The 144,179-nt window shown below is 41.0% G+C and overlaps 1 protein-coding gene across 1 annotated transcript; it reads left to right on the top strand.

Moving 5' to 3' along the window:
• The first annotated feature begins 16,660 nt into the window (after positions 1 to 16,660).
• Positions 16,661 to 67,273, top strand: APOB (apolipoprotein B). The gene is made up of 29 exons (XM_073335899.2): positions 16,661 to 16,799; positions 18,455 to 18,490; positions 24,103 to 24,218; positions 26,454 to 26,599; positions 28,222 to 28,375; positions 28,537 to 28,692; positions 30,862 to 30,986; positions 31,151 to 31,236; positions 33,093 to 33,312; positions 37,644 to 37,871; positions 38,056 to 38,173; positions 38,290 to 38,436; positions 39,796 to 40,007; positions 40,374 to 40,611; positions 41,194 to 41,370; positions 41,725 to 41,916; positions 42,919 to 43,086; positions 44,256 to 44,467; positions 45,239 to 45,421; positions 45,658 to 45,779; positions 46,454 to 46,664; positions 48,069 to 48,244; positions 48,415 to 48,602; positions 48,860 to 49,005; positions 51,540 to 51,913; positions 53,078 to 60,661; positions 61,669 to 61,783; positions 62,637 to 62,823; positions 64,321 to 67,273. Exons 1-29 carry the CDS (start codon positions 16,739 to 16,741, stop codon positions 66,145 to 66,147), a joined length of 13,905 nt encoding a protein of 4,634 aa, XP_073192000.2. The 5' UTR covers positions 16,661 to 16,738; the 3' UTR covers positions 66,148 to 67,273.
• The last annotated feature ends 76,906 nt before the right edge of the window (positions 67,274 to 144,179 follow it).

The raw sequence follows: 144,179 nt of genomic DNA on the forward strand, positions 1-144,179 counted from the left end.
TAAAAGATGAGTTAAGATCTTAGTTTGCATTAAACAGAGTTTAAAGTATAATTTATAGAATGTACTACCACCCCCAGGACTAAGCAACAGATGAAATAGAGGGCTTTACAGATCAACTTTCCATTCGGAAAAGAAATCAGTGACACAGAGTCAGATATTTTCTTAGTGTAATTTGTTTATTTTCAAAATGTACCCCAGTCTTGTTTCCCTGGACAGCAGGAGGAATCAACTGAACATGGATTGTACACTTTTTTTCAGGTAAGGAACCACTACTTTCTCCCACGAAGCAGCTATTCTGAGCCTCTGCCTCTCTCCGAGGGCTTGTACAGAATCTCAGCCAAACACCGATTGCTCCTTCCGAGGGACCAAACTTGGTGTGTTGACTGCATAACACAAAGTTTTGTTCCACCCCTCAGTCCCTGAGTTTGAAACCTAGGCAGCCCTGTCAGTGCCACATTCTCCCTTTGGAACATATGGTCTTGGTGTGCCAGCCTCCTCCTTTATATCCAGCTGTTCTGTGCTACCAAAGGGCATGAGCTGCTCCTACTGTTGGGCACAATGGATGTGCTAAAGCCCCCTCCCTTCCCTTTAAAAAAGTCTGTGATCACCTTTGCATCCAAGGTTCTTAATAGTGGACCATTCCACTATCACAATATTATTAAAAAAGGGGAAACATTCTAATGTCACACCAGCCAATGCTACCTTCCACCTTGAATATTTTATTCACTTTGGATTTCATTTCAGAGAAGACATAGAGGGGAAGAAAAAATTCTAAAAAGCAAAAACAAAACTGAGTGGAGTCATGGGAAGGTAGATCCTCCATATGGGGAGATTTTAAAAGATTAGGACTATTTTATTTATAGAGGAGATATAATGAGAGTAATAGAAAGTAAAATAATGGACGATAGAGGGGAACAAACAGTGGAGTTAAACAGTAAATAGGTATAAGAGTAGCTTCTTTATCTCAAGTGGTCGAGGATTGTGCTTTGGCACCAACAGTACTGGGCTCAGTCCAGCAGTTGAGGTTACTTCATGGTGGTGGCCTGCTGGGGTTGAATTCTGTTGACCTCAGACACTGGGGATAAACTTTCCCTAATCTTTGATACACTCCTTTCCCTGAGGAATGTATCAAAGATTCTCCAGTGTGAAAAAACTGCAATGACTCTTGAATAGTTTTCAGCTGCTATGGTGAGTGCAAAACCCAATTGCCTATGTCCTTAAAACTAGACAAAGGCCTGAAAAATACAAATAAGGAGACAATCCTTAGTTACAGGGGATGAACCAGCGGTTGTTTTTTTAAAAATAGGTGCCTAAAGTTATGGTCCCAAGTCTATATTTAGAGATCAAAATAAGTGACCTGATTTTCTAAAGTGCTGACAAAACTTGTTGACTTTTTCTGTTGCTTGCTGTTGTTCAATGGCTCTGCTGAACTCCCTTATATCCCTAGTGATTCTGGTGAGACAAGAGAATGGTAAAGATTATAGCGGAAATGCCGGGTAACGTGTCAGTAAGTTTGTAGCCAGGGCAGGAATGTAAGAGAAAAGTCTGGCTACCTCAGTGATGGCCCCACTATTGAGAAACTGCTCAGCAGTCTGCATGAGAGAAAAGTTACAGAGGGGTCCAATGGGTGTGGCTTTCATCCCACTTCTAGGGATCACTGGGTTGGGTGATCCATATATGGCTTCATACGGTGGCTGAAATTCACCTCTGCGCAGGAACCATTTGGCCTTCACTTCAAACCATACTATGGGGCTTCCAGGAAAGGAGTCTGAACTCTAGGCCTTCTGTACTGGGGTGAATAGGTTCATTCATTTTAAGTGATATAGCAGGGAAGAAGAATTGCCAGCAAGAGATCTCTATGGAGCATATACAGAGGCCAGTGGCACATGCAGAGAGGCCTGATTGTATCTGGTAACAGCCTTGCCACCAATTTGCAATCCTGAGCTCCAAGTGTCACATCAAACTAGGTTGTTCCTGAATCTTTTTGTCTAGTCCACTCCTCATTCTACAAATATCAGTTATATATTGACATTCCTTTGCATCATAAAGTGTATGTTTTCCTGTTTGGGTGAGAGGATGCCAGTTTCCTCAAACATGCCAGAAGTAGGCTCTACAGATTTTAAAAGAGGGGTTCTCAATTTATATTCAAAGAAGGAGCGTGTCTAGTTACGCATCAGTTATTACAGCTGATTTCAATGTTTGTTAATTGCGGTATCATAATTATCTTAATCATACAGTTATTGCAGGACTCAAAGTACATTTATTTTTATATAATGGAAAACACCCTGGGGTTAGTAACGCAAGTGAAAATAAAGTATGATGGTTACATTCTACAACAGTTGCTCAGATAAAGCTTCCACTGAAGTCAGTGGGAGTTCTATTTGTGTAAGATCTTACATGCACTAGTAGCCTCATATATCAAATTACATTTGGAGCAGAGACTATGGAGTAGATTTTCAAAGGCATAAATGGCATTTAGGAACCTAACTGTTGTTTGTGTCTTTGAAAGCCTACTCCTGTATCTTCTTGTGTGTTTGTCCATTGCCTGGCACAATGGTGCATCTACTACTGATAAATGGGTGCAGGGCTGATCTAAATATTTATGTATCTTATTAGTTGAACAATCTGTTATTCTGCATTATTTAGCTGTTAGCCTTTGAAATTAGACACACTTCTAATTTTAGATATAGCATTCCTCAGATCTTTTGGGGTAATATTATAAAAACAACCCACAACTTTTCTGAGGATCATATGATGTTGCAATAAGGGGTTTCACCTTTCAGGTTAATGTTTGACATTAGGTATAAATGTAAACTAGAAACTAGTCAAACAGAAAAATCTCTGTGTAAAGAATCCATGGATCTGTAGTACAGCTGGGACAAAGGAATAATCACCCTATGTTTTCAGCAATCTCCTAATTAATTCACTTCATAGTGATACCATTTTGCCAAAAACTGCAATGCTAATATGAAGAGAACATTAAGCCTGTTTCTTACTTTATTCCAAAATAATTCCTTACCAAAGAGTTTAGTCATCAGAAAAGGTCAACAGCTACTTTCACAACTTAAGTCTTAAATAATTAGAGTTCAATATTCATCTTAATACTAACCCCTGAAAAATACACATATCAAAATGAATAACTAAAATGTTAACTACTGCATTTGTAAGCTGACCTCCCATTCCAAGATTAAGTTTCTATCCCATTGGAAAAGTATCGAGTTCTCCTTCTATAACTATCAAATGTTCCCTTCTCGCAGGTCAAGGACCTGGCTTTGTTCTCACCCTCAGGTAAATCATATGTAATTCCACTTAAGTCACTAGAAAATAAGTATATGAGAAGTAGAAAAGTGCTGTTTTCTCCAATAGAAATAAACTCAAACCCTCTTAGAACCATGTCTTATGAATTCAAAGAAAAAAATTAGAATTACAGGAACATAAAAATTGCCATGCAGGAAGAGAGTAGTGGTTCCTCTAACCCAGTATCCTGTCTCTAACAGTTGGCAATGCCAGCTGCTTCAGAGAAGGATGCAAGAAGCCCTTAAGAAGGCCATTACGGAAAAACCTTCCTCATCCCCATTTGTCTCTTGTTCATGACAATTTATAGTCTTTCCGAACATTGGATGTCTTCATTATCCCAGTAAACATCCAGTCCCTGTGGCAACTAATTCACGAGGCCAATTGGGCATCATGTTTCATTTTTTCAGTTTCAAATTTACTGCCAACTTTCAGTTTCATTGAATGGCCCCTCATTTTCATAGTGTGAGAAAGGGTGAATAGAAGTGCTTGGTCTTTAATTGTTTTGTGTGCCTTTACCCTGCCCCCTCCTCTGAGATTCCTTTCTAACACAAATAGTCCCGGTCTCGCTCATCTCTCTTGACTGGATGTTTTCTCATGCCTCTGACCATTTTTATTGCTTGTCTCTCAACCCCCTCTATGTCTGCAATGTTTGTTTTGAGACAGGATAAAAGGCATTGAACACAGTACTCCAGATGACGACATGTCATTGGTTTATATTAATATAATGCCATTTTCGTATCATCTTTGCTATCTTTCATCACACTGCACACTAAGCAGAGGTCTTCACTGAACTGTTCAGGCGCAGTTATAAGCATGTATCTTTACTGAGTTCTGACAGCTAACTACAGTTAACCCAGTAAAAGGTATGAGAAATTCAGATTATTTCTTCCCATTTGCAGATCCTTGCATTTGTCACCAGTTAATTCCATCTGTCACTTTGCTGTCCATACACTTCGCTGTATTAGGTCTCTCTGAAATTCCTCACAGCCTTGCCTAGAGAGATTTGGAGGAGGAGCTGGCAAAGGAGCGCTGTGCCAGCTCTATTCCTCCTTGCATCCCCCTGCATAAGGATGATCCTTCTGTGGCTAGTGTAAGTGGTTTTAAAGCAGCTCTGTGTTGCTCTGCTTAATCTGAAATAAAGGAAGTGGCTCAGTACAGGTTGGACCTAGGGCTGAGGAAGTGCTAAGGTGGTTTAAAGTCACTTTTGTACTTTCCCCATGCTCTGAGTTGCACTGAGTGCCCTTGGTCCAGAGTCAGGAATGGGATAAGAGGACCAGGGAAGTTCTGAGGGCGAGTGATGGAAAGCAAACAGTTAGACACACATTAAAAACACTAACAATGTTCTGTGTGTAAAACTTTAAGCACATAAAAGTTTTCCATGTGGATAAAAGCCTCCACTTCTACCTCCTCCATTCCCCTCTGACATCCATGACCCCCACAACCCTACATAGCAATGAGTAGGGCATACTCACCTTTCCTGGGCTGCATGCCATTCACCAACAGCAGGGATGGTCTTAGTCTAGGAATCACTGCACTCAATCTACATCCCTGAAGGAGCCGCTGTGCTGGCATTAGGCTCTCATCACACCAGAGTACAGGAGTGGGGTCACAGTTGGGAGGAGAGCTCCATGGGGAACAGAATTCTGAGGCACTCTGAAGGCAAGTACAATTATCTTGTACTTAATGCAGAATAAGAAACCATTTACAGGAGGCAGGTGCTCTGGTGAGAGCAGCTGGAGTGGAAAACGCCCCTCGCAATGGAATTCTGGCTAGGATGGAACTGGTGAAATACAAATGAACAGGAGGAGGAGACTATAGTACTGTGGCACCTATGCAGGATTTAGCAAGATCTTAGATATTGGATGAGAAGGTAAGGGAGGAGTCAAAAGTGGCACCCAGCTTGCAAGCCTGGGTGACAAGGAGGTCTGTAGTGTTGTGCTGTAGCAGAGAAAGGCAATAGGGAGAAGAGGAGAGGGCATGGGTTGAAATGCAAAAAGTGTTGATAAATGTACCCGCAAAACATCCAAGAGGAGATACTAGACAGACAAAGGGTGGGTGGTGAAAGTTCTAGTGTGAAAAGGTAAATTTCAGAGAGGTGGTAGCTAAGCCCAATGAACTGAATGAGAACAGACAGTGAGACAGTTTAGAAAGTGAATGGGGCTGGCGATGGAGGAAAAAACAGAATTTAGAAACACAATTATCTATTTGCCTATGCAAATATGGTATTTTGCAAGTGAAAAATGGATAACCTTGCAAATTTTATGGTCATAGTTAAAGAGCTAAAAAACTGGCTCCATAAATCTCAGACTTGCTCATGTTGCTATCAAGAAAAAAGCATCAGGCTAAATCCTCAGAAGCATAGCCCCAGCCGTTCACTCCAGCAGAGAATCTGGCTCACAGCATCCATATTTCTCTAAAAATAACTCCGTGTTTTTCAACAAGGCAAGATAAGTTTTATGTTACAAGATAATCCATTTATTCTTCAAATTTGAAATGACAGGAGCAGCATAATTCTGAAAGTTTTGGCTCTTTCCTACTAAATAAATATTTAGGTGCTCTGTTTACCTTTAGTAAACCTGTTTTCAAAAAACTGAAAAAGGAGGAACTGATGGAAGGTTTGGTCCTGTTACTAAATAACATTTGAACAACAGAAGTTTTCTTTTCTTGTCTGACAGCCCTAGCTGTTATCTAAAGATAAACTCTAATTATGTTTTTTTATGGCTTATCTTAATTTAAAAAGTTAGTTCAGTTGAAGAAAGACCATTGTAACAAATCGCTGTGCTGTAGACAGACTGACACATAAAAATCATCCACACCCCATAATAACATGAACTAGAATGCTGCTTCTTCAGCTCAAGAGCAATGGTATCTACCTCTTGAGCTAATGGAGTTTTGGCTTTTCTGGCAATAAGATTAGGTTTCTGTGATCTCTGTATGTCAGACACTAAGGATCACATTTTCAAAAGACCTCAGAGCCTGATTTTCCAAACACTCAGCCTCCAAAATTAAAGCCAGATTTTCAAAATAGCTCAGCACCATTGTGAAAATCAGGCCATATATTTTGATGCCTAAACTGGAACTGAGCTGTTTTGACAATCTAGCTCTACAGCATATCATCATACACACATGCAAAGTGGGTAAACAACAGCATGTTTGTTTCCAGCATCATTCTTTCTGACTGTACAAAGGAGTGTGTCTTAGCAAGAACAGTGTGGATTTTCCAGCGTCAGCTAAAACAAACTAATATCCGAGATGGGTCTGAACCTAAACCTCACATTTGGAAACACCTGGGCTTGTGGAGAAGTGTATATCCAGAAATGGACATGAGCATGTGCGGTGGACAAATAAAGACATGGCCATTCCAGATGCCATATGCTCACAATACCACTCCAGAAGTGGTTTCCAAGTGAGATACCAATCTTATTTTTCTGAATAAAGGGATCTCTCTCATATTGGGTGAAATCCTGAAGGACAGTAGTCCACAAACCAATTGCGTTATCGTTTCATCCATATAATTCTTGTAGCTACCTGTGTTGATTTCAGAAGCTACTTTTTTTCCAAATGTATTCAAATTACACAGAGAGTTGGTTCATTCTAATTAGATGACTGCTGCTTCCAGGGGTGAAAGTAGGACGGTACAAGCCGGTACGGAATACCGGTAAGAAGTGGCTGCCGGTACCAGCCTGTACGCAGCTGACGTTAAAGCGCTGCCGCAGCACTGCTTTAACGTCACTGCCCCCTTTGCCCGTCCCCATTGGCGGCCTTGCTGGTAGGGCTAGTAGTGGGTGGGTGGGGGCATAAAAGGGATAGCTGTCCTAGAGCCCGGCAATTTAAAAGGGCCTGGGGCTCCTGGCTGCCGCCACTGCTACCACAGCAGTGGCTGGAGCTCCAGGCCCTTTTAAATCACTGCCGGAGTGCCGGGCAGCCTGGGCCAGGCAGCGTGGACAGGATGGCTGTGGGGATGCTGACCCCAGCCCCACCCCTTCTGCCTGAGGCCCCGCTCCTTCCTCCTGAGGCCCTGCCCTTTCCGGGGGCCCAGCTGGGCCCCCATACTGGTAAGTCTTCTATGTTACTTTCACCCCTGGCTGCTGCTTTATCCAAATTAGTTTCTGTGGGCTAACTCAATCTGTCTAATGCAAGGGATCAAACCCATTCTGTGGAGAGGGACAAATCCAATTTTATTATGGTCCATGGCCTCAGATAAATTTAGAACTACAGATTTCCTTTGACCCACAGCAGATCTCCCGTTGATGTCAATGGAAGGTGTGTGCAAAGATCAATGGCAAAATATAACCTCTATTTAGTAACACAACTTTTATTTATCATTTATTATTTGTTCAGTAACTGTCTGGATATATTTGAAATTCAAAGCTAGCATTATTGGTAGAATGAAAGGAGGAGGGAATCCAAGAAGAATCCTGATCTGATATTTAGGGTGGGGCAAGGGAAGGCTAGGACAAGAAGTTTGAACATAATAAGGAAGGCAAGAGAGTAATCTGAAGAGGGGAGTGTTATAATAAGAGCAATAAATGAAGGACAATTTTTTAGCAACATTTGAGATGGATAGAAGGGAAGAAGGGTGGCAGGGAAGGGTAACTGTAAGGTAGCAGAGGGCAACAACATCCATTAAAACCCTTTGGTGGGCCAGGGGCTGTGACATGGGGGAGGAAGGTCAAATCCTGACCATATGTGGTATGATGTGGGGTGGGAGGTGGGAGGCCCGGGAAGGGGCTGGGGAGAGGTTGGAGAAGGAACCTGCCCTGCCCTCACTCTGTAGAGGTGGTTCCCATCCTCCAGGGCTGGGCCCAGATTCCTACTCCATCTCGTTGGCTCTTGCCACAGCATCACATGACACACACATCCGCACACAGGCAGGGCCTCACCCATCCCCTTCTCGCATTACCACTACCAGGTTGCTTGCCCCATGCTAGGCTATAGTGGGTAATAAAATGATCTGAAAGGTCAGATGTGGCCCTCAGGCTACCAGTTGCTCATCCCTGTAGTATGGGATTTGGAAAGACAACAGAAAAGATTTTACTAATTAATTTGGAAGGTAACCAGAGCCAGGACATATGTTTTGTCCACTGAGAAAGAAAAGAAAGGTTGGATTTTTGGAATATGATAAAAGAAAGACAAGAAGACTTGGTAATGGGTTAGATGAAGAAATCAAAGGAAGAAGAGGGAGGAATCAAAAATAAACCCCAAGTTTATGAAGCTGAGGAACTATCCAGTATGAGCCATGATTTTGTAAAGGGATTGCTCAGTGCAACAAAAATAAATTTACTTATAGGACTTCAGGCTGGGAACTTGCCGTTTTGTTTAGCTGCACCGCAATAGATGGGGAGGGGGAGCATGGAATTACTACTAACTATGCAGCAAATAAGTGATGGGTGGGCATGGCTCCATCCCATAATACTCTGAGTAACCAAGTTATCCCTATCAAGACCACTTTACTATACTTGATTTATAGAATTCACTAATAAAACACAAATAACTCATAATTCACACAAACTGAAAAATGGCACTATTGGTTTATCCTCTCTGAAGTTCAAAATGTGATTTTCAACCCTAAAAATATAATAAACAACAAAGAAGTTCAGAGTCTTTTGCACCTTGCTACTCATGTAATCACATATTTTATTTCCTGTAGGCTGTGCACAAGAAATATATGCAATAACACTCTACCTTCGATTCATTATATAGCCCAAAACAGCCTCTCATAAGACAGTATTGATAGTTGCATAGATGCATGATTTTTTTTATTCTTTCATAGTGTATAGTGTCTTGTAAAGTCAAAAGCAGAATTTGAAAATATCAGTGGTTCACAATATAAACGTTGAGTTTTTTTGGCAATTAATTACCAGAAAGTTATTTTAATGATGAAATACATTTTTATAATGAGATGCTGGGTGCAATGAAATTCTTCACTTTCCATAAAGTACCCTATAAAACTCTGATATAATTCAGTTTTTTTACATTTGGGTTTATGAATAATTCCCCCTCATCCTCAAGTACTTCGCTGCAGCTCCATGCCCTAATATCTCTGGGCTACCTTTAAATCCCTACAGCCCTTACTCCCATACTAGTCCCTGAGAGTCCCTCTCACTGACTCAGCCCCTCTGGGCTACCTTTCCAGCTTCTGTGTTCTGGGACTGAACCTTGCCTCCCAGGCCACTTCCTTGAAGTACTTACAGACTCTGCTTCAGAGATCCATAAGAATCCCACATGCTTCCTATGAGTGCTCCCCCACACTGAGCTCTCTCAGCCCTTTTATGAGGCCCATTAGGTATCAGCTGACACCCCCCACCTCCGCCCCGTAGTTCCACCCCCTCAGGCTGAGAAGCGGCTAATTAATTATGGTGCAGCTGAGGCTGATGGAACAGGGCTGATTAGCCTAGCCCTTATAGGGACAGGCTACCCTGTTACCGTGTTGCTTTGGCAGTCAAAAAAGGCCTGCCCCAACCCCCAGGACGTTAGAGTCTAATTCAAAACAAGACACAACAAAAGTGGTTAGCAAGCAATAGGCGCTTGATCTAATGCTCAGTGAAGTCAATTGGTAGAGTAGTAAATAATGCTAAGGATAGGTGTGTTATACAAAGCAATCTGAATTATATGTTAATAATAATAAAATAAAATAATAATGATCATTAATCATAAAAATTGTTAGCACTTTTCCTCAGTAGATCTCAAAGCACTTTACCAAGAAGGTCAGTACCAATAACCACATTTTACAGATGGGGAAACTGAGGCACAGAGTGTTGCAATTACTTGCCCAAGGTCACCCAGCAGGCTAGTGACTGATCCAGCAATAAAACCAGTTTCCTGAGTCCTGTGTCCTGTCCATTAGACAGCACTGCCGGATAAGCTGAGTTCAGCTGAACAATATCTATTTTAATACAGTCAAAAGCAAGGTCATACATCGAGAAGCAAAGAATGAAGACCACACTTTCAGGATGGGAGACAGCATTCTGAAAAGTACTGACCCTGAAAAAAGGATTTAGGGGTCATGGTGGATAACCAACTGAACATGAGCTCCCAGTGCGAGGTTGTGGCTAAGCGGGTTAATACCGCTACTCAGATGTATAAGCAGGGGAATACTGAACAGGAGTAGGGCAGTGCTATTACCTCTGTATATAGTGTTAGTGAGACTATTACAGGAATGTTGTGTCCACACTTCAGAAAGGAGGCTGAAAAATTAGAAATGGTTCAAAAAAGAGGTACAAGAAGTATCTGAGGTCTGGAAAATGTGCCGTCTAGTGAGAGATTTCAGCAGCTCAATGTTTTTAGCTTATCAAAGATACGGTTAAGAGATCATTTGTTTCTGGTCTATAAGCACACACACAGGACAAAGATTTATGATAGCAGATGATTTCTTAGTAGAAAAAAACATAACTAGATCCAGAGGTTGAAAGGTGAATCTAGACAAAGTCCGACTAGACATAACATGCAAATTTTTGACTGTGAGAGCAGTAAGCCATTGGAATAAATTATCAAGGGATGTGATGGACTCTCCCTTGCTTAAAATCTTTAAATCAAGCCAATGTCTTTCTAAAAGATGTTTTATAGCTAAATAACAAGAGGTAGGCTTGATGCGGGAATTACTGGGTGAGATTCTATGGCCTGCCTCAAGCAGGAGGTCAGGCTAGATAAGCACAATGGTTTCTTCTGCCCTTAAAATCTATGAATTAGTGAAAGTTCTTCCATTGACTTCAAAAGGTGTTGGATCAGGCTCAAAAAAGAAGAGAAGACAATGGTAACAAAAAATAGATCAAGCGGGTCTATTTCACAACTTGATGGTTCAAAACCAGCTGAACGTTATTTTTAAAAAAATACATGCAAAAAATAATCTCTCTCAATATAGCCATGATTGGTTGGATAATCTTTTGTAGGCATCACAACAGAAAAGGGGTCTTTAGGAAGGATTTGCCACTACCCTCACAAATAAAGTTACTTCAACATGGTGAGTTCATCTGTCGCCTTCTATTGTTTATCACTAAAGCATTAATAATAAGGCCATATGAAAAGACATCTTCTACAGTAAACACATATCAAGGAATCGCTAATAAGGTTGTGGCACATTTTAGATGAGTTATCACAATGAAAATGTATGTTATTGATGCCTCTCACTTTATTTACATGCATACTACATGCTACAAAATGCTGCAGTTTCCTGATGTGTAGTGTTACACTGTATATAAAGGTTAGATATAATTATTATATTATGTAATGATTAAAATTAAATAACTGAATCAGCAAAATACTTAAGCACATGAGTAACTTTAAGCCCAGGAGCAAGCCCCATGATTCAGTGAAACTATTCACATGCCTAGAGTCAACAACCTTGTTGAATCAGGGCATAAGTCCTCAGTTTAGCTAGGGACCTCTCTAGGGGATGAAAGGACAGTTCACTTCCCATGGCCCTTTGATCCTTGGCCTCTGGTGGGAATGCAAAGTAGTGCTAGTTACAGTAATGTTTTTTTATGCTGCCAGCTTCTGTCCTCTAGGAATTGAATTGAGACTAGTATCCACTAAGGTTGCTTGTAAAAAGGCAACCTATAAGCGAAAGATTATTGATATCCTTACTACTAACCTTAACTACTTGCTCTCTGATTCCTCAGAGAGTCAAGCATAGTAGGTAGCACTTCATCATCCAGTAATGACAAAAGCTACAGGAATTTATAACCTGTTCTATATTTTGTTTAAAGTTCAGTCTCCATCTAGCATTGAAATCTGCTCTCTATCTCTTAATGTTTCATTCATTATGGCTAACATTTCTGGTAATGCCACGTAAAAGATAATTGTTTTTCTTCTTCTCTTTCATATATTTCATCAATAACTTAGCAAAAAAAAGTCTCCCTGCCTCTTATCTAAGATAAAAAACAACAACAGATGAACCAAGAGTGTAAAATATTTTAATGCAGATGTTCCCCAACTGTGGTCTGTGTGATCTCTGGCTGGTCACGTGGTGCGAGTTCCTCCTTCTTGTTTCTAATGGTTAAATTACATTAAAAGGTATCTAAAACCTTCAATTCTTTCCTGATATTACTGTTCCATGTAAGCTTTTGGAGAAGATGCCCCAGGAATGTTATATGAGTATGACGGTGAGGGAGGATGGGCCAGTGACTAGGGCACTAGACTATGTCTTGGGAGACAGGGATTCAAATTCCTGCTTTGCTACAGACTTTCTGTGTGACCTTGGGCAAGTCACTTAGCTCTGGGCCTCAGATCCCCGTCTGTAAAATGAAGATAATAGTACTTCTTTACCACTCAGGGCTATTGTGGGGATAAGTACATTAAAGACTGTGCAGTACTCTGATAATGAGGGCTATGAAGGTGCCTAAAATAGATAGAAGATGGTCCATGTAATCATGAATGGGAAAGGAGGTGGGTCCACATGATAATCTCCTTGCTAGGGTCTGGTCACATGTAAACATTAGAGGACTTCAGTCTAAACAGATCATTGGGGTCTATCAAGACAACTTTTTGACGTTTTTGGACAGCGTTTTAAAGATTCAAATTATGAGGGCCTTGAGACCTGTCTTCCACAAAGTATAACGGTCAGATCCTCAGGTATAAATTGCCCTAACTCCATTGATATAGACATGTACTAACTGAAGATCTAGCATTCTATCTAACAGATTTTACGAGACTTAATAGTACATCTTCCTCCATAAGCCATGCCAGCTCCTTTCAGTTACAATTAATTACTTGCTAACTTTTCTTCTCTCTTTTTGCGGGGGAATCTTTCCCTCTTCTTACATCTCTCCTAAGAGCAAAAGAAGGGAACCACCCAGAGCCAAATGCTTCCTAAATAGCTGCACTTCACAGTTCCGTAATTTCCCCCTGTGTATTTACTATTAAAACTAAGATTGCGTCTATATTGTGCAGAAACATGAGGTATGATCTCACTGTTATTTCAAAGTACATATTGTCTCATCAATATGCCCCTCCACCCAACTGGGGCATCACGGCCTAAGTGGGTTTCCTTCCCCAGCCATGTGGGATAAAGAAGAAGAACAGCACTCCTAGGGAAAAAGAGTCAGCAAGCAGAGCAAAGATTCGCCTCAGATGGGCCTGACCCAAAGCCCATTAAAGCTAATGGGAATACTCCTATTTATTGAAATAGGCTTAAGATAGTGCCATAGAGCTCATGCCAGCATCAGGGCAGAGTTTAAGGGGTAGTGAGGGCTCCCTTGTCTCCTGGATCTAGCATTAGGATTGGTACAGCATTAATTGCTCCCTCCTTCCTCGTATATCATGGCTGAAGTTGGAGCCAGCCCTCAGGTGCATAGAGACTCCTCCCAGCTGGAGTGACCTTCTCAAACCACCCCTCCTCCCACTATTACCAACACAGCTCTGGACATCAATGTTGTCCTCAGACTCCACTTTCTTCAGTTTGAAATATGGACTTTCTTCTCCCTCTGCAGATTGGCATCAGTCACCTCCCATCCCTGTGTGACGCACTCTGTATGGTTTTATAAAAGTATGCTGATGAGTGTGAATATAATGTAACTAAAATATGCTTCATGCAAAAGGTCTCTTGTAAGGTATCATTACAAAGCTTATAATCTAATCATCTGATTTGTCTAAATGAAATATAAATTATAACTCTGAGGGCCTACTGTAGTTATGCAAAGTGTGGGCCATTAATGGTGGTTTGGAATCTTGATGGCTCCCATCAACCAGGACAATTGACTGTGGATGGCTCTGTTTGCAGGCAGGCCTTCCTGTGAGTTAGGCTGGGAGGAATGAAGGCTTGGGGTCTCACAGGACATGTGATATTGTCACCTGAACTGGAATCCATCTTTAACCTGGTGCTTTTCCACTGAGAAGGAGGGGTGGGAACCCAGAGGGACAAAGGATTCCCGCCTTATGCAAAAGATATATAAGTGGGTGGAACAGAACAAGGGGAGGCAGCCATCATGAGAAATCCCCTAGCTACCACATGAGCTGGAATAAGGGCTGTACCAGGGGAAAGGATTGTGCCCACACTAGAAAGGTGTCCAGTCTGTGAAAGAAACTATTGAAACATCTCTAAGGATGAGATTAAATCTATATTCAGTTTTTATTACTGTACTAGACTTAGACTTGCGTGTTTTATTTTGTTTTGCTTGGTAATTCACTTTGTTCTGTCTGTTCCTACTTGGAACCACTTAAATCCTACTTTCTGTATTTAATAAAATCACTTTTTACTTATTAATACTTGGGGGGGGGGAAACAGCTGTGCATATCTCTCTATCAGTGTTATAGAGGGCGAACAATTTAAGCTTTATACAGGGTAAAACGGATGTATTTAGGGTTTGGACCCCATTGGGAGTTGGGCATCTGAGTGTTAAAGAAAGGAACACTTCTGTAAGCTGCTCTCAATTGAGCCTACAGCTGTTAGGGGACGTGGTTCAGACCTGGGTCTGGGCTTGCAGGAGGCTAGCGGGTCTGGCTCAAACCAGGCAGGGCACTGAAGTCCTAAGCTCAGTGCACAGGAAAGCCGGGGGAGAAGTAGTCTTGGCACATCAGGTGGCAGCTCCCAGGGGGTTTCTGTGATCCAACCCGTCACACCCTCTTCCTCAAATAAAGAAAGAGAAAGAAAGGAGGGAGGCAAATACTTGTATACAATCAGATCCTTCAAAAATGTTGTTCTTGTGGTATTTTCAACCCAAATCACGGAAGGAGAGGGAATTCTCACAAGAAAGTCTGTTCTTATGAGATTTCTGATCTGACCAAAATGGCTTGCCTATCCAAGTGCCTTTAGATGAAATCCTAAACCCCAGAGATGTCAAGGAAGGGCTGGGCTCCCTGGCTGAACTATATCTGCCATGATGCACTACCTACCTTCTGGTTGAACTGACATTGTACATCATGAGAGTTATGTGAACATGGTGCATCATGGGAGACTAATCTAGCAACAGAGCCTACCCCACAGAGAAGAGTCAAGTCATGAGGTACCTGAATTACAACTCCCATGAGGCACCATGGCAGTTTAGGGGCACCCAGATTACTGTTGATCCAAGCTAAAAATAAATGTTTTGATTTGGTTCAACAAAACAAAAAGAAATATTTTGATTTGGGAATGTCAGAACTTTTCATTGTGGACAGAAATGTCAAAATCAAATGTTTTGACATTACTGAACTGAACTTCTGGGAACTTTCCATTCTGAAAAAAAAATTGCTTTTCATAGTGATTTGGGAATTTTTCCCCAAATATTAGAATTCCCTATGGGATGGAAATCCTGATTTTTGACCAGCTCTAATATACACTTAAATGTTCATGAATACTGTACAGTTTTCAATTTCCTTCATTTAGTTTTCTGAATAATAATGATCATTTCTTATCATTACTTCTCATTTCTTTAAAAAGAACAGGAGTACTTGAGGCACCTTAGAGACTAACAAATTTATTAGAGCATAAGCTTTCGTGAGCTTATGCTCTAATAAATTTGTTAGTCTCTAAGGTGCCACAAGTACTTCTGTTCTTTTTGCGGATTCAGACGAACACGGCTGCTTACTCTGAAACCTCTCATTTCTTTGTTGTTGTTACCAAACAAGGCGATGATCTCTAAAAATCTGGGCTAACTGAAACCAGCAAGAATACTGAATTTTCTAATCCCAGCATTTAATATGGCCTCTCGTGCCTGGATATTACCAGCCTGTCTGAAATGCATCTGCTTTTTAGCAAGGTATGAAGGAAATTTTTGCCTTACAAAGGGCATCAGTAACATTGATTGTTCTATGACAGGTTTCAGAGTAACAGCCGTGTTAGTCTGTATTCGCAAAAAGAAAAGGTGTGCATCCGATGAAGTGAGCTGTAGCTCACGAAAGCTTATGCTCAAATAAATTGGTTAGTCTCTAAGGTGCCACTAGTACTCCTTTTCTTTTATTGATTGTACTGCCTCTTCTGGGCACATGACAGCATGTTCACATTAAGTAAAGAGAAGATGCCTAAATTGCACAATAATCTAATTGCTCTCATGTATAAGTACCATTCAAGCCCTCAGCCTCCATACTAATTCAAAGTTCTGTAGTGCTAGCTTGCCCCAGCAGTAATTTACATGATTTACTTTATTTCTTGCTAAAAGGAGGAAACCCCTTTTGTTGTAATATTATCTTCTGCTGTTAAAAGTCAGTTAAAGACCGAAAAATACAATTGAAGTGGCACAATCATTTACTACAGATAAATGTTCAGTCTTCTTCTGCATGCTGGGGCCTCAGCAGCCCAGGCTGAGCCTTCTGCCGCATTGCAAAGAGGATCCAGGACTCTAACCTTTGGACCTTTTGCAATTTGCTCTGAACTTTCTAAACGATTTGGCTCAGCTGCTTGCAACAGACTATATAAATGCAGGGCCAAGTGAGGAGGCTCATTCTCTCCCTGAAACTTGGGTAGAGGAGGTGAAGGGAGGAAGGAGAAGAACTGAGGGGACAGCAGCAATAGGGTCCGGTGCTCACCATGGGCCCTCTGCAGCTCTGGCTGCTGCTGCTGTTGCTGCTCAGCAGTGATGTGCTCACTCGTAAGTAGCTTTTTGCAGCTTTATGTGAAAATCTATTAAAATATCAGGGAGGGAAAAATCTATGGGACTATGAATCACAGAATCAGAGAAGCCAAGGATGGGAAATATGAAATCTATTCCCTTTTGGGGAGTGTGTCCTAATAGCAGGATCCAGATTAAATCCATAAAGGAAAAGTTGGAAATGTCACCATTTCTCTGGTTTATTTTTAATTTATTTGACAAGTGTAGTGGTATCATCGTCCTTTATTTTTGCCTAGCTGCTTTTCTTTACAGTGATCATTGCTCACCTGCGAGGAGACATTTTATAGTATTCTGCAGATTTCGTGTGGGTGTTGCTAATATGTTTTACTGCAAGTGTGATGGGATATGAGTGATAAAACATGATGTGTCTGGTAGGAGGCACTGTATGTGAAATAGTGATTTGTATTAAAAGATGACAGTAGCTCTGTAGTAATTTTGGTTCAGTTCAGTAAAGATAGACCTGGTATAATTTGGGGAAAAAAATGAACGTGGTGTGGTGGAGTTGTAAGATAACTCCTTCCTGGCCTAGGAGTGTCTGTTTAGATTGTTCAATGGTACCATAGTTTGTAAAATGTTTTGGGATCCTTCAGGAGGATAGAACTATGGGTTTAATCCTTCACCATTGAAATAAATGGGTGTTTAGCAGGATCTGGTCCTATATGCAGGTAATGATAATACTCACCCCCAATGTGCCTTTATTGACTTCACCGGAGTTACACTAAGGATGTATTTGGTCCTATATATTGTTACTAGTATTGTTGTTTTTATTAGATTATGTGAAATAAGTAACTTTTTTTCTAATGCAAAACAATATGAGTCTGATCAGTTAAGTCAAAGAAAGGACTGTGGGCTTTGAATCAGGGTGCATGGAAGAATAAAGTCTCAGTATTCAAACTAACCTTAAGTGAATGCATAGCTTTATGCAATCCAAATATCGATTAAATTAAACACCTTTTTCAACAAATATGTTTACCCTCTGTCATCAATACAGCTGCCTCTTACTTATCTACTTTTCGCCAGTCCACAAATTTTATAATTCAGACACAAAAACGGAGGTCTCTCCCTGCTTCTTAGTCAAGATGTAATAGCAGAGAGTTGTACAGAGGTCTCATATAGCAACACTATCATTATTTTTACAAAGGAAATATTACCGCCGTACAGTTATTAGTCTACTATTCAATATTTTCATAATTTAAAACTAACCTAGAATTTTTAGTGTCGTAAAGAAAGCATATTCTGTGATGCATTTGGTCTGTTTGTCATCTATCAACAATTCTTTTTATTATTATGTTGTACATTTAGTGCCTGATCATACACCATTAATATCAAGGAGCACTTTGCTACTGAGTTCAGTGATCTGAGGATCAGGCCCTTGCTTGCTAATTCACAAAATTCAGTCATTTGCAGTGTTTTTTTAATGCTCGACTTTACCATTTAAGTAGATGGGAATTTTGCCTTTTACCTCAGTGTTTGCAGAACTAAGCCCTTAATTGTTAGTACAAATTAGTGAGGCCCCACTGTGTCTGCATATCCATCTCTGGACTGTGATGCAGAATGTACATATGAATTTCTATTTTATTTGTTTGATATTAATCATTTGTAAAAGTTTTATTTTATGCTTTGCTTTTTTACAGAAGATGGGCCTGAAAATGGAAATCCAGCTTGTTCAAGTAAGGGTTCTCCCTTTGTATTCCTTTTGCTCTACTATTGTTTTAACTGACTATACCTCCCAAAGTTCAGGTTTTTGGTTTTTGGTTTTCCATTTCCATATATCTCTTCCTTTAAAACAGATGTTTACTCAGGCAAAACTCCTGTTGACTTCAGGAATTACAGGGTCTCAGGGACTTAGCCGTATGAATTTTAAGACTTTTCATCAGCCTGAAAAGCAATGATTATCGCTTTGAATTTTAAAAAACTTTCCAAAAAGAAATACCACATTTATTTGCTTGATTGATTTTCAAGATCCATTATTTTGGAAGTCCCCTTTCTCTGACTTTGAAGATTTAACAGGGAAATCGTATGCATTTCATTTCAATGTACACTGGTAATCTCACTCCTGATTTACTCCTTTCGGTTATTGCTACACCCAAGTATTTGACTCATATAGCTAACTAAATACCTACAGAATACTTTATGTCAATAACTCTGTCAGCCGGGATAATAATTTATTAAACCAACCTAGTCAAGAAACAGGAAATGCTGACTTTATGCACAACCTTTGTAATGGACCCTGGTTGGCCCTGACAGCTTGCTTGGATACAGAACGTTCCTCTGGAGGGTCAGTGTCCATGAGTTGTTTTGATCTTTGTCTTTGATAAGCTTTTGCTTTTTCTTATTTGACACTCTAGCACCATCTACAGGTGATCAGGATTAATTCATCCATCTGAGACAATTCAGAGAGTTTTTTCTGGGTTTCACTGTCAATTTCTCAACTTTATTTTTATTTACTATTTCCATCATTATTTATTCCTTTTATAACAGATAAGGTTCATGTTAAACCCTGGAAATGAAGCAGTAGTTAGAGAGAAATTATGTCTCCTAGAATTAATACAACAGATATCAGTATTGTGAGAATTGATGAAAGTATACAAACAATTATAGTATGGTGGAGTGTAAGATAGCTGAAGTTTACATGGATAGCCTTCAAACTGTTTGTATGATTGTAATTAATATAATTGGCTGATCAGATTAGTTAAATCATTGGGGATGAAGAGAACTATATCATATTAAGTATTTATTGCTATCATATTCATATTTATTAATAATTAAATTAATGGTGTCTAAAATAAAATACTTGACATCAAAGGGAAAATAGGTAAGGCTTACAGACTCTGGAAATCCAAGGAAAAAAGAGGATACTTACAGCAAAATTCTACTCTCATTTACAACCCCAATGATGTCAGAGTAAACTCTTGGCCAGATCCTTAGCTGGTGTAAACTGGCACAGCTTGACTTCAACAGGTCTATGCTGATTTACACCAGCTGAGGATTTGGCTCTCTGATTTGAAATTATTCAGTTCGCACTTCCATAGCTTAGTCTGTGTCATATATTCCTCTTCTAAGATGTATAGCTTGCTTTTAAAATCTCTCTTTTCCCCTCTAAAGCGTAATTCTTGTACCAAAATATAAAGAAAGCAGTCAAAATCCCACCAGATTCTATTGAGATATTCCCTGCTGACATGATAAAATGTGTTACAGGAGCATGGCTGAGAATATAATACACTTCACTGAGCCAAACACAGTGCTGGCATAAAGAGACAAAACTCTTGATTTCACTGGAGTATGTGTGCTTACGCCAAGATGAAGTTGACTTTCCTTCCTCCCAAGGAGGATCAGGGTTAGTTTCCAGTTCAGCCTGCAGACACAATGGCAGTTATCTGTGAACAGAATTTGGCCCACAATTTCCAGGCCTGCCACTGGAAGATCTCATATCCCTGTGAGACAGTGAAGGATATTCTGCTTTCATCTACATCTACGTAACCTCACTGATTTTTCATTTTATCTGTAAGCAGAATTCAGTATGCTGTTCATGGCATCATTTTTGCTCTGTGTTATACAGCACCTAGCACAATGGGGTCCTGGTCCATGACTAGGGCTCCTCTCCTAGGCGCTACCACAATACAGATAATAAATAATAATATTGTTAAATCTGAATCTCTTTTGCAGGTAGTAGGGACAGATAGGTGAAATTCTCCAGTGTGAAGAGACCCAGCACAAGGCCTGTCTGCCACTTAAGTCCTCTGAGCTCTTAGGAGAGGCTTCTAAACACATTTCCTCCTGCCTGATGTTGTCTCAAGGACTTAAACAGTGCACAGGCCTGATCTGGGTCCTGTACACATAAAAAAAAAATGTCCACTAACATAAAAAGGAAGAACTCCAGGGAGTCCATGAACTCAGATGTGAGTTTGACTCAGAAAAATATCTCATGTTCCCAGAAAACTCATAGAAACTTTTGGACAGGAGGACGGTTCTTTAGATTCTCACAGAATTAGAATTAGGGATTCTGGTTTGGGGGTTGGTTTTTTCCACTCCATTTCCACATTTATCTTTGTAAATGTCAACCATGTGAAATTCCTGGACAAATTGGCACTTATAGTTTTCTTTGAATTGTGACTGCACAAATTTGAGCTGAACTCTGTTGTTAGCAAGGAAGCAAACACCACTTTTAAAGAAACCCAATACATGCTTTTTAAAAACAATCTAATTAATTGTCTGCATAGAATCATAAAAAGGTGGGGCTGGAAGGGATATTGAGAGGCCTTTAAGTCCAGCCCGCTGTGCTGAGGCAGGACCAAGTAAACCTAGACCATCCCTGACACATGTTTGTCCAATATGTTCTTAAAAGCTTCCAATGATGGGGACTGCACAACCTCCCTTGGAAGCCTATTCTAAAACTTACTTACAGATATAGTTAGAACAATTTTCCTAATATCTAGTTTAAATCTTTTTTGCTGCAGATTAAGCCCCTTTTTTTCTTTTCCAATATTCAGTGGACATGGAGAATCATAGAATCATAGACTCATAGAATATCAGGGTTGGAAATTGATCACAGTCCTCTTTACAACAGCTGTTAGCATATTTTAAGACTATTATCAGGTCTCCCTTCAGTTTTCTTTTCTCAAGACTAAACATGCCCAGTTTTCTCATAGGTCAGGTTTTTAAAACCTTTTCTTATTTTTATTGCTCTCCTCTGGACTCTCTCCAATTTGTCCACATCATTCTTAAAGTGTGGTGCCCAGAACTGGATACAGTAGTCCAGCTGAGGCTTAACCAGTGCTGAGCAGAGCAGGAGAGTTACTTCCCGTGACTTACATACAACACCCCAGAGCGATATTAGGATTTTTGAAACTGCATCACATAGCTGACGCATTCAATTTTTGATCTACAATAACCCCCAGATCCTTTCCAATAGTATTACTGGCTAGCTAGTTATTCCCCATTTTGTAGCTGTGCATTTGTATAGTACTTTGCACTTGTCTTTATTGAATTTCATCTTACTGACTTCAGAACAATTCTCTAATTCATCAAGGTCATTTTGAATTCTAATCCTGTCTTTCAAAGTGCTTGCAACCCCTCCAATTTTGGTGTCACCTGCACATTTTATAAGCATACTCTCCACTCCATCATCCAAGTCATTAACAAAAATATTTAAATTTGGAAGGATTTAGATTTAATTTTTTTCAATTTGACCATACACACAGAAACCAATGAAAAAATATTCCCATCCATAATATTCTAAATTTACCAATAGGCAAAGTAAGAAAAGAGCTGCTTGAGAATTTATTAGAGTTTGATTTAAGGATATTTACTTTGTGTATTTTGACATGCAATGTTGACAATTTGTATTTTAATAGCTATAATGCTTTAACTTTTTAAAATCTCAATATCAAATGTCATTAAATAATTATTGTCTAAATATCCCCTTAATTTCATGTAACAACTGTGCAAATTTAAACCATTTTTTAAAATGGTTTAACACCCATAATTTTGCAAAACTGAAAATTTAAATATTTTTTAAAAATGCTTAAAATAAATATTTATATTATCCATCAAAATTATAAAAAAAATTGATTCTGTCAAACCTAAAAATATTGAATAGGGTCAGACCCAGGACAGAACCCTGTGGGACCCACTAGATATTACCTCCCAGTTTGACAGTGAACCATTGATAACGACCTACCTTGGACACCAGGTGGGTCAAAGAACTATCAGCCCCCTACAGGCCAAAGTGGATGCTATCCAAAAGTGGCCTGTTAGTCTCTAACGGGCCACAAGTCCTCCTTTTCTTTTTGCAGATACAGACTAACACAGCTGCTACTCTGAAACCTGACTCTTTAAGTATGGTCTTTCAACTAATTTTGCACCTATCTTATAGTAATTTCATCTAGACCACATTTCCCTCATTTGCTTATGAGAATGTTATCTGGGACTGTATCAAAAGCCTTCCTAAAATCAAGATATATCACATCTACAGCTTCTACCCTATCCTTTAGGCCAGTAACCCTGTCAAAGAAGGAAGTTAGGTTGGTTTGGTATGATTTATTGTTGACAAATCCATGCTGGCTATTCCTTATAAACCTATTATTCTCTGGGTGCTCATAATTATATTGTTCAAAAAATGTTTAAGTATCTTTCCAGGTATTAAGTTAGGCACACTGGTCTATAATTCCCCAAGTCCTTTTTGCTCATCTTTTTGAAGATAGGTACTATGTTAGCCCTACTCCAGTCCTCTGGGACTTCATCCATCATCCGTGAGTTCTCAAACATAATTGCTAACAGTTCCAAGTTTTCCTCAAGCCATATTGACTTGGATATATCTAATTTATCTAAACATTCTTTAACCTGTTCTTTCCCTATTTTGGCCTGCATTCCTTCCCCCGTGTTAATATTAATTGTGTTGAGTATCTCATCACCATTAACCTTTTTAATGAACACTGAAACAAAATAGGCATTAAACACCTCAGCCTTCCTGATGTCATGAGTTTTAGTTCTCCTTCTCCACTAAGTGGAGGACCTACACTTTCCTTCATCTTTCTCTTCCTCCTAATATATTTAAAGAACCTCTGTTTATTGCATTTTATGTCCCTTGCTAGGTGTAACTTATTTTGTGCCTTAGCCTTTCTGATTTTGTCCCTACATGCTTGGGCTATTCTTTTTACTCCTCCTTAGCAATTCATTCATGTTTCCACTTTTTGTAGAATTTCTTTTTGATTTCCATGACTTTAAAGAGCTCCCGATGGAGCCATATTGGCCTTTTATTATTCTTGCTATCTTTCCTTTGCATAGCTTCATTTATCCCTTACATTTTCTTCCGATGGGGCCTACATTCCCAAATGTGCTTACCATTGACTTTAATGGGGAAAAAAATCTGAGATGCATAGACTTTAAAGCCAGAAGGGATCATTATGATTGTCTAAGCTGACATGTTGTATAATACAAGACAAAGGATCCAATAATTTGTGCATCAAGGCCATAATTTCTGTTTGAGCACATATTTCTGTTTGAGCAATATAGTACATATTTTGGAAAAAAACATCCTATCTTGATTTAAAGGCTTCAAATAATCACAACTTACCATATCTCTTCTACAGATTTATCTTAAAAAAACCCCAACTTATGTACAAAACCAAAGAAGAAATCAGCCATAGGGATATTGTAATATTTCCCTCATTTCTGGCATTATTTCCAGTTTGCACAATGCTATCTTGAACTGTATTGTGATGATCTAAATATGCATCTGTCTGTGCTATTCATAAAAATGTATTTGTTTTTCTAATTGCAGAAGATGCAACCAGATTTAAACATCTCAGAAAATACATTTACACCTATGAAGCAGAAATAGCAAGTGGAGTGAAAGGAACAGCAGATTCACGAAGTGGCTCTAAAATTAACTGCAAGGTAAGGAAAGAGGAAGAAAGAACTGACTTCAATCAGAAAAAAGATAATGGGCAACATGGGGATTAACAATTGGAAACTCCTCCCCCATACTTCCTATGGCCTCCATCTCCCTTCCCCCTCCATTTTGTATTTAGTGAATGTAGTGCTTGTGAAATGCACACATTTGACAGCCCTGAAGTCTGAAGCCCTTTATTTTCCGACAGAAAAGGCAGTGGCAAGATTGGCAGAGTTTCTTCACTCCTGCCAATGCACCTCGAACCTGACCAGGCTTTTCTACTCCTAGAGAAGAAATAGCAGAGTTGGTAACTCAGTGCATGGCTCATTCAGTATTTGGCTTTTCCTCTGGGTCTGCCAATAGAAGCATTCAACACTTATCCACTAGAGCCTAAACTGAGACTGCTAATTGATCAATTGATTTCATGCAGCACACTGAATACTCACCAGGTGATGACAACTTTCAGTTATCATCTTCCTGGGTCAGGATCTGGTATCCTAGGGGTGAAAGGCTCCATAGGCCATTAGCCCGATAACCTATGCTATTCTCCTTCCAACTTCCTCAAAATGTCACATTTCACAATATTACTTCATTAACTGGGTAACTGGGCAAATAGCTTTTGGGTGTTACAGTGTTCTGTCCAGTAACTAAATACTCCTCTGTATAATGCTCAAATTTCTTCACAAGTTTTGAAGCCAATGTCAAGACCACACTGCAGATTGCTGGTTTACAGTGAATATTGCTGGTCTTTGCATCTAGCATGCAGTATGGTGTGGAGCAAATGTTCAGTGTTTCTCATTAGTCATCTTCATGCTTGTTCTGCTTGAAATGTACTCACTTTTGACACATTCCATATGTGAGAAATCTTATAAATTAGAGGCCTGATTCTGCTCCAATTAAAGTCAATGGGAGTAAGGTCACATGTTATTATCATTACTTTAAGAATACCCATAAATACTCTGGTCATACCATTTCAAATTTCAACATTTTCTGACAAAAAAGTTTTTGCAAAAAAATTCTCACTTTTTGACCAGCTGTAGTTATAATATTATTTGATTAATAATAATTCTGGACTTTATAATAATGTTGGACCATGTCATACTCACTTTCCTTAGTTAAGTAGTTCTATAGATATCAGTAGGACCAGAATAGAGCAAAAAGGACTTGGTCCATTGTGCATATTTTCAGAGATAATATGCTGTCTCTCTTTTAAAAAGATTTGAGAGTCTAAGGTCTGTATCCTCAGCTTGTGTAAACAGAACTGCAGAAAGAGCTGGTTGGATAAATGGTCCTCCCACCCTGTGGCAAATTTTGAATTTTTGGCAAAAAAAATCTAAATCTGAAATATTTTGGCCAAAATCCAAACTATTTTAGCCAAAATATTTCTATTCCAGAATGTCACTGCAGTGCCTTATGGGTGTTGTAGTTTGGATGCCTTGTGCTCCCATTTTCTTCTACAAGTTGGGCTCCCTGGTTGGACTATTCTCCCCTATTGGTGAGGATAGGCTGTGCATCATGGGAGTTGAATGGCCATGATGTATCTGAGGAGATAAAACCCGGCTGGGGAACCCAGTCCTTAGAGGAGAATAGGGAAGTGAGCCAACCAAACTACCATTCCCATGAGACAGCATATCCAAATAGAAGTATTTTGGGTTTGGAGCATTCATTTTTTTAATAAAAAATCAGTTTTCCATGGAAAGCAGACAGTTTTTCAACAAAAAAGATATTCAATTGAAAACCCAACATTCTGTTGAAAAATAGTTTTAACTGAAAATTCTCTACCAGCCCGAAGTGAGGAATTGATTCATATGTAGTTTGGTGAAATGGGTGGAGCAGGCGACCTGGGTACTTGTTCCATTCTTTGCCATTGACTTACTATGTGATCATGAGAAAGTCACATAACGTGCCTGTCTCTCAGTTTACCCATCGTTAATATAAGGAATATATTATTAATTATTCATATTTCCATAGCTCTTAGGGGCCCAAGTCATAGACCAGGATCCCTACATGCTAGGTTCTCTACAAATCTATATGACCTTTACTCCACCTGGATATTGTAAGATTACTTAAAGCACTCTTCGATCTTCACACAAAAACTGCTATACAAGTGCACGGTGCACACAGTGTTACTTTAAAAATAAATTTAAGAACATCTCCTGTATCTTTAAAAATAAGAACCACATAGTTCTGCAGGAGTGATAGTGAGAGAAGGAGAAAACATGTGCTGTGTATGTTTTCAGGTTGAGCTGGAGGTCCCACAGCTGTGTAGCTTCATCCTGAAGACAAGCCAATGTACCCTGCGAGAGATGTTCGGTGTGGATGCTGAGGGAAAGAGTCTCCTGAAAAAGTCAAAGAACTCGGATGACTTTGCCAGAGCCATGGCCCAGTGAGCAAAAACTTACTAGAGCCTTTGCTAACAAACCCATTCTTATTTAATTCGGGATAGACTATGACTTTACAACCTGCCCTGTCCTTTAGAAGGGGCGATGTATGGCAGTGCTGTCCCAGACTCGGGAATGAACTGTGATGCTGAGAGAGCAGGAGCTAGTTGCAACTCCTTGATTCAGAGCCACCTGGCTGTGGCACAATTTGGGGCTGCATGGCGACAGCCTTGAATTGTGTCACTGAAAGCCTGGGTGTAGCAGAAATCATCCCATCCACACTCTGACGCTGGAATGTTCACAGCCTGCTCCCTTCTCTCCCTCATATCAGGAGTGTGGGGAGTGCTGGTGTAGGAGTCAGTGTAGTCCACTCTGAGTTTTCTACCAGAGGAAAGTTCCCCTGAACATGAGGAGTTGTCAAATGGACGTCTCCAGCCACTTTCAGACTACTTTGCTCGGCTTACACGGCACAAAGTAACATTAGCCCACCTAAGCAAACAGCCCAGGCTTCTGCTACTGACCTTTAATGTCCTTCCCAACTTAGCTCCTCCCTACTTACCTGCACTGGTAAGTTATTGTGTCTGCCCCCTCTGGTCCACCAGTGAAACCAGCTTCCATTGCTTGCTTGTCCATTTCTCCACATGAACCTTCACACTTGTTCAATGCCTCCCTTTATGCATGGAATGCCCTTCCTGAAGATGTCCCTAATGCTATTACCCTGTTCTGCACATCACAGGCCATAGAATTGCACCCAGGGATTCTTGCATCCAGCAAAATAACTTGAGGTTTAGGAGCTAAAGCATATTTGTTAGAAAGATATCCAGTCTTGATTTAAAGACCTCCAGTGATGGTAATCTGTTCCAATAGTTAATTACCCTTACTTTGAAAACATCACATCTTATTTCCTCTCTGAATTTGTCTAAATTTAGCTACCAGCCATTGGATTTTGTTATGCATCTGTACACTAGATTAAAGAGCCCTCTAATATCAGAAATCTTCTCCCTGTATAGGTACTTACAGATCCATCAAGTTTACCCTTAGCCTTCTCTACAATAAACTCAATAGACTCAGCTCCTTAATCCTGTCACTATAAATTAGGTTTTCCAGACCACAAATCATTCTTGTTCCTCTTCATTGAATGTCCTCAAAGTTTATAACATCTTATTCTTTAAGTGTACGGTATACACCAGAACTGAGGAGGTATTAATGGTCAGTAGTTTCCTACTCAGTATTCAAAGAGAAACTAATAATACCAGGTAGAGTCATGGTTGGGGATAGTCTATACAGACTATACAGAATTGGGGGAAAGAACGGAGCAATATAAAATAATAAGCAGAGAGCCCAAGCTCACTATTTCTCATGAAAAAAAGGGAAGGGAGAGATGCAGAAAGTGGTTTATTAGGGAATATTTTAAATGCTGTTTTAAATTATTTGGAATGTGTGTATTTGTACAGTCCTTGGCACAATGGAGCCCAATCTTGATTGGGGCTTTGGGGAGCCACATTAATACAAGTGAATAATTCTATATCTAGATGTACATGGAGCATTTGGCAATAATCAAGATGGTAAGCTCTTGGCTAGCTTGTTTTTATTTTTGTCTCACACCTACTATTTTTTTGGGGGGCAGATATGAACTGAAATTTAGCACTCAGGATGGGAAGAAGGTCCAGCTGTATTCAGAGAAGAATGAACCAATGAACATTCTTAACATCAAGAGGGGGATCATCTCAGCACTTATTGTGCCAATGGAAACAGAAGACAACCTAAAAACAATCTCCATGGTAGGAAGCTGAGCAAAAGTTAATTTACTTCTTTAACAAATGCAGCAAAACCCACTAAGTGGGCCCTGTCCTGAAGTTCTTACTCAGACAATGGGATTTCAGACTAGACTTGAACTCATTTGGTAACATGAACAATGATGTTAATTTTCTCCGCTCTCCAGGATACCATATATGGGAAGTGCGACAGTGAAGTTGAAGTCAAGGATAGAAAAGGGAACACAGCATCAGTTATTTCAATTAATAGAAACTTGAAAACCTGCGATAACTTCAATCCCATCAGAGACTATGTCAGCCCAATTGCCCTCATAAAGGGACTGGTAGGTATAGCAGGGCATAATGTTATTTAAGAAAGTGCTTCATTATATTATTTTAGTTCTTCAGAATCTGACCCTCTGCCTTTGCTTCCTGCCATTAGTGGAAGTCAATAGAAAAATCTGAACTTTGGGAAATGAATATCATCTCAACTTCTTTCACATTGTTCTCACAAATACTGCAAAGTGATGTGGGTTTTTTGTTTGGTTGGTTGGTTGGTTGGTTTGGTTTGGTTTGGTTTTTTAAGACACTAGTTGGGAATAACTGATTATATATATATATATATATATATATATAATATATATATATATATATGTAATCACACTTTCCCATGGGCTTAGTACTGTCAGGTGTGAGGCACCTTGTCAGATCAGGCCCAAGGTTTTCTAGATAGCCCATTAAACTTTATTGGCCAAATCTTCCAACATGCATATGTACATTGTATGTAACCAGCATATGCATGCAAGTAGCTTGATGTGCATGCTGAGGTTTCTGCATGCACCAAGATAAATCCTTTGACAAGCCCCATCCTCAGAAGCAGATCAGGGTATTTGTGCATGCAAGTAGGCTGAGTGCAAACGTGCACACACACGCGCTGGAATATTTGTTCCTGGTACCGAATGCTCCCGTGCTTATACTTTTAATGTTTGTTCTTGATGGAAATCTTTAAACCATTTGTAACCATAGGAGGACTGTGAAGTACATCCACTATTTTAAAGTGTCTAAATTATTCTAACCATTGCAAGTTACTTCATAATGATAAGGGCCAGTGCTTAATTTGTGCCAGAGCTTGCCAGGGCTGAGTGTGGGCACCTTTAGGCTTGACAGTTCATAGCTCTGGCACCTCTGGGTTTGCTGCATCAGTAATGAATGTAAAAACATTACTTGAGCCCTAACACCTAATTGCTTGAGCCCAGGCAACTTCTTTCATGACAAATGCACCCTCAGCAAGTTTGCAGATGACACTAAACTGGGAGGAGAGGTAGATACGCTGGAGGGTAGGGATAGGATACAAAGGGACCTAGACAAATTGGAGGATTGGGCCAAAAGAAACCTGATGAGGTTCAACAAGGACAAGTGCAGAGTCTTGCACTTAGGACGGAAGAATCCAATGCACCGCTACAGACTAGGGACCAAATGGCTCGGCAGCAGTTCTGTAGAAAAGGACCTAGGGGTTACAGTGGACGAGAAGCTGGATATGAGTCAGCAGTGTGCCCTTGTTGCCAAGAAGGCCAATGGCATTTTAGGATGTATAAGTAGGGGCATTGCCAGCAGATCGAGGGACGTGATCGTTCCCCTCTATTCGACACTGGTGAGGCCTCATCTGGAGTACTGTGTCCATTTTGGGCCCCACACTACAAGAAGGATGTGGAAAAATTGGAAAGCGTCCAGCGGAGGGCAACAAAAATGATTAGGGGACTGGAACACATGACTTATGAGGAGAGGCTGAGGGAACTGGGGATGTTTAGTCTACAAAAGAGAAGAATGAGGGAGGATTTGATAGCTGCTTTCAACTACCTGAAAGGGGGTTCCAGAGAGGATGGCTCTAGACTGTTCTCAGTGGTAGCAGATGACAGAACAAGGAGTAATGGTCTCAAGTTGCAGTGGGGGAGATTTAGGTTGGATATTAGGAAAAACTTTTTCACTAGGAGGGTGGTGAAACACTGGAATATGTTACCTAGGGAGGTGGTGGAATCTCCTTCCTTAGAAGTTTTTAAGGTCAGGCTTGACAAAGCCCTGGCTGGGATGATTTAGTTGGTGTTGGTCCTGCTTTGAGCAGGGGGTTGGACTAGATGACCTCCTGAGGTCCCTTCCAACCCTGATATTCTATGATTCTATGAAATTAAGCACTGATAAGGCCATGTCCTTTCCTGTAGGTTATAAGGGCTCAGTCCTACGGTACATTCTCAGGCAAACACCATAATAACTTCACTGACACTTAGGACAAGATATCTGCAGGAGTGGTGGCTGTGAAGAGACTGCAGGATATGGACTGAGATATTGGCACAGTTTTTCTTTAGACAAGGATGTGATTTAATTATGAACCAAACAGCAGCACCACTCCCAATGTGCTGTAACTGTTAATATTGTAGCCCAGTAACCATAGCGATCAGAAATGTGCTTGTTTTACTACAACAAAATATGCCAAATGTTCCTCTAACTATGTTTTACAGAACAGCCCATTATCCACCCTGCTTAGCAGCAGTCAATCCTGTCAATACACTGTAGATTCAAGGAGAAGGCATGTGGCTGAAGTAGACTGCAGAGAAAAACACCTGTTTCTGCCTTCCTCGTACAAGTAGGTGGCATGTTATATATCGTTACCCTTCCTTTGTAAATAGTCATAATGAATGATAATAGGTCAAATTCTGCCCTGTTTTACTGCCCATGCAATGGCGGGCAGGATTCAGCACAACTAATTCAGCCACAACTAAAGGACTGTGTTTTTCTTTTATTTACTAGAAATCAGTATGGTATGATGACACAAGTCACGCAAACTCTGAAACTTGTCGAAACCCCCAAAATCAACAGCAGAAACTTTGATGAAGGTAGGTCTGCAGTACTGAAACATTTTTCAGTTTCACCGTGGCACATTTCTGGCTTCCCATCTCAGCATGCGCTCCTCATAAAACATGTCCACTGATCAAGTTAGATTAGCTTTGTTAAGAAATGCATAACCACCTACGATAAAAAAAGCAGGATATCACTTTCAGGAAAAAGCAATGGTGTGTACTCACCTATACGTGAAATAATTCTAGATATGGGGAAACAAATGCACTATTCAGCTACATCAGTACCTATATAAAACTTCATAAAGATCCTGTTATTTAAACAGGAAGGATGCTTTAAGGAGTCAGAAACTAAAATGTCTCTGTGATGTCTTGCTCTTGTGGGCAGTGTTGCCTAATGGTCAGGATTTAGGCCCTTAGATATGTGGTGGTTGGGGAGTGTAGGGGAGCCTGGGCCCTCCCACTCCACCAGGCTCCAGCTCAGGGCCCTGTGAGGGCTATCAAAGGTCTGACATCCAAGAAATCCTTAAGGCTGCCCTCCCTGGGCAACTTCCTACCACCCCACTATGGTTCAAAATTTGAAGTCTGTGAGAAGAAGGTGTGAAGGGGGTCAGCTCAGCACTGGGCACTTCCTCATGGCTGTGCTTTGCACAGCAGTGCTCTCTATCTCTCTCAGGGTAGCAGCTGCCTCTTCGTGTGACTTGGCCCCCTGGCCAGGTCAGTCTCCAGTCTCTCGCCTGTCAGGGTAGACTACAGATAGCACAAGGGGAATTAACACAAACAAACTGAGTTCATATGAGAATGAGAAGGAAATGCCTCTCCCTCACGGTGCATTTGAAGCAGGTCCTTGTTAGTATCTAGGCTTGTTTGTCAGCCTGACATAGAATTTTGAGTTTGACGTTTTGAAACTCATATCTTATACTAATATGTGTGAAGAAGAATGAACAAAGAGACTGTGTTGCATTTCCCACAACCAGATGGGGCTTTTAGTACAATGAGAAAAGATAAGGGATACAGCTAAAGTGTTACTGGGCATGGTGGGGATGTAATAGATGAGCGCACACTTGAAGACTGCCTCAACTCCTTATCTCAAAGCAAGGTCAAGCAACCAGTTAGGAGGGGCAATGGGGGTTGTAGAGGGAGGTATAAGAAACACTAAAATCCGAAGAAAGGCCTGGCCTTGGCCAGAGCACAAACTCACTCCTTACCCCTTCCGTGGGGTACAAAAGGGATGGAATGAAGACCCCAGCTCACGACCCTCGAAAACAAAACAGGACCATAAGTTGTAAGGGGTGTGACTAGGGGTGTGCACTCCAGGTATATTTGGGCCTGCTAAGGAGGAGGAGGTGGGGATGGGTAATAGGGGAATGGGGACACAGGCAAGGCTCTGTGGAATCAGAGCTGGGAAGGGGGACATGGAGTAAAGGCTCTGTGGTGTCAGAGCTGGGAACAGAACACTGAGAAACAGACTCTGCCAGCGTGTAGAGCTATGAATATGATTGCTTGGCACTAACCCCAATAAACATCGAATTGCCTGCACTTCAGACTTCTGATCTTCTGCTTTCTGTATGTGTGACAAGAATCAGGGGAGAGGGTGAAGGGAAAGCCCTCTAACAGTCTTCCCTTCCCTCAGGAAGTTGTTGTTGGGAGAGGTCCTACCTTCCCTCAGCCCTTTCCTCAGGAGCTGCAAATTGCAGGTCCACTCTCTTCCCTGGTCTTCCACCAGTGAACTGTTCTGCTCCCTTTCAACTCCTCCTCCAGTCTGTTCATGTCTTGCAAGTGTGGCAGGGTGGGGCTAGCTGAGCCCAGAGCAGCTCCATAATCCCTGGTTGCCCAGTGTGGGGTTTGAGATCACAGTGCTTACAGAAAGAAATAATGCTTTTCCTGTTTGTTAGATAAACTGGAAAAGAAAAGTCTTTCCTTGGAAAGTGCAGATACCAAATCCTTCCGGCATGGGGACACTGTGCTGAAGGTCCTCCAGGAACTGCAGAAGTTGTCAGCCTCCCAGCAGAACCAGCAGAGAGCAAGTCTTTTTTACAAATTTGTAACTGGACTTAGAGGCTTGCACAATGACACGCTAGGGTCTCTTGTACTGAAGATGATGGAGACCTCAAGGTAATGTATAAAAAGTGTAGCTCTCGCATTGTGTAAACACAATGCCTGGTAATGTGAACGCAAATTTAATTCCAGAGGTGATGTTCTCCTGTAAACAGTTTTAATCATAGCCTAAAGTAATATCTTAAAATGCTGTAATAGTTGGCGACTGGGAAAGACTGCTAAGAGTGTGTGTGTTTGAGGGAGAGACACAGAATGCTATTTAAATGTTATCCCACAAACAAACAAGTCCAGTGGGGTAATAATTTTCTTCAACAGGTTTATTCTTGCCTTCCACAAGGTAGTAATATTTTTCATTTTCTCATTAACTGTTATTTTGATATATATAAATCCTAGTATATTTCGGGGGGAGTAGACTCCTAAGTGTAAACCATACTGCTCGGTATTATATGGGATCAAATCCAGAACTTGTACCAATTGTCCCTCAAATGGTCGTGTAATAAATGCTGCATAACTGCATAATAAGCCTTTATCAAAGACATCAGCAGTCCCCCTGTGACTCCTCCCCTCCCCCCACAGTCCCATGAATAGGTAAATTAGATTAGACTTTTAAGCTATTCAGGGAATAGATGTGTTAAAATACACTGATTACAAGCCCTGGCATGAGCTGCTACCACTACCAAATCTCCAGTTGCGGAGAGCACATTTTTGGAGGTCCAGGACTGGGCCACAAATCTACTGCTCCACCATTTCCCTCCTGGCTGCATTTTATTCCATTTACACATACACAGGAAAACGCAGCCTTCGTTTAACTCAGAGGTGGGCAAACTATGGCCCGCGGGCCACATCCAGCCCATGGGACCCTCCTGCCCTGCCCTTGAGCTCCTGGCCGGGGAGGCTAGGCCCTGGCCCTTCCCCTGCTGTCTGTCCTCCCCCACAGCCACGCTACCACACGGGCAGCACTTGGTGTGGCGGGGCTGCGTGCTCCAGCAGGGCAGTGTGGCAGCGTGTCTAGCTCCAGCCAGGGGGCGCAGTTGCCAGACATGCTGCTCTGAGCAGCATGGTGACAGGTCTTGGGGGGTGGATAAAGGGCGGGGAGTCCCAAGGCAGTCAGGGGACAGGGAGCAGGGGGCGGTTGGATGGGGCAGTGGGCGGGGGGCGGTCAGGGGACAGGGAACATGGGGGCTTGGATAAGCATGGGGTCCCGGGGGGCCTGTCAGGGGGCGGGTGTGTGGATAGGAGTCAGGGGATGGGGAGCGGGGGGAGGTAGGATATGCGTGGGGTCCCAGGGGGCCTGTCAGGGGGCAAGGGTGTGCATAGGGGTTGGGGGACTGGGAGCAGGGGGGTTGGATGGGGGTAGGATCCCAGGGGGCGGTTAAGGGCGGGAGATCCTGGGAGGGGGCGGTTAGGGGACAAGGGGCAGGGGGGATTGGATGGGTTGGAGGTTCTAACATGAACGGGAAAGGAGTCCAGGAGAGCTGGCTGTATTTCAAGGAATCCCTGTTGAGGTTACAGGGACAAACCATCCCGATGTGTCGAAAGAATAGTAAATATGGCAGGCGACCAGCTTGGCTTAACGGTGAAATCCTAGCGGATCTTAAGCATAAAAAAGAAGCTTACAAGAAGTGGAAGGTTGGACATATGACCGGGGAAGAGTATAAAAATATTGCTCGGGCATGTAGGAATGAAATTAGGAGGGCCAAATCGCACCTGGAGCTGCAGCTAGCGAGAGATGTTAAGAGTAACAAGAAGGGTTTCTTCAGGTATGTTGGCAACAAGAAGAAAGCCAAGGAAAGTGTGGGCCCCTTAATGAATGAGGGAGGCAACCTAGTGACAGAGGATGTGGAAAAAGCTAATGTACTCAATGCTTTTTTTGCCTCTGTCTTCACGAACAAGGTCAGCTCCCAGACTGCTGCGCTGGGCATCACAACATGGGGAATAGATGGCCAGCCCTCTGTGGAGAAAGAGGTGGTTAGGGACTATTTAGAAAAGCTGGACGTGCACAAGTCCATGGGGCCGGACGAGTTGCATCCGAGAGTGCTAAAGGAACTGGCGGCTGTGATTGCAGAGCCATTGGCCATTATCTTTGAAAACTCGTGGCGAACGGGGGAAGTCCCGGATGACTGGAAAAAGGCATGTCAGCATGGATTCACCAAGGGAAGTGAATCCATGTCAGGAACAGTCAGCATGGATTCACCAAGGGAAGTGAATCCATGTCAGGAACAGTCAGCATGGATTCACCAAGGGAAGGTCATGCCTGACTAATCTAATCGCCTTCTATGATGAGATTACTGGTTCTGTGGATGAAGGGAAAGCAGTGGATGTATTGTTTCTTGACTTTAGCAAAGCTTTTGACACGGTCTCCCACAGTATTCTTGTCAGCAAGTTAAAGAAGTATGGGCTGCATGAATGCACTATAAGGTGGGTAGAAAGTTGGCTAGATTGTCAGGCTCAACAGGTAGTGATCAATGGCTCCATGTCTAGTTGGCAGCCGGTGTCAAGTGGAGTGCCCCAGGGGTCGGTCCTGGGGCCGGTTTTGTTCAATATCTTCATAAATGATCTGGAGGATGGTGTGGATTGCACTCTCAGCAAATTTGCGGATGATACTAAACTGGGAGGAGTGGTAGATATGCTGGAGGGCAGGAATAGGATACAGAGGGACCTAGACAAATTGGAGGATTGGGCCAAAAGAAATCTGATGAGGTTCAATAAGGATAAGTGCAGGGTCCTGCACTTAGGACGGAAGAACCCAATGCACCGCTACAGACTAGGGACCAAATGGCTAGGCAGCAGTTCTGCGGAAAAGGACCTAGGGGTGACAATGGACGAGAAGCTGGATATGAGTCAGCAGTGTGCCCTTGTTGCCAAGAAGGCCAATGGCATTTTGGGATGTATAAGTAGGGGCATAGCGAGCAGATGGAGGGACGTGATCGTTCCCCTCTATTCGACATTGGTGAGGCCTCATCTGGAGTACTGTGTACAGTTTTGGGCCCCACACTACAAGAAGGATGTGGATAAATTGGAAAGAGTCCAGCGAAGGGCAACAAAAATGATTAGGGGTCTGGAACACATGACTTATGAGGAGAGGCTGAGGGAACTGGGATTGTTTAGTCTGCGGAAGAGAAGAATGAGGGGGGATTTGATAGCTGCTTTCAACTACCTGAGAGGTGATTCCAGAGAGGATGGTTCTAGACTATTCTTGGTGGTGGAAGAGGACAGAACAAGGAGTAATGGTCTCAAGTTGCAGTGGGGGAGGTTTAGGTTGGATATTAGGAAAAACTTTTTCACTAGGAGGGTGGTGAAACACTGGAATGCGTTGCCTAGGGAGGTGGTGGAATCTCCTTCCTTAGAAGTTTTTAAGGTCAGGCTTGACAAAGCCCTGGCCTGGATGATTTAATTGGGGATGGGTCCTGCTTTTGAGCAGGGGGTTAGACTAGATGACCTCCTGAGGTCCCTTCCAACCCTGATATTCTATGATTCTATGATTCTGAGGGGGGCAGTCAGGAGGTGGGAAGTGGGAGGGGGCGTATACAGGGTGGGGGCCAGGCTGTTTGGGGAGGCACAGCCTTTCCTACCCGGCCGTCCATACAGTTTTTGCAACCCCAGTGTGGCCCTTGGGCCAAAAAGTTTGCCCACCCCTGTTTAACTCATTATATTACACTGTATCACTGAGGATTGTGATTGGTTTGTGGATGTGAGGAGGGTGAGATAGAGAGAGAAACATGTGACTACATGTCTTGGGTGTTCTGTGTTTGTACAGCGCCTAGCACAATAGGTTCTTGGTCCATGAATTGGGCTCCTAAGTGCTACAATAATAAAAATAATGAATAATAACAATAACAGTAATGTAATAAACCTTTTGTTGTCCATAGCTGGTTATGATATTAGCATAATTTGTAAAAATAATATGATTTTAACTGATTTTAATGGCCATTTGTGTGATATATTTAGAGACACACAGCGATATATGTATATATCACTCACACTAGAACGCATACAAATCTAGATACAGACACAGAATACATAGATATAAAAGATATCAATGATACAGACAGGGATGGAGAAGGATACGCCTGAACCAAAACCCCAGTTCCAAACCCTCCTCTGGACTTTGTGGAAGTTTGGATCTAGATTTGAACTTCAGGTTGTGGACTAGTCTCTACAGTGGACCTGACTGGAAAACTCTTACTCTGAGACACTCCAATTTCATGAAGTTCTGATTTGAATTTCATGACTCCATAGAGACCTAAAAACATTTCTCAGTTGTAGAAATTATCTATCTTCATTTGAATATAGTTGTAACACACTGGCTGGATGTTTCTTTCTAATATGCAACATGGACATATACTCAAGAACATTGGGCTAATGTCCATAATCTCTTTCCCTTTCAGTTCCATCACAGTGCAGGGTCTGATTCAGTGTGGTACTCCAGATTGCTTCGGTTCTATACTTCAGATAATAAGAACTGGAAATGTCGATCCTCTGGTGACGGATGCAGTCACATACAGCCTTGGACTCCTGCCTTTTCCATGTACCAAAAGAATACGGGAAATTCTTAACATGGCCCAGTACCAGCAAAGTCGAGCTACTTTTTATGCTCTAAGCCATGCTGTTACCAAGTGAGTATATGTGCATATACGTGTACAGGGAAAATGTTAGGACAAACTCTGACAGAAGTCATTACTTGGAGATTTAATCATTCAGATTGCTATGTTTGTGCAAATTGACTTAGAAAAGGATTCCCTACACACACCTAAGTAAGGTGTTTCTAATGGTTTTTGGTTCATTTCTGTCTTCCCTTAGATTCTATGAAGACAAGAAAACTGTGACACAGGAAATAACGGATGTTGCAAACTTTATGGAGTCAATGATTGGCAATGAGTGCTCTGGGAATGACGAGTTAACCTACCTCACACTTAGGGTATTTTAATTTCCCTCTCTCTTTATATAAGCTATTATTTTAAAATCACAGCGTGCAGTATAGCATTCTTATTGACTGGGGAAATATATTTATTGCCTTGTTTTCATAATCCACAGGCTATTGGAAACATGGGCAAGGCAATGGAGGTTGCTAATCCGAACCTGAAATCTGCTCTGAAGACATGTATCAAAAGTGAAGTTGCGTCACTTTCTGTTCAGAAAGCAGCCATCCAGGCACTGAGAAGAATGACTATCACTGATGAGGTAAATCAATCTTTAAGAATTTGTACAGTTCTAGCTCATCTCAGTTGTATGCTTCAAGTTAATGATTAAACAAAGCAGGTTTTCTCCATCCATGAATATTTTATGCTGTTCCCCCATTATCTATTCGCCTGCCTTTCTTTCGAACCCCTTCCTTGATTTTACTGGGTCTGATACTCCTCTTACAGCAGCTTTCTGCTGATATAACCAATGGGCCAGATCTTTAGTTTGTGTAAATCGGCATAGCTCCATTGTGTTGCACCTGTTTTACACAGGTTTAATTACGTGAGACGAGAATTGGATCTGTCCATTGCTATTGGATGGGGTCTTCAATGAAGTAATTACAATGATGATGTGGCCCAATGACTTCAAGAGAGTTACCTCTGACTTACCCAGGTTTAATTATAGTGAGAGGAGAAGAATCAGGCTCATTGCTTTTACTGGGTGGTTATTTGTTGTGGTAGTGTTGCCTAGTGGGTAATTCACTAGACAACCACCTGGGTTCTGTTCCTGGTTCTACCACTGGCCTTCTGAGTGACCTTGGGCAAGTCAGCCTCTCTGTGCCTCATTTTCTCCATCTGTACAATGGGGATAACGGTACTGACCTCCTTGGTAAAGTGCTTTGAGATCTATGGATGAAAAGCACAGTATAAGAGTTAGGCATTATTTGTATTTGCACTACAGCAGCATCAGAAGATTTGTTTCAATCACACTGGGGATGCATCGTGCTAAACACTTTACAGAAATGAAGAAAAAGCCCGTTCTAGCTCCAAAGAGCTTACAGCCTACAAGACAGGACCTTTTTTCATGTTTTAAATAGTTGTTAAGATGTTGTACATCACCCCAAACATTTCAGAGATTGTTTTTCTTGTGTACTGTGAAGGTGAAGTAATCAGAATTACTATGCAATATATATGAAATAAGTAGAGCTGGTTGGAAAATAATTTATTTTTCCCTAAGAAAAATGTCAAGCAAAAACCTTTTCATTTTTCATCTAAAGTTTTCTTCAGAAGTTTTTGGCCTTTTGTTGATAAAATAAAAACTAAAAATGTTTGGGTTTTCAACAAACAACAAGCAACAGTTTTCATTTTCAGTTGACAGAAACCAAAATGAATTTCAGTTTTGACAAAAGCAGATTTTGTTCATGAAAATTTCCATCAAAACAAAGTTTTAATGATTTTTTTTACCAGTCCTAGAAATAAGGGGTTTCCCTGCTCTATAACGCCAGTAAAGTTGCAACAAGGTTACATGGGTGTGATTTAAGGAAATAATTTGACCCAACATGTTTCAATCAGAGACTTGGCAATATCATCTGCTAGCCAGATTATCAGTGCACTAATGTACCTTTCATTGTTGGTACAGGACCGTGCTGTGCTTCTTAAAGCCTTCCAAAATGCCGATGCTCCAGTTGACAAACGTCTGGCAGCCTATCTCATGCTGATGAAAGGCCCTTCCGCATCTGATCTCAACAAGATCATTAGAGCGCTCCTAAGGGACAAAAGTGAACAAGTGAAAAGCTTTGTCGCTACCCACATTGCCAACATCTTGGACTCTGAGGAAGTAGGCATCGATGAGTAAGTACAATTAAATTGTACGTTGTTGACATAGGAACAAAGTTATAACCCTAATCGGAATTCAGATGATCCTATTCTGTGCTTTTTTCCAAAGACTAATCATGAACTGAAATAGCCTTATTAAAACAATTTTAAGTCAGAGGGCCAGATAATCAGCTGCTGTAAATCAGTGGCTTCAATACAGATATGCCAGCTTACACCAACTGAGGTCCTGGCTCTTACCCTTGCTTTTACTACATGAACAAGTACAGAGCATTCACTAAGTACAATCAAGACAGGTGGCAGAAGAAATCATTATTGTTTGAAGACTAACTGATTTCTGGAATGTTTACTAATTGTATTCCAATTAATTTCCTTTTTTCTTAGTCTTAAAAACAAAGTACAAGAAGCTCTTAAAGGATCTCAGATTCCAGCAGCCAATGACTTCAGAAAGTTTTCACAAAATTATCAGATTTCCAAACGTATTTCCCTGCCCGGGCATGATCCTGTCTCAGCCAAAGTAGAAGGAAATCTGATCTTTGATCCAAACACCTACATTCCTAAAGAAACCATGCTAAAAACTACTCTGCAGTTGTATGGACTTAGCCCAGTGGATATCTTTGAGGTACAACAGATGTCAAATCCTTACACTGTTACTCAGTTTTTACATATTTTCTTTCTGTTTGCTTATACTGACTTGCAGTGACTAAATATTTTATTTTTACAAGCACTAAGATCCTGATCTAAACCCCATTGACGTCAAAAGGAGCCCTACCATTGACTTCAGTGGGCTTTGGATCGGACTGGCCCTTTCTTGGCACCCATTACCATCATGTCTGGGAGCATTTCAGGCTTAGGTTGAGTCATTCAAGATCTCATTAAGCGTAAAATTCACCCCTATGCAACAGCCCCATTTGAAGTGCATTGTCACACTAATGTCACACTTGAGCACTCATATTACGGTTTTGGAGGGATGTAAGCAATTCATAGGTCTTGTGCTGATGCTGTGCGTGGGGGTGAATTTCATCCAAAGAGAGATCAAATGCTTTGCCCCCCAGCTGCATGCATGCATCTTCTCTATAGCTTTCTGTAATTGCAGTGTACATTTGAAAATGTACCATTTGTTCACCAGAGAGTCTCTTTGCTGTAAAACTCCCTAGAAGCAGGGAATCTGTCTCAGTCATTATATTGTTTTGTTGTGTTTCAGATTGGCATGGATGGGAAGAGTTTTGAGCCAACGCTAGAAGCATTGTTTGGGCAGAAAGGGTTCTTTCCCGACAGTGCCAGTAAGGCTTTGTACTGGATTGACGGCAGAGTTCCAGAGCATGTCTCCAAGGTGCTCTTTGACTATTTTGGTTACTCCAAGAATGACAGACAGGATCAGGTATACTTTCAGACTGTTCTTTGGACAGTGTTTTATTAATATTTAGCACACACATAAATCTGTGTGGAGTACTTTCCGGTATGTGTAATGTATTGTATATCTGGACCATTGCCCTCTCGTAGTTAACTTACAGAAGTTAAAAATCCCTAGTTACACCTAACTAAAGGTGATTTTCCTTTATTGCATTTCATAGAATCCTTTGTTTTAAGAACCAAAGTTCCTGAGTTCTGTCTACAATCAGGCTATGTGTGCAGATCAGCTGGAAGCCATTATGTAATTGTACTAGGTGTATCAAATTCTCAGGCTTGTTACAAGGGGATTTCATTTTGAGGTACTTTTTTGTTGAATTCTCAGGATGTGATGAAAGGAATAATGCTGAACTTTGAAAAACTGATAAAAGAAATGGGAAACAAAGAAGTTCCTGAAGCTAGGGCCTACCTCCGAATCCTGGGAGAAGAACTTGGGTACATGAAACTCAACGATTTCAAGCTTATGGGAAATGTGATTTTAAAGAGCATTAAAACTCTGCAGGCTATTCCAGAAAAGGTATGTTTCTCAAGTGCAGAATGAAAATATTTCACATTAGGTTTTTCTATCAGATATTTTTATATTTATCTTCCAAATAAAGCAGATATTTGAATGGAGTACTAGTCACTTAAAAAGAAAATTATTTAAAATGTAGTGTCAAAATTTAGCCAAAAAAAGACAAAGGCCCTATCCCCAAAGTTATTTAGGTGCCTAACTCCCATTGGAACAAATCCATCTAATTGTGCATCTCGACAACAGAAGAATGTGAGATTCACAACAATGCCTTCAATATCATGATTATCTCTGTATCTTTATTCCATTTGATTTCACATGCCGGGGATCCAATCCAACAATGAGATCCATGCAGAGTCCCAGAGAAGCCAGTGGGAGTCTGCTGAGACACAAATATGCACCTACTGACTCCAAAGGATCCCATTGCAGGATTGAGACCAACATGGGAGTAATCACTAAAATCTTAATGCTTGTCTATGGCTATTTTGCTAATTTGTTAATTATGGAGGTAGAGTATAGAGGAAATTTTTTTAATATTTTATAATATTAAAAAGGAAAGAAAATGTATTGCACTTTAGGGATATTGGGTGAAATCCTGACCCCACTGAAGTCAGTCGGAGTTTTACCGTTGACTTCAGTGATGCTAGGATTTCACCCTTCTACCTAATCTGATCCACCTAAGTAATTATATTACGCCTATCACCATATAAGCAGGTGGTCATTATTGTTTCCTCAGATTTAGGTGAAGAAATTATTGTATTAATTTTTCTTAAAAGCCAGATTTTGATAAATGTTCTTTGTGAATGTTTTTATTTGTGCCTCATAAAGTAATATTTTTGTGCAGTCTTGGTCTCTGTACTGTATAAGAATTATAGTCTTAGATTACGTGATTATGATTAAAGGATATTTTTAAAAGGTCCTTTATACCTCATCCTAGGATTCATTTTAATGTCACAAAGCCTATATTAAAGTACTTCATTATTCAATGTTTCCTTATTTGATTCACAGATTGTGCAGGCCATCTCAAAAGGTACAGAGGGTGACTTATTTGTTCACTACATCTTTATGGACAATGAATTTGAGCTCCCAACTGGAGCAGGATTGCAGCTCCAAGTTGCTTTGTCTGGAATTGCAACTCCTGGAGCCAAGGCTGGGGTGAAGATTCAACCAAAGAATGTGAGTCTTAATTCCTGTCACGATATTACATTCCCCTAACAAGTGTGCCATCTCCTTTGGGCAAAAACCAGAGATATCAGCAGATTGTCAAAGACAATAAAGAATATTCCAGAAACAAAGATTAAATTATTAATTACAAAGCTTCCAGGTTGTCATTGGGTGAGGGCAATATTAAAATAATAAATTGAACAAAACAAATATTAAAATATACCTGGGTTTTATATATCTATCTAAGATTATTCATCCAAATTAACCCAAGTTAACAGGCTAACTTCTCTGAAATCCTGAGTCACCAGAAATAGGTTTGAAACAAAATCTCCAATCCAAACATCTCTGAAATTTGGGGTTGTAAATTTTTGAATCTGCATCCAGATTTTGCATCTGGCCCCTATTTTGGTTATCAGCCAAATTAAAACCTTGAGCCTGAGTGGTCTTATACATTGGGAAAGTTTAGATAGATCTTTGGACCCATTCCTATTTGTCAAACCTTTTACTCACTGGAGCTTAGTATAATCCTCCCACTGTAGAAAAGTCTCTTCTGACTGGATTTAAATTGTGTGAGGCTCTCCAAACAGCCATTTTTTATTCAAAGTCTCTCTGCAGTGGGAACAGCTTCAACAAAAAGCAAGTTCACTGTCCCTGAGTTATCTCCCCCCATATTTGCTTCCCCACAAATATCACTTCCCTTTTCCTTCAGATTCTATAGTGTGTCTTAGGCCTGGTCTACACTGGGGTAGGGGGGGCAGATCGATCTGAGTTATGCAACTTCAGCTTTGTGAATAACATAGCTGAAGTCAACGTACTTAGACCTACTCACCGTGGTGTCTTCACTGCGGTGAGTTGACTGCTGACACTCCCCTGTCGACTCTGCCTGTACCTCTCGCGGTGGTGGAGTATAGGAATCAATGGGAGAGTGCTCGGGGGTCGATCTAGATGCGATAAATCGACCCCTGCTGGATCGATCACTGCTCGCCGATCCGGTGAGTAGTATAGACATACCCTTAGGGACCAAACTTTACTGAATAACAACATAATTTGATAAATTAATGTACCAATATCTAGATCTAGTCCATCAATAAGAATGAGAACATTACTCTTATATTGATATTATCAGAACTAAACGATGTTCTTTGGGGAATGAAATATATCATTTTCTCTTTGCCCCATAGATGCAAGCAGACCTGGTCCTTAAACCCTCGATGGCAATTGAGTTTATAACTCATGTGGGAGTAAACATCCCAGCATTTGCTAGAAGTGGCGTGCAGATGATCTCCAACATATACCATGAGTCTGGAATTGAAGCCCGGGTTGGTTTGAGAGCCGGACAATTAAAACTCAGCATTCCTGCTCCAAAGGACCCTACCAAGCTCTTCAGCTTCAGGTATTTGGATCTGGATAAGAATATTGGCTCTTTCAAGATTGCATCCTCCTTTCCTTCTTGCTTTTTTGCTTCTGAATGATAAATATTGTACTGGATTTTATTTTGATGGTGATAGGCTTTTTTTGTTTTTGTTTTGGATTTCTTTCTTTATTTGTTTGTTTCTTTTTTGCTATTCTGGAAAATGACCGCTACTGTAAAGCTACGATAACTTCCTTCTCGGTGTAACGTAGTAGTCAGAGCAGACTAAGGACTGGGAGTAAGGCTTGAAAGATTCCTGAATTTGTTACTCATTTTCATAGTATTTGCCAAGACACATAACCTGTTTATGCCTCAATTTCCCCTTTTATAAAATGCTGGTAATAGCAATACATATCTATGTGATGGGGGGTTTAATTAATTATCATAACCACTTTGAGATTCTAAGATGAAAGGATCTGTATGCATGCAGGTTATTTATTATATAATAATTATTAATAAATAATTTTATCATGTTCTCACTATTTGCTATTTCCAAAGCCCTGTATTCACAGAATCATAGAATATCAGGGTTGGAAGGGACCTCAGGAGGTCATCTAGGGCAACACCCTGCTCAAAGCAGTACCAACACCAACTAAATCATCCCAGCCAGGGCTTTCTTAAGCTTGTAATAGGTATATTTTTTCAGAAGGTTTTCACTTGAAAACTAATCTCATAAATAAATAGGATTTATCAAATAACAGTAATATTTAGATACATGTCTTGAGAATAACTAGGCTTATTTTTCTTTTCCAGTAATACATTACATTTGGTTTCTCCAACCAAAACTGAAGTGATTCCACCTCTGATTGAGAACAGAGAGTCGTGGACATCTTGCAAACCTTTCTTTGTTGGTCTACATTACTGTACTAAAGTAGCTTACTCTAATGCCAGCTACACAGATGCAGCACCATACTACCCACTGACTGGAGAAACCAGGTCAGTCATGTCATCCTTCACTGTATCTATTTTTTGTCTATCCCACAAAAGTCAACCGTCCCCCTTATGGCTGCAGTACATATTGCTTTTTTTTTCATGTACTTTAATAAAAGACAGGCAGGATCAACTCAGAAACAAGATGGATGGGAATTGAGGTGATTTTTACCTTTTGCTATACTAATTGGATTTGTTAGTTACTAATATAGATTACCTTTTTCCCATTATGAATTCTCTAGGATTGAAATTGAAATACAACCTACAGGACAAGTACAGGAATACTCTGCAAATGCTAACTATGGGCTACAGAGAGAGGGAAATGACCTGGTAGACACTTTGAAATTTACCACTGAGGCAAAAGGTAAGAATCTAAAGAACAATCAGATTTAGCTCATCTTTGAATTATGACATTGCCATTAAGAAAAATCAGATTAACAAAATTAGCATTGCTATTTACAACATACAATACAAAACAATTTTTGTACCCAAACCTGCAAATGCATGTCCTCAGTTTTATGTACATGAATAGTTCCAGTGCACAGGTGTTTGAAGGACCATAACTATATTTTGCATCTCAAAATGTTTTACTGTGTTAAATAATAAAATTACATTGATACATGAAAGCAATAAAGAAGGGAAATTACCCTATAAGCAAGAGAAAAGATACATTGTTAGGTGAAATATGAAAATAAATGGTTAGTCAATAATGCACAGAAATACTGAAAATCTGTTACAGAAAAAGAGTTGCACCAATATCAGATTGTATGGAGAGACAAACTGAAGGAGATCAGTGATAGATAAAGAGAGAGAGCAAGCAGAGAGGTCATTAGAGACAATACAGAGACTCCAGTAGGTTGGATGGAATCCTTAGAAATTTGAAAGAACAAGGAGAGCAAATTTCAACTTGTGTACTCAAATTGTTCTCTTCACTGTCTGCTTTAGATATTTGGGGTAATGCTATTTTCAGATGCTCATTTTTTTCATCCTTCCTTCTATAAAAGCCTAAAAAGACATCATTAATGTTTCATTTTTCAGGTGCAAGACAAACTGAGGCCACACTGACCTTCAGATACAACAGAGACAAGAAGATTTTGACCAGTGATGTGCAAATTCCAAAATTTGATATCGACTTTGGTACCAACTTCAGAGTCAATGATGAATCTACTCTGGAAATGAGGGCATATACCTTTATCTTAGACATCAGTAACAAGAAGATTCCTGAAGTTACTCTTACTGGTCGCATAAGGTAATCCCAAGACCCTGTAAGACATTCCGAATATTTTGAAATGAGGTAACTGAATATTTTATTAACAGTAGGGTTTTCAGGAGTACGTTCTTCCAGGTCAGGGGTCGGCAACCTTCGGTACGCAGTCCATCAAGGTAATCCGCTGGTGGACCATGAGACATTTTGTTTACAGTGACCGTCTATAGGCCTGGCTCCCCCTAGCTTCCAGTGGCCACAGTTTGCCCCCCCAGCTTCCAGTGGCCACAGGGACGTGCTGGCTACTACTTCCCAGAGCTCCCATTGGCTGGGAACGGCGAACTGCATCCACTGGGAGCTGCGGGGGGCCATGCCTGAAGGCGGTCAACGTAAAAAATGTCTCGCAGCCCACCAGTGGATTACCCTGATGGGCCACATGCTGAAGGTTGCCAACCCCTGTTCTAGATACACAGAGATTGTCCATCATCTACATGCACCATCTGACTTCTCTCTCTCTCTTCGTTCAAATCCCTCTTTAAAACACACTTCTACCATAAAGCCATTCATCTATAATCCACCACAGATAAATAAAAAGAAAGTAAGTATAATCCAGCTTCAGAATGGATCCTTCACACTATATATGGCATATATAATTTTGGTTACAAATTCTTTGAGGTAATTCCCATATCTTCTGTTATACTGGTAGAGTGTCAAGTGTGCCATTGGCACTCAATACATAATAAGAATAAAAACATCAGAGAGCTATCTGTAAGAATCCCCACTCTTCATGGTAAGAATATTTCCTGTAGCATCTATGGAAGAGTTTATAATTAATGGCAGTTTTCCCTTCATCCTAAAATTGTCCCAGAGCCACAGTGAACTGCTCACTTTCTTTAATACCCTTCATTCTTCAACAGAATTCTCCTACCTTGATGCTGCCCCAGGGATCTTCCTCATGCAGAGCTGCCTGTAACACCAGTGGCATTAACAAAGTTCAAGTACCTTGATTCCCTTTCATTTACACCAACGTAAAATCACGATCAAGTCTACTCAAGTCAGCAAAGTTACAGTGGCGTAACAATCCTTAAGCTAGAGGAAGATCTGACTCAGTAGTAGACTCTTGCCCATAGCGGGCCAAATGCTTTAGTGCTTACTCAGTTGTTAGATAAAACTACTATTGATATCATTGGGAGTTTATCCTGAGTAAGGATTTTAGTATTTGGCCCATATATACCTGGACAGAAAGAGCTCCACAATAGTATTATAATAATTTTCCGTAATCAATGGGAATTCAGAGCACTCCATAGCTCAAGGGTCAAGTTCCTAGGTCCAAATAAACTCATTCTTTGTACCACCCAGAATTCCTTTTTGCAGTTTTAAATGCTATAATTGCTCCATAGTGTACCCAAACAGGTGACATTCACATTTGCTACTATTTTGCTTTCACAGATATGATGGGAAGAAAGATGCAATGCTGGGAGGTGTCATTTCTATCCCTCGCCTACGGACTGAACTCAGAACTGAAGCATTGCTTCATCATTCACTGAACAGGGTTTCTCTTCAGATGGATTCATCTGCAACAACTTATGGGAACTCAATTTCAGAGAGAGTTGTTTTCAGATACGGTATGGGCATTTATCATGACATAGAAACTTCACCCATATGTGAAAACCATATATGTAATCTCCTGTTACATCCGTTATCTAGTACTTCTCTATACACGGTGAGCCATACAAGAGTAACGTGATTTTGTTAATTTTTATCCTCCCTCCAACCCCGAATTCATGATTTTCAGATAATGAGAAGATTGAACTAGAGTGGAATTCAGGCACCAGCACGGCAGTGAAAAAGATGTCTGCCAACTTCCCTGTTGACTTTGCAGACTACCCGAAGGCTTTACAGAAGCATGCCAATGAGCTGCTGGACCGGAAAGTGGCCAATACAGATATGACATTGCGGCACATTGTCTCACAATTCATCGTGGTAAGTGTGAATATTTATTTTAAAAATATTATAGCTTGATCATGCAACCCTGAAGAGCAGTCCAACACATTTTACTGGGACTGCTTGTGTAAATAGTCACTTGTGTGTGGAAGAGTTGCATTATCAGGTCTATCTGCTCCTCTCCAGAAAAGCACACAATCATGTGCTTAACTTTAAACACATGGGTAGTCCCACTGGCTTAAAGCTAACAATTATTTCATACTACTCTGGAAAACACATCCACTGTGTCATTGCAGGCAACCCGTACCTGGCTGCAGAAGGCATCCAAGGATGTTCCCTTTGCCCAAACTTTACAAGATAAGCTAAATGGACTGCAAGAACTGAACATTCAGACAATGGGGCTGCCTGATATTACCATTCCAGAAGAACTCTTCCTGAAAAGGTAAATGGAGAAATAAGAACAGTCACCACAGGGAACTGAAACTGGAAATTTGGTCATGTATTTTTTATTTAAAATATGATTGGATTTTGTTTTAGACAATAGCACATAATGACCATAACAAAGAATTGTAAGAGCAGAGATATATAATTATGTTTACTAAATGGCATATATATTTAATATGCAGGGGCCGAGCCTCAGCTAGTGACATTTGCCATAGCTCCACTGAAGCCAGTTTATACCAGCTGATGATCTGGCCCATCACATATAAATATATCATGCACTCCATATCCCTTAGCAGAAAATGAATTGTTTTTCTTATGCTTTCTTTCACTGTGGTAACGTGAAGCTAATATTAGGCAAAAGCATCTTCATTGCTTTCAGTCTGTTCGTGGTCAGAATATGGGTTGGGAACCAAGTGATCTTTCTCCTATGGTCTTACCAACTATGCCCATTATTATAACAGTGGGTAATTCTGCTGCCCTACACTACATTTTTGTTAACCATTTCAGATTCAGTGCCTCTGGTTTATTGGCCATTTCTTAAAAATCACAACTTTGTATTTGGGATTCCATGACTTTCAGATTGCTCCTTGGTGCCATTCACTTCCATTCAACAGCACACATTCTGCCTAGCTAATCTATCTGTCTTGAAGTTTGCACCATATTCACCCCTTTGGTACCTGACTGACATTTAGGACCATATCTTATATAACATATTTTCTGATACCCCAAGGTTCTAATACATTTCCAATTCTTGTGCTTCAGTAAAACTGTTTTGTAGACAGTCATATGTGCCAATGGACTTGGTCAATATTTTCTCCAATTCTGGAGTGGTCCTTATTGGTATGTAGAGAACAACAACCTTAATCAAGTACAGCTGATAGAATAATTCATTACAAATAATGCTTGTGAATATAGCCCTTTTTTACTGTTTGCAAATTATTTATGAATCTGTCTTGATTTCAGCAAATGTATCTATTATTTGTTAGTATTCACAGAACAGTTTATTCAAACAATTTCAGCCCATGTGTGTTAGAAACTTCACTTTGACTATTTGGTATTCATTATTTGTGCTGTGCAATGGAGCATTAAAGTATAAGTATTAATATTCTGGTAGCACAAAGAGATTCCAACCCTGGTTGTTCCAGCCACGGAGCACACGTAAAATAGCAGACAGTCTCTGTCCCAAACATCGTATAATCTACAGCCAGGTTAGAGAAACAGATACAGACAAACAACAACAAAAAGAACTTGCCAAAAGTACAGATCTTATAAATTACAATGCAATTTCTTCTCATTTTTCTCTGTGCATAACAATATCCCACACTACCACCAAACTTCCCTGTTTACAGCCGCCAGTCAGTTTTTCACGGTCACATGCTATTGTTTCTGATTGGATGGCTGGAACTTTTAAAGAAAAACAATAACAGGTATTGAAAGATGAGTAATGAGTAGTGTGTAATGATCAACACACTTTCCAGTATGAATTTTTGGATGAATAAATAATGTCTTCTAAAATTAATTAAATTTTGAGATATTCAAATAACCAGGAACTATCATAGAATATAATAATAATAATAATGAAGTCCTTGATGTAATACTCTACAAACATATCACTTTTATTCACATGAATATGAACAGATCCCTTTTTCTACTATTCCAAATACCATATTGCAGATGACATTAGCAGATGACAGAACGAGGAGTAATGGTCTCAAGTTGCAGTGGGGGAGGTTTAGATTGGATATTAGGAAAACCTTTTTCACTAAGAGGGTGGTGAAACACTGGAATGCGTTACCTAGGGAGGTGGTAGAATCTCCTTCCTTAGAGGTTTTTAAGGTCAGGCTTGACAAAGCCCTGGCTGGGATGATTTAACTGGGAATTGGTCCTGCTTCGAGCAGGGGGTTGGACTAGATGACCTTCTGGGGTCCCTTCCAACCTTGATATTCTATGATTCTATGATTCTATTGCATAAGTGTGGCAATGACATCAGAGAGGAAGGGTTTCAAATCAAGACACACCAATTGGAGCACTTAGGGCATTATTCTGGGAGTTAGGAAAGTGTAGTCTTTTTTATATAGAATGTGACCTTGGTCAAAAGACTTTTTCTGTCTTTGCCTCAGTTTCCTCATTTATAAAATGCATATTATACCTTCATCACTCTGTCTCTGACACCCATTCCCATACCAACATCTCTGTTCATTAATGTTCATAAAGCAGATTAATATCCTCAAATGGCAGGTGCAAAGTATTCATTAGAGTAGAAAATAAGGAGCAAAATAAGAGTCTTGTGTTTAACTTCCTTGGAAAAACTCATTAGAGAAGCAACCAGCATGGTCTAGTCAATTTATCTTTGGGGGAAAAGGTTTAATTAGTGAATGTATGTGGAGTGCTGAGCTCAGACTATTTGATCATAATGGTTCTTTCTTCCCTTAAAATTAATGTATATATGAATTACCTCATTATCATTATTAATAATAACTACTTTTGTGTGTTTCATAGAGTTTTACGTAGTGGGTAATTTTTGTGTTACAGTGATGGCCGGATCAAATATATTTGGAACAAGGACAATGTTATAATTAACATCCCATTGCCATTTGGCGGAAGATCATCGCATGACATAAGTCTGCCAAAGACCGTAAAAACACCTCAGTTGGTAATGAAATCAATTGGAATAAATGTGCCATCTCAGGAGTACCGACTTCCACTATTTACTGTTCCAGAGTCCTACCAACTCCGTGTGCCTTTACTGGGCAAGTTAGAGGTTTCTACAAATGTATATAGCAATTATTACAACTGGTCTGCATCTTATACAGTGGCTAACACCACAGATAATGTTTCCAGTATGAGAACTAGTTATCTGATGAAAGCTGATTCCGTTTTCGACCTACTTTCATACAACGTGCAAGGTAAGAATTTTTGTTAATAGTATTATACTTTTAAATCTACTTTTAAAATATCTATATTTTATATGTACTATGAAAAGCACATTCGTTTTCAAACTATTTATTTAAAAAAATGTTTGTGTAAACTCAAATCTTTTCTTCTTTTTAAAATATGTAATATGAAATTTATTTAATTAGGTGCTAAAAATAAATCCAGATAGTTTAATAATAATTTCAGATCCAAATTTTCCAAGGGGCCCCAACCCAGCCTCTGAAGCCCTGCTCCTGAAAATACTTAAGCATATGAATAGTCCCATTAAGTTCAGTGGGAATCCTAAGTGCTTTCAGAATCAGGGCCTATGTTAGTGTTTGCAGTTATTTGTGCATGCAGTTCAGTTAGCTAAATCACAAACACTTTTATGTGCACAAACAGGTTTCCATGCAAATAGGCAGGTGCAGTTGTATTGCTATTATTATTGTTAATTATTGTATACAGCACCATAGTGTGTGTGTATGTGTGCCTATACGTATATATACAAAAACATATATGTATGTCAACAAAGACCTTGCCCTGAAGAAATCACAGCCCAAGGATCTGATCTTGAAAGGAGCTAGGTTCCACAAATTCCTATTGAATTAACTCAAACTCCTATTTGAGAGGTTAATGTGTGCTCTAGACTGTTAGCTACTCTAAGGATTGGGTCATGAAACTGGGATTTTCAAAGGGAGCTCGGCACCTAAATCTAAATTTCAATGGGAGTTAGCTGCCTAACACCGTTAAGCTTTTTTGAAAATCCCAGCATGAAGCATAATAAAGTTGAAGACAATGAAAGAGATGTGTCATAAACACTGATTTGGATGATTTGTTTGGCATATAATTTGTTCATTTCAAGTGTAAACAATGGTTTGGCCTATTTCATCTTATAGATTTATATGTAATATCACAATGAGAGTTAATTTAAAGGCTGTTTTTGAAAATTTAGCCCCAGATATCAAACATCCAGTAGTATAGAAATGTTTAGCATTTACTTTACCAAAACAGTGTTTGCTTTTTGAACAAAATAATATGCAATTCTGAAAGCTTAATGATATCATACATAATATATCATTTTGTCTTGTAAGTAAATGTAAGATATTTATTATACCTTTATATCTTCTGTCTTCCCCCTTCCCAATCTCCTATTCCAGGTTCTGGAGAAGCATTTTATGATCAGAATACATTTGATTGCACATATGAAAGTTCCCTACAGCACAGACTCCTAGATTCAAATTTTAAATATATCAGGACAAACAAATATGAACCTACTCTCACTGTAAAACAGACCGTCTCACTTGCGGCATCTAGCACTCTGGGCACTCAGTTCTCCTTTTCTACAGATACGGATTTCAGCCAGAAAAATAATTTGAATATCAACAAAGTACAAATGGAAGGGGCTCTAAGAGTTGCTTCAGCCTTTGCTAAAGGAATTTACACTCTCTCAAGCACCTATAACAAAAACAGCCATGAGTTAACTGGGAAATCCAATCTGACGTTTGACTCGTCTTACCTTCACGCTACCAACCAGATAACTGGCAAGCGAACTGGTGATGTACTGTCAGTCACTTCAGTCTCTAATATTCAGAGTGGTATCATAACAAACACAGCTTCACTGAAGTATGAAAAGAGCCAGCTGAATGTGAAGTCAGAAACAAATGGAAGATACCAAAACCTTGCGGGTCTCAACAAGTTTGAATTAATTTTGGCAAAGCAGATGGCTTCAGTTCGCTCTGAATACCAAGCAACTTACAAAGAAAACCGGTATTACACCCTTCTTTCAGGTTCCCTTAATTCCCAGGGTCTTGAACTAAATTGTGATGTTACTGTGAATGATCAAAGAAACCGAGCAGCACATAAGTCTACATTAAGGATTAACCAGGATGGTTTGGCCAGCAGCGCAACCACAAACCTGCAGTTTAATCCACTAATGTTGCAGAAAGAAATGAATGCTAGAATTGATGCTTCTGGAGGCACCTTGGCAGTTACTGCTAAGGGACGCTATGGTAAACACAATGCACAATTCAGTGTAGATGGAAGAATGGCCCTAATAGAAATAGCACTAGGAAGTGTATATCAGAGCACAATTCTGGGCGTGGACAGCAAAAACGTCTTAAACTTTAGAGTTAATAGAGAAGGACTCAAGTTTTCAAATAACTTGGTAGGATCATACAAGGAAATGAATCTTGAGCACGTGAATGAGCTAAACATTCCTGGCTTATCCTTAACATTTACTTCAAAATTAGACAATACCATCAGCCCTGACAAGTCCCACAAGCATTATTTTGACCTACAACTGCAGCCCTATTCACTCACAGCTAAATTGAACAATGACTTAAAATACAATGAAACTGGTATAACCAACAAAGCACAGTTGCGACTGGAGCCACTGAAGCTGACGCTGACTGGTAATGTGAGGGGGGCCTACGGAACAGATGAAGTGAAGCATACATACACCATCACTTACGCTGATCTGGCTGCAAATATTAAAACAGACACAGCTGCAAAAATTCAAGGCACAGCACTCATCCACAAAATTAACCTGGATGTTGCAGGGCTTGCTTCTTCCATTACTATCTATACAAACTGTGATGCAAAATCCCTGCATTTCACCAATGTAGTACGTTCTGCTATGGCCCCATTTACTGTCACTGCTGATGTACACACCACTGGTGATGGGAGACTATTTGCTATGGGAGAACATACTGGACAACTATACAGCAAATTCCTGTTTAAGGCAGAGCCCCTGGCTTTCACTTTCTCCCATGATTACAAAGGATCTACCAGCCACAGCCTAACTACTGGAAAAAAATACACTACATTACTTGATAATAAAATCCATATGCTTTTCACTCCATCAGAGCAGTCAAGTGCCTGGAAATTGAAGAGTCAAGTGAACAATAATGTATACACACAGGACCTCGGTGCTTACAATGATGCCGAAAAAACTGGTGTCGAACTTAGAGGACAAGCTTTAGCTGACCTCACTTTAATGGACTCACCAATTCAAATACCATTAATGCCTGAACCAATTAATTTAATTGATGTTTTAGGTCTGAGGGATGCCGTGGAACAACCTCAAGAATTCAGCATCTCTGGCTCTGTGAAATATGATAAGAACAAGGACGAGCATGTTATCAACCTGCCATTCCTAGAATACCTGCCCGCTTACTTTGAACAAATCAGGGGTGCGATTCTATCCAAACTGCAGTCTATACAAAGGTACTTTAAAAGCATAAATATAGATCATTATATGAGGAAATACAGGGCAACTATGGATAAGCTCCCACGGCAGATTAATGACTACATGAACAAATTAGATTTCAAAAGCAAGGTTAACGGCATGAAAGAGAAATTGGTTGCTTTCACAAAGGACTATAGAATAACAGCTGATGACCTCCAGAGTGCACTGGAAAATGCCAGAATCAATTTGCAGGAAGCACTGTCTCAGCTGCAAATTTACCTGATACAAATTGAGCAACATATCAGAGATAATTATGATCAGTATGACATTAGAACAGCTATTGAAAAACTGATTGACCAAATAGTTGAAAAAATTAAAGTTCTGGATCAACAGTATAAAATCAGTGCAACGACGATTAACACTATTCAAAACTTACAGTCCATTATTTCTCAGTATGACCCAAGCAAAATAGAAAGCAGTGCAAAAGCCTGGATTCAAAATATGGATGCTGAGTACAAAATCATCGCTCAGGTACAAGGAAAGCTAGAACAGCTCAAGAGTCAGATTCACAAGATTGATGCCAAACATATTGCAGAAAATTTGAAACAACAGGTACAGTCTGTTGACATTAAAAAGCTTTTAGAAAAAATCAGGAGTTCATTACCAGTTCAAAAAATGAATGAAATTATTGAACAAATTAAAGATATTCTCCTAAATTTGATGGAGGATTATGAAGTTGCTGAGAAGATCAGTGCTTTCCGAGGCAAAATGCATGACATGATCATGAAGTATGAGATTGACAAGCAGGCTCAGTTTCTAATGGACAGGATGATACAATTGTCTGACCAATATAAAGTGAAAGAAACTGTCCAAAAGCTAACTGTTTCCCTGAAAAAAATTGACATAAGATCATTCTTTGATAAAATTGTTAGTATTATTGATGATGCTGTCAAGCAAGTACAAGCATTTGATTATCAAAAATTGATGGATGAAGTCAACAAGTTCCTTGACATGGTTATAAGCCAGCTAAAGTATTTTGACTATAATCAGTTTGTAGATCAAACAAACAACAAAATCCGGGAAATTACCCAGAAAATCAATGATGAACTCAGAACCCTAGAACTCCCACAGAAAGCAGAAGCATTAAAACAGTATATGAAGGATGTCAATGCTGCAGTTTCAAAATTCATAGAACAATTAGGAGACACCAAGCTTACAGCAGTCATTGATTGGTTCAGGGACCTCCTAAGTTCAACAGCGTTTGCTGATCTGAAAGTCAAGCTAAATGAAAACCTGGAAGATCTACGAGACAGGATTTATCAAATGGACATTCCAAAAGAATGCCAGAGATATCTTCAGAAGGCAAGCCAGTTCTACAATACCATTGTTGCATATATTTCTGACCAATGGAACATTGCTTCTAAGAAGATTGCTCTTTTAGCTGAGCAGTATGATGTAAAAAACTGGGCTGAAAAAGTGAATGTGTTTGTTGAAACAGGTTTCAATGTTCCTGAAATCAGAACCAGCATAGTCAACATACCTGCCTTTGAAGTCAGTCTCCGAGCTCTCCGGGAAGCGACATTTCAAACACCAGATTTCATAGTTCCATTAACTGACCTGCATATCCCCTCTTATCAGATCCACATAAAGAAACTTAAAGACATACAAATTCCAGTCAGGTTTACTACCCCAGAATTTACTATTCTAAATACCTATAAGATTCCTTCCTATACAATTGACCTGAATGAAATCAAACTGAGGATTGTGAAAACAATAGACCAAATGATGTCCAGTGAATTTCAGTTGCCAGTACCTGACATGTATTTTAGAGAACTAAAGATGAAAGATATGCTTTTTTCTGACATTTCTTTCCCAGAAATTTATATACCTGAGCCACAAATACCTGAATTCTTGATCCCTAAACTCAATCTAAATGAGTTCCAGATTCCTAACATTCAGATACCGGCATACCAGCTGCCACGTATTCCACACACAGTCACTGTCCCTACATTCGGCAAACTGTCTGGTACTTTCAGAATAGCTTCTCCATTCTTCACACTGTCCACTCTTGCTGACATTCAGAACACTACAGCTTCCGTAAACAGCCCAGAATTTGTAGCCACTGTTTCAGCTCAAGCAACATCCAGATTAGATTTCCTTGCTTTCACTGTGAACGCAGATGCACGCCTCTCAGCCCCTGAGATGCAGCAACTGATCCTTAAAGAAACCATGAAGGTCACCCATAAACTCCTTAAAGTTGATCACAACAGTGAAGTGATATTTTTAGGGACTTCTGTACAGGGGAAAGCTGAAACTACTACAAGCTTACGTACTACAAAGAATTTGATGGAAGTACACAACAACTTACTAGTCCGGCTACAGAGGAAAATTTTGATGCAGAGCAAGACAACATATTCTCACAGACTGAATATTCCGCAAGCTGATCTCTCCAGCCAGGCTGATCTGATGAATGACATGATAACAGAGGTAGAAGCAGGACACATATCATTTACTTCCAGTGGTAAAGGAAACTGGAAATGGGCTTTTCCTGATTTCTCTGATGAAGGCACCCATGACTCCCGTGCCACTTTTACGATTGAGGGTCCCTTTATTGCATTTGCTGCTGAAAACAGGATAAATGATAAATACTTGAAGATCAACCAGAAAGTGAATTATGAATGTGGTCTCCTAAATTATGCAACACTTCAGCTTCAGTCTCAAGTTGAGTCGCAATATGTGGGTCATAGCAATTTAAGTGTACAAGGCACAGGGCAGCTAGCAACGATGAAAGTAGAAATAAAAGGAAATCATGAGGCTAAGCTCAATGGGAGAGTTGCTGGAACCATAAATAATAATATTGCCTTGTTGGTGCAGCCCTTTGAAGTTAGCATATCAACAAACAATGATGGGAATGTGAAAGTTAGTTTTCCATTGAAGGTGACTGGAAAAATTGAATTTCTGAATAATTATGGTCTGGTGCTCAGTTCCTCTGTTCAGCAAGTCCACTGGCAAGCTAATGGCAGGTTCAATCAGTACAAATATTCCCACAGCATGTCTGCTGGGAACACTGAAGACAAGATTGAAGCTCGTGTGGAAATGAATGGTGAAGCCAACCTGGACTTCCTAAATATTCCTCTATCAATTCCTGAACTTCACATTCCTTATGTTGGAATCAAAACTTCTCAGATGATGAAAGGGTATTCACTTTGGGAACAGACAGGCCTGAAGGATTTATTGAAGACTACAAAGCAATCATTTGATTTAAATCTGAATGCCCAATATAAGAAGAACAAAGACATGCACTCACTCCCTCTTCCCTTAAAAGCAGTGCATGAAGCAATTAATCAGTACATCATCTTCTTCAATAGACATTTTGAGAAAGGAAGGGACAATGCATTAGATTTTCTCACCAGTTCATATAACAAAGCCAAGATAGAGTTTGACAAATATAAAGTAGAAACTTCAGTCAACAAACTACCACGGACTTTCAGGATTCCTGGATATACCATTCCTATTATGAACATCGAGGTGTCTCCCTTTATGGCAGAGCTGCCAGCATTTGGTTATGTGATCCCCAAAGAAATAAGCACAACAGGCTTCACCGTCCCACTTATTGGGTTTTCAGTACCATCTTACACATTAGTCCTACCGTCGCTGGAGATGCCAGTCCTTCATGTCCCCAAAGATCTGCGCACACTTAAGCTTCCTAAATTAACAGTGCACAGCCCATCAAACCATATCTTGATTCCTGCCTTGGGAAACATTACCTATGACTTTTCATTTAAATCCAGTGTGATTACCTTGAATACAAATGTTGGGCTTTTCAACCAGTCCGATGTTGTTGCTCGCTTCAGTTCCTCGTCTTCTTCTGTCATTGATGCACTGCAGTTTAATTTAGATGCTACAACAAGCCTGACGAGGAAAAGGGGTTTGAAACTGGCCACAGCATTGTCCCTGAGTAATAATAAATTTGTGGAAGGAAAGCATGACAGCACTGTTAGCCTCACAAAGAGGAACATGGAAGCTTCCGTGACAACAAATGCAAAGATCAGCATGCCAGTTTTTAAAATAAATTTCAAGCAAGAGCTTACAGGAAACACTAAGTCCAAGCCTACTGTTTCCTCAGCAATGAATTTAAATTATGATTTTCATACTCTTAGGTATGGTGCCAGTGCTAAAGGTGCAGTTGATCACAAACTTACTCTAGAAAGTCTTACATCTTACATTTCTGTAGAAACAGCAACAAAAGGAAATATCAATGGAATGTTATACACCCTAAATCCATTTTCTGGGATGCTAATCCATGAGGCAAATACCTACCTGAACTCTAATGGAGCTCGCTCCTCAGTCAAGCTGGAGGCTAATTCTAAAGCAGATGGAATCTGGAATGTGGAAATGACAGAAAAAGTGGCTGTTGAAGCATCTACGCATCGTGTTTATGCAGTCTGGGAGCACAATGGGGAAAACTATGCACAGTGTACCCCTCTTCTGAGAACTAGAGGGACTCAGAGCTGCAAAGTAACCTTAGAACTGGTTCCTTGGAGTATGTCAGCATCTCTTCAGCTACAAGCTACTCAACCAAATTCCTTCCTGGACATAGCTTCAGTTAATCAGGAAGTCTTAATGAACATCAACACTGAAAACCAGAAACTTGGCTGGAAGGGTGAAGGCCAAATTCAGTCATTATCTCTCAGTCATGATATGCAGTTATCAAATGAAAAATCAAAGGCACAATTTGACATTTCTGGATCTTTGGAAGGACAGGTCAATTTCCTCAGGAACATTGTGTTTCCAGTTTATGAAAAGAGTTTATGGGATATCTTGAAACTGGACCTCACTACAAGTGCTAACAAGAAGCAGTACTTAAATACTTCTGCATCCATAGTTTATACAAAAAGTGAAGACGGTTACTTTTTCCCTATATATGTGAACAGACTGGCTGACGGCTTCACAATCACTGTTCCTGAGATGCAACTAGAAGCTCCAAATCCAGTTCTCACAACTCCAGAATTTCAAGTTCCTTTCACAACCCTGCAAGTTCCACCGTATACCATTGACTTGAGAAATATAAAAGTTCCACACATGCTAAGCATAATGCCTTTTGACATCAATTTACCCTCTCTGCCAAGAATGAGATTCCCCAAAGTAGATGTAGGAAACAAGTACATTACACTGGAAGAATATAAAATTCCTTACTTTGAGGTGACAGTACCTCAGTACCAAATAACTCTATCTCAGTTCACTCTTCCAAAAAGCATTTCCCTTGGTAATATGTATGTGGATCTGAGTGAAGTGGCTAATAAGATTGCAGACTTTGACTTGCCAACAATTACAATTCCTGAGCAGAAAATAGAGATCCCACCTCTCAAAATGTCTTTGCCTGCTGGAATTTATTTCCCTGCATTCGGTGCTTTGACTGGATCTTTCAGAGTTGCTTCACCATTGTATAATGTCACCTGGAAAACAGACCTGAAAAACAACACGGACTCTTTTAGATATTCCATTGATTCTACCTCCAGTTCAACACTACAGTTCCTGGAATATGACCTGGAAGGTAAGATGAACTTTGGAATTTCATACTCCAAAATTTGAGTTGAAAATGTTAACATTATTTTTTTTCCAAATATTATTTTGTGTTTGAAGTGCAGTTGTACTGTGAAAGAGGGATGTAAAAGAGGATCCCTTTTCCTTCTCTGTGTTCAGTTTAGTGACAACATAACTTTATATCTTCTCACTCCTGTTAGCTCTGCTTAGTCAGTACAGCTAAAAGAAAGAGAGCTAGTTTCTGTTCCTTCTTGCACATCATCAACCCATTTATTTTTAGTAAGTCTCAATTAAAGGTTCAATCTTTTATACCTGTACAAATCATCCAAAAGCTCAGAGGGTTGCACAGGTTTAACTAAGGGCATAATTTGTTCTGTAGCAATCTTTTCATTGACTTGAAAGGGCTCTGGATTAGTGAGGCTCTATCACTGGTAGTAATGCAGAATCCAGCTTGACTGATCCCAAGCTCAGTTTGTAAGGCTGGCAGTTAAAAAAATACCCATCTTTTTGCTTGGAAACTGAGCACATTTGATTTAAAAATTATTGAAACACACACTCGGAATGCCACAAAAACATTTTTAGAGCCACTTTTCTGAGCGCTACCAAACGTCAAAGTTATAGTAAAAACATGAGGTAAATTTAACATGACATGCTGTAGAAGAGAAAACTCAATTTATATTCCGTATCAAGGGCAAAAAGCTAAGCAAAAGGGCCTTTTATATCCAAATTACAATAAAAGACATGAAGAAGGAATTATAAACTTCCCAATTTTAATTTCCCTATTTTTCCCTACTTTTCTAGCTACAGTACATACCTTGCATTTTAAAATGTCTGGGACAAAACAGATACATGCATATCCTTTTGTATTTTGTATTGTGGGCATCTAACTTCTTACCACACAGTGGTGTGTGACTGTGGAACCACAGTTATGTATCCAGCTGAAATACAGGATACCATGTGATGTGGTTTCTGCAGTGATTCCAGAAATTCAGACAATGCGAAATCTCTCTTTTGCAGCTGTAGCAACTACCAGATATGAAGGTGATGTGTTTGTGACAAAGGCAACAGGCAGCTTTTCACATCGTGACATGAGTGTGGAGTACAAGGAAGATCTGACCATGCAAGGATTTAGGTAAAGATTTGTTCAGGTGACATGGTTTATAATAGACAAAATGACAAGAGACACACTATGGCTTAGAAACCTAATTCCTACAAAGCACTTTGTGGTAATTATAAAGAATAAGTGTCCTCCCTTTGCTCCCTCACCCTCACCACTCCACTCCCATTAGATAACTGGGAATCTGGAAAACACTCTTTTTGCATCTGATTGTTCTGAATAGCCTGCCATTTCACATAACTGGTGAGATGTAACTAAGGTTTTCCTATAATCAAAGATCCTGCTTTTCAGCACAGCCTCCACTGAGGCTCTGTTTCTGTGAGCACAAGTCATTGGAAACCTAATTTTTCACCCACAATCATTTATGCTCAGAATTACAGTGACCTGGATGTCCAACTACCTGATTTCATCTGCTTAGTAACAGTGACCACAAGTAACAATAACTGTGGGCACAACATTTTTACCTACACTTATTTGTGCCTGCAGTACACAGATGGAAAAAGAAGTAGTTTACTAGTTCGTAAAAATCTGACTTTATAAGCCATAAGAATCAGCCAACAACATTAAGGGCCTATTTTGCAGTCCTAATTCAAGCAAAACTCCTGACCAACCTCAGTATGGAGTTTTGCCTGAGAAAACAGTGTAGGATATGACCCTGAATTTGCATATGTGCTAGTCAGAGTCCCAAGATAAAATGTTGATAGTAAAACTCTTAGTTTTCTTTTGCTTGCTTTGGCTTTGTTTATACTTGTATTAATCACGAGAGATACTGTACGAAAACATACTGCAATATGTATTTCTTTAGGGGCTGCCCTGTAACTTAGCATTCACTCGTTTCTTAAACACTGTTTGTTCTTGGTTATATCAGAGTCTTGGCCCAGACTGTATCACTAAATATCATCAGCCCAACCTTTACCGATGTTCAGATGCGTTATTGGGGAGATAGCCACAGGATCTCCTCATCAGTATCTTCACCTTCTGCGGGCACCCTGGGTTTTCGTGTTGAGATGGACACAGATATTCTCCAGGGGAAAATTTACTACCAAACTCAACAGGTAGGCAAGGCTTGAAATGAAGCAAAAAGACACAATGGGGCTTGGGATTTTACCTTTTAAAGTGACTGTAATGCTTACTAAAGGGGTTAGAGTGATAGTTTTGAAAACTGACCTCTGTCCAAGGAAAACATACCATAAACCATGCAATGTGAGCTTCCTTTACTCCATCCAATCTCATCAATATGACTTAACCCCATTCTGGAAGTAATATCTCTGTAAACACTTTTAGAGGTAAGAAAATCGTTCAAGCGCCCTATCTATTTAGCCTTGGCAGAGCCTTGAGAGCACAAATATGCATCCATTAGGCAGTGGACAGAGGGCATCAGACTAATTGTGTATAAACCACTGTACAACCATCAGATTATTTTATGAACTAACTGAGGATTGAGTCGGTACAGCAGGTATGGTGCATACGTTGCTCTATAATGCACTGCACTACTTCCTCTTTGTCCTTCAAATCACTGCAAAGCAATTTCCAATGCATTGAAGGTGTGGGAATGTGAAGGGATGTTGATTTGTTCTTCATTGACATCTCTTGTTATGTGATTTTTCTTCTGTTGGGGAAAATGGATTGCATAACTGGTCATATGTAAGATCGGTGTTCATAAAATTGAGGTTCTACTGTACTTGTAATTACTGTACAAATGCCCAAACTAGAAACAGCAACCTAGAAGTGATGGTAATGAGATACTGAGCCTAAGTTCTAGCTCCCTGTCAAGGATCTTGTGTGGAATCGTTAACACATCGCAGGTATCTTGTGAGGCACAGAGCTAACAGCCACTTATTGGGTTTGGCAACAAAAAATGCCATTCCTGAAAGTCTACCACAATAACTTCAAAATTAGAGACTTAATATTCCAAGACTGTGATATGTTAATTTAGATATCACATAAAACTCACAATTTAACTTGTGTAAAATTGAAATCAGGGAAAGGCATTTACTTTCTTAGGGTCTGATTTAGCAACCCTTAATCATACTGAGTAACATTTATGCTAGTAGTCTTGTTGATTTAAAGCACTGGAGGATCACAGACTTGTAATGCTTTTGTAGTAAGACAGTAGATCTCTTTCAATTCATCATGTAAAATAATTAAATAGAATCTTAACACTAGTATGACATGCTTAGTGAATGAGCAGAACTGACACCTTACCAAGTAATTCTTGCATCTTGCTTTGATACAATTAACAGGTAAGACAAAGGAATCAGAAAGATGTTATAAAAAATGAGACCAAATTCTGCCCTGATTTACTTTCTTATCCCACTATTTTTAGGTGTAAGGACAGAATTTAATCCAATACAGCATTTAAAGACATGCAGACACATGATAGACAAAACTGAGTTTATATTAAAATGAATTGAATGCAAGATAAGAAAATGCCTATCTAAAATCTCTCTATAATTTAGGGTCATGTTTTTAGAACAGAAGTAGCATGTAATAATATTTTATTTGTTTGAATTGGAATCTATTTTTTCACTTATACCATTTTGGATTTTCAGCCTGCCTCTCAGAATGAAATTGACATATTAAAAAGTGAGATATCATTCAAGAAACCTGACCTGATTCAGATCAAAACTAACTGGAACGATGCTGCTGCTACAGACATGCTGAGCAGTCTAAAAGAAAAGGTACCTACAATGACGGAGGCTCTCTATAACAGTATTAACAAGTACCACCATGAGCATACAGGAATGGGAATTAGTGCTGCCACCCTAAAGCTGAAGAACATCATGCAAAACAAGGCTGAAAGAACATACCAATTAGCCACAAGAAAAATAGATGAAATAGATCTTCACCTTAGAAGAGCTGCCTACCAGGCCACTGGGAAATACCAAGAGATGACAGTCAAAGCTAAACAGTTATATCAAGAAGCAGCAGATCAAGCAGACCAGATTGACTACCAGCAAATAAGAGCAAAGATTTTTGATGCTACAATGGAGGTAATAAGGGAATACCACAAGAGGATAAAGCACCTGATTGACTCAACCATCGAATTCCTGAAGATCACAAAATTCCGGGTCCCTGGACTGGCTGAGAAGTACACCGGTGAAGAACTCTATGTAATGGCTACAGAGGAGGCAGCAAAAGCTACTGATCTATGCATTTCAAAAATGCAGGAGTATTTCAACGTTTTGATTGTATTTGTCAATGAGACGGAAGTTAAAGTTCCTGCATCTGACAGAATTCTCAAAGGCAGTGAAGTGCTTGATCAAATTAAAGAAATGCTAAAACATTTGCAGAACAAAGCCAGACAGATATTTGCTACTCTTCAGGAGGCTGACTTTGCAGAAAAGCTTAGGCAACTGAAACAATTAGTGCAGCAAGTTTTCCAAAACATAGAAGAAATTATTAGAAACTTACAATCGAAAAACTTTGAAGAGATTAAAGTTCAAGCACAACAGATGTACAGTGATACCATCAACTCAGACTATGCAGAAAAATTGAGATCCTTAACAGAGAATATTAAAACACACCTTTCTCAGTTAAAAGACTTTAGCCAGAAGACATTTCAAGAGATTTCAGAGAAGCTACATCAGATTCTTCTATATGTAAAAGCACTGCGGGAAGAATATTTTGATCCAAGTTTAGTTGGGTGGTCAGTCAAATACTATGAAGTGGAAGACAAGGTACTAGATTGGTTAAAGAATCTAATGGATGCTCTAGTGGACTGGCATGCCAAATACATTGGAGATACTGCTGACTTGGTTTCACGTCTGACTGATCAAGTACGAGAATTTGGGGAAAACCATGGCCAGAGGTATTATGATCTGGTTACTGATGCTGATGGAAAAGGAAAACAGAAAGTCATTGAGCTCTCTTCTGCTGCTCAGGAAAAGATCCGATATTGGTCTGAAACTGCCAAAAGGAGTTCTGCTGAATATAACAAACTAGTCAAAGTGAAAATACAAGATGCCTATCACCAACTCAGCGAAGCCTATGAAAGGCTAATTAGTGCGACACAAAAATTAATTGATCTGACTATAGAAAAGTACTCTACGTTCCTCCAGTACATCACAGAACTTCTCCATCATCTTGAGAAAATGACAACTGATAGCATAAGGCCATACATAGCTGTTCGTCAAGGAGAGCTTAGAATAGATGTGCCTAAACCATTTGACTGGCAATCAGTTTATCAAATGACCCAAAAACATGAGGAGGCACTCAGAAAAAAATTGGAAATAACACGCATGTTGATTCAGAAAGGCATGGACCAAGACTCCAAGACATGGATAGAACTGCAAACATTTATTGACCAGCAGCTTGCTGATGAGCAACTGAATACTCAGCAGATTATGGAAAATATACAGCAGCACGTAAAAGCCTGAATGGACATGTAGAAGAGCAAAAATCACAAGTTTGTGTCACACTGTATTTAAAAGATGACAGCAATCAACATACTGGAACTTTGGGAAGATACTGTCTGAGTTTGTACTTGTAAATGAAACCGAATAATCTACAGCAGGTTATTTTAATGTGCTTCAAAAGCCAATAAATGAATTCTTTATTATATTTTGGTGTTATTCATTATAACCAGTTTTACTTGGGCCATGAGCCTGATCCATTAGGAACAATGGAGGCCTTTACATTGACTTCACTGTGTGTTGGACCAAGTCAATACTATACAGTAAATTTTGTAAATAGTCTCGAAAGCTAGGGTTTCAGATAAAGGTCAGATTTGTGAGCCTGTTAAAGAACAACTTGGAAATTCAAATGCAATTATTTCAAAGTATAGAAATTAACCACAAAACTTACCCTCATAGTTATCTCTGGAAAAAAAAGAAAAGGAGATGAATATGTGCACTGCAAACAAACCAAAGAAGAAAGTAAATAAATTCTGGGATTAAAATCAAGAAGGAAAAATTCCTCCCATTGTAAAAAAAAAAAAAAGTCAGATAGTTTCCTCAACTAAATTATAAAAATTAATAAATAAATATATAATGCTTTGTTAAAAACAAATAATAAACAAAACGTGTATCTAGCAGTATTATTTAGAAAAATAGACCATGAATTTCAGGAAAAAATAAATTATTGTTCTGGGCTAATGTGGTGACCCAGAAATTTAGGGATTTTTCTGATTTTTTTTTGCACTGAAAAATTTTAGGTTTTTCATCACATTGTATGACTACGTTATTATTCACAAGTTTTACTGCCAACATTGATCACCATAGGAGTCAGAGGGAGTTTTACTATTGTCTCCCATGGCCTTGGGGTCAGGTGTCATATGAAAGAAACACCAAAATATGAAATTTCAACTCAAATGCTGGAGTCTTCACTCAAAAATATTTCCATCTCTGAGAGAACGTGTGGACATATTTTTTTCAGGTTTATATACAACTGTTAGAATGCGCTGTAGATACTCCTTCCAAAAAGGCCCAGAAAAAGCTGAAATAATGGGCTTTTTACTCTTTGTTGCCTCATTCAAAATAAACTCTTTTAAAATGTCACTAGAAATTTTGTGAGTATGTTTATTTTGGTGTAGTTAGTTCACCCCACGTTTTTTTTTCTACGTTTATTCATGGGAAAGGGGTGCTTTTATACGAGGTTTTGTGTAGCACACGTTTCTCATGTGCCTCTACACCACCATGATCAGGATGCTTTTGGAGGCAGGGTTCATTCCATGGTGTAATTGTGAGCTATGCCATTATCAGATACCATTAATAATTATACCATTAATAATGGGAATCAGATGGGCAAGACTAACCCAGAGAAACAAAGAGTCAGCCACATCCAGTCGAGTGCATCCATCCATACAGTCGTGAGGAGGAAAGACTTACCCTTGGAAAGTAAAACTACAACAGTTGAACCATCCAGTGTTCCCAGGGATCTCAGTCATGACAAGTAATGCAGTAATACTCAGCAAAAAAGCTGGGTTGTGAACTGTAAAAGGAGTTCTTGCTTTGAATAGGACTAACCTAGGATCTGGATACCTTCCCACCTCCCTCGCTTCCTGAGAGTTGGGAAGATTCATAGATATTTAGGTCAGAAGGGACCATTATGATCATCTAGTCTGACCTCCTGCACAACGCAGGCCACAGAATTTCACACAGAACATTGCTGTAAAAAGCCCTTTTCACGACATCTACTGAGTGCCTGAGTGCTAGCAGACTTGTGATTCAGTCTCATGACCCTGGCTGCAAGAAGCCCTTCCACATTCATTTATAAGGAATATCAAGCCTGTGGGACACTGGATCTTTATTTTACCAGAGATTATCTAACCCGTCACACCAACCCCCAAAATGTATGAACCTAACCAGATTTTCCAAACACATCCTGAAACTTGCCGCCCTCATAGCAAAGATCTACAAGACAAAGGGCAATAGAAAGACACCATCAACATCCTGGGGGGGATTTGTATCTTTTTTCTTTTATTTTTCTTTCCTCTTTCTTCCTCATGCCTATTTATTTCTGCCTATCATCTATAGCTCTTGGGAGGGATAACAATTCTACACAAAGCCTAATATGTCAGGGATGGGTAAACTGAATAATATATTTGCCAACTAACATAAATACTGGTGTATTTGGCAAGACAAAAGTTTTCTAAGAGCAAGCACAATAGTTTACACACCCAACAGTGCTGAAAGGTTAGAAGGTGATTTCCAAGTCTCATAACAGCATTGCAGCGAATAGATTAAAATTCTCAATTATGAAATCTCTGTGGTAGCCATTTTGCAGTCATTCTATGGTTGATTTAGGGAGTGTCTGGTAGCAACATGCTGCTTTCAGAGAAGAGCTCTCACTATAAATAGCATCAGATTTCCACACCAAAGAAATAATTTCAAACACTCTGTGTGTGTGTGTGTACACAACAGGAAGAATGAACTAATTTTCCATACAATAGCATGTTACCAACTGAGGATAACTTTAAATTCTCTGGCTTTTTTTTTTTTTTAGATTGTATCAAACTTTACTTTTATTTCCTGTGTAATATTTTACAGAATTTTGAACTAAACCACAATTATTCAAATTATGGTACAATTTGCTCCATTTATGAAACTTTAGTAATATAATCCCTTGAAATATTAGTACTCCCATCCTGTCCTTTTATTGAGTCTAGTTTGTACACTGAGAAATTAGATATTTCATTAAATAGCATTATGTGGAAGATACATATCAGGAATGAACAGCTATCTGGGACTCAATGACATTGTTTCTCTTTGCCTATAGTTTTTTATTATCTGAATTCTCATAAATGCCGAAGGGACTTTTCTTTATAATTTACAAGTATTAGACATAGAGCAGAGTTGGTTGTAAAAGTTTAATTAAATAAAATATTTTACAAAGAAATTCAGAGAACAATATGCCCTGCTCTCAACCAAGTCATCATAGAAATAACATTGACAGGAAACGTGTGTGTTCCTAAATGAAAAATCACTGCAAGAAGCAGGAGAGCAAAAATATTCCTGAACTTTAGGCTGTGCAGTGTTACCTAGAACTAGCTTTAAATAAGGAATATAGGAATGTGGATAGACCAATAGCCCATAGAGTATAGTATCTGTCTCTGGCATATGGCAATTTGTTTGGCATCCATCACTATGATTAATCAACACCTTACAAGGTTTAAGTTGAGAGAGAAGGTGGGTGAGGTAATATCTTTTATTAGACTGCAGACAAAAGGTGTAAGATGAGACTTAATTTCTCAGTAAAAGAGACCAAACTCCATATTACTCTGCTGCCTGAAACTGTATCAGTCAGGTAGGAAAATACAATGTATGAAGGGGAATTCTATGTTTGTTCTGAGCATGGGACGCCTACTGAGACCCAGAGTTGGATGCATTTCACTGATACAGAGCCGAATCCTGACACTTAAAATCAATAGCAAAACTTCTATTGGGTTCAATGGAGCTAGGATTTGGCCTGTTGTGCATATATAATTTGAGAATCACTTTGGGATCCCACTGTTTGAGAGAAGTTATATTATTATACTGCATACAAACATCTAGGGAAAGAGCATTCATATTGAAATGTCATGCATTCACAAGTCGAGAAATGCAAGAATGAAGATTGCCTGTGCGTTGTTAATTTGGCCCCCTTAAGCAGTCATATTATGTTATAAACATATGTGACATAAACATATCACAATTCAGGGCAACTGTACCTGTATTCCCTAGTACTCCAATGGCACCCACTCTAGCCTTCAGGCTTCTCAGCCATCACCTCCCATGGAGTAGAACTCCATCATAAATAAACCATTAATTCCAAACAATTCCTGCATGGTGTTGCAATATTTGTCACCTCTCTTCCATAGAGAAGTTACATACAATCCCAGTGCACAATAACACATAAACTTAATACCATAAGGTCTTGCAAGGATATTGCAGGAAATTGCCATATCTGTCACAGTACAGTCTTGCCCAATATCACATAGGGATTCCAGGAATAGAACCAACTCTCTGGGGTTCTTCTCCAGTGCCCTAAATACAAGAAAATATCCTTACTCTTCTTGCAACTCTCTGCCTCTTGTGCACTGAATTAGAGTCTGCTTGGGCCTAATTTTTAGACCTGACGCAGTCCAAGCCTCAGACGGTCGAGTCATTTTCTGACCTGACCTCAATCCTTCCTGTAAATCTGAGTCAGCGCCTACCTGTGAGGTTTGTGCACACCAGCAGCTGCATGCCCAGCTCCTGCTGTTTCCCCCTCCTGGGGGTGCTGTGTGTGCTGCAGAGCGAGAGGCACTGCTGCTCCTCAGCACACTCATTCCACAGCCACAGCACACCTCGCGCAGCAAGGTGGCTGTGGCCAGCAAGAGCGGGCCATGCAGCCTTCTACAACCCCATGAGCCGGAGGAGGCAAGCTGACCCAACCCGAGCCCGAAAGGGTCTGGTGGTTTTTCCACCCAACCTGCCCTGGACCAGACACTTGCAGTCAGGTCCCATCGGGTTCAGGTTGGGTTGTAGGGCTCCACGCTGAATGATGCTGTGCTCTGTGTGCTCAGGTAATTAAAGGCACATGATGTGTCTGAACTCTGTGGTGAATGAGTGAGGAACTCTGGAATTATGAGAATTCAATACCCCCCCCCCATTTCTCAATTTATCGTCATATAATGAAAAAGTAGTTACACCATATCACTGCATAGTACATACCCTGACATTCTGGCTGAACCTATGACAATGTAGGCCCTGATTCCGCTCTCAGCAACGTGGATGTAACTACCGCAGATCTGAGCATTTCTTACCAGTGCTATAAATGCCACGCCAACACCTAGCAACCTCCACATTGCATTATACTGCTAGAAACACTTCTGTGAAGCACACAAATACTCACTTTTCCTTAAAGAAACGTCACTCACATAAAAAGGAAAGGAGCACTTGTGGCACCCACGCTCATGAAAAATCAACTCTCAGAACCTCCATGGTGCATGCGTTGCCGAACAAAGAAATTACATAATATTATTGGCTCCCATGGCCCACTATTCCCCCTGTTCATCAGGGTTTGTAATCATCATATGTCAAGCTATATATTAACCTGGGGCCAATTCCTGCAGAATCACTCCGTCAAGGCAGTAATATTCCTTTCACTGGGACTACTCACATGTGTAAACAGGGCTGGATTATGGCAGTTTGCCATTCTAGGCATCCCACAACACAGGGCCTCACATAGCTCCATCCCCATGTCCTGCTCTGATCAGGAGAAGCAGGCATACCCACTTCCTCCTGCCCCAGGAAGCAGGGGTGGCAGCAGGGAGTACCTCAGTATTTACCCCAGCTGCTCGGGACCATCTGATGGAGCGGGTAAACTAGGCCTGCTATGTTCTTCATCTGCCACCTACAGTGTTCTCTGCTGGAGTGGTGTTGACAGAGCCCCAGGGAATTGGGTTTTGAAGTTAACATCCTATTGAGATGTATGGAGAGTTCCCAGTTCCCTGAGCTATTGTTTTGGACAGGTGTCCCTGCATCAGATAGACTCAGGATGTATTTTCAAGCTTCTCTTCACAACCGTGTAGGCTAGAAACTTATTTTTTTTTAAAATGAAAGCTGAGATTCTGCCTTCAACATATGACTCCAGGAGCTGATGCCCTAAGGATGTGCCTATAGAGCATAGTCTGGCCCTGTGTGATATTCCTGTATGAGTTTGCATAATCTAGTCTTTAGAACGTAACCATTTTTATGCCTATCCCAAAAACCTTAATCCCAATCCTGTTCCTCATGTATTATTCGCCTTTACACCTATTTACATCTATCTTGTAGATAATATTGGAAAATACATATGTGGGAACTGGAATGGTGGTCTAGTAGATCACACACTGGAGTAAGTGCAAGGGGATGTGGGCTCAGGTCTTAGCTCAGCCACAGACTTTCTGTACAACTCTGGGCAAGTCACTTAACCTAGCCTGTGCCTCAGTATCCTGTTTGTAAAATGGAGATAATGCTTCCCTTCCTCAAAGGACTGTCATGAGGATAATGACTGTGAAATGCTCAGGTACACTGGTGCTGAAGGCCAGATAAGTAGATAGAGACACTGTAATGACAACAAGAAATCAGTAGTTATACGGGTTTATCTCTAGTATCATTATGTTCATTGTTGTAGAAACTTGCATTGGACTTCATGTGCTAAATCAGTCAGAAGCTCTCTATTTAACCCCTTCCCCCATCACACATACCAAGCATACAGCATATAAAAAAACTCACGCCGATAAATGATCCAAGGAATGGCCTAAACAGCTGCTAGGAGTTAATTTATATTGTGGTTTCTCCATCTGCTTTTAACTTTGGAAATAATCTGCCACCCATTTCACTTTTTGGCTGAAGCATAATGCACCTTTTTAAAGACACTACTCTGTCTAATAGAGATGTTTCTTTTTAGTCCAGGATTTTTTCCCCCCTAGAAATAACAAACAGCTATCTCATTTACCCTCCACAAAATGCTGGCCACTTACTGTGTGTAACTAAGCCCCATTTCATCTGGTTTAATGTTTAGCATGGCATGCAAACTAGTAGATTACAGGGGGCAGATGATTTATTTAATAAGAGGTTTTTTCCATAGAAAAAAGCAAAGTCATTGCAGAAAGAAGGCTGTGTACGATGTAAAAGCACAGCCTGCAATGATTGACACAAAAAAAAGTCCTGCAGCATATATTGGTAATCCTGATGCTAAACTTAACTGCTTCACCTCTTCTTTCTTTTCCTCCATTACTTTGTGTCTTGACCCCCTTCTCCATAGCTCTCTTCTAGGATTATTGTTCATTGCATGCACCCTACCTTTGGAGTGAACAATTCCCATTTCCTACAGCCACATAGAAACAGCAAGCCCTGATGTCCACCACGGAATATAATTATATATGAGATGCACAGTTTGTTTTGCTGTAGCTAAATTAATGTCAGCATTTCTATTAATCCAGACCACAATGTTTTTCACAGGGAACAATGAGGGCTTGGAACATAGCTATAAAAAGATAGATCATGAAGTATTTTCGCACACACGAGTTGAGGTCAGGGTTTTTTTCCCATTCTCTGTTCCCTAACCCTATGCAGCAACAACCACCACCATCTTTCAGCTACTGAAGGGATTCCAAATATGGAGTGTTAGTAGTTTGGGGCCCAACCCTGCAAGATGAGGATGCTCAGCATCGTTCGGGAACATTTCCAGGGTTGTTACTATGTAACAGGACTGGTGTGTTGAATAGTGTGGAGACTGACAAAGTCGAAAAAATTCAGTGCATTTTGCCAAGAAACAAGGCATTTGCTGATGGTGTTAATTAGCTGGAGTTTGGAATTAATGGTTTCACAAGGATATTTGGCATGCAGATTTTGTTTGTTTGGGGGGGGGGGGGGCTAAATCTTGCCTCATACATATACAGGCAGGAAAATTCTATGTCTCTGGAAGAGTTTTTCTCTTCCTTTTACTAAGCTCTTTGTGATAAATTGCCACACTGGGACAGAAAAACCTCCCACCTGCTTCAAAAGCCTGGGCTCAGACCTTGGCTTTGGTTGTTTCGAAGGAGCACAAAGCAGCCAGAATGCCACTTTAAGAAAGTATCCCAGGAATCCCCTGTTATAGGGTAATCACTGAGTGCCACAAAGCTTGTGTAGGCACCTCTATCCCACCTGTTTCTCTGTTCTTTGACATGGGAGGTGGAGGAGTTCATTGTGCTCTGCCAGATCCTGACCCTGAACGCAGATAGGGCTCCTCTAAGTTATACTAAGGTTGCTCTAAGTTATACCAGGGGCAGTTTTAGCTCTGGCTAGCCCAGTATCAGGGAAGTAGAAATGTGGTGTAGATGTACCTTGCTCGCAACACTTCCTCAACTACGCCAAAGACAATCTCAGCACAGACTCCCTGTGTCAGAGAGAGGCCTATAGCTGATACGTTTCTCATACATTCCTTCCTGACTCAGGCCAGTGACCAGCCCTGAAGCATGATCACGGGTGATCTTTGACACATATATGCCATGTATCACTGGAACTATTTAATTATTGGTCACATCTAATGGCATCTCTCTCTTCAGCTTGACATGTTTTCAAAAGATCCTAGACCCCCACTCTAACTGAAAAGCAGGAAAAAGTGACCATTGTAAAATGATTTTTATGGGTACAAATTGGCTCCCACATCACTGTAATTTATCTTCAACACATGTAGTAAACTGCTTTTGGAAAAGGAATGCTCCATAAATGTGATCTTTTGTTTTGACATTATACATTCCTACTTTCAACTAGATGCTTTTGGATGATTAATCTAAGAATGTTGCTCTTGCAGTCAACCAGATAAGGCATCTTTGGAAGGAGGAGAGGGGGAATGTCTACAATTATTTGGCTAAAGCAGTATCGATACTTTATGAAATTGTGCCTTTGTTTTGAAAATAAACACATAAACTTGGCTCCAAATGAGAGTTGTTAGAATTTGTTTCCATTATTAGAAGAATTAGAATAGGTCTTCACCTAAATGCATTCATGGCTAAAAGCCATTATGGATTTCAACTGGTCACCATTTATAAGTCATCATTTACTGGCAGTTACCACAAAGGGCTAGCGGAATCAACCACAGTTTTCTTGTCTGTTTAGAACAGGTGTCTGTGGTATGGTATGTGTGTTAATAGTGTGTTAAGTAAGTGGACTTTTTAATTGCCTTTACTGCACTGAATTTTGCAAATCAACAAGTGCAAACAGGTACATTAAGAAAACAAGGAAACTGAGCAAAATTTTCAAAAGCACTCAGCATTTGCCAGTTAATCTGATCATTGAACATATATTCTAAGGGCTCTATTCTTCTTATCTCGCAAATTCTACCCTTTGACTATGCAATTGATACAGCTGTGGTAGAAGATATCAGAGGCATATTTCTGCTAAACATAATTGGCTTTCAGTCCATTCCTACGTCCATCAATTAGTTTCTCCTTGTGAATTTTTGTGCTTAACGTGTGCTTTGCTCTGGCTGTCACAGAGCTAGTCAATTCTTTACTGAATATAACAGATATTAGTGTCTTATATCTAATGAAGGGTTAACTGGGGAAGATATAATAAGAATTTACCTTACCCTTTTCCAGCATTTGAATTGAACCCAAAATATATTTTGCAAAATGTCACTCCAACCCTTAGCTAACTTTTTTTTGGATGTGCGTGGAGTGGAAGTCTCCATATTATTATTTTATATGTATTCCATTGACACCTAAAGGCTCAGAAGAAGATCAGGTCCAGTAGCAAGATCTCTCTGAATCTGGTATCAGAACTTGCCCTTACCTCAGTTTCCTGTTAGTACTAGTCGTTCACTGGCTTCCAGCACTGTCAGATCTCTGAAGCGATGTAGCCCTCTGCCTAAATCCCAAAGTCCTTGCCTTCTGGAGTTTAACTCAAAGTCTAACATAAACCCAAAAACAAATCTCTCTCCCCAGGTTCTTCCACTGGGCACAGCCCTTCCTCTGAAGGTCTGTCCTCTGTGACCTTGTCTTCGGCCTTCTCCTGGGCTTTAATCAGTCCCTTATTCCCCTCGTATGCAAGGGTCACTGTACTCCCTCAGAGGTGGCCATATGGGGGAACCCATGCCCATGCTCACCCTCTACTAAGGGTTCCATAAACAACTGGTCTGTTTGCCCAAAATATAAAACTGCCCTGCCTTCTCCTTCCCAGGGCATTTTTCTATACACTGTCCATCCAGGGCTCTTCATCAGCCCTTTCCCAACTAGCTTTTTTGCTCTCAATTAAATAATGACTCCCAAGTCTACTTTCCTTAGACTTAGGGTGACCAGATAGCAAGTGTGGAAAATTGGGGCGGGGGGTGGTAATAGGCACCTATATAAGAAAAAGCCCCGAATACTGGGAGTGTCCCTATAAAATCAGGACATCAGGTCACCCTACTTACAGTCTTCCCTAACTGTCACTAGAATTGCTTTCAGATCTACTCTCCCCTGCTGAACTCAGCTTTCTCTGATCTCCCAGCTGGCCTGGTGTAAGCACATGATTCTTGTCACGTGTCTACCCTTTAATTCCATTCACCGGCGAGATGAGCTATACCAGCCACAAGTGAAGCTGAAGCCACAGAGCCAGATCAATCTGTGATGGGCCTTCAATGTGCTACATATTCAAACGAACAGAGAGAGACAATCTTTGCCACAAAAGCTAAGTCTAAACAGACAAGACAAAAGGTGGGAACAAAGAGGGGTAAAATGATGTATACAAATTTACACAGCCAATCCCCTATGCCCTAGCATGTGAATCGTGCTGTAGTTCTCCACTTCCAGGTTTTGGCTGGGCTTGAGAGAAGGTCTTGAAATACTGCAGGAGAGGCTATTCTTGTGGTATTTTAACTGGAAAATCATAAAAGCAATTAATGAGAGTATAAGAGTATTTTGAAATTTCCAGGTTGGTTTCTAGAGCAAAGAGGTTTGGATAAGTCCAGATAAGCTTTGGACAAGCAGCCAAACCTAGTGATGCTGAGTAAAAATGTTCTAACACTCCTAAGTGACTTTGAAGCCTGTCATAAATATAAAGGGAAGGGTAAACCCCTTTGAAATCCCTCCTGGCCAGGGGAAAGCTCCTCTCACCTGTAAAGGGTTAAGAAGCTAAAGCTAACCTCGCTGGCACCTGACCAAAATGACCAATGAGGAGACAAGATACTTTCAAAAGCTGGGAGGAGGGAGAGAAACAAAGGGTCTGTGTCTGTCTGTAGTCGTCTTGGCCAGGGACAGAACAGGAATGGAGTCTTAGAACTTTTAGTAAGTAATCTAGCTAGGTATGTGTTAGATTATGATTTCTTTAAATGGCTGAGAAAAGAATTGTGCTGAATAGAATAACTATTTCTGTCTGTGTATCTTTTTTGTAACTTAAGGTTTTGCCTAGAGGGGTTCTCTATGTTTTTGAATCTAATTACCCTGTAAGATATCTACCATCCTGATTTTACAGGGGGGATTTCTTTATTTCTATTTACTTCTATTTTTTATTAAAAGTCTTCTTGTAAAACACTGAATGCTTTTTCATTGTTCTCAGATCCAAGGGTTTGGGTCTGTGGTCACCTATGCAAATTGGTGAGGCTTTTTATCCAACATTTCCCAGGAAAGGGGGGGTGCAAGTGTTGGGAGGATTGTTCATTGTTCTTAAGATCCAAGGGTCTGGGTCTGTAGTCACCTAAGCAAATTGGTGAGGCTTTTTACCAAACCTTGTCCAGGAAGTGGGGTGCAAGGTTTTGGGAAGTATTCTGGGGGGAAGGACGGGTCCAAACAGCTCTTCCCCAGTAACCAGTATTAGTTTGGTGGTGGTAGCGGCCAGTCCAAGGTGTAATATTTTGTACCTTGGGGAAGTTTTGACCTAAGCTGGTAAAGATAAGCTTAGGAGGTTTTTCATGCAGGTCCCCACATCTGTACCCTAGAGTTCAGAGTTGGGGAGGAACCGTGACATGGTGGCACAGTGGTGGGATTAACCTGAAATCATTTTGAGATCCAGTTGAGATTTTTTGAACTAGAAATACAGATTTTAAAAAAGAATTTTTTTTTCCTTTGGAAAGGAAGCAGTTGAAACTGAAAGCAGATTGTTTTTTCTCTGCTTTGTGGCCAAGCAGAGACAAAAGGGGATTATCTTGTGAATTGCAGGTTTTCTTTGCCTGGAGGCAGGGTACTTAACTCCTGCAGGGAAATTCACAGTCTTCCAACCCAGAGGTTTTTTTTTTCTTTTCTTCCTAAAAGTAAATAGGGGGTGTGTGCTCTACCCATTTGCCTGGAGACAAAAGTGGCAGGGGTTTTTTTAGGATTTTGATTTTTTTTTGTTTTACAAGGAGCACAGGTTTGCAAAGAAATTTTTTTTTCTTTGGGCTGGGTAAGCAGGTTTCCAAGTAGTTGGAGGTTTTTTGCTTTAATTTGGGCCCAGAGCAGAGACAAGGGATTTGTCTTTTTTCTGTAGGCTGACAATCACTATCAGAGAATAGGTATTCTATTCCAGCACAGCAAAATTTTACAGCCAAGTTTTGTTTGTTTATTTCTAAACCTCGGGTGTAAAGTTAGTTAAAAACAGAGAGGTTAGAATGGCCAAATCCTCGGCTCGACTACAGCTGGAATTAGCCAAATTTCAGGCTGAGGAAAAACAAAGGGAACATGAAAGACAGATAGAACTCATGTGGCTGGAGAAGGAGGTACAGGAGGCTGCCCACAAGAGGGAAATGGAGGCAAGGAAGCATGTGGAGGAGATGGAGAGGATAAAGGCCCAGCAGAATATACCAACAAACCCTAGCAATCCTTCTCCAGGTACCACTTCCCATCCCAGAAAGTTCCCCACCTACAAGGCAGGTGATGATACTGAGGCCTTCTTAGAAAACTTCGAAAGGGCCTGCCTTGGGTACAACATCTCTACTGACCAATACATGGTAGAGCTGAGGCCGCAGCTCAGTGGACCCTTAGCTGAGGTGGCAGCTGAAATGCCTAAAGAACATATGAACAAGTATGAACTGTTTAAATCCAAGGCGAGAGTCAGAATGGGGATAACACCCGAGCAGTCTCGTCGGAGGTTCCGAGCCCTAAGGTGGAAACCAGACATGTCATTTACCCGACATGCCTACCACATTGTGAAACATTGGGATGCCTGGATATCAGGAGCAAGTGTTGAATCTCCAGTAAATTTGCCCTTCCTAATGCAAATGGAACAATTCTTAGAGGGTGTTCCTGAGGAAATAGAAAGATACATCCTAGATGGGAAACCCAAAACTGTAATCGAGGCAGGAGAGATTGGAGCCAGATGGGTGGAGGTGGCAGAGAAGAAGAAAACTGGTCGCAGTTGGAGCGGAGACCAGAAGGGACCACCCCAGACCACACCCTATTACCGGGGGCCGCCCAAAGCCCCACCTACCTCCCAAAGAACCCTCCAGACCCCTTATCGTCCCACCACCCCGTTCTCCAGCAACCCACCTCGCCCCGGTGACCCGTCAGCTGGACGATGTTTTAAATGTAACGAGCTGGGGCATGTAAAGGCCAACTGCCCCAAGAACCCCAACAGATTACAGTTCATTGCACCGGAATCACACCAGAGGTCCACAGGCCCAGATACCTCCCAGATACCCTTGGAGCGGAGGGAAACTGTGAGTGTGGGTGGGAAGAAGGTCACCGCGTGGAGGGACACCGGAGCTGACACTATCCATGCTTCCTTAGTGGACCCCAATTTAATCAACCCAGAGATCCAAGTGACGATTCAACCCTTCAAGTCCAACTCTTTCAATTTGCCTACAGCCAAGTTGCCTGTCCAGTACAAGGGCTGGTCAGGAATGTGGACTTTTGCAGTCTATGATGATTATCCCATCCCCATGCTGTTGGGGGAAGACTTGGCCAATCACGTGAAGCAGGCCAAGAGGGTGGGAACGGTCACCCGCAGCCAGGCTAAACAAGCCGTGGGGCCTAGCTCTGTTCCGGAAACTTATATCAGGGCCCGGTCAGAGGTGATGGACCCGGACCCCAGGCCAATGTCTGCAACAGCAGTAGTGGATCCAGTCCCAGAGACCCAGACGGAACCAGTCCCGGAACCGGAACCAGCCAAACAACCAACACCAGACCCCGTGCCAGCACTGAATCCAGTACTTGCAACCTCAACACCAGAGGACCCCACCGAACCTGAACTGGCAGCAGCCGATAACCCTACACAAGAGGCTCAGCCGGAGCCTGAATCCCAACATAGTGCACCAGCGGAGAGTGGTTCACAGTCAACAGAAACAGCTCCATCCCCTATATCGCTTCCAGAGGGACCAACCCTATGTCCCCAATCCAATGAGGAACTGATGTCTCCAGCATCAAGGGAACAGTTCCAGACCGAACAGGAAGCAGATGAAAGCCTCCAGAGAGCGTGGACGGCGGCACGGAGCAACCCACCGCCTCTCAGCTCTTCTAATCGATCCAGGTTTGTTGTAGAAAGAGGACTTTTATACAAGGAAACTCTTTCTGGGGGACACCAGGAAGACTGGCATCCTCAGAGACAGTTGGTAGTTCCAACTAAATACCGGGCCAAGCTCTTGAGCTTAGCCCATGATCACCCTAGTGGCCATGCTGGGGTGAACAGGACCAAAGACTGTTTGGGGGGATCATTCCACTGGGAGGGAATGGGCAAGGATGTTTCTACCTATGTCCAGTCTTGTGAGGTGTGCCAAAGAGTGGGAAAACCCCAAGACCAGGTCAAAGCTCCTCTCCAGCCACTCCCCATCATTGAAGTTCCATTTCAGCGAGTAGCTGTGGATATTCTGGGTCCTTTTCCGAACAAGACACCCAGAGGAAAGCAGTACATACTGACTTTCATGGATTTTGCCACCCGATGGCCGGAAGCAGTAGCTCTAAGCAACACCAGGGCTAAAAGTGTGTGCCAGGCACTAGCAGACATTTTTGCCAGGGTAGGTTGGCCCTCCGACATCCTCACAGATGCAGGGACTAATTTCCTGGCAGGAACTATGAAAAACCTTTGAGAAGCTCATGGGGTAAATCACTTGGTTGCCACTCCTTACCATCATCAAACAAATGGCATGGTGGAGAAGTTTAATGGAACTTTGGGGGCCATGATACGTAAATTCGTAAATGAGCACTCCAATGATTGGGACCTAGTATTGCAGCAGTTGCTCTTTGCCTACAGAGCTGTACCACATCCCAGTTTAGGGTTTTCCCCATTTGAACTTGTATATGGCCGTGAGGTTAAGGGGCCATTGCAGTTGGTGAAGCAGCAATGGGAGGGATTTACACCTTCTCCAGGAACTAATATTCTGGACTTTGTAACCAACCTCCAAAACACCCTCCGAACCTCTTTAGCCCTTGCTAAAGAAAACTTACAGGATGCTCAAAAAGAGCAAAAAGCCTGGTATGATAAACATGCCAGAGAGCGTTCCTTCAAAGTAGGGGACCAGGTCATGGTCTTAAAGGCGCTCCAGGCCCATAAAATGGAAGCATCGTGGGAAGGGCCATTCACGGTCCAGGAGCGCCTGGGAGCTGTTAATTATCTCATAGCATTCCCCACCTCCAACCGAAAGCCTAAGGTGTACCATATTAATTCTCTAAAGCCCTTTTATTCCAGAGAATTAAAGGTTTGTCAGTTTACAGCCCAGGGAGGAGACGACGCTGAGTGGCCTGAAGGTGTTTATTACGAAGGGAAATGTGCTGGTGGTGTGGAAGAGGTGAACCTCTCCATGACCCTTGGGCGTATGCAGCGACAGCAGATCCAGGAGCTGTGCACTAGCTACGCGCCAACGTTCTCAGCCACCCCAGGACTGACTGAACGGGCATACCACTCCATTGACACAGGTAATGCTCACCCAATTAGGGTCCACCCTTACCGGGTGTCTCCTCAAGCTAAAACTGCTATAGAACGGGAGATCCAGGATATGTTACAGATGGGTGTAATCCGCCCCTCTGAAAGTGCATGGGCATCTCCAGTGGTTCTAGTTCCCAAACCAGATGGGGAAATACGTTTTTGCGTGGACTACCGTAAGCTAAATGCTGTAACTCGCCCAGACAACTATCCAATGCCACGCACTGATGAACTATTAGAGAAACTGGGACGGGCCCAGTTCATCTCTACCTTGGACTTAACCAAGGGGTACTGGCAGGTACCGCTAGATGAATCTGCCAAGGAAAGGTCAGCCTTCATCACACATCTCGGGCTGTATGAATTTAATGTACTCCCTTTCGGGCTGCGAAATGCACCCGCCACTTTCCAAAGACTTGTAGATGGTCTCCTAGCGGGATTAGGAAAATATGCAGTCGCCTACCTTGACGATGTGGCCATATTTTCGGATTCCTGGGCAGACCACCTGGAACATCTACAAAAAGTCCTTGAGCGCATAAGGGAGGCAGGACTAACTGTTAAGGCTAAGAAGTGTCAAATAGGCCTAAACAGAGTGACTTACCTTGGACACCAGGTGGGTCAAGGAACTATCAGCCCCCTACAGGCCAAAGTGGATGCTATCCAAAAGTGGCCTGTCCCAAAGTCAAAGAAACAGGTTCAATCCTTCTTAGGCTTGGCCGGTTATTACAGACGATTTGTACCGCACTACAGCCAAATCGCTGCCCCACTGACAGACCTAACCAAAAAGAAACAGCCAAATGCTGTTCAGTGGACCGGAAAGTGTCAGAAGGCCTTTAACAAGCTTAAAGCGACACTCATGTCTGACCCTGTACTAAGGGCCCCAGACTTTGACAAACCGTTCCTAGTAACCACAGATGCATCCGAGCGTGGTGTGGGAGCAGTTTTAATGCAGAAAGGACCTGATCAAGAATTCCACCCTGTAGTGTTTCTCAGCAAAAAACTGTCTGAGAGGGAAAGCAACTGGTCAGTCACTGAAAAAGAATGTTATGCCATTGTCTACGCTCTGGAAAAGCTACGCCCATATGTTTGGGGACGACGTTTCCACCTGCAAACCGACCATGCTGCACTAAAGTGGCTTCACACCGTCAAAGAAACTAACAAAAAACTTCTTCGGTGGAGTTTAGCTCTCCAAGATTTTGATTTCGACATCCAACACATCTCAGGAGCTTCTAACAAAGTGGCTGATGCACTCTCCCGTGAAAGTTTCCCAGAATCAACTGGTTAAAATCGTCCTTGAGATGTGGAAAATATTGTTAGTCTTTATGTACTTGGTAGTATATTTAGAGATGCATGTGTCTTATTAACTCTGTTTTCCTAGAGCTCCAGGAAGAAATCCCAGCCAGTGTTTCACCCTAGCTGAGATTTGGGGGGCGTGTCATAAATATAAAGGGAAGGGTAAACCCCTTTGAAATCCCTCCTGGCCAGGGGAAAGCTCCTCTCACCTGTAAAGGGTTAAGAAGCTAAAGGTAACCTCGCTGGCACCTGACCAAAATGACCAATGAGGAGACAAGATACTTTCAAAAGCTGGGAGGAGGGAGAGAAACAAAGGGTCTGTGTCTGTCTGTAGTCGTCTTGGCCAGGGACAGAACAGGAATGGAGTCTTAGAACTTTTAGTAAGTAATCTAGCTAGGTATGTGTTAGATTATGATTTCTTTAAATGGCTGAGAAAAGAATTGTGCTGAATAGAATAACTATTTCTGTCTGTGTATCTTTTTTGTAACTTAAGGTTTTGCCTAGAGGGGTTCTCTATGTTTTTGAATCTAATTACCCTGTAAGATATCTACCATCCTGATTTTACAGGGGGGATTTCTTTATTTCTATTTACTTCTATTTTTTATTAAAAGTCTTCTTGTAAAACACTGAATGCTTTTTCATTGTTCTCAGATCCAAGGGTTTGGGTCTGTGGTCACCTATGCAAATTGGTGAGGCTTTTTATCCAACATTTCCCAGGAAAGGGGGGGTGCAAGTGTTGGGAGGATTGTTCATTGTTCTTAAGATCCAAGGGTCTGGGTCTGTAGTCACCTAAGCAAATTGGTGAGGCTTTTTACCAAACCTTGTCCAGGAAGTGGGGTGCAAGGTTTTGGGAAGTATTTTGGGGGGAAGGACGCGTCCAAACAGCTCTTCCCCAGTAACCAGTATTAGTTTGGTGGTGGTAGCGGCCAGTCCAAGGTGTAATATTTTGTACCTTGGGGAAGTTTTGACCTAAGCTGGTAAAGATAAGCTTAGGAGGTTTTTCATGCAGGTCCCCACATCTGTACCCTAGAGTTCAGAGTGGGGGAGGAACCGTGACAAAGCCCATTGAATGTCTTAGGCACATTTGAAAATTTGACACACTTAACATAACTGAACCTAAATGCTGAATCACTTGAAGTTGGACTGTCTCTAATAGCAAGTGTGATCACCATTTTCTGAGGAACATACACTGTTTTCACCTATACACTGTAGAGTGCAAACACCTTAGGTAATACAGAGGAATCATAAAATCATAATCAGTAAGGCAGAGCAGTATGATTCATAGCAAGTCAAGGTGGAGTTTACAGCTGTGAGAACCTTCTTCTTACTTGAAAAGACTTCAGTCTGTACACTAGACAACTAAGGATCTTTCCGGAAGGCTATATGTCTTCAAGGGATTCACAGAGCACTGGCTCTGTGGATGAGGGGAAAGCAGTGAATGTGTTATTCCTTGACTTTAGCAAAGCTTTTGATATGGTCTCCCACAGTATTCTTGCCAGCAAGTTAAAGAAGTATGGATTGGATGAAAGGACTATAAAGTGAATAGAAAGCTGGCTAGATCATCGGGCTCAAAGGGTAATGATCAATGGCTCCGTGTCTAGTTGGCAGCGGTATCAAGCCGAGTGCCCAAAGGGTTGGTCCTGGGGCTGGTTTTGTTCAATATCTTCATTAATGATCTGGAGGATGGTGTGGATTGCACCCTCAGCAAGTTTGCAGATGACACTAAACTGGGAGGAGTGGTAGATACGCTGGAGGGCAGGGATAGGATACAGAGGGACCTAGACAAATTAGAGGATTGGGCCAAAAGGAATCTGATGAGGTTCAACAAGGACAAGTGCAGAGTCCTGCACTTAGGATGGAAGAATCCCATGCATTGCTACAGACTAGGGACCGAGTGGCTCAGCAGCAGTTCTGCAGAAAAGGACCTAGGGGTTCTGGTGGATGAGAAGCTGGATATAAGTCAACAGTGTGCCCTTGTTGCCAAGAAGGCCAATGGCATTTTGGGCCGTATAAGTAGGAGCATTGCCAGTAGATAGAGGGACGTGATCGTTCCCCTCTATTCGGCATTGGTGAGGCCTCATCTGGAGTACTGTGTCCAGTTTTGGGCCCCACACTACAAGAAGGATGTGGATAAATTGGAAAGAGTCCAGCGAAGGGCAACAAAAATGATTAGGGGGCTGGAGCACATGATTTATGAGGAGAGGCTGAGGGAACTGGGATTGTTTAGTTTGCAGAAGAGAAGAATGAGGGTGGATTTGATAGCTGCTTTCAACTACCTGAAAGGGGGTTCCAAAGAGGATGGATTTAGACTGTTCTCAGTGGTACCAGATGATAGAACAAGGAGTAATGGTCTCAAGTTGCAGTGGGGGAGGTTTAGGTTGGATATTAGGAAAAAAAATTCACTAGGATGGTGGTGAAGCACTGGAATGGGTTACCTAGGGAGGTGGTGGAATCTCCTTCATTAGAGGTTTTTAAGGTCAGGCTTGACAAAGCCCTGGCTGGGATGATTTAGTTGGGGATTAGGTCCTGCTTTGAGCAGGGGGTTGGACTAGGTGACCTCCTGAGGTCCCTTCCAACCCTGATATTCTATGATTCTATGTGATAGATAGGACTCCAACCAAAGCTCTCTGGTCTTGTTACTGTATGGGTATACCTGGGAGAAGAAAAGTCTTCTTCCCCTTTCTTCTCCCCACACCTAGGCAATTTAAGCCATGGTTTAGTCCTCAGTAATTTGAAAATTTCGTCTCAATTATGAATAGCAAAGATGGATACCTAAGTAGATAATTGTATAGAACCCATGTCTTCCTGTGTGTCTCACAAATTCACATGATGTCCCCTGTAGAGCTGGGCAAAAAAAAAAAGATTTTTTTAGTTCACTGGCAGTTCCTACAATCAAAAAAAGTCTGTTCGACCTGAAACAAAAAGTCCAGTTTGGGTCAAACAAAACATCTCGTTCAGTCCAAAATGCAGGCCTAGAGTCAGGAGGGGATAGTAGGGAGAAGGATTAAGTTAAATAGTAATTGGAGCAAGGACATGACGTTGGGTCTCCCATGTCAGGTGCGTGTCTGAACGACCATGCTATAAAGTCTTTCTGACTTAACTCTCTCTCTAGCCCAGTGAATGTTCAAGTATTTTATGCAAAGTGGAATAGCTTCAATGGGAGAGACTGATAAAGCTCTCCCCCAGATATCTCATCTCCTAGTGGCTAGTGCACTCTCCTGCAGTGTGGGAGATGGTAGACCCACATTCAAATCCCTTCTCCACATCAGGCAAATGTGGGAACAGAACTTGGCTTGGCTCACCCACATCTTAAAGTGAGTGCCCTGACCAGTAGGCAAAACTTAAGAGGTGGGGGCCACCTCCTCCTCTTCCAGCCATTTTGTGAACCTAACCTGACATTTTTCTTTCTGGCTGTGATTGGGTGACTACCCCACACTCACTCTACAGGGCTTAATGTAGGCCACATGGCCACTGCCCAATGGGTCCAATTAACCCATTAGGCAGCTGATTAATGAGGCTCAGCTGGTCAGGAATTGGTGGGGCCTAAAAAGGCTGAAAGGAGAGGAGGTTGCTTGAAAAAAGCAGACACTCCCAGGAGAAAGGGAGGAGTGTGTGGAAATTGCAGTCACTCCCTTGGAAGAAAAAGGAGGCTTTGGGGAACTGGTAGGCCTAGGAAAGAAAGAGAAACCATTAGTAGGAAGCAGTTCAGGGCCAGAGCAGTGAGGCTAGAGAGAGAAGGCCCAGACTACTGAGCTGAGGGTCCCTGGGCTGGAACTCAGGGTAGAGGGCGGGCCGAGGTTCCCCTACCAGCCACAGGGTGAGTGAGAGGACTGCCCAGGACTATTGAGGGTCTAAACCTTCCTTGGAGGGGGGAATGCGGTCAGTGACACAGCCAGAGAGCCGAGCCACAAAGAGGATGCTGTGGTTCCTGAGGCTGCGGAAGGAGCTGAGGGCAGGCGGAGTGACAGTGTGCAAACTGCAGACAGGGGGGTATCAGTCTTGAGCTAATCACCAGAGTACCAGAAGGAGGTGCCAGTCTGGTGGTGAGCAGTGTGCCCCGTGACACTGGTCAAAACTATTCATAAATTCTTGGGCCAACTGAAACTGCATTTTTCAGCAAAAAAACTGTTTGTCTGAAAATTTCACCCATCTCCAGTGCCCAACCATTAGGGTTAGTATTCTGGTCTCTGATTTTAGGTGTGTAAAAGCTCATGTAGCTTGACAGTTTCCTATTGGCCACAAAGATATACAAGCTTTTATATAAAACATATTCAAACACTGTACAGTACTTGGCAGTAACTGATAGTCACGAAATCTCCTCCGCAAGCCCAGATCTACATTTTTCCGATGACTGCTGGAATGTCTGAGCTGGAATGAAAACTCCCACTTTCGGTCAAACCAGGCCCACTGTCAGGGATCTGGACTGCACATGTGGAGTAGGTGGTGGTCCTAGAATAGACAGAATACGTGGAAGAACAATAAAATGAGCTTTTCAAATACAATACTTACTACGTACTGCAATTTGCTGTCTGTGGCCAGGATTTGGCCCTCTGTCTGGTATTTGCCCCATTTGTGATCTCAGATGTGTTGCTGTGTGGAAGCATGAGGAAGGATTGAGGCCTGAATGCATTACACTGTCACAGTTATGTCTGGGGACGCACGGAGCAAAGAGCTGGTCCTCGTGTGGTGTAAAAGAATCTAAACAGAAGAAAAGAATCATTCTGTCCAAATAGCCAAGGGCTTACTCTCAAGAGTACTGCCCCTTCTTGCCATGAATAGACAGTGTACAGGTGGACTCTTATAATGCTAGTGCTATTATGTCTTGCTGCTCCTTTTCCCACATTGTCTTTAGAGGGGTGGTGTGATAACAATCTGAGAATCCATGAAACAAACATGAAAGTAGCACAACAACATGTAAGTTGACCATCAGCTTTCTCTTTTCCTTAACTATTCTTCTTTCCAAACACAATAAATTGTCCTCTGAATTTACAGTCAGTATAGTTTATTTTTATTACATTTCCACGAGCAGCACTGAACTGTGTCAAAAACTTGTACCTTTCAAAGAAAAGCCACAAGCCACAGGCTGTTTTCCTACTGTTCATGTTTGCATCCAATCTGCCAAGGGCAGGAAGAGTCCACTACCTTCAAACATTTGCATACCAGCAGGTTGGTTTGGGTTTAATGTTAATGTGGTTAAAATAGCTTCATTCAGATTTGGAGCAATGCTGACTCAAATTAAGGGGAAAAAAATTTACAAGTACAATTTTTCCCCAACATATCTTTCAAAAAACAACATGACTTCCATCATACTATATTCAACATTAATAAGGAGATGGCCCTATAACCTATTGTACACTGGTTCATGTTACCAGTACCCTTAGGACTTTCAGTTGTTTGGGGCTGGCAGTGCTGCAAAGCCCATATTAGGCTTTGCATGGAAAGAGAAAGGATGCCGTTTGGCATCCCTAGTAGAGCAGATTGTGAGGAAGCACCTCCCAGCAAAAGATATTGAAGCTGTTGCAATGAAGCAGTTAATCAACATTGAAGTACTAAGCAGAATAGTATGCTTTAGTCAATGATTTGGAAGTGAGAACCTCAACTTGTTGGCATAAATAATTACTAAGATTAAGTCTTAGTAAGATGTTTGTCTATCAGGAGCAAGACAGTAGAGTAAGAGTGATGTCAGAGCTTGTCTGGTGTTCTGCTGTTAGTACTAGCTATTATCGCATAATACACTTACGCTGAGCTGATTTCTTAGTGTCCAGAATGAATCTCTCAGACATTCTCCATTGGCCTTTAGCCATCAACTCATACTGGAACCATGGAACTCTCCCTACTCTCAGGCCTCTACACAGAAGAATGAGTTAGACCAGTGGTTCCCAAACTTGTTCCGCCACTTGTGCAGGGAAAGCCCCTGGCGGGCCGGGCTGGTTTGTTTACCTGCCGCATCTGCAGGTTTGGCCCATCGCAGCTCCCAGTGGCCACGGTTCACTGCTCTAGGCCAATGGGAGCTGCTGGAAGCAGCGCGGGCCGAGGGAAGTGCTGGCCGTTGCTTCCAGCAGCTCCCATTGGCCTGGAGCAGCGAACCATAGCCACTGGGAGACGCGATCGACCGAACCTGCAGACGCGGCAGGTAAACAAACCAGCCCGGCCCGCCAGGGGCTTTCCCTGCACAAGCGATAGAACAAGTTTGAGAACCACTGAGTTAGACTAATGGAGGAGTAGGAACTGTGAGGCTGATGAAGTGGAGGAAAGCTGCTGACTAGAGCTGTGTGGTAATACAGAGTTTGTCCATTACAAAATTTGGGGGTTGTTATAATTCCAATGATTTGGTCCAAGTCCAGTAAAGAACTATTTTTAATTTCCATAGTTCCAAGCGAAATCTGTGTTGGTTTCCCAAATGTACACCTTTCTTATTGAATATGAGTACAATTTTCACCTCCAAATTGGGGAAACATTTTTCATCAGACTGAGGAAACAGAAAAAATTGGAGAAACCAATATGTTTTCATTTTTTACAAAACCATGATTTCTTTCACCAGTTTGTCCACTGCTGCAATATTTTTCATCTCATTCAGACCAACATGCTGTCTAATGTCAAGGATTTAACTGAGCGAGGCACCCACCAGACTCCACTACACTGCCATGAAACATAGCCACTGGAAATAAGAGCGGGAAGGTACAAACTATCATCCACATTTTCCTCTACATGAAAAAACCTTACTCTGGAAATTTAAACGTGTTGAGTTTCCTCTGATTCATTTGGGGCAGAGGGGAAACTTCTGCTCCCCTCCCCCAATAGAAAATGTGTTTTACCCCCTAAATTTGAGGTTGTCTCGAGATCTTCATGCATCTCAGAACCCCCACAAAGGTCAGTGACATCTGAGCTGAAGCCAATTGGCTCCATGCTAATCCTTATGGGGTCTTTGGTGGGGTTTACAAATTCCACACTGGACACATGGAGTTAATGAGCTAATGTGGGCTCAGGTGTCTAGGCCATGTTGCACTTGTGAGAAATGTCAGGATTAGAGTGAAGAGGGAGAGCCCCAGGTCAGTTAATGACAGGTCAGGGAAGAGAGCAGACCTTCAGCACTCAGCTCCTGAGGAGAGGACTGACTGATTTCAGGAGCTCCCCAGCCAACTGCTGCCTGATGACCTCTCCCTAAAGAAAAGGAGGCCCAGATACAGATGCCTCTTGAGAGGGAACCATTCCCCTCTGTTACTGGTGAACTCAGTCTGTTTTGTGTGTATGTATTAATGCCCCTTGGTTTTGTTTGTTGACTACCCTGGAAGAGAGAGACTTTAAAGTGACCTGGCCAAAGGACCAAGTCACAGGAAGAGGCAGACCACTGCAGGCCAGGATTAATGTCCAGCAGGATGTACCTGATGGAAAGAGAACTGCTATACCATGCCCGGCCACAAGGAAGTACTAGTGGTGAGTCAGCCCCTTCATGGGGAGGTTCTTCACTACCTTATGGCAGCCCAGCTTCATCGGGAACCATCTGTTCCCCATTGGCAGCTGCGCCAAAACCTTGTAGGTTTGTTGTACTGGACACAACAGGAGCTATGACTGGTTCAGCCAGCACTGATGTGCAGACAGGTTTCCAGTCAAAGGAACATGCTGCTCCGCATTCCCTGTCCTTGTCTTCACTTGTGAGCAAGCTAGCCCCTGCAGCATGGAGGGGCTATTGCGCTGTCTGGCAGAGCACGCAGTAGAGCTTCTCCTCTTCTCCCACCTTTCCCGGCATCGTTCTGTACCTATCTAGTTACCTGTCTGTCCTAGATTTGTGCTTATTTCTGTCGCATTAAAGCGCTGTAGCTCAAAATGCAGCACATAGCAGAAGGCAGCATATAATCCTGTGAACATAGCAGAGCTGAGCAACCTCTGGAAGAGATCAGGACCAGTTCATACAATGCTAAAATGCCTGAAACTGCAGTGAATTGCTGGGCCATGAAAGCTTCACCTGCCCAGGAACAAGTTAATATTAGTGTGCTTACTGCTCATGTGCCAGTCCCACATAGTATGGTGAACAAGCTAACTGGGACAATTGGTGTAATAACTTGAGCACCTAAGGCCTTTAAAGTAACCCTGGGAGTAGTATCTTGTATGCTCCCCCTACTCATGCTTAATAGGAATCCGTCTATTATTCCACTAACTCCTTCCACATGTACATACCAGTTCTAGGTAGATTCCCTGTTCCCCATCCAAACAGAGAAAGGAGTTTGGCACAGGTGTGTAAGCATGTATAAAATAACTAGACTGCATGTTACATCTTGGGTCTTTGAATGTGTGGCCCAACTGAATAGCTTTGCATAGAGCCTCTGAGTTGGCCCTGAGACAGCTTGTAAAGCACAGTCAAATGAATGTGATTGAAAATACTGCTGCTGCCATCATTCAAGAAGCACATGGTATCAGAACATTGAAACAGTGGAATAAAATGTACCCTACGTTATTGCTATAATGATATCTAGCTTAACAATCTATGACTTTATTAGCGTGAAGGATCCTGGCAAAGTTTAAAAAGCCTCAGCCGAAACATTGCTGCTCAGTCAGATGATGGCACTATAGACAAAGTTCCACCAGCAACACTCCACACTCATTAAAATGTGTGTTATGCCGTTCATTATTCTGGTTTCATTCTCTGTACTGATTTTTCCCTGGTTACCTGGTTGGAAACTGTACCCCCTGATAATTCATACACTCACACAGACAGCCTATAACAAATGTTGCTAAGAGAAGGACTGCCACCTGTTAAGAATCCATGGTTTGGGGATGCACTGAAGTGTGCTCTTTTCCCACACTAGTATTTTAAAAGGTTATAGATCATGTGTGCATAATAGGCAGAACATTAGGTCACTTGTCTCACTTACAACAATAATCCATTTTGATATGGGTCAGGTTGACACAAAGAATCCACCCATACCAGGTCTATTGACAAAACTGATCCCTTTCCCCCAAACTAATGAAATTTTCAACTAATGGGTACTTAAGTTAATAAAGTGTGCCGCACATCTGCTAGGAGCCATTTGTAAAATAAAGCACTGGAGTTCAATTTTGAGATCATTGACATAGTGTTTGAGTGGCATCCCACAGGGACACAGCATGGCACCAAATTAAGGAGAGTAACACAATAAATGTGTGAGAAATTATGTTAGTATATAAACAGTAAGTGAGAGTGACTCTTTCTTTAAAGGAAGCATAATGCTGTTTGGGGTTCACACCATCACTAATGAACTGAGTAGGCCAAATCCTGGTACCATTCCCCCTCCATTCCCCCCTCCCCCCGCCAAAGTCAATGAGAGTTTTGACAATGACATCAAAAAGCCAAGGATTTGGCCCAGTGAGTTATTTTCAAGGAAATTGGAGCACAACTATTCTTAGAGCTAAAAAAATCTTTTCAATGTGTACGTCAAAAAATCACCATTCCATGTTACACAGGTCATGGCATGCTGAGGATAACAGAGAACAAATATTTCAATAAAGCTAGGAAAGGCTGGGAGTTTTTTTAAATTCCTGAAATTTAGCCAGCCCAGTATAATGCAAGCCAAACGTCACATTAACAATAATGAAGCCCTATGCCTTTGCAGCACTTATGAATTGAAAATATGTCCACATGAGAATTAAAGATGGTCCTGAAGTGTAGCTTGAATTTGATTTCTCAGCTTTTCAATGAGCTACGGCACCTGATCCTAGCCATAGAATGTCCCAGGATATCAGATATTAAGATGGTAACTTTACTGACTAAATAAAAGTTATTTTAGATAAGTTGAAGAGTTTTGAAAAATGTATTATTACAGATGATGAATATTTTTCAAACAAAAAATGTTTTTCACTCAAAAAGGGTCTTGTTTAAAAAACATTTCCTTTTATATTTCATTTTGAATATTGAATGGTTAATATATTTTTTAATGGAAAGCATTACTGAGAATTGAAAAAATTGATAACATGTTCAATGTTTTCTGTTAACTTTTTTTGGCGGTGAGATTGGAAAAAAATATTTTTTGAAAAAGCAAAAAAATGGGCACACCTTGAACACTTCAAAATTGAAAAAGCTTTGATTTTTTAAAAAACAGGTTTCCATTTTTGGCCAGTTCTACTTGTTATTTACAATCTTTCAGCCTCTCGGGGCTTGTGCAGAAGGATAAAAGTAGTACCAGCAAAACATTAAAACTCTCAGAAACACTCCTAAAGTAAATTTTTGTTCAAATGAGTAGCATATACAGAATACATGAGGGTATAACTGTTGCCAGCACCCAGTACCGAGAGGCTGAACAACAGCTTGAGTTGGTTCGTTACCCGGTGTGCTGCACCCAATAATCACAACGGGGTGGAGAAGCAGAAAAGTTTATTTGAAGCTTCAAAAAGGTACAGGGAGATTTGAATCTCAAATCCTGTACCCAGAGCAGGAAGTTACACAGGCTTTTATACATCCTTTTTCCCAGCATACTTATCCAATAGCAAGCTGCTCCAAGTATCCATATAGCCAGCCAATCCAGTTCCCAGCTAGTTCCCTGATTCTCTGTTAAACTATACATAAAGCTGCTTTATTCAGCATTGTTCTTCCATATCTGCCCTGTTTGGCCTTGCTTAGTTTCAGGCAGTCTGACTTCGCAGCATATTGTTGCAGATCCTCAGCATAACTGCTATGTGTGCCTCCAGGCGGGGGGGCCAAGGACATTTGGGCCTAGTACGCAGAGCTGCTGCGAGTGCCTCCAGGTGGGAGGGGGGCCAAGGACACCTGGGCCTAGTACGAGGGGGCTTCATCGCCACTCGTGGTCTTCCATCCCCTCGAGTTACCTAGTGGCCATGCCCCAGTGTTCCCAACATAACGATGTCAAATGGTTTTATTGGCACTCACGGAATGATCAGCATAGCTTCGCTATGGCTTTTCAACACCAGTAATGTGCCCAGCCTAAACTCACGCTGACGAAAGCCTTATAAGGCACAGATCTCCCAGGGTATGTCTACACTGCAATTAAAAACCTGCAGCTGGCTCGTGCCAGTGACTCTAGCTTGCAAAGCTTGGGCTAAGAGGCTGTTTAATTGTTAGGTGCAGCTGTTTGGGCTTGGCTGGGGCCTAGGAGCTAGCAAGATGGGAAGATTCCGAACATCTCCACCACAATTAAACAGCCCCTTCACATGAGCGAGAGTCAGCTGACACAGACCAGCTGTAGGTTTTTTAATTGCAGTGTAGACGTATCCCAGGCCTTCTCTTGCCCATATAAACTGCAGCTTCCAAAGTAGAACCAGTTGAAATTTTGTGAAGTTTTGATATGGGTTTGTTTCTCTAAAAAACTGGAATTTTTTTAAAAAATATTTTATTAGGATTTTTTCAAAAATTCAAAATGTCAATGCTTTTTTTTTTCACAAAACAATTGCACCATTTTTCAACCACTTTAATGCCAAAGGCAGTTTCCAAACTTAAACAACAGTCCCAGGTTTTTATTGAAAGTCTCATTCTTGTCATGTTCTAATGAGACCTGCCATTTCAAATTCCAGTCTTGGAAAACAAGATTTTTAAAAAAGAGACTTCAAGATCAGTCTTTCTCACAGTGTTTCTAAACTTTCACTACTGGTCCCAGTTGTCATCCACAGTGTGTGAAATGGAAAATAATGGGGAAGGGAAAAAGCCATCAGACATTGTCACAGCTGAGATCCTGTTTTATCCAAACTGGTTTCCTATGTGACAGGTTCATGCAACAATAACGTTTTCCAGAACAATCAGTTTCCCCACCAAAGGCCTTATCCAAAGCAAATCCATGGGAGTCTTTCTACTAACTTCCATGGGCTTTCAATCACATTCCAACACAGTCATTTTATGTCTGGCGTCCATAAACGCACGGCCTCCAGAGAATTCCTGCTACAATTGACTGATTTACACATATCTGTGCCAAACCCCTCTGGAGAAGGATGTAGGCATGAAGCAGAAGCTCACATTGATTACAGCAATTCTCACATAGGTATTCACTACACTGAGGATACTCCACCAGCCCAGCCCCCTTCTGCTCTTAGCACACCCCCTACTCACACATAAAGCCCTATCCCTGCAGACTTGCACTGAAGGATTTCTACAACACAAGAGGAAGGGAAAGCAGGCCTAAGGCTTTTGCTTCTCAACATATAATTAGCTAATGATACAGGGTACTGAATATTTGAATATACTGAAAGCTTAAGCTACTGTATTTATAAGAGTCTGTTCCATTCAGTCACTAATGTTGCCAACCCTCCAGGATTGTCCTGGAGTCTCCAGGAATTAAAGATTAATCTTTAATTAAAGACTATGTCATGTGATTAAACCTCCAGGAATAGATCCAACCAAAATTGGCAACCCTATCTGTCACATTCACTGATTAATACCTCATATCATGCATAATATCTAATTGCATTGGGTTCAGCTGCTCCAGCCCAAGCCTAAACATCTGCATCACAATTAAACAGCCTCTTAGCACAATCCCCGCAAGCCGGAGTCACTGTCACAAGCCAGCTACAGGTTTTTAATTGCAGTGCAGACTTTCGTCTGCAGATAAGAGTCCTTTGTAAAGGAGGTGAGTATTAGTATGCCTGTTTTTACAGGTGGGGAAACTGAGGCACAGAGCGATGACGTGGCTTGCTCATGGTCACCCTGCAGGCTAGTAGCAGGGGTGGGAGAGGGATAGCTCAGTGGTTTGAGCATTAGCCTGGTAAACCCAGGGTTGTGAGTTCAGTCCTTGAGGGTGTCTTTTAGAGATCTGGGGCAAAAATTGGGGATTGGTCCTGTTTCGAGCAGGGGGTTGGACTAGATGACCTCCTGACGTCCCTTCCAACCCTGAGATTCTATGAATAAAACCCTCATCTCCTGAGCCCCGTTAAGGACTCTTCTTTTTCAATCTGATTACATGAGACCATTTTGGCCACAGGTGAAAGCTGCTATAGTTCTCCTGGATTGGAGACATCGTACATTGAACATTAGCAAAGTCTGCACTAGCTACAAGCTGGCTAGGCATCTGTCTAGGGCGGCAGCTTTCTGAGAGTAGCAGATTGGCGGTGCCACCAGGGGATAGTGGGGCTCTGAGGAGCAGGAAGCTGCCCCCAGACAAGCTGCTTGGGAAACATTCCCACCCCCAACCCCCTGAGACATTTTCTGAGCAGCTTGGGACTGCTTCTGGCAGCACCATGACCTGCCAGTACAATGACCTGCCCAGGTCCATGTTGGTGGCTGGCCCTGGCCTGCCACTGTACACCTGGCTCCTGTGGGCCCTGCTGTCTGGGCAGCCATCAGCCGCTGCCTCACCAGCCACTTCAACTCCCCCATGTCCAGGCTCTGGAGGGAATGCCACCATGTGGGCTATGGGCCCAACAGCAAGGGGCTCATCTGGAAAGGTGAGGGGGGGTTGCTGGGGACAAATCGGGGAATAATCTGGGATGGGCTCAGAGTGCAGGGGCTAAGGTGCAGGGCTGGGCTAGGGATGCAGGCTGAGGTGCAGAGACCCCCCAATACCATCTTGTGGAAAGGCACCTGCTGCCCCCTGTGTGAGGGAGGGTCAGCCCCCCAGCCTGGATGGCTTTGTGTTGCCCATTAACCAGGGCTCTACAGACTGGAAGCTGGCCCCTGCTGCTGCCTGGATGTTGGACTGTTATGCTCCCAAGGAGTCTGGCCCCAGGGCCCATCAACCTCTGCAGTCCCAGGCTGGGATCTGCCCCATCAGCCTCGAACCCAGCTGCATGAGGATCAGGGGAGGAAGTGGCAGCAGAGGTGCTGGCAGTCTGCTACGAACCCCTAACAGAGTAAGAGGGGGACGGCAGACTGAAGTTTTGCCTAGGACAGGTATTATCTTGAGTGGTTGCTGCACATTATTATTATTTTATTAATAATTAATTAAATAAATGATTCATTATAATTAATTTTTATTATAGTATTTGTTCACTGGATGGATTGTGTGCCATTTTCCTGTGCCCGTTGGCAATGCTCTAGCACTTGGAATAACTGGTAATAAACACAAACACAACAACAACAACAGCAACAAAGATTTATGACCTGTTCTCAGGGTTTATACTTTGAGTTGGTTTCAATAAATCACATATTTGTTCAAGGTAATTGAAAACAGAGGCATTTCATGGAAAGCACAAATGGGGAGTGGGGAGGAGGGACTAAAAATAATAGAAATTTGAGGTCAGTTTTGGTTTACTCTAAGGTAGCTATTTACGTTCTTCCCATTCAATGCGATACAATAGGAGCTGATTGGACTAGATTCAGGCTTTGCCAGCAGGCTCTTGGAAAGGCCAGTGCACATCTGTGCCACCCTAACAGCAGCACAGTGGAGGAATCATGCCTCAGACAGGCCTAGTTCTAGCCCTACTCTCAGATCATGCCAGGAGGCTTGTAATTTGCTGCAGGTCCAAATCATAAATAATTTACTGTCCTGTACCCCACCAGCTCAGCAGTGCCAGCCAACTTGTTGGTGGAGGAGAGTCAAGGCTCCACCTACTTCCCATATCATGGCTCCTTATTTACCTGCTCATGGCAGGAGTGGGGGGCGCAAACCACCCATTGACTCATGCATGATCAGTCCCAAATTCTGGTTAGCCCATGCACAGCCATAAGGGGTGCTCTTAGACCCCATTAAGCACTTGCATGGGCATTTAATCCAAGGGATAATCAAGCCCACAGTAAACGAATGAACGAATACTACTTAAAGTGTACAGCACACCCCCTATCTATTGTATCGAGATTGCACAGCTGCCCTCAATGGCGATTTTTTTCTGTATTTCTAATTATTCCCTCTGTCATTTATTGAGAATTACTATTTACATAACTTCATTTTGCACTCATCCCTGCACTCATGAGGGTCTCTACAGACCTAAGCACATGGGTGGTCCCCAAAACTTGGTTTGTAAGGTGAGGGACAGGGAAGGGAAGGCAGGCATCCATCAGTTATTCACACAAAGCCTGAGCTCAGTAAAGGATCCAGGCCTTGGAAAGATATGTGAGATATGGGGTAGGATGAGGGAAAGCCATCATTCCCATTAGTTGACTGTGGAGGTGCTACTTCAGGCCTATGTAGGGCCTTTAAACATAAGGGATAATAGAAAGATCTATAAAATGGTGTGTCTGCTATGTGTCACCCTCTTCTATGGCCATGCCACTTCCCATCTTCCATGCATGGCTGTATGGAACAGAGTTCTGGCCCATGCAGGGGAATGCATTCCATTCATAGCCCCTCACATTCAGCTCCTGGCCCTTCTTGTGCTGTGAAATCATAAAGGAGGGGGCTTGTCTAGATGGTGCATTAGCCCACCCTAGAGAAGAATAAATTCTCGTGCGTGCTAGCATGTCATACACTATCTGGCCCTTGCAGATCGTGCTGGCACTAGAAGTTTCCTCATGTCTGTTAGTGTAGTCCTGTTTCAAACACAACCATGTTAATCCACATGAGGTAACTTTTAGTGCACAACAGCTGGGTCCACACTGACTAGTTCATGAACATTTACACTCCTGTAGTGCAGATTAGCGCAGCTGGTAGACGAGCCCTTATAGTTTATTTTAATTCCTATTATACAAAATCCTCTATATCAATGCCCTGTCTTTTGCTTTGTGCAAACTGAAACCTGTTCTGTCATTCTTCTTGGCTTACAAGTTAACAATGACAAACAAATGCACAAATCTACAGTGTAGGTATGTAGGGGGAATGTCTAGCAGAAAAGAAAGCACCAGTCATTCGACTATTCTTCACTCTTATAATTAACCATAAGCAAAATTGTTTATTTTGGTTTCAATTATCACTCAGCAAATGGGTGTCCTCTTATTCCACTTCAAACAGGGATTTGATTTTCAGTCTCCATGAATCATATTAATCCCAATAACTTGTTTTTCAGACATCATTTCAAAACAGTATTTGCCATTTAGTGATTCATGTCAAATAATTTAGCATGTTAATTTACAGGTGAACATGTGTCCACAGATCATACATCCATTTCCACATCTGGCACAAGCTTGTAGGCCATCTCAAATGAGAAATCAAGAACTAGATAGGCTGGAAACTAAATAATTCTCTGACCCCTAGAGATTGTGCAACCTAATTCACCTCTCATTTTACACCAATTTTCCAGCAGTGTAACTCCACTGATCTCAGTGGCATTAGTCCTAATTTAAACCAGTGTGAGAACATAATACTTAAGGCTACTGCATGGCAAGTCAGGGTATAAATCTACTGTGCACTAGCTTGCCATGCACTAACTCAACTTTATAGACAAGTTCTTAGTAGTTTTTTCAACCAAAGGGCCAGAGTCTTCTTTCAATTGTTCCTGTTTTTCACTCATGTAACTCCACTAACTTCAACAGACTTACTCCTGATTTGTACCCCTATAAATGGGAGAAGAAGCTGGCCTACAGGACATAATTCTATCATTTACCCAGATTACCCACTGATGTCTCAGGGAGTTGGACCTGGGCAAATGAGGTCACAATTGGGTCCATAGTGCTTTAGGCCAAAGCCTCTTGTCAGTGTGTAATCTGGGGATTTGAAACAACACAAAGGAATCTTCCCTTCCAGGCTCCAGAGTGAGCTGAATCACTCCACCACTGCTATTCCTAGCTAATATTTCAAAGTTGTTTTTATTTCAAAGTGTTCAAAATGTGTTTGTTTTTCCTTTTTTGCAAAATTTTTCTTGTGCTTTTTTTTTTTCAAAAATTGTATCCAAAACTCTAACAAATTAGCTATCAACATTTGTCACTTCTCAAAAGCTGGAGGTTTTTGGTAAATGAAACATTTCAATAATGTTTTGTAACATTTCTTTTTTGAAATGGAAGAAAAGGAAGAAATCATTTTGATGGGGGACATGCACTAAAAAGGCTATTTATCAACGAAAAAATTGGTCCAAAAACTTTCGACCAATTCTGTTATCAACCTTCTTTTGTTGAGGAAACAACTTCAGGACAACAACGGAACCTTTAGCAAAACACCACCCCAGGCCCATCCTGCCACATTGTCACTGCTACAGTTTAAGATTAAACCCAGCTAACAACAAAACAGTTGTGTCCTGGAAGAAACATCGATGTAGTGTTGACACTAGAATTTAGCATCGTGACAGGTAGGGACACTCACAACCTGGATACTCCTTTATACTCAATAAACCCTACCAACCAAGTGGGGGGAGGAAGGAGGGAGGAAATTAATTAAATTAAATTTGAAAAGATAACTACTCCAAGAAGAGTTTTGACCCTTAAAGGAAAAGTATCAGAGAATCTGTGAACTCCACTATGGACTTTGCTATTTCTAGTGATTTTATGTGGAAGGTGGCTCAGATATTATGGGTGGTAGTATAAAACTGATCAATAGATTAGACAGAATATACATTAATTAAGACAGGTTAAAACACAACTAAAATCCAAGTGTAGAGCTACCCTATCCTAACATTGTGTACAGTTTTTTGTGTGCTTCCTTGTGTGTGTGTGAACTTTGAATTGTGTGCACACATCCTTAAGCAGTGTGTCTATCACATTGAATGTTTTTAGTAATTGAGGAATATTTTCTATAGGGATAATAAGGAAAACAGAACTCTTAAAAACATTTTCCAAATTGTAGAATATTTCAAATTTCAACCATTGTCTGTGTGTGCAAATCAGATATGCAAGCCAGGGACACACAAAAGTTCATGAGACCCTTTCATACGCACGTGAAAACCTGTCATGTTATTTTAACCCAAGAGATTACAGGAGTCTCCAAACATTTGATGATCTCTTATGCTAGGTGTGCTGCAGAACTTTGAAGCAGTGAGATAAATTAACTGGTGCAGTTGCAGGCACATAGGGTAACACCTCTCCAGTGCAGCCCCATATCTCTAGCATGTCACCATTGTATAGAAAGCCCATTGGAATGTCTGCACTTCCAAGAACGTAGCCGTGTTGTACTGCCACACAGAGACAAGAGCGGAATCCAACAGAGAAGCATTTTCAGTATAAAGTTTCAGCCTTCAATTACCATTCTCTGTCTGATCATGTTTGCGGGGGGTGGGGAAAGGAGGCGAGTCTGAGGACCTGAGGATGCCTCTGGAGGACGCACTTGAACACATCGTGACATTTGGAAACTCACACATCATATTTTTTCTTTTATTCCCTGCGGTGCTTAGCTAGCTACATACGCATCAGGAAACACCTAGGCTTACTAGTTTTTTGTGAAATGCCACTACCATGCTGTGTTCTGTGCATGACACAGAATGAGGCAGCCCCATTTCCAAGCTACTTGCATTCTAAATAGATCGATATAGATATAATAACCACATATCCATATATATTCTCACATCACATGTGATATAGATAGGTTTAAATAGGGAGTAAGTGGATTCAGAATTCCATCTGCTATATGAAAATTAAGAGCAATTTAACTGAGTCAAATGAGGGTGCACATGGTTAAGACATGCGCTTGGCAGACAGGAGTAGGAATTTGGATCAGAATAGCCCACAGTCCAAACACACAGGAAGACAGTCCTTGCAAAGAGTGCACCATTCAATTATTTAAATATAAACCAAAGGCTTTTAGAAAGTAAAGAGCGGGAACAAATATACACTGATGAGTAAAAATAGCAAACGCAGATTTTGCAAGCAACATCCTAAACGTCCCCAGTCGTTCGCACTGTTTAGCATCTCTGTGGTTGGTCCTGATCTTTTTACTCTTCAGTCAGCAAGGATACTTATCAAAAATCATTAGGTTCCCAGCTCTCACACATGGGTGGCTCCTGTAGAGAGTGAAAAGGATAGAGCAGTATTAGAAAACAGCTACATTGTAACTTTTGCAAAGGAAGGGATTTTGTAATAAACAGGGAATATCAAATACAGATGAGAAATAAAAAAGTAAAGAGCCCCCTTCCGTGTCATCATATACATGATTAGAGAGACTTAAAGAATTCACCAATAGACTCTCCAAGCAACTGAGTGTTGCTTCGATGGTATGCAGTCAGGTTGTATTTATATTCAGAAATCCCAGCTGTATCAGTGTACCCAGTGTACTGAATATTTGTGAGAAGAATTACACACAATTCTGTTAATAAAAGAAATCAAGGGACATTTTCAAGGGAGGCAGATTGCTGTAGGTGATACTGTTATCTTCCAACTTTTCTTTCCCTTTGTTCACTTTTAGACTTCAGTGAAATTAGAATAGCAATATAATCATACATAAATTCTACATTTAAAACAGGCTCCAGAAAAATCTAGTTTACATAGAAATGTATTTGTTTGGGAATAAAATAAGAAAGTCGTCTAGTGACGAAAGCAGAATAATTGTCCTATGTCTGCTACCAGCTCACTCTGGGACCTTGAGTAAGTCATGCTGAACCTCTCTATGAACTCAATTTAGCCATCTAAGAAAAGGGTACAATATCCCCCCAAGCTAGTTTCTTTTCCAGATTTCTCATTCTCAGGTCCCAAATAGCTCCTCACACATGTACACCCATTCCACACACAATCTCATCTTTGTTGTCTTTTCATGATGTTGGGGGACTGATGACTTGTCTTGTCTCACCCCCGCTTTCTCCTGGGACAATTCCCTGGGGCCGTCGGGTTACTGGTTGGCTGTTGCTAGATTGCAACTGTGTGGCAGCACATTATCCCTCTTCCCCAGCACCAAACCCATAACAGTCTTACGAGCCATAGGTCTAAGGTACTGCAATAGATATATTAGGGTGGGATTTACTCAAGTAGTCAGTTCTGGCGTAATTCTGATACCACAATGTGAAGACTAGTGGAGGCAGAATTAAGCTGAGCATTTTTCCCATTCATCTTCTTTTATGTTTATTTTAAAATAATATTTTATGTATTTAAGCCCCATGTTTTCTTTCTAGATCTTTTACATTTTTCTGCAGTCAAAGAAGTTGATAGTTTCTTAATAGCTGATATTACGATATGATAGTCTCTTAATGGTCACAAAAGAATTAACATATAGATTATAAATGGCTACCTAGCTTCAAAAGTGGGGAATCCACATCCTATAAACAATCCTGAGAGCTCCTACGATACTTATTTGGGGTTCAGTTGGAATGTCCTATGAGGAAATACTATGTTTAGTCTGGCAGAGATTTACTTGAGAAGTGGCTGCATAATGGTATACAAAATACAGACAAGTTAAATCTGGACAAAGGACAGAGGTATTAGAGAACCGAATTTCTTCAAATACTGTAAGATGATTAAAGTAAAAAAACAACCAGATCTTACATTAATGAACAACCGCTGGTCTTGTGTAGCCCTTCAGTCCTTTAAAAATAACAATGAGAACCTCAGAACAATTAGTAGAACAAATATTTGTTCTTACAAAAAACATATTGAATAGATTTGGAACACAGGAAACAAGTAATTATTAGAATCAAAATAGGCTAATGTTCTCCCTCTGCTATTTCTAAAACAATTTGAGTTTCACTATTAGTATGTGTATTTAACATATCATTTTGAATCTCGTTACAAGTTATTTGGACTACATTTAATAGGATTATTATTTTTGGCATTCATGGTCATGCAATGTCTATAAACAATACTTCTGAACCCTTTAACACTAGAAATGGCCATATGGTGTCAAGAAATGAGCAGATCTTTTTTGTATTTTTAACAGTGCATTTATGTCATGCTTTTAATTTTTGGATTTCTATCTGCAGTTGGTGGCATGTGTCACCACTGAAGTACTATGTGTCTGTCTAGTTGCTTATCTAGCCCTGATCTCCATAGGATCTGTTTAGCTGTCCCTTGTTTAATGTCATTATGAGCCATCACACTATTCAACAGGTTCCATGGTCATTGTGAGATGGCTCGGTTTTTGGAGATTTTCTGGAAAATTGGTGGATAGGAAATTGACAGCCATTAGAACCATGAGAACTCTTTTCATATGATGTATCCTGCCCAGAGAAGAGGGGAGAAGAAAGGCAATTATTGTAAACCTTATAAGTTTTCCTCAACTGTAGTTCGCCAGAATGGCTCTTTCCTGTATTCATGCCCCAGCAAACACTGTGAGGAAACTCCATCCTGTTCCAATAGAAGTAGATTCTGTGCTGTGCCTCCTGAGAGAAGGTGCAGATGGGGGGGGGGGGGGTGTCAGGGTTCCCTCCCCACTCTGAACTCTAGGGTACAGATGTGGGGACTCACATGGAAGACCCCCTAAGCTTATTTCTACCAGATTAGGGTAAAACTTCCTCAAGTCACAAACTCTTTGCCCTTGGAAGGTACACTGCCACCACCAAGTGATTTAACAAAGAATCAGGGAAAGGACCACTTGGAGTTCCTATTCCCCCAAAATATCCCCCCAAACCCTTACACTCCCTTTCCTGGGGAGGCCTGAGAATAATATCCTAACCAATTGTCTTAGGACAATAAAGAAATCAGTCAGGCTCTTAAAAGAAACAGAACTTTATTAGAAAGAAAAACGGTAAAAGAAGCCCTCTGTAAAATTAGAAGGGAAGCTAATCTCACAGGGCAATCAAATTTAAAACACAGAGGATTTCCCTCTGGGCAAAAACTTTAAAGTTACAAAAAGAAAATCAGGAATACACCTTCCTCTCAGAGCAGAGAAAATCACAAGCCAAAACAAGAGTAAACTATCACATTTCCTTGCTAGTACTTACTAATTCTAATGGAGTTTGTTAGAGAGCTTATTCCTTCACTCTCCCACTTCCCTGGTCCTTCTCACATGAACAGAGAGCAACAATACCCGAAGTCCGAAGGTGCAAACAATTCGATGTTTATTGGGGTGAACTTCCAGCAAGCTTAAATACAAGTTCCTTTTCCTTATTTCCGAATCCCAACTTACTTCCTGTTTGCCCCTAATTTATATAGTAATATTCTTAGCTATACCTTAACCAATCATTCTACTAAAATTTAACTAACCAATCCTAACATATTGTAACATGATTATGTAACCAATTATATCCCACCACCTTAATTAGTTTACACCCAGCAAAATTAATTATACAGCAGACAGGAACAATCACAGAACCAGACAGAGATTATACAGACAAACAATAGCAAAGTGGGAACTATAATGGCAAGACAATACAGAAGTGAGGATTTCACATCCCAGTATTGATAAGTGAGTTCTTGCCAGACAGGATGCTATCAAACTAAGTTTTCTTTTACATTTTCTAGGCACTTCCCTTTCTCTGGAGCTGATAGGCATACAATCCTGTCCTGATAGTGCCTAACAGCCCAATAGCACCTTATTTCAATGTGATTAGTTTGGAATGTGAGGATGTGACCGTTCGCTTCCCAGTTTATGGCTGCCTCTGCTGCTTAGCCAAAGGCCTTAGCCTAAGAACAGGGCCCCAGACTGTCACAGTAAGAGAAGGACCTTACATTGGCAGACAGTGATTTTGATTCTTTCTTTTATACCTCTAACTAGCCAAGTGATAAGAATACACCTAAATTCTTAAAGTACAGGCCTTTACAGGCAGGCCTGAATATCTATATCCTAACAGAGTTGGATTACTTGCTTTCTTGATCTCTCTCCGGCAAGCACACAGAATAGACAGACAAAACCTTCCTCTCCCCCCTGCCCAGCAGATCTGAAAGTATCTTGTCCCCTTCTTGGTCCTTTTGGTCAGGTGCCAGCCAGGTTACCTGAGCTTCTTAACCCTTTACAGATAAGAGGATTTTGTGCCTCTAGCCAGGAGGGATTTTATAGTACTGTATACAGGAAGGTTGTTACCCTTCCCTTTATATTTATGACAGGGGGCAAGGAGCGGGGATGGCAAAGATGGTTGTGATCGCCTCCAGTGTAATTTAGAGCAGCTTTGAAGTTTGCTTTAACTTATAGTAACCCCCCAATCGCTGCCTGTAGGCTGCACCCCAAATCCTCATTTACCCAACACTGGGGCCTGTGAGGGCGTGAAGGGACATCTACATAGAACACATCACCAGACATGGGCAGTACCAGCAGGGATGAGCTGGAGTGCTGATGAGAAGCGCAGTTGGGAAAGTAACTGAAATACTTTCCTCATGGATTGTACTTTCTAAATGGACAACCTACCCTAAATTCTCAATTACTGAGGGACAATCTTCACTCATTGCTATATTTGCTTTCCACAAGCAACTCTCTGTATAACTTTTCATAAGTGATGTACCCGAATACTTGGATGCTAATATCTAAACTGTATTCTTAAATTTATTCACCTAAATTTGGGTTATTGCTAATTATGCACTATATATCTTATGACTTTAAAAACAAACTTTGTATTTGTGGATAATCTAAACACTATACCCAGATGTACAGACACTCTTTTCTTAACCTGTGTACTATATAATTTTTTAATATTAGCTTTAATAAAAATTTTAAATCTAACCTCTTCCATCAACCCTATGCTAATTCTGCATCAGAGAAGGTATCCTCTGGCTATCTGAGTCTCTGTTATGGCCCACAGAAGAAGCCAGAGAGGCATGTGGGAGTTAGCACAGAATAGGTCCCTTATTAGCTGCCAGTAAGAAATGTTCAGAGAGTTAATCCCTGGTCATGACTGCCCAGATGGAGTGGAGTGAGACTGTTGCCAGGAAGGCTAGGAGAGGGCATTTAAAGAGAAGTTGTATTTTCTTTTTTTTTTTTTTTTACAATTCTGCCTAGGTTCTTAAATGATGCCCATTACTGTGTGGAGTCATGCGAGAAAGATGCTTTAGTATAAGAAAGAAATTTTGCATTTTAACTGGTCAAAATAATGTTGATATGCAATGATAGGGGAAACAACTTCTCTTTACAAAAATGATTGAACAATACTGAGTAGACAGTTTGTTTACATTAAAATGGCATAAAGAAAAGGAGGACTTGTGGCACCTTAGCGACTAACCAATTTATTAGAGCATAAGCTTTCGTGAGCTACAGCTCACTTCATCGGATATTGTAGCTCACGAAAGCTCATGCTCAAATAAATTTGTTAGTCGCTAAGGTGCCACAAGTCCTCCTTTTCTTTTTGCGGATACAGACTAACAGGGCTGCTACTCTGAAACCTGTCATTAAAATGGCATGTATTTATCACCACCCTGATTATTTGCCTTTATGTTTTGACATTCCCTCTCCTTTGTTTCTTTGTCTTTTTAAGTAATGAGCGCCTTGAGCTTGAGTGTCTTTGTCTGTGTTTGCACAACAGCCGCTCTAATATGGTCACAACAATGACTGGGCACAACAACACTGCAAATAATAAAATAAGAATTGAGCTGTTGAAATAACATTATTCTGCCTTCACTACCCTATGAAGGTACAATTGAATGTAACTAAATCGTAGGCTTAGTCCCACAGGTCTGAAAGAATTCATGAAGGAATTTCTAACCACTTCAAAGTAACAAAAGAAGCTGCCAGTTTGGCATGTAAGGATACACCGGTGCCTGGTAGAAGTAAATTCCTTGTTTGAGGCAGACACTTCAATTACACAGTGGCAAATTCTACAGCAAAGGAGCTCTCATTGCACACAGAAACCAGAAGTGTATAGAAGGTAATAGGGCTTGATTGTGCAAGATGCTGAAGAACTCCTGCCTTAGACTTTGCAGAATTGAACCCTACAGATACATTTCCCTGCCTGCTTTGATTTATTCAGGGACAATAGAAATAACATATATTTATACAGTCTTTCCTCCCAAAACAAAGCATTTTACAAATATCAACTGAAAACTACTGCCCGTAACAACACTGGACAAAAGTTTGGGACAGGATGTCAAGGTTCCTTCCCCACTCTGAACTCTAGGGTACAGATGTGGGGACCTGCATGAAAAACTCCCAAGCTTATTTTTACCAGCTTAGATTAAAACTTCCCCAAGGTACAAACTATTTTACCTTTTGTCCTTGGACTTTATTGCTGCCACCACCAAGCATCTAACAAATATATAACAGGGAAAGAGCCCGCTTGGAAACGTCTTTCCCCAAAAAATCCTCCCAAACCCTACACCCCCTTTCCTGGGGAAGGCTTGATAAAAATCCTCACCAATTTGCATAGGTGAACACAGACCCAAACCCTTGGATCTTAAGAACAATGAAAAAGCAATCAGGTTCTTAAAAGAAGAATTTTAATTGAAGTAAAAGAATCACCTCTGTAAAATCAGGATGGTAAATACGTTACAGAGTAATTAGATTCAAAACAGAGAATCCCTCTAGGCAAAACCTTAAGTTACAAAAAGACACAAAAACAGGAATCTACATTCCATTCAGCACAGCTTATTTTATCAGCCATTTAAAGGAATCAGAATCTAACGCATATCTAGCTAGATTACTTGCTAAGTTCTAAGACTCCATTCCTGTTCTGTTCCTGGCAAAAGCAACACACAGATCGAGAGAACCTGTGTTTCTCCCCACCTCCAGCTTTGAAATTATCTTGTCTCCTCATTGGTCATTTTGGTCAGGTGCCAGCAAGGTTATCCGAGCTTCTTAACCCTTTACAGGTGAAAGGGTTTTCCCTCTGGCCAGGAGGGATTTTAAAGATGTTTACCCTTCCCTTTATATTTATGACACAGGACGTAAAGAAGAAGAATACTATATCCAACTGAAACTACAGGGTAGTCAGAATGTAATTAAACACCCAGGAATTGGCCAAGAACACAGGGGTTAATAAAGGACTTTTGACAACAGCTTGCAAATGACGACTGGCGGTGAAGACTAGCACTGGTTGAATTTTCCTATGAAACATTTTTTTCATCAGAAAATGTTGATATGTCAAAACCAAAAGTGTTTGTGTGAAAGGGTCGGTTTGACAAATCTCCTGATTCAAGAAACTATCGATAAAAAAAAGGTTTTTGAAATTATTTAATCAACCCACTTTGACATTTTTGAAACAAATGTTTTAATCAAAACAATGAAACAACATTTTTGTTCTGAAATTTTCAATAAGTTATACTGAAAAGGTTTTTTAAAACTAAAAGCCTGAAATAAAAAGCTTCAAAACTATCTCAATGAAATGCTTTGATTGGCCCAAATTGAATTATTTTTTCCAGATTATTGGTTTGAAAAAAATATTTGAGATTGAAATTTTGAGTTTCGTCCCATTTCAGGACAGGGAAAAATGCTGAAAACTCTTGCAGGACAGTAAAACCATTTCCCGTTTAACTCTAATGATGACTTTGGTTGTCCATCTAATTTTTAAAATGGCACAGCACCATTGCAAATACTGGACTATTTGCGGAACGTTAACTCAGAAGAAAGCGAGCCATCTACTGAATCACCAACCTCACTTCCTGAAGCAGCCCAATATTTCTTGGAAGTCTCCCTTCCAAGCACTGGTTTGGCCTGGATCGTCTTACTTCATGAAACAGGGCAGGAGTAACAGCATAATTCAGAACACAGGCTCATAGGTTTTAAGGCCAGAAGAAAGTGCTATGATCATCTAGTCTGACCTCCAGACATGAACGTGTATGAGGCACTATTCCTTTTTACCCCATTTCCTCATCTTAGCCCCCAAACTGGAGATAAATGGAAAGAGGTTTGGAAGATATCTGATCCTTGTTTGGGAAGAGTGGGAATCCAGTTTGTTGTTTAATGTGGTTTTCTGCTTTCCCTGAAAAAAAGAGAGATCATGAAACATGATTATTGAACCATGTGCTTGCCTACACACAGGTTTTCGACCAAGGTAACCAAGTTTGAAGGGGCCAGATCTCCAATGATGAGAAACATCTAATTCCCATCAATTTCCATGGAAAGAAAGCATTAGCTCTACTACAGACAGTGATCAAAAATCCTTGGTGGAAACCTACTCAGAGCTCCCTCTGCTTCTGCTGGCCTGCTCCCTTTCCCAGCAATCTTCTACCATCCTCAGTGCTTCAGACAGAGACGTGCAGTTTCAAGGGTCTTTAGGGGCAGTGACATATTCAAGACTAATTCAGAGGGATGAATTGCAATACCAACACCGAACAATCCCTACTGGCAGTGAGCACAGCAACTGAGTCCCTCAGGTCTACTAGGGAGACAGGCAACACTGTATTAAAGGTAAATGTGGCCTGAAGAACTCAATCTAACCTTCAGTAAAACCAGCTAATATGCCAGAAATCCATGAGCTTGAGCTTCATGCATGTTGGTAATATAGGAGAAAGTCTTCAGCAACAGACAAGGGGCTGCCAAGAGGCATAAAGTAAAAATCATAGTTTGCCAAACAGTTGGTGCCATTCTCACACTCTCTCTTTTACTACAGCAATCCGTTCCTTACAGAGTTTCATTAGATTGTAAAATAGGGTTTCCCCAGGAGAAGCTTTTCCTTTAGGCCAAATATTGTTCCCACTTACACCACTGTAAATCCAGAACAATGTTGTTAAGTTACATGCCACTGAAATCAGTTGCACAAATGCAAATGAGCACAGAATTTGGACCATCTTCATGTTCAGAAGTGATCATAGGCAGATAGAAAGATTTCTCCTGCCTATGCTCACCTTTTCCTGCCTTCATCAAGCCTATCCAGACTCCTCCTGAAGTTTTTAGTAGCTAGATGTTAAGTAAATATATTTGCTCATCCTCTCTTCTCATTTCAATTTCAAACACAAGTAATATGTTCCAAAAAGACCTCATAAATTCAGGAGATGGTCAAAAGTCAGCCTGTGTTAAGACCTGCCATATTCTCAGCACAGAGGGAAGCTGCCCCCTGCTGATTGAGGCAGTTTTTTTAAAAAAAAAATCTGCTTATTTGACCCTGAGATCTGGAGAGGGATACACTATTCATAACACAAGCCCAGCTTTTACAAGATCTGGCAAGACACAAGAGAGCCAGCCAGCCTTTAAAGTGGACACAGTCTGTGTTTTCAGTTTATGTTGTCATTCAGTGAGAAAGAAACATAAGTCAGTAGTTTTCAAATGAACCCCAAGTCACAGCGTCTGGATTTTACAGGCTTCCATAGACAGCTGTGATTTCATTAATGAGTCACATCATTTTGATTTTCAGAATTATGCTTTGAGAGTGAGATTTCTTCTTCCGAGTGCAATGTATGTAGCTTTTTTTTTAATGGACAATGAGTAGCACAGCAGAAATCTTGCTTGCCAGTGCTTCTATAGCTTAAAAAGAAAAGGAGTACTTGTGGCACCTTAGAGACTAACCAATTTATTTGAGCATGAGCTTTCGTGAGCTACAGCTCACTTCATCGGATGCATACTGTGGAAAATACAGAAGATGTTTTGTATTTTCCACGGTATGCATCCGATGAAGTGAGCTGTAGCTCACGAAAGCTTATGCTCAAATAAATTGGTTAGTCTCTAAGGTGCCACAAGTCCTTCTTTTCTTTTTGTGAATACAGACTAACACGGCTGTTACTCTGAAATCTATAGCTTAAAGTTACTGTGCCCACCTGGCTGCTCTTTGCAGAGAGGAACTGTGAAAAAAAGAACAGGAGTACTTGTGGCACCTTAGAGACTAACAAATTTATTAGAACATAAGCTTTCGTGAGCTACAGCCCACTTCATCGGATGAATAGAATGGAACATATAGTAAGAAGATAGATAGATAGATAGATAGATAGATAGATAGATAGATAGATAGATATACATACAGAGAAGGTGGAACTTGCCATACAAACTGTAAGAGGCTAATTAATTAAGATGAGCTATTATCAGCAGAAGAAAAAAAACTTTTGTAGTGATAATCAAGATGGCCCATTTAGACAGTTGACAAGAAGGTGTGAGGATACTTAACATGGGGAAATAGATTCAATATATGTAGTGACCCAGCCACTCCCAGTCTCTATTCAAACCCAGGTTAATGGTATCTAGTTTGCATATTAATTGAAGCTCCGCAGTTTCTCGTTGGAGTCTGTTTTTGAAGCTTTTCTGTTGCAAAATTGCCACCCTTAAATCTTTTACTGAGTGGCCAGAGTGGTTGAAGTGTTCTCCTACCGGTTTTTGAATGTTATGATTCCTGATGTCAGATTTGTGTCCATTTATTCTTTTGCATAGAGACTGTCCGGTTTGGCCAATGTACATCAGGAACACTTCAACCTCTCTGGCCACTCAGTAAAAGATTTAAGGGTGGCAATTTTGCAGCAGAAAAGCTTCAATTCTATGCATCCAATGAAGTGAGCTGTAGCCCACAAAAGCTTATGCTCTAATAAATTTGTTAGTCTCTAAGGTGCCACAAGTACTCCTGTTCTTTTTGCGGATACAGACTAACACAGCTGCTATTCTGAAACCTGTGCAAAAAAATTTTCTTCTTTTTGGAAGGGGAGCAAGTGAGATTTTGTGGGTTTTCTGTAAAGTTACAGATACCATTATAGATACCATTATATAGTAAATACTCACCAATGCCACTGTAAAAATACCTCAGGGTAATAGAGCTGGCCAATAAAATGTCATCATAACAGGTTTCTGCTGGCAAATGCCATTTTGAAGAAACCAAAAATTTTCCAAAATCTCTCAATTCTGATTAAATTTCATTTTGAAAAATAATTGGAAACAGCAATTCTGAAAAAGTTGAACCATCTAATGTAAACATTTTCAGAATAAAAAAAGTTTCTGATTTTCTTTTCAAAATGACTTTTCATTTCAAAATTTATTTTATATAAAAAGTGTCAAAGATTCAGAAAGGTCAAAATACAAAGTAAACATTCTGAATTTATAAAAAGTAAGCATTTCAACTGATCTGAAACCACTTTTTTAAAATTTTGTTGAAAAAAAATCAAAATTTTGACTTTTCATCCCAATTTGGAATCCAAAAATTTCTAAATTTTCCATGGGACAGAAAATTCATTTTCAAACGAGCTCTTTGGTGATACAGCAGAGGACCCAGACATATTTGGAAAAATAGGGTTTATCTATATAGGAAATACTATCATAAAGTCACTGCTTTTGAAGCATATTTGCAGTATAGTCTGTACTGGAGCTTTGTGCATGTTATTGGGCCTGCACTGCAAATTCCCTTAGAAGATGCAGAGGGCCAGACTCTTAGCTTGTGTAAATTGGCATAGCTCAACTGAAGATCTCTGGCCAAGAGGTTGTCATCAATATAGGCGGCATCACATCTCTTGAATGCTCCAGTTCCACCTTGCAAGACCACGACTCTTAAATGACCTCCCCCAGGGAACTTATTAAGAGCCACTTTAAATTTTTCAAAATTGTGATGAAATTTTGAAAAAAAAATTTGCAGGAAGAGGAATATTCAGGAAAAAAACATGATTTTTTTTCTCACAACTTTTCTCCCCCGCCCCTATTTTTCAACCAACCTTAGAGTTGGTTGAAACTTTTTAAATTTTGAAATTTCAAATTTTCTAATGTAGAGGGGGAAATATATGTATAAAATCACATTTTTCCTATTTTTAAAAAATAACTCCAGAACTCATTTAGACACTGTCAAGGTTCCTTCCCCACTCTGAACTCTAGGGTACAGATGTGGGGACCTGCATGAAAACCCCCCCTAAGCTTACTTTTACCAGCTTAGGTTAAAACTTCCCCAAGGTACAAACTATTTTATCTTTTGCCCTTGGACTTTATCGCTGCCACCACCAAATGTCTAACAAGTTTATAATTGGGAAAGAGCCCGTTTGGAAATGTCTTTCCCCAAAAAATCCTCCCAACCCTTACACCCCCTTTCCTGGGGAAGGCTTGATAAAAATCCTCACCAATTTGCATAGGTGAACACAGACCCAAACCTTTGGATCTTAAGAACAATGAAAAAAGTAATCAGATTCTTAAAAGAAGAATTTTAGTAGAAGAAAAAGTAAAAAAGAATCACCTCTGTAAAATCAGGATGGTAAATACATTACAGGGTAATTAGATTCAAAACATAGAGAATCCCTCTAGGCAAAACCTTAAGTTACAAAAAGACACAAAAACAGGAATCTACATTCCATTCAGCACAGCTTATTTTATCAGCCATTTAAAGGAATCAGAATCTAACGCATATCTAGCTAGATTACTTACTAAGTTCTAAGACTCCGTTCCTGTTCTGTCCCCGGCAAAAGCTTCACACAGACCAAGAGAGAGCCTTTGTTTCTCCCTCCCCCCAGCTTTTGAAAGTATCTTGTCTCCTCATTGGTCATTTTGGTCAGGTGCCAGCGAGGTTATCCTAGCTTCTCAACCCTTTACAGGTGAAAGGGTTTTTCCTCTGGCCAGGAGGGATTTTAAAGGTGTTTACCCTTCCCTTTATATTTATGACAGACACTATTTAGACTGAAGCTTCATTTGGATCCTGCTTTATATAGGCCCTTATACCACACCCATCATCACCACTTAATAGGCATGCTCTGCAACATACACCTGTGAAGCCTCCTGTTTGTCCCAGGAAACTCCCATTCCCATGCACCATCTCCAGGGCTCCTGAATGGCTGCATGAATCTTTCAGGTCATAAAGGTCAGGCCTGCTGCCTAGAGCAGTGACCCCAGACTGCAGACACCATAGAAGTTTGGACAGCCCCCTTGAGTTCCCTGGATGGGAAATACCATAGAGAGAAAACCAGTTCCCTAGAGTGGGCATTCATTCCCATCTGGGCAATGGCACTGCAGAGAACTAGGCATATCTCTCATTACTGTGGCTACCACTCTAGGCACCTGGTGGGATGTCTATGATCCAGGAGATTCAAGCACTCCCTGATAGCTGAAATAATCATGGGATGGAGACCCCTGCTGCCCAGCCTGTCGCATCAGCAGTCATATCTCCCACAGAATGCTCACAATGAACAACTGCCCTCTTGGGAGCAGTGGGGGAGGATACACTAGGCAGGCACCATGAGAAAAGGAAATATTGTGAGGCTCCCCCATTCAGCATGAATGCCCCTGAAGTCGATGTTGTACGTCCACCTCCAGCCCGTGCACCCTAAGCTTAACCCCTCTCAGCCCCTCCATTCTTCTCATTCCCAGCCACACTGCACACTTGCTCCCTAAACCACCCCACTGCACCTCTCCCACCTTCTCCAACACGGTTGTCAGCTCTTGCCATTTTATTTCAGGTTTTTCTATAGCTGATGCTTTTCTTAAAGCCTCAGCTCTGGGAGTCATGTAATTATATGAGAATCCCAGCTTTCATTTAAAAAAAAAAAAGAAATCCAGGAGAGTTAGGGGACTAAATGCCTTTAAGAATCTGGCCCTAAGGTGCTAGCCCTCTTGGTTGCAGAGAAAAGCTTGAAAACATGAACCCTAAATGCTATAACAAAAGACAAACAAAAAGAGGTTGTCATCAATGTAGGTGGCATCACATCTCTCCATAGCTGTTATTTTTAAAAAGCCAATGATTTTTAAGCTAATGTCATGATGGGGAAGGGCAGCTCACCTCCCTATCCACTCAGATTCCTCTCCCCAGTTTCTATCCTAAACTCCCACTCTCTCCCAACCCAATCTAAAATTAATCTGCAACAGCAACATCCTTGTTCTCACCTCTTCCTCCCCATCTGCCCCTCTGAAATGTATGATGATAAACAGTTAGGAGGGGAACTGACTTATCCAGGTGTGAGAGTTTGGGAGGTGGGGGCCTGATCTAGCACAGTGATACTCAGACTGTAGCTCGCAAGCCTCAAGTGGGTCTTTAATATGTCTCCTGCAGGTCTTTGTAGCACATGATATTAAAACACTGTGTGATTTAATTATTAACCAGTCTAAGTTATTAACCAGTCAGGATGCTTTTACTATTAACCAACTAAGTTATCAACTTGCACTAAGTTGTTGACTTATTTGCTTTGAGAATAAAATAATATTTCCCCTGTCATACTGTTTAAATAGGAATAGCACTACCATAAATGAAACAGTGACTTCACACTACTGTGGCTCTTTTGGGTAATGTTGGTCACTAATTTGGCTCCTGAACCACTAAGCTCTGAGTATCACAGATCTAGCAGGTGGGGTAAGGTAACTTTGGGGAAACTGCAGTGCTCTCACTTTTACACTGTACATGTACAACTTGATGTCACTTATTCAAATGAGAATACATGTTCATCCAATGTGCAAATTAGGGCATTACATCATTTGTCCACAATCTCCAGGTTTCTGGACCTTCATCCTTAACTGTATGGCTGTACGCCGCCAACACCAAGTGTGTAAATGGAGCTTAAGCCTGTTATGAAGTAGGTTGTGCATCACATAGGTTAGATAAGTTGTGTTTAGTTCCTGAGGTGATGGAAATAACAAAGTATTGTCTACTTAATTTTTAATCATTCAAATTACAGAGGAATAAATGGAATTGAAGAGATCATTTTGACACATATCTTCATTTCTCGATAGTTCATCCACACATGTAGGTTACAGATCAACAGATATTGCTAATTTTTTTTCTGGAAACTGGTGGAATATTCTAATGAATTTGTGAGGCAACAGCATTAAACTTCTAGTCAGGGTGTCAAAATACACATCTGATTTATGTAGCATATCTGTAGTAACTCGACAGCCATTACACACAGCCATGAATGATGCATTAATATCTACAAATCAGTGTTCAAAGCAGTTTGTTTAGACGTGTGCAGACCATGAGGTGTCTGAGTAGATCCCAGCCTGGACAAAAAGTTTATCTGTTGCTCTACAGAAGAGCAATGTCGTTGCTACCGCAAGGTTTTCCTCTGCCATGGAAACTACTTAACAGTTCAGTTGTGATACAATTAAGCTGTGAAAATATTTCCCAGTCTCTTGAATCCTTGTCTACACAGTTTGGATAGCACAGGCTCAGTCCATCGAAAGTAATGGAGTGAGATTTTCCACTGTGTTCATTTCATTGGACTAGGAGTGTAATTACATTTTGGGGAAAATAAATCTTTCTAGTATAATCATTTAGCTTAACAAGCTTTAACCCAGCAGAGCATGCTGGCATCACCTACTTATATAATAAATATATGTCTAATAAATAAATGTCTAAAAAAGCCTTCATGGCAATAGGATCACATTAGCAGGGGTCAGGAGTTTATATCAATGCCTGTTAGAGCCCTCTCCAAAGCAGTAGGCTGTTTTCAGGTCTACTATGGAGATTTGCTTTCTTACACAAGCGAATGCGGTTCACCTCAAGGGAAAAGAAAACAGATCATCTGATCCTTCACAGTGGGCCTGCACGCCACACTGCTAATCATGAAGAAATCATGGAAATACACCAGGTGTGTAAGGCACCACAGTTTAAATCCAGCAGAACTTTCCCTGTTGCAGCCTCTGGGGAGCAGGTCCTTCAGAGGATCATAAAATCTTAAAGGAAAATGCAAAAACAAAATGCAGAACGATTAATTAAATGAAGGGCATCTGTCCAAGAAACCTGTAACAACTCTATGAAATATGTTTTCAGCACCATAATGCACATTTTCTGTTTTGTTTCACAGCAAAACCATTACATGTAAGTGTTGCCTTTGAAACTCCAGAAAAAAACACTGATGAATGTTTCACGGTGGACCAAAGGTTGCCAGAACTAACAGATTTCTGTTTAGAGACCCTCACAGTGAAATCCCTGTGAAGTAGCAGAGCTTGAAGAGTAATTAGCCACAACCATAACAAAACAGTGAGCTACTCACCACTCACATCTCCACGACTTCTCTGTTGTTTTAACTGTCATTGGTCTTGCTGGTAGTTGAGAAAGGATTGTCCACGAAAGAATCACTTTGCATAACACCAGCCGATGGAACAAGACACAGAAAGGATATTTGTCATGTAGACTTATAACATTTTGAAACCAAATTCTCACCATTGTACCTGTTCCCATTCTTTACAAGCAAAATTTATTCCCAGTAAAATTCCACTGACTTCAATGGAGATACATCGGGGATGAATTTGGTCCCTCATCTGTCATCAAAATCATAATGGGGAGTTAGCTCAAGTGGTAGAGACTAGAGCTCATGTTCTCTAGGCTTGGGGAGGGAGGGAAGGAACTTTCCCTTCTCTTCTTAGTCCAGGGGTTGGCAACCTTCGGCACGCGGCCCATCAATCAGGGTAATCCACTGACGGGCTGCGAGACCTTTTGTTTACGTTGACTGTCCAAAGGCACGGTCCCCCGCAGCTCCCAGTGGCCATGGTTCACCATTCCCAGCCAATGGGAGCTGCAGAAAGTGGCAGCCAACACTGAGGTTTTTTCCTGAAATTCTCTCGTTGCACTAGAAGTGGATGCAGCTCCACCTGTGAGAGCAACAATGGGAGGGGCGCTAGTGGAGAACAAGCCACAGCTGTGTTAAGCCCAGGGTGTAAACTAGGCATTAAGCTGGTTGTACATCAAATAAACTTTTACGGTGCTTTCAGATCTGCTCCGGGGAGTGGTAAAAATGTTAGTAGCTGATCTAAACTAGGTTCCACATGTCTGCTTGCAGCAGTAGTGATACACTGGTAATAAGGCACCAGAAGAAAAATCTCAGAAAAAGTTCAGTGTAGACGCAACCTTTGTTTAACTTCTCAAGAAAGAAGATATTGTATTGATGGACACTAGAGAGAGAGAGAAAGCATTTGCATAGTACTTTTTCATAACAAGAAAAGGAGTACCTGTGGCACCTTAGAGACTAACCAATTTATCTGAGCATAAGCTTTCGTGAGCTACAGCTCACTTCATCAGAAGTAGCTCACGAAAGCTTATGCTCAGATAAATTGGTTAGTCTCTAAGGTGCCACAAGTACTCCTTTTCTTTTTGTGAATACAGACTAACACGGCTGCTACTCTGAAATTTTTCATAACAGTTCATCACCATCACATATAAAGGGACTGGTGATTTCTTTCTCTCTATATTGCTTTATTGATGTTTTGTTTTACCAAAAAAGTTGTAAATAAAGTAACCTGCATCAATCCTTTACCTCCATCAAAAAACAAACAAAACAAGAACCAAAAAACTACAACACTTTATTCAAGTATTGTCATTAATGAAACCTGCAAAAGTAACCTGGGCTTTTATGTTACCCTTCCAGTTTCCATAAAATAATACTGCCAGTGATGTTACTCGTCATTTATTGTAACATGAATATCTAGAAGTTATAGTACAGATATTGTATAATTAGGAAACAGACCCACATTGAATTTTCCCACCCATGGAGATGTTTGGATTCAGGGATTTGTGCTTCCCTTTATCCAGTCCTTCACAACAATCCAGTTCAGAGTGTGGATCCAGTATTGAAACTAAATCTAAAACTAAAATGGAGAGGTTTCCACCATTTCTATCTCCCTCCTTCACCCTCTGCCCCATGGCACCTTTTCTGGTTATGGTCTGGGATCGGGACACCAAAGGCTGCCAACCGCATCCTGAGTTCTTCAAAGGAAAGATGGCAGGAGGGCTGTAGTAGCCAATCCAATGCCCTTGCACTCTGCTCTCCAGTCAGCATGTGCTGCTCCCCACTAAGCACTCCAGGTTTGTGGGTGTGTTGGGGAGGTGCATTAGGGAAAGCTGTTGATCCCTCCTGGATTAAGCTGAGAGCATGGACTACCTGGAAGTGTCCCAATAGGCAGTGAGTGGAATTAGATAGGTAGTGCCCAGCTGAGAGACCCAGGTGAAGAATGGAGGTTTTAAGTTCCTCCTTCCAGAAGATAGAAACAGTCAGTGGGATGCCGAGGAAAGGGAGGGTTTTGAAGATAAGGTCTAATGTTTATTTCTGAACATGGAAATGGAAATTAACCTTTTCCGGAGTTTTGGTCTGGAAAAAACATTAGCCCTCACGTTCTTCAAACAACTTCCTGGTTTCAGCCTTCCTGATTTCTGCCTATATTGATTTGAAAGATCATTTTAAAAAATTGTTTCCGCAAAAATAGCATGAAACCTGCAATGCACTGTGTCTCCTGCATCCAAACCTTCTGAAACTCTTACCAATGTGAGCTTGCTTTTGAGATTAGTTTGAGCTTTATTATGAGCTTGATTTCCTGGTGAAATGTTTGCTCCCCCAGTACAGTAGTGTCTTTAATAACCTCATCCATCAGTGTCCATCAACTATTGTATCCTTCGTCTGAAATGTACTGAACCATAACTTTCATACTACTTCTCTTTCTCCATTACAAGCTTAATTAAAGCCATAACTGGTTGGAAAAGTTCCTGTGAAACATTGTTTCATTAGAATTGACCAATTTGGCAACATTGGACTATTTTGCAGAGGGAATCAAACTTTGCTGTAGTATTGAAAGAACCCAGGAGAGGTTCCTACAGGTAGCCTATCTAGTTTCTGACAGCTTGCCTGCCCAGATCCTTGGTAGCTCACACGGTGAACTGCTGAGGAGCCCAAGCTTCCATGGTCTACAAATACAGATTCAGGGCAGCCAGTAAGTGCTTAATTTATGCTAGGGCTTGTCAGGCTGAGCCCTGGCACCTCAAGGCTTGGCAGTTCATAGACCCAGCACTCTGGGCTTGCTGTATCATGTATGGAAGTAAAAAAATTACTTGAGCCCTGGTACCTAATTGCTTGAGCCCCGGTACCTCTTTCATTACAAATTAAGCACTGCAGCAAGTCATGCCAACTACCCCGTGTTGGTGACCCCACAGCTCTCAGTATCCACAGTTCTGCAGCAGCCAGGCATGTGGACTGCACTTGGACTCCATTCCCTTTCACTGAGAATTTTAAAATGTTGGGGTTTCGCTTCTAATCAGAATGAACCAAATTTCTAAACCACAAAATCTTCCCCTAATCAAAACTGTCTTCACTCAGCTCTTATCATAGAATCATAGACTTGTAGGACTGGAAGGGACCCCAAGAGATAATCTAGTCCAGTCCCCTGCACTCGTGGCAGGACGAAGTATTTTCTAGACCATCTCTGACAGGTGTTTGTCTAACCTGCTGTTAAAAATCTCCAACCTCCCTAGACAATTTATTCTAGTGCTAAACAACCATGACAGGTAGGAAGTTTTTCCTAATGTCCAACCTAAACCACCCTTGCTGTATTTTAATCCCATTGCTTCTTGTCCAATCCTCAGAGGTAAACGAGAACAATTTTATTTCCTTCCTCCTTGTAATGACCTTTCGTAATGTATCTGAAAACTGCTATCATGTCCCCTCTCATTCTTCTCCTCTCCAGACTAAACAAAACCAATTTTTTCAATCTTCCCCACAGGTCACATTTTCTAGATGTTTAATCGTTTTTGTTGCTCTTCTCTGCACTTTCTCCAATTTGTCCACATTTTTCCTGAAATGTGGCACCCAGAACTGAACACAATACTCTAGCTGAGGTCTAATCATCACGGAGTATAGCAGAAGAATTACTTCTTGTGTCTTGCTTACAACACTCCTGCTAATACATCCCAGAATGATCTTCACTTTTTTTGCAACAGTGTTACACTGTTGACTCATATTTAGCTTCTGGTGCACTATGACCCCCAGATCCCTTTCCACACTACTCCTTCCTGGACAGTCATTTCCTATTAGTATGTATGCAACTGATTGTTCTTTCCTAAGTGGAGTACTTTGCATTTGTCCTTATTGAATTTCATCCTATTTGTCTTGGACCATTTCTCCAGTTTGTCCAGGTCATTTTGAATTTTAATCCTGTCCTCCAAAGCACTTGCAACCCCTCCCAATGTGGCATCATCTGCAAATGTTATAAGTGTACTCTCTATGCCATTATCTAAATCACTGATGAAAATATTGAACAGAACCAGAAACAGACCCAATCCCTGTGGGACACCATTTGATATGCCCTTCCAGCTTCACTGTTAACCACTAATAACTACTTTCTGGGAATAGTTTTCCAACCAGTTATGCACCCACCTTACAGTAGGTACATCAAGGTTGTATTTCTCTAATTTGTATATAAGAAGGTCATGCGAGATAGTAACAAAACCCTTACTAACATCAAGATGTACCACATCTACGACTTTCCTCCTATCCACAAGGAGTATTACCATGTCAAAGAAAGATATTGGGTTGTTTTGACATGATTTGTTTTTGACAAATCTGTGCTGTTACTTATCACCTTATTATCTTCCAGGTGTTTGCAAATTGATTGCTTAATTATTTCCTCCATTATCTTTCTGGGTACTGAAGTTAAGCTGACTGGTCTGTAAATCCCTGGGTTGTCCTTATTTCCCTTTTTATAGATGGCACTATATTTGCCCTTTCCTAGTCTTCTGGAATCTCTCCCATCTTCCATGACTTTTCAAAAATAATCGCTAATGGCTCAGACAACTCCTCAATCAACTGCTTGAGTATTCTAGGATGTAATTCATCAGGCCATGGTGACTTGAAGACATCTAACTTGTCTAAGTAATTTTTAACTTGCTCTTTCACTATTTTAGATGTCCAATCACTGCTAAGCTTTTTGGTGAAAATTGAAATAGAAAGTCATTTGGCACTTCTACCATTTCCACATTTTCTGTTATTGTCCCCCTCCACTTGGTCTTCCTTTTGCTTCTAATGTATTTGTAGAATGTTTTCTTGTTACCTTTTATGTCTCTAGCTAGTATAATCTAATTTTGTTCCTTGGCCTTCCTAATTTTGTCCCTACTTATTTGTTAATATTCATCCTTTGTAACCTGAACTAGTTTCCACTTTTTGTAGGGCTCTTTTTTGAGTTTCAGATATTGAAGATCTCCTGGTTAAACCACACTGGTCTATTGACATACTTCCTATCTTACTTATGCAGTGGGATAGTTTGCTTTTTTGTCTTTAATAATGTCTCTGAAAAACTGCCAACTCTCTTGAACTGTTTTTCCCCTTTGACTTGCTTCCCATGGGATCTTACCTATCAACTCCCTGAGTTTGCAAAAGTCTGTCTTCTTGAAATCCATTATCTTCATTGTGCCTTTTCCCCCCTACCTTCCCTTGGAATCATGAACTCTACAATTTCATGATCATTTTCACCTAAGCTGCTTTCCACTTTCAAATTCTCAGCCAGTTCCTCCCTATTTGTCAAAACCAAATCCACAGCAGCCTTTCCCTGGCAGCTTTCTCCACCTGCTGAACTAAAAAACAGTCTCCAATACATTCCAAGAACTCGTGGGATAATCTGTGCCCTGCTGTTTTATTTTCCCAACAGATGTCTGGGTAGTTGAAGTCCCCCATCACCACCAAGTCCTGTGCTGTGGACGGTTTTGTTATTGTCTTAAAAAGGCCTCAGCCACCTCTTCTTCCCACCGATGAGAAGAAGCAAGTCTGACATAATTTGCAATGTCAGATCTGTGCCTATTCTCCTAGTAGTATGAATGCGAAAAAGCACACATATTCCTGACTTCTGGTCGACAGAAGTTTAGATACAAGCTGACAAATTTTTCAGATACTTAATGGTCTTTCTCTTTTTGAATGTAAGCTCCTGGAGGCAGAGTCCATGTACACTGAGTAGCTCAATAAATAATAAAGTAATAGTCTTTAGATATCATAGTGTTTCCTTATCCTCCAATAATTACAGTAATCAAAAATATCAAATGAGAAGAACAAAAACAGCCCTGTAGAAGTTATGACTTGAGTAACATGACTTCTTGTTACATAAGGTAATAGGGATCAGATATTTAGGTATATGTGACTTTTCCTGTCCCTCATCCCCGGTAAAGTGGAACTACAGAATAGAACAGCTTTAACATTACACAGAAACTTGATGTAAGATTTCCTGATACATATATGAACCTGTATCCTAGCATGCATGATGTATCTGATAAGAATTATTAAAATGACCAAATGTAGTTAAGTTATGTTGCCATGGTTCCTTTGTGTAGGTGAAAGAGTAACATTACTTTTTTTACTATTTTGTTGAATTTTGCCTTCCGTTCTGTCCCCCATTTTTTAAAGTCAGCTGCCATCTTGGCCTTCCTGCCCACCCTTTGGACAATTTAGTTTTTCATTAATTTCTATACATCAGGAGAGCATTCTTGGAAAAATGCCTTTCCCACCAAAACTACCCACAAATTGCAAAATCAACATTGAACTATTTTGTAGCCATTACTCCTGTGACAGAATTTGAACCTAACATCCTCTGATCCAAGGTACTGAGATAATTTACTCAATCTTTACAAAAATAAAAGCCAGCAAAGTCTGAAGGAATTACTCTCTTCTTTGGGCTGCAACAATTATATGAAATGGTTTCCTTGTCCGTTGCAGGAATAGTAGTTCTTTTGACATCACCATTTTTATAATGCTGTCAAATATTAGCCTAAATGAAAAATTGGGTCTCTAATTAGGCTCACTGGAAATACTGCATTGCCTGACCTTGCTATTATATTTTCAGGTTTGTTTACTAGGAAGTGTTGCTGGCTGAGTCTTTAATAGAGTCTTAAAGCCTTTAACTCCATATGGGCTATTATTTTGCTTTCCTTCATATCAGCAACTCATATTCTCTAACGCTGGTATGCCACATTTGGTAAAAATCCATATTTCAATCAAGATTGTTTGCAGGAATTTTGCAAACAAGAAAAAGGACGAATTTTGCTGAATGAATAACAATTCTAGCCACACATTCCCTCCAAAGACTGCTGGTCTCTCCAGTCACAGGATCCTCCTTGCCTAATCTCTTCAAATAATACTTGAAGCAACTGCTTCTTGCTAAAGCATAATCACCAACAGGAACAGAGGCCAGCAGTGCAGCAGATGATAGTAGTACCTTGGAAAGGACCTTCTTTCTTCAGCAGGATGTAAACAAGAAAGCAAGGTATCTGAAAATACATTCACTAAAATCCACTTGTTTCCCAGTCTTTCCAGAGAAGATCATGCTCCCACAACAGCCTGGAAAGGAGAGTTAACATGATGTATATCTTGAGAAACAAGCAACCTTGTCACCTTACTTCATATAGTCCTGCCTCCTCCTTGTCTAGTCATTGCTCACTACATCCTCTCATCTTACAGCTAACTTAAAGATAATACTAACTTTCTTTACTACTTGATATCTGCAATTAGTATAATTATCCTCATTCTATGGATGAAGAACAGAAGGCACAAAAAGAAAAGGAGTACTTGTGGCACCTTAGAGACTAACCAATTTATTTGAGCATGAGCTTTCGTGAGCTACAGCTCACTTCATCAGATGCATACTGTGGAAAGTGTAGAAGATCTTATTATATACACACAAAAAGCATGAAAATTTTTTTGTGTGTATATAAAAAGATCTTTTTGCGAATACAGACTAACACAGCTGCTACTCTGAAACCTGTCAGAAGGCACAAAGAGATTAAATGATCTGCCTTATGTCATGTAGCCAGACAGTAGTACAGCTGGTGTCCCTACTCCTAGTCCAGTCTCCCATTCAATTTGTCCTTTCGCTTGTAACATCATTGGGGCAGGGACTGTGTCTCTGTTCTCCCGAAAGGGCCATGTTTACCTAAAACACTGTGTAGAAATATTAACTAATAAACAACAAAAAATGAAAACATTTTGAAAAGGGCAAGATTAGGCTTTATTACAGCTAAACTTTCTGTTTAAAAATAGCTGGGGAAAACCTATATCTACATATTAAATACATTTTAAAAAAAATCATTGAGACTTTTACACACTGCAGTTCTGATTTATTTAGCCAGAGGACAATGCAAAGTGATAATTAGGTGCTAAACTCGAGCCATATACCTACAGATAGCCCTCCTGACAGTCATTTAACACCTAATCAGGTGTTAACACCTAATCAGGTGTTAAAGGTGTGTTAAAGGTGTAAATTGTGGGGTTTTCAACAGCATTTAGACACTATATAAATTATAAAATAGTTTTAAATTAATAGAATTTGTCTATATGGGAGAGTTTTACCAGTTATACCAATATGGCTATACAGGTATAGTTATACTGGTATATTTCCCAAATGACATTCTTATTCTAATATAGAAGGTTTTATTTCTAGTTTAATTTAACCCCTTCCCAAATGACTTAAGTTAAACCAAACCAAAACAAAAAAACCAACAACCCTATTCTTATATCAGAATAAGGCCTAGTCTACACTTAAAAGTTTTGCTGGCATAGCAACGTTGGTTAGGAATGTGAAAAAAATCACCTCCTTAACCAACATAGTTTTGCCAGCAACAGCCCTAGTATAGATGCAGTTATACTGACAAAATGACTTATTTCATTTGGGAAACAGGTATAAGCTATACCAGCAAAATAACTTCTGTCAGTACAAGGTGCATCACCAGGAGAAGGGCTTATCAGCAAATGCTTTCTAGTGCAGACAAGGCTTAAGTGTGTCAACAAAAATGGTTATACCAATAATTATATCCATTTTTGGGCCTTGTCTACACTACACAGTTTGTCGACAAAAGTCAGTTTTCGTCAACACAACAGTGGAGGTATACACACTACAATGATCCTCCCACTGATTTAACTCTCCTGCTACACCAACAAAATAAGACCACTTCAACAAGAGGTGTAGAGCTTTTGGAGACAAAGATAGATCGACGCAGAGTCAGTGTAGACACTGCACTTGCTTATGTCGCTATAAATGACCTCCAGGAGGTGTCCCACAATGCCCATCCTGACTGCTCTGGTCAGCAGTTTGAACTCCGCTGCCCTGCAGCCAGGTACACAGGCATCCATCCCTCCCCCTTTAAAGCACTGGGAAATTTTGAAATTCTACTTCCTGTTTGCTCGGCCTGGGCAGCTCACATTGCATCTTCCCAGCTGACCATGGCAGCTCCATGCAGCAAACGCTCCCTCGCTTGGAGTACACCAGTGTTGTTGGATCTCCTGGGTCTGTGGGGAGAGGAGGCGGTGCAGTCCCAGTTCCAGCCAGCCATAGGAACTTTGAAACCTCTGCTCAGCTTTCTTGTGGCATGTTGGAGAAAGGCCACAAATGGGAGATGCATCAGTGCCGTGTGAAGATCAAAGAGCTGAGGCAGGAATACCAGAAGGCAATGGAGGCAAACCGTCACTCTGGGGCTGTGCAAAAGACCTGCTGCTTCTACAAGAAGCTGGACACCATCCTTGGTGGCTACCCCACTTTCACCGCCAAAAGCCCTGGCGATACTTCATGGGGGCTGGAGACATGGGCTAGCAGACTGAACCCCATGGTGGATGAAGAAGTGGAGTTAGAGGATAAGGTGGGACAGGCAACAGGATCATCCAGTGGTATGGTGAGCCAGGACCTCTTCTCGAGTCTGGAAGATTCAAGCCAGTTCTAGCAGTCCTTGTCTGGCATGCATGATGCAGGAGAGGGGAGCTTTGGTGGGTTCTCATTTTGATTTCATATTGCTTGGTTACATGAGATAGAGCTGTCCTTTCTTTCATTTTATGTGCTAGAAGTGGGTTATGGGATAGAAATATACAAGACAAGAAGTGTTTGCATCTGCTTCCCATTTCCCTATGCAGCTACTCAGTGGGAGCCCTGCAGAAAAGTTTGTTAATGCTCACCGAGATTTCATGGGAATCCTCCAGAGAGATCTCTAGGAAAGTTTCCTGGAGGTACTCACCAATCCTCTGCTGAAGGTTCCTTGGCAGAGCTGCTTTGTTCTTTCCCCCATTGTAGGAAAGTTTCTTGCACCAACTGGAAATCACTTGTGCAGAGACGAAAGCAGCACACAGGCAAGCAGCATAGGGATCCAGTCTGAAGCCATATGCATGCAAGATATGCACCCTTGCATCCTTGTTTACCCTCAGGAATGAGATATCAGTTTCAATAACCCCTGCCTGTGGAAAATGGTGGAAGAATTTACAATAGTGTCATTATTCACTTGCAGTGATCCCCTTAAATAAACACCTAGACCAGTGGTTCTCAACTTAATTACCAATGTGGGCTGCATATGCATGGGGGAGAGGGATAGCTCAGTGGTTTGAGCATTGGCCTGCTAAACCCAGGGTTGTGAGTTCAATCCTTGAGGGGGCCATTGAGGGATCTGGGGCAAAAATTGGGAATTGGTCCTGCTTTGAGCAGGGGGTTGGACTAGATGGCCTCCTGAGGTTCCTTTCAACCCTGATATTCTATGAATGTAGGCTGTATCCACACCATATATATATCACCTGTATGGCATGAGGATGTCACATGGGCCACAGCTCTGTGCTGATTGGGCCACAAGTGGCCCCTGGGCCACAGGTTGAGAATCACGGGCCTAGACCCTTTGCTCCATTTTGGACCTCTCCCCCCTGGGTTAAACTCACCATGTTTAGGGTGCTCGCTGATCTGTGTGCTTTGCCAAGGGAGAGGGAGAAAGAGGTGTATTTAAATATTATGATTCAGTGCTGTGAGTGCACTCACAAAACTGCCTCTGTTTCTTGTGCTTATGCAGATGTTCCTTGAGGAGAACCCCCTACACACCAGCACAGTGCCTCTGTTAGATTAGTAGTTGACCCAGGAGGAGTAGGGAGGACATGTTTAGGGAGGTGTTCCAGTCGTATAATGCCACAGATCATGATCAGAGGGCATGGAGAGAGACAATTAATGTAAAATTGAAAATAGATAGCTTGGAGAATAAGCAAGGCCAGGAGTGAATGCTAAAACTGATGGAGGACCAAAGAGAGATGCTGAAGTCCCTGATTGCTTGCTTTCCCCTGCAGCCTATACAGAACTGTGTGCCATGCCCTCGACAAATTCCCCACACATATTCCTTGCATGTTCCCAGCCCGTTGCAATACCCCTTTCACTGTAGTTGCTGCTGGAATTCATACACAGTGGCAACTGGCACATTTGCAGACTACAAATCACGCTCAGGAAGCAATCATCACAAGGGTCATTCCAAGCAGCAAGTAAACAAAGCCCGGCTGAATGCATTATATAAAGACACATTACTGGGGCTCATTGTCAAAATGCTGTTTCAAAGCCTCCCTGATTTGACTATCCCCCCTTTGATCCCCTCTAATAACTCTGGTATGTGGCTGCTCAAAATCAGCCTCAGTGCTGCACCCCTGGCAACACTTTTCCCCCTTAGTGTCACAAATATTATGCAAAGTACAGCAGGTTTCTGTGACCATGGGAATATTTTCCTCACTGGGGTCTAACCTGCCATAAAGGCAGTGCCAGTGAGCCTTTAATTTGACAAATGTACATTCAATGGTCATTCTGCACCTGCTCAGCCTGTTGTTGAAGGGCTCCTTGCTGCATTCAAGGTTTCTGGTGTAAGGCTTCATGAGCCATGGGAGTAAAGGATAGGCTGGGCCTCCCAGGATCACTATGGGCATTTCAACATCCCCCATTAGAATCTTCTGGTCTGGAAAGAAAGTTCCTGCTTGCAGCTTTCTATACAAGCCAGTGTTCATGAAGATGTGTGTGTCACGCACCTTCTCTGACCATCCCACATTGACATCAGTGAAAATACCTTGGTGATCCACAAGTGGCCTGCAATACCAAAGAGAAGTAGCCCTTTCTATTGATGTACTCTGTTGCAAAATGGTCCAGGCCCAAACTGGGATATGCATGCCATTTATCACCCCACCACAGTTAGGGAATACCATTGCTACAATGCCATCTACTATTTCACACACATTTCCCAGAGTCACAATTCTTCTTAGCAGGATGGTGAGCAGTGCAGGATTCATGCTTTCAGGCAGAGATAGCAGGTGCACAGTTTACAGGGGCTGTTGAAAAATGCTGTGAAATGTAGTTAGAAGCCCATGGAATGATGGGAAAGAAAAAACTGCATCATGGGCCATAAGAGTACTGACCATCACACTGTCTTTTAGCCTTTTCCATTTCTTTCCTCACCCTTTTAGGGGGTCTGTTACGTTGTACATATTACCCATATCTGAATACTGGGTATATACAACATTCTCCAATGTTGAACAATGGGCCTGACTCTCATCTCCCTTACATTAGTTTTACAACTCTTGTGTAACTCTATTCACATCAGTGGATGCCTAATTTAAACTAGGGTAAGAAGCGAATCATGCTCAGGGTTTGCAAAATCCATGTGTTCAAGGGTATATATTTAGCGGTAGTGTGATGGGGCATGCATTCCCCACACTGGGACTGCAGGGGTTAATTCCACTCTTTGGGCTGAGGTGGCCATGTCCCCTTGGCCGTCCTGGGCATGTTCTAGCTGGAGGCCAGGTAAAAAAGGGAGCAGACCCGTTCATTTGGGGCAGACTGCCAGAGAGGAAGGAGGTGTGCTGCAGGCCCCTGCTGAAGGATCACCATCACTTCACAATGAGGAGGTCAGCCAGATAGCAGTGACCCACAGCCCCAGGTTCTGGACACCACAGAGGGAGGAGGGACCGGGGGAACCATGAGATCACAAGCTGTGCAGAAGCAGGCGGGAAGTAACCCAGGGAGTCTTTGCGGGGAGATGGTTGGAGAACCGGAGACTAGGTTGGCATGTTTCAGCCAGATCCCTGCCGAGATGGTGCTGGGCAACTGTTCCACCAACAGTGCACTGGGTTGGGACCCGGGGGATAGGGAGGGCCCAGGTCTCTCTATCCTGGCCACCACCCACCCTGGGGTGGCAGCCCGCCTCACCAGCTCTACTGACTCTGGCCACTAGGCCACACATCCCTGATTGGGAGGGCCACTGTACTGACTCCGGCTGCTAAGCCACACAGCCCTGATAGAGAGGGTGAGTAGATTGACTTTAGCTGTTAGGCCACATTACTTGGCGACCCAGAGGGGTTGCGCAGACGTGGCCAAGGGCCCCATCCCAAAAGGGGACAGGGCATGCATGATCCGCGACAAGTAGTCGTATTGTTTTGTCCTATTTTATCCCATTTCTGGTCCAGCTTGAGGTATTTGGAACAGATTCTCCGGTATGCTACATGAACTTCAGGCCATGTAAATGGTTTGAAATGAACGTAAACAGGCTGGAGATTGCCCTGGAGGATTCTACCTGCATATGGAGATTCTCTCTAAGTTAAATGCAGTTTAAGGAGACAAAGGGACGTGTCATGCTGGGAGTGTGGGGAAGTGGCTGGTGTTATGGTGAACAGAGCGCCACTGTGCCTGAATCCCCACGAGCAGGAAGCTTATGCCAACAGCAGACTATAGAGTAGGCCCCTACTGCTCTAACCTCTGACAGGGCTGAGTATTCAAGGATCAAGGCACTGAATCCATCTCCCATGCCCGCTGCTGTCCACAACATGAAAATCAGGGCCAGTCCTATTATCTTATCTTTAGGATATGCAATTCAGTGGCTGACCCTATGAGAATTACTCACTTAGCCTTCACTGAAAGTAACAGAGCCAAGCTCCATACAAGTATACATTTATACTTCCATAGCTTCGTTGTCTTTGATAATCAATGCTCCCCTTGGCAACCAAAGCATCTCACATACTGTAAGTCATCTGTGGAGAAATGAAAACAAATAGTTAAGGAGCAATCACTTAAGAAAAACTCTTTCCACAAAGCTGAACCAAATGGCTTCAAGCTCATCTTTCTCTGTAAATAAAGTGGTGAAGAGAATGAGATGTTCAGTGAAGTGTTCAGGGCCAAAAGACATCCCGACAAGTCAAACAAATGTAAGCACATTTAGAAAATGTTTAAAGTAAGGAAACTATTCCAGAAATACCTTCTTTCCCTAGCCTTGTCCCTCATTTACTTGCATTCCTCAGGAAAAGCACCATATACGTTCACGCAACAGGGTTTTCCAAGAATATTCATTTTTCATCAAAATAGAAGGAACCATTTACAGTATAACTTGTATTACCTACTATTCAAATGCTTCAGCTCTGGAGATCATGCATAGATGTGTAATGATACAAGATTTCTCCACTCTGACCCAAGGGAATCACAATGTCATCCTCAATAACAGAGACCACAGACATTCCAGAACCCAACACACAACAGCCTGCAGGTTGTTAAAAATTCAGATCCAACTTTGTGGTTCAGATCTCCATCACCAATTTGTTGTTCCTGGTTGATTCTGTAGTCCAATAATGCTACATTTTGACATCACATTCATTTTCATGGGACAACGTTAAGTCATATGAAGATTGATTATTTATCATTGATATTGATATTGCACTGACACTAGACACTCCATTGTGCTAGGCACTGGGAGAATATATAGTAAATGACAGGTCTAGAATTTCACTGAAGAATAAATAGGAGGGAACAACTGAGGATTAATTTTGCTATGAAAGCAGTGTGGTCTAGAGGACTGGGGTCTGACCTAAGAATCAGAAGACCAAGATTCTCTTCCTACCTATGCTAACAGCTTGCTGGGTGAGCTTAGGCAAGTCACTTACCCTCCCTAATCTCAGTTTTCCCAGAGCTAAAATGGAGGTAATGATACTGACTTCCTTTGTAAAGTGTTTTGAATCTACTGGTGAAAAGTGCTACGTAAGCACCCAGTATTATTATGAAAAACAGAAAAGGCTATTTATCCCTACTTGATAGATACAGAATTGAGGTACATGGTGGGTCCCAGGATATTGGGGAGACAATGTGGGTGAAGTAATATCTTTTACAAGCTTGTCTCTCTCACTATAGAAGATATTAGCTCATCTCACAGAACTGAGGCACAGAGAAGCTAAGTGTCTTGCCTCACAAAGGAAATCTGTGGTAGTGCCAGGACTCAAACCCAGATCCTCCAAGTCCCAGGCTAGTGCACTGACCACTGGAAAATCCATCATCTCCTTATTTACTTAACATGACTTAATTGCTAGCACAGAAACTCAGTGCAGTTTTAAAAAGAACTTTGCAATTACAGCCAAGTGGATAACCAGTAGGAAATCATTTATTTAAAAAATTTAGCTGCTGCTTCTGTGCATGAATAGCCCCCAAGCACCTAGTGGCTTTCTCATGTGTATTTATTATTTGCAATTATGTATATGAATAATTACTTAAATATTATATTTGGTTGTTATTATCATATTGTTACAATAATCAATCAGTATAACCAAATTTTAGAATTACTGTGCACATTTTTAGCAGCTTTTGGCTCATATTTGATGTTCAAAATTGAAGTTGTATTAGTTAGTTTTCTGTTGTAAATACACATGAGAGTGCGTATTCATCCCAGAGATCTCAAGTCTTTCCTTGTTTCTAAGGCTACACACGGAAGTTTTACTGATTTAACAAATTGGCTTAAAAACTGATTTTGTTACATTGGTGCAACTTGGTGCATGGACTCACTTGTATCAGTTTAAAACTGGTTATATCGGTTTAGTTCGTCCCTGTAAATTTACCGAAATAAACCAAAACTCATAGAAGAGTGTCCATACACAAAGTTGTACTGGGTTAACTAAAATACTTTCAGAATCACACTTTTAGGCAAACCAGTGCAACTCTGTGTGCAGACCAGGCCTAAAAGTTTCATTCATCCAAGCAGGGAACATTAAAAAAACCTCAGAGTTAGAGGACCAATCACATACTCTGACCAGCAACTTACAAGTAGCAAACAGTCCAAGCAATAATCAGAGTGAACAGTTCACAAGCAGACAGACAGAAATATGTTCACTTATAACATTCATTGACGAATGAGCACATTCATAGAATGGAAGGAAACACATTTGATGAATAAATTATTTCGTGCAAATAGTTTGCTCATTTTAAATCCCGGTTAGTCTGCTACTATAAAGCAGACAGCTGTCTGTAGGAATCCCAGTGCTGTACTAGCTCATAACAAGAGCCTTGACAGTTAAATACTATACATGATTTTACAAGGAAGTGGAAAATTTAATAATACAAATGGTAATCATATCAACAATTTGCATTTTAATATGGCCAAATGCATGATCATACAAAGAATGTAGGCCATACTTATAGTATCTGGGGACTGTATCCTGGACTTTAAAAATGATTTAGGGTTATAATAGATACCCAACTGAATATGAGCTCTCAGTTCAATGATGTGGCTAACAGAGCTGAATCAATCTTTGGATGTGTAAACAGGGCAGTTTCAAATAGCTATATGTTATTGGTGAGACCATTATTGTAATACTCTGTCCAGGTCTGGTGTTCATAAAAAGGATGTTGAATAATTGGAGAAGGTTCAGAAAAAGAGCCAAAAGAATGATCCTAGGACTGCCCTACAATGAGAAATTTAGGGAGCTCATTCTAATGATAAAAGAGAAGTTAGGAAGTGACTTGATCACCTAACTGCCCTTTGAAAGTCTCCCCCAAGGACGGTAATTAACCATTAGAACAAATTATTAAGTGATGTGCTTGATTCTCTATTTCTTGAAGTCTTTAAATTGAGACTGGATGTCTTCCTAAAAGGTATGTGCTACTTCAAACAGAAGTTATAGTATGTGATCATAATGGTCCTTTCAGATCTTAAAATATAGGAATCTATTAACCAAAACCACCAAGAATTGAACAGGGGACCTGACACAACCATGTTGTCTTCAGCACTGATAAAATACCGCATACCTAATGGGACATACTTTTCACACAATGACATCTCCTCAAGTGATTTAAGCAGCACATATTTTTGAAAATATGGACCCACTAGCCAGACTATATCACAAGTGTTACTCTCTGAGTTTTGTCATGTGTATTTTCTCTTGCTCAACCTGCTCCAGACCTGTCAGAACTGATGGCATTTGCAAACAGTTTCTGTTTTGCATTACTGGCAATTAAAAGGATAACAATGTAGCCAAGACTGTACAAAGCAAAACCGTCAGTGAGTGGCCTTCCCGTCCTTTTCCAGGGAAGTTTTGATGGCAACAGCTCAGGTGTGCAGGTATGGTGAAAAATGTGCTTTGCTTTTCCTTAATGCTGTGATTTATTGTCATTCTATAGGCTTCTTTTTACGGAACAGGAAAGTACACAATAGAATGGAAATATACTAGAGAATGGAAAAGAGGTACCTAGTGCATCTGCCATTTCAATGATTTAATGGAGCTATGCTGGTGTATATCTATTGAGGATCTGGCCTACTCTATTATGTCAAATTGACTCAAGAAACTCTCTGTTCCATTTTATCCTGAAATGCAGTTATTTAATACTGACAATCCAAACTTTTTTTAGCTGGGGTATAACAACACATTAATACTATCTCTTCTATACTAATACTTCCTGGACAGTGATCATGCCTAGAAATTTGCCAATTGCCTTATGTTACAAAATAATGTTACCTCAATGTTTACAGTGTTCTTTTTAGGGAAGCAGAGAGACACTGTGAATACTGACAGGTTTCAGAGGGGTAGCCATGTTAGTCTATATCAGCAAAAACAATGAGGAGTCCTTGTGGCACCTTAGAGACTAACAAATTTATCTGGGCATAAGCTTTCGTGGGCTAAAACCCACTTCATCAGATGCATGGAATGGAAAATACAGTAGGGCAGGGTATAAATACACAGCACATGAAAAGATGGGAGTTGCCTTACCAAATGGGGGGTCAGTGCTAATGAGCCAGTTTAATTAAGGTGGAAGTGGGCTATTCTCAACAGTTGACAAGAAGGGGTGAATACCAAGGAAGGACAAATCACTTGTGTAGTGCTAATGAGGCCAATGTAATCAAGGTTTTTCTAAGCCACATATTTGGTACACTGATGCAGTGTATAAACTCTGATCACTTGCACTATGTTTAGGAAGTTGCTAAAAATAAAACATTACTTTTTAAAACAATTTTCTTCCCTTCATAATTGCCTTGTTTTTGTATTACATTAGGAGCAAGATTTGCAAGAGTGACAGTGGTTTGGGATACCTCAGTGTTTGGGTGTCCAACTTAAGCCACTTTAAAGGGACTTGATTTTCAGAAAGCACTGAATACCTGCAGGTATTGCAATTTGAGCAACCAAAATCTGAGGGAGCCAAAAACCACTAGTCACTGGAGCTAGTCAAATTTTTTCCACTGAAATGATTTTCTGGGGGTGGAAATGAAGTTTCCAGAAAATCTAAATATGCCTTCAAAAGTTTTTGATTTTCCATCAGGAAAATGTAAATGATGTAGGTCAAGTTGAATCAACCGCATTCAGAATAAATCATTTTTGAACTGACCTGATATATTTTGTTTTGAATCAGTTCAACTCAACATTTTGCATTTCTTTATTAGTGCTGCCTTATGGGAGTTGTAGTTCAGGTCTCCATTCTCTCCTATTGGCCAGCCTCCCTGAAGGACTACATCTCCCATAATGTAATGCAGATTTCCTTCTGACTGAGTTGTGTGGTGCATCATAGAAGTCACATGAATCTCAGTGCATTATGGGAGATGTAGTTCAACCAGGGAGACTGGCTAATAAAGGAGAATGGGGCATCAGGTTCCTGAACTACAACTCCCATGAGACAATGTGTCATTATGGGAAAATGAAGTTTCCTATTGAACTGACTCAAAACAAAGCATTTCAGGTCAGTTTTGGGAATTGAAAGAATGTGTCAACATTTCCAAATCAAAATTTTCACAATTTCTAATCCACACAAAATTTGGAAATTTTATCTCTATTTGGAATGAAAACAAATGCTGAGATGCCAGAATGTCCCACAGGACAGAAGTTCTGATTTGTGCTCAGTTCTACTACTCACTTTGGAATATCTTGGCCTAAAGCAATAATCATGGCAAGAATGCCACGATAGGTGACCTTAGCATCATTGTATACTGGTGTAATGTTTCTCTGATAATTTTAGTATAACTGTACAGCAAATATATAAGAATCCCAAGCAAAGCAGGCCTTAGAAATCAGGAGCTGAAAGCAAAAGGTAGCCTTGTTAAGTAAGAACCATAAAGAAAAAAAACCCTTGGAAGGGCCAGGAAGATTCTATCGTGCACAAAATAGAAACATGCTGTCTATAGTAAATCTATCAATCTCTTTAAATGATAAATTATTTTACAATGGGCTGGATTCACAAAAGGACTTAGGCACCTAATTGCCACTTTAGAACTCTAAATCCCAGAATCAGGCCCGACTGGAATTCACACTTAGCTGCCTCCAAAACGTTGAGGCACCAAAACTTGCTCGGTGCCTACATTTTTGCAGAAAAAGATCCCTGGGCTCTTATGTTTCTGATTCTGAGCATGTACACTGCATCCTCCCACGAGGCATCAGGACACCTCACCCCAGGGTGATTCATGAATGGGGGTAAGATAGGCGTTCCTCTGCCTAACTCACCTGGAGGGTCCAATCCAGTGAGTGTGTTCATAGTGATCCAAAGCTCCTGTAGCTGAGCTTACACAAAGCTCCTGGGGAGGGGGAGGGATCTCCTTCATAGCTTTTAGCCCCGTAGTTAAGGTGCTCACCTTGGATAGGGAGATTGCTGGTTCAAGTCCCTCCCCCCACATCTGAAGGGGAGAAGGGATTTAAACAAAGATCTGCTACTTCTCAGGTGAGTGTCCTGGCCACTGGGAGATGGGATAGTCTTATGCAGGGCTCAATCCATCTTTCTTGTTGAAGCTGTTCAACTCTGGATAAATAATTTTTAAAAAGTCATTGGAACAGGGGGACTGGATCCTGGTTCTCTCACCTGAGAGCTCTAATTACCAGGCTACAGGGTCATTCTCTTGCTATCTCTCTCGTTTCTCTCCGCACAGTGGAACAGCGTCAACAGGAGCGACTGAGGAAGCCCCCAACAGAATATGTCATTTCCCTTTGGTTAGGGCACACAATTGAAATGTGGTGATCCCTGTTCAAATCCCTTCTTCCCTCTCAGGAGGAGGGGGGATTTGAACTGGGGTGGGAGGGGGTGTCTCCCACATCCCAGGTGAATACCATCACAGGTGGGGTAAGAGTTATGAGGGCGCTCCTTCTCTCTTCCCTTCCTCACCCAAAAAAATGGTGTAGGCACCTAACTCCAACACAGGGTTTGCAGTTGAAAATCCCAAGCAGAGGAAGGTGGCTCCCTGCAGCCTGGATTTAGGTGTCTATCTCTGTGAGGAGGGTGGGGCTTGGCTTGGCATTTCCCATTGGCTGGTTTAGGTAGCTCCCCCTCAGCATGCTGGCTTTTATTAATCCCATTCTAAGGTGCCTATCTCTCCCCATTCACTGTATAGGGAGCCTAGGCTCCAAACTCAGGCTTTGGGAATCCTAGTGATTTTGTTAGTGCCTAAAAGTCAGACACGGTGCTCAGCATCACCGCACCTAATTTTCTCTGTGAATCTAACCCAATGTGCTTCCTTCTGATGACTGATTTCTTCTATTATTAATCCACCTGCATCAAAAAGAAACAAAAAAGGAAGAGGTCGTAAACCTTCCAGAGTTGTCCTTCTGGACCTAGGATGAACTTTGGTCAACAAGCAAGTCAGAAGCTTGCTCCACTAGGGACTGAAAGGCTCAGTTTTACTCCCATTGAAATCAATGGAAAGACTCCGTTTGAACTGAATGGGAACTGGACAAGGACCTAAATGAACAAAGGCTGTTGTTGCACAGACTGAGTGACGTTAAGTGTTGCCTGAGGGTTTTTTTGATTACATTAAAATCAGTGCTTAAATCACTAAAGTGTGGAAATTTCCCATTCCACAAGTAAGCAAATATTCTGAAGTATATATATTTTACTTAGCAACCACCACACAAAAATATACAAGGGGGAAATCTGTTAAATCCAAACCCTCGCTGCGTATAAAAATGTGTTCTTTTGACAGGTCTGTTTCTTTAATGAAGAGGGTGCTATTGTTTTATAAAATACTTTGTGGTTTGGTATGTAAAATATGCAGCCATTTAATATATCTCAAGTAGTTCAATTTTGCATTGTATTTTAACTTTTGGTGCAGTATAAGTTTCTCTCCAGCAGTTCTCTCTGAAAAGGCTTCATTGTCGTTTTCTATATATTTTGGTTGAGTACTTGGAAAATGTCTTCTTTGATCAGATTTATTTCTTTAAGTATTTTTGTATGTGTATTTCAGATAGATAATGTAATGTATGGGGTACAATTAATGTAAGGACTAGAATAGCTCACAAGATTGGTAATAGAGGTGAAAGTATCAACTTGTTAAGTCATCAGTTTGAATCCAATCCTGGTGCAAAGTCACTTACAGTTGTCAATGGCCGTTTGGCAACATATGTGAAATGTGTCAGATGTCTCAATCCATTTCCTAAAAGACAGGTCACAGCAAAGTCACTAGAATTTGCATATGCAATTGTGACTGCTAATACACCTGAAAAGAAAAATCTGCAAGTCAAAAATGGGAACTACATCAACAGCACAATCATTGATAACCACTGATGTCAGAAATCAACCATCTCACATAAAATGCTATGGTAAACAGATCCAAAAAGAGCCATCATATTTTTAAATGACAAAAGAGTCAGAACCAGAAACTTTGAAAAAGTATATGATTGCATTGAATAAACACAATTGTTGATAAGAGAGTCAAGCATGATCAAATGAGACCCTACCCCCAAAGGAAGAAACTGAATAATACTATTCAGTTACACTAATTAAAAAAGACATATACAGAAAAAAAATATCCAATCGGAATACTATGAGCAGCTCAGATACAACAGAAATAGATGACCTTATCAAAAAAGGTAACTATGGTCCCAGTTATGCAAAGTACTTAACTTTTATTCAATGAAGTCACTGGGTCTTTAGTGTGTGTTTAAAGTTAAGCATGTAATTACATGGTGAAGTTCTATGGCCCATGTTTATACAGGAGGTAAGACTAGGTGATCACAGTAATCCCTTCTGGCCTTGGAATCTATGAATATATGAAGTGCATTGATAACAGGGTCCTAAATTCTATGTCAGACTACTCTCAATGTATCCTTTTCTTTGAAAAATTAATGCCTGATTTACACAGTTTTGTACTGGCATAACTATGTTGATTAGGGGTGAGATTTTTTTACTAATATAGATATACTGGTACAACTCGTAGTGTAGATGCAGTTATACTGATATAAAGGTGCCATATACCAGTACAGCTTATTCCCCTTCCTACATGGGAATAAGTTATATCACTATAAGCACACTTATACCCATATAAATGTGTCTACAATAGGGAGGGTTGTACGGCTTTAACTATATGGATATGGTTAAAGGAGTGCCATTTTTGTGTGTGGACAAGCCCTAACTCAGATTATAATCTCAGTGTTGTTTTAATCCTAAAATCAAAGAGTGGTTTACTATTGACTTCAACAGTAGCAGAGGGAGGCCAATGCTGAGCAGCTTTGAAATGCCCTTTCACAGAACCTGGACACTTGGTCTGGGTGCATGAGGAGTGAATTTCACCTTAAATGCATAACAGGTTATGAAAAGGAAACTTCCAGCTCTTTATTTGCAGTGGGCCGAATACATCCCTTGTGTGACTCCACTGACTTCACTTTTGCAAGGTTTAAATGTTCATTTTTTCAACTGGAAACACTAGGGAACAACAGATCTCAGGCAAACTTGTGTCTTGGCACAAGTTATTCACAATTACTTCATCCAGCTACATTTTGTCTTGTGCACGACATGCTGGGTGCCCCCACCCAGTGACAGCAATGCATGAGAAGAACAGGTAGGTACCCTTCTTGGTCACTGACTACATAATAATGTGATAATAGTACCCGTAGTGATCATATATTGATGCCATAACATTGCCCCTTAGTTCCACAAGTATTATGGTTTTCCTAATTTTTGTGTTGCCATAACCATTGTTCTATCTACAAGAATAACAACTTCAACCCTACATTTAACAAAATATGAATGACCTTTTTGGTCTTTCACTCCATTTTCTGCCAGTCATGGCTCTTAAGCGCCACACTAAATCATGGAATCATAGAAGATTAGGTTTGGAAGAGACCTCAGGAGGTCATCTAGTCAAAGCAGGACCAACCCCAACTAAATCATCCCAGCCAGGGATTCGTCAAGCCTTAAAAATCTCTAAGGATGGAAACTCCACCACGTCCCTAGGTCACCCATTCCAGTGCTTCACCACCCTCCTACTGAAATAGTTTTTCCTAATATTCAACCTAGACCTACCCTACTGCAAAGTGAGAACATTGCTCCTTGTTCGTCATCTGCTACCACTGAGAACAGCCGAGCTCCATCCTCTTTGGAATCCCCCTTCAGGTAGTTGAAGGCTGTTATCAAATCTCCCCTCACTCTTCTCTTCTGCAAACTAAATAACCCCAGTTCCCTTAGATTCTCCTTGTAATTCATGTGCCCTAGCCCCCTAACCATTTTTGTTGCCCTCCCCGGACTCTCTCCAATTTGTCCACATACTTTCTGTAGTGGGAGGCCCAAAACTGGATGCAATACTCCAGATGTGGCCTCACCAGTGCCGAATAGAGGGAAATAATCACTTCCATTGATCTGCTGGCAATCCTCCTACTAATGCAGCCCAATATGCCATTAGCCTTCTTGGCAACAAGGGCACACTGTTGACTCATATCCACCTTCTCATCCATTGTATTCCCCAGGTCCTTTTCTGCAGAACTGCTGCTTAGCCAGTTGGTCCCCAGTCTGTAGCAGTGCATAGGATTCCTCCATCCTATGTGCAGGGCTCTGAATTCGTCCTGGTTGAACCTCATTATATTTCTTTTGGCCCAATCCTCCAATTTGTCTTAGTCACTCTGGACCCTATCCCTACCCTCCAGTGTATCTATTTCTCCTCCCAGCTTAGAATCATCTGCAAACTTGCTGGGGGTGCAATCCATCCCATCATCCAGATCATTAATGAAGATGTTGACCAAAACGGCCCCAGGACTGACCCCTGGGGCACTCTACTTGATATGGGCTGCCAACTACCTGATGAACCCGATGATCTAACCAGCTTTTTATCCACTTTATAGTCCATTCGTCCAATCCATACTTTTTTAACTTGCTGGCAAAAATACTGTGGCAGGCCATAGCAAAAGCTTTGCTAAAGTCAAGATATATCACATCCACCTCTTTCCCTACGTCCACAAAACCAGTTTTCTCATCATAGAAGGTAATCAGGTTGGTCAGGCATGACTTGCCCTTGATGAATCCATGTTGACTGTTCCTGATCGCCTTGCTCTCCTCCAAGTGCTTCAAAATGGATTCCTTGAGGATCTGATCCATGATTTTTTTTTTACTGAGGTGTTGCTGACCAGTCTGTAGTTCACCGGATTCTCCTTCTTACCTTTATTAAAGATGGGCATGACATTAGCCTTTTTCCAGTCATCCGGGAACTCCTGTGAGTGCCCTGAGTTTTCAAAGAAAATGGCCAATGGCTCTGCAATCACATCAGCCAACTCCCTCAGCACCCTCGGATGCATTAGATCCGGACCCACGGACTTGTGCATGTCCAGCTTTCCTAAATAGTCCTTAACCTTTTCTTTCATCACTGAGGGCTGCTCACCTCCTCCCCATACTGTGTTGCCCAGAGCAGCAGTCTGGGAGCTGACCTTGTCTGTGAAGACCGAGGCAAAAAAAGCAGCTTTTTCCACATCATCTGTCACTAGGTTGCCTCCCCCATTCAGTAAGGGTCCCACACTTTCTCTGACCTTCTTCTTATTGCTAAGATACCTGTAGAAACCCTTCTTGTGACCCTTCACATACGTTGCTGGCTGCAACTCCAATTGTGCTTTGGCCTTCCTGATTACACCCCAGCATGCTCGAGCAATATTTTTATACTCCTCCATGTTCATCTGTCCAAGTTTCCACTTCTTGTAAGCTTCCTTTTTGTGTTTAAGCTTACCGAAGATTTCTCTGTTAAGCCGAACTGGTCACCTGCCATATTTGCTATTCTTTCTGCACATTGGGATCGTTTGTTCCTGAGCCCTGAATAAGGCTTCTGGTGCAATGGCATTCATGCTAAGAGGATTCCCTTCCACGCTGTGGAAATGACGTTCCACTTGCTAGTTACTCAGGAGTGTCATTGCCAAAAAGCAACGTCAGCATCTGCAGCAGCCACAGAAGCATCTTCTGGGTGAAAACTAAAATTTTTACCTCGAAGTATATCCGTCATTCTGAGTCAGTGTTCAGGCTCTCTTGGGGATTGATTGAAGCCATTTTGAATCTTGGCATTTTGAATAAAAGCTGGAAGAAGTTAATTTAAAGACAGAAGATATAGGCCGTGACTCTGCAAAGTACTTAAGTATGTGCTCAACTTTCAGCATATGGGCAGCTCTACTGAAGGCATGCTTAATTGCTTTTGCTGAACTGAAGAAGGAACAAACTTCTTTTTGTTTCAGCAAAGGGATGCAGTAGTAGCTCCTATTCACGTAAGTAGACTCATAAGACCTGAGTCTCCTCTTGCTCCTTTGAGTCACAGTATGATTCCCAATCCACTCCTGGAGCAGTGTGACAATATGCTGCCAGGGCTATAAAGTAAAGTCATGACTGAGCTAACTTAAAGTACAGTTTGAAAGTGGACAATTTTCTGAGCTTGAGGCTTTTAGAGTAAGTGGTTTCCATTGCTGATCAACAATGCTGTCCTCTTTTCATTTGCAAATATCTATATCTGCCCATGGGCCAACTTTCCTTTTAGTTGCTGAGTGCCTTCTTGACAATATCAAAGGCTATTCCCTCACTTCCCCAATTGCACTCTGTTCTGCAAGACTCATTTCACAAGTAACCTCATGGCCCTATTGATTTCAATGGGGCCAGAATTTTCACCATCAATTATTAGAGTCAGGAGGGTAGAGAGAGGACAAATGACTTAAAGGAGGTGATGGGTTTGCAGAGAAAGCAACAGAAATGAAGGCATTTAAATGTGGATGTGATCCAAATTAAAAGTGAACCTGAATTTAAACCTGGAGTGGAAGCAAAACTGCCAAAAAATTAAAGTATGTTCTTTTCTCTGGTTTTGGGGCCTCTTTCTTCTTAATGTTGTTATTTATGGTCAGTATTTAAGCAATGTAAAAAAAACAAAACAAAACAAAACAACAAAGCAATGCCTATTTGAACAGCTACCAGTGACCTTCAGTTCTCCTACCAATTGCAAAATAGAAAAGGGCTGTTCTTCCCTTTCTAATCAGACATGATTTTGACATACTGCTTCCATCTACTTGTTAATGATTTTCCAAGCTACTCAGCTTGATTCTTCACTCCCTCCTGAGTATGAAAGCTTTATTGTTCCCTGTTAACGTTTCTACCATCCACCCCTCCCCATCCCCATCCCGAGCTTTGGCACAAATGGACTCATTTGAGCTTCTGTGTGAAGACCACCTGCAGCAGACCTTGAAATGACTAACATGGAAGCAGACTGAGATTCAGTTTAAAGCCCAGTTTCATATCTACTCTACATCTCTCTCTGTTTCTTACACCAAAAACTACTTCATTTCCTACACCAACTGCTAAAGTAATAGTCCCAAAAGAGGGAGCAATAATTTACAGCAACTCTTCTTAATACCCAAACATTAATTTTATTTATTATGCCAAGAATGAAATTTACTCGAGACACAGTCAGTGATTGGCATCTTTGGAGGAAATATGGTAAATTACTCAAATATATGGATATAGCTGTAGAGATTTATAAAACATTGCCTTGAATGGCTATAGCATGATATATGACTAGTGCTGAGGTCATGTCCAATGTACGTTTTGCTCATTTACTTTTGCAGGTGGGGCTGAAACAGTTGCCAATTCACAAAATGAAGTTTAAAAAAATAGATTGAAAAGTAGATTTGAAAAGTTAGATTAAATAGTGTTACCTCTTAATAGCGAATATATATATCTATACACCCAGGCATGATAAAACCCAGTTTTTGACTGTTTGAAAAATAAAGAATAAATTAAAGGACCCGATCCTGCAAACACTTACTACTAGGTACAGTGCTTATTATTTGAGTACTCCCGTAGAAATCAATGAAGCACGCCCAGTAGAAAGTAATATGCCCCCTGAGTCAAATGGAACTACTCGCAAAAGTAAAGCCCTGTGCCCAGCAGTGTTCAGGGGGTCAGAACTTAAGAGACCTGATTCTGCAAGACTTACTTGGGTGAAAATTCCACTGAAAGCAATAATATTGCCATTGATTTGCTGTGGTGTAAGTGAGACCA

The sequence above is a fragment of the Lepidochelys kempii genome, chromosome 3 (genome assembly GCF_965140285.1).
Source record: "Lepidochelys kempii isolate rLepKem1 chromosome 3, rLepKem1.hap1, whole genome shotgun sequence".
Classification (NCBI taxonomy): domain Eukaryota; kingdom Metazoa; phylum Chordata; order Testudines; family Cheloniidae; genus Lepidochelys; species Lepidochelys kempii.

Excerpts from the sequence above, each read along its gene's own strand:
- APOB (XM_073335899.2), top strand. The coding sequence starts at position 16,739 with ATGGGCCCTCTGCAGCTCTGGCTGCTGCTGCTGTTGCTGCTCAGCAGT. Across the intron at positions 33,313-37,643 it reads AAGATGATGGAGACCTCAAG|TTCCATCACAGTGCAGGGTC; the intron begins GTAATGTATAAA and ends TTTCCCTTTCAG. Across the intron at positions 46,665-48,068 it reads ACTCTTACTGGTCGCATAAG|ATATGATGGGAAGAAAGATG; the intron begins GTAATCCCAAGA and ends TTGCTTTCACAG.